Source organism: Cupressus sempervirens, chromosome 1 (genome assembly GCF_028749045.1).
Source record: "Cupressus sempervirens isolate cs-2001-9-10 chromosome 1, ASM2874904v1, whole genome shotgun sequence".
Lineage (NCBI taxonomy): Eukaryota > Viridiplantae > Streptophyta > Pinopsida > Cupressales > Cupressaceae > Cupressus > Cupressus sempervirens.
This window is the reverse complement of record NC_143118.1, coordinates 488,069,232-488,213,410: the sequence shown is the minus strand read 5'-3', so window position 1 is coordinate 488,213,410 and position 144,179 is coordinate 488,069,232.

The window sequence follows — 144,179 nt, the reverse complement described above, 5'->3', positions numbered from 1 at the left end:
CACAAGAATACCTCAATAGGCTAAGTAGCTATGCCCCCAAGATGAGGACAAGAAACAATTCTAAGCTAGGAAATGTGTAGCAAAGTAGGTGATTGAGACTGATAGACATAGGTGCAAGGGTTTGAAGTAGTGCTTGTTTCCAGGTTTTCACCACTTGACAAATTTATTTTAGGACATTTTTATTTTATTTTTGGTGATACATCAAAGTGCCTATTGCTAGGTTTTCACTAAGATGATCATTTTTTCAGGACATTTTTTGATTTTTAGGATTTTTTCAGCATCATGTATGATTTTTTGGATTTTTTAGAATAAGTTAGAGATCACTAGTTCTCAAGAAAGATCACATCATTTTCTCCCAATGTCTAGCAAGGTATAGGACATGATGGAGAAACAAGCCAGTGGATAAGCAGAGATGGATAAGAAAGGAGTGTGAAGCAAGTGAAAGTGATCCTCAAGAATTGACTCCTCAAGAGTACCCAAGCTAGGGAAAGAGGTGAAATAGTCATATGAAGCATGTTTTGGATAAGCAATGGAAGTAATGAGAAAGATAGCATGTAGGATAAGCGGTGAAGCCAACAAGTGTGATAGCATATAAGATAAGTGATGGAAGCCAATGAATAAGATAGCATGTAGGATAAGAAGTGGAAGCCAATGAGAGAGATAGCATGAAAGCATGCAATCCAAGAGAGCAGACATGTCAAGAGGCCTACGAGAACCATGTTTGATTTATTATGATCAAGACCAAGGGGTCAACTAGATAGTATAGCAATGGGATAGAGCAATAAGAATAAAGCTCAAGATAGAGGCTATGAGTGAATGGGAGAGCGCAATAGAAAATCTAGTGGATAAGATAGCCAATATGCAAAGATAGCTCAACATTGTCAAGATCAAAGAGAGAAGAGGGGATAGATGATTAATGGAAGAATTATGCATGATGCCTATTTGCCAGGTTTTCATCATGGTACTTACCCAAGGTGCCAAAAGAAGTAGTTTTCACCATAGGATAAATTTATTTCTCTTTACTTTTGCTACCAAGGTGCCACAAGAAGTGGTTTTCACCAAGGCACATTTTCATTTTTTCTTTTTTCTTTTTTGAATTTTTTTTTTTTTTTTTTTTTTTTTTTTTTTTTGGAATTTTTAGAAAGAGCTCAAGCTTTTTGAATTTAGATAGTGCTCCTATAGGAAAGATAAGCCATGATAAGCCAAGACCATAGAAAGGTATGCTCAAAGATGTTGAAAGGGTGATGAAAGGGTAATGGTAGTAGGAAGAATATATGGAGGATAAGAGTTCATGTATAGAAAGGAGGTGTAAGATTTAGAGGATTTCATGAGGGTAGCTGAAATATTGGACAAGATCAACATTGACACACACCTTGAAGGGTATTGGAACAATGGAGGAATCATGGATGAAGTAGCTTGAGGTTTAGATGTATGAGGTGGTAGAAGAGATTTGGAAAAAGGTGGAGTGGAAGGCTTTGGAATAATTTTAGAAAGATTTTTGGAAGAAGATAGAATGGAAGCCTTTGGAAGCTTGAATGTCAACTTTGAAGTATTTTCAATATTCAAGTCCTTTAAAAGAGACTTGGGAATCCATATAGCTTTAGATTTTCCTTTGGATACTTCAAAACACATTTCTTCAATAATGGGTTTAGGAACCCATATTTTCTTTGATTTAGCTTTTTTAATAGTGGACCTTTGCGGTCTCTTTTGTGCATTCTCCTTCTTAGCATTCACATGTCGATTAGATGGGACATAGTGATCTTCATTTTTCAATGGATTCTTATATTTATTCTCACTTCCAAAGGACTTGGGACTTGTGGGTGAATAAGGATGATATGACTGGTTTAGATGTATAGATGGGTGAAAAGTCATCAAGGATGATTGCCTTTGTTGATCTTGAGGTATTATAGGAGAGCTAGGGAATGAGCTAGGAGTGAATGTAGGAGATGGAGAAACATAAGGCCCCAATATGGATGGAAGGTTTAAATGCTTTAGCTTAGATGGATAAGGACCAAGGATAGATTTAGAAGATGCAAAGGGATAGTGGGAAAAGATATCAACATCTTTAGAGTGAGCAACATGGTCAAAGCCATCAATAGACTCATAAGTACCCTTGATAGGAACAACATTTTTAATAGTAGCACTTGAAGCTTGAGCACAATTTTGAAGTGAATGTGGAGAAGTAGAACACGAGGGGACACTTTGATCTTGACAAGTAGCTTTGGATAGCATAGGAAGAGAACTTTTCTCATAATTTTCAGTAAGCTCAAGGGAGATAGTGGAAGTGATATCTTCATCATACTTAGGAGGTGGACAAGATATAAGATATGGAGGGGAAAAATCTTGAAAGAGATGAAAGGGTGTTTGATCTTGATCTTTCTTGACATTTATAGATTTTTCTTTTTGAGAGTCCTCTTGACATGGAGCCACTTCTAAGGACAAGGGAGAATGAAGAGTGAATGGAGTAGTGCTTGGATTAGGCATAGTAGTGCATGAAGGTTGAGGATGTTTAGGATTAGTAGCATGGAAAAGGTTTGCAACCAAGTGAAGGTTAGCTTGAGTTTCTTTTAGAGGTAGCCCTTGAGGATACACGTAGTCAATGTGGAAAGCATTAGGTTCTTTATTTGATGGAGGCATGTTGGAAAGCTTTGAAGTGTTGGGAGATGCACGAGTGTTGGAAGAAGTGGAAGATGTAATGGAGCTGCTACTAGACATAGGTTCATTAATGTAATCTTTCTCAAGAGAAGTATCCTCAACACATGAATCATTAGAGGTATCAATAATTCCATTATCAATAAGATCTTGGATTTTATGTTTTAGCTCAATGCAATTTGAAGTACTATGCTCATTATGTTGATGATAAGCACAATAGATATCCAAGAATGGGTTTCCATATGAGCTAGACTTTGGTAACATGATGATCTTATTGCTAAGAAGTTTTTGCAAAGTGTCATCATAAGAATCTTCCAAGGGAGCAAAAGTTCTATCAAAAGTATGTCTACAGTCCTTTGGTTGTTTCTCAAGTGAATAGAATGCATCCATGTCTTCATTATTATCTTGGTCGAAGATAGGTCCATCATGAAATTTTAGCATAGGCTCAAAGGCTTGTTCTCTACAAAGGTCTTTAGATCTAGAAGATGAAGTCATTTGATGTCTTGAAGTAGAGCATGTAGACCTAGAAGAAGAGGATGACCTCAAAGAAGGTGACTCACATGCATGTAAAGACCTTAAGGAAGATTCATCTAATGATGCAATCTTCTCCTCTAACCTTTTCTCAAGTTTAGACTTCATTTCTATCATGCGCTTAGAAAGATGAAAGTAAGAAAGATCATTTGTCTCTTCTAGTTCTTTGTATTGTGCATATAGAACTTGAAACTCTTTAGTGATATGGAAGATATCATGATCATCTAGATTTGGTTGAGGTTTGGTAGCACAAGATTTGAATTCCATAGTGGTAGATGCAAAGCCAAGCATAAAATAGTCTAGAAGATAACTTGATGTTGAAACTATAGGAAGTAGAGTGTTCACTTACCAAGATAGTAGATAGAGATTAAAGCAACTTGTCAAACAATATGTCCAAGAAACTTACGACATGAATGACTCAAGTCAATAGCTAGGCAAGATGCCCAAATAGCCAAATAGATAGAGCAAGCGGGGTGACAAGTGAACAACTCTCCAACCCAAGAGTGTAGTCAAGAAATCAAGGCAACCATTTCAGCAAAAAGATAACTAGCAAGTGGACATAGACCATGAAGATAGAAAGACCAAGAGTGCTAAGACCAAAGAGCCACTTTAAGCATGTTCAAAAACTAGAGACATAGCAAATCAAAGTCAAATGATGAGACTCCCCTTAGAAAGAAACACAAGAAAATGTTTGCATTTGATGTTTTGACTTGGTTGACAAAGTTTGACAATAGTTGATAGCATAACAAGTTTGATGTTCAAAAGCAATTTCTTTCCAAGCAAGATAGTGACACATGGAGTAGTCTTCAAACAATCAAGCAAGGGACAAAGCAACCTTGCATGATACAAGCATATTTGAGGTCTCAAAAGAAAGCTGTATAACTATCATCATGTGTATGTTCAAAACATTTTCACTGGTATAGCACATTCGAGAACACATCAAGCAATATCTACCTAGAAGTCATGGTTCATTACTCAACAACTTGGCCCACGCTTGATGCTCCTTTGCCTCACACCAAGTGGTTTCCCACAAGAGATATTGGCTTTGTCATGGAAATGCTATAAGCATAACCAAGGAAACACATATGGTGAGTGTAAATCTTGGGGTGATCCGGGTAGTCCACTAGGATCAATCCTTGCACCAAGAAGTTGAGCGGCTAAAAAGGGTAGTTACTAACTTAGGGTGTTTAGATAGGGCTTTTTTTCATAGTGTTCCTCTTGCTCCCAATTACGGGACACCTCACCTTGCGATGAGTAACCGATCTCGCGGTCACAAGAGTACCTTAAGCATTCTTGCCTAGTGATCTCCCTGTGGTTGAAATCCCATAAGCGATCACACTAGGCGAAGATAAACACTACGTCTACCAAGGTTTTGTGTCCTTGATAGCCTTGAGTTTATAGTGGGTTAGAAGAGCTGGGTAATTTTCTTGTCCCCACTTGGGTCATTCCTCTCAGGTTGTCCGAGAGCAGGCCCTCTAAAGGATTCTAACTACACAAAGTGGATCAACTTTTGGAAGTCAAGATTTTTGATTCACCAAAAGGGTGAAGAGCATACTCTCCTATTCCAATCATTTTCTCCCAAACACGCCAAGAAGATTCAGTTACCCCTTGCTTTTGAAACCAAATGGTAAGTCAAGATTTCTAATTCACCACAAGGGTGAAGAGCATACTCTCCTATCACCAAAAGATCTGAATTGTAAGTTTTAATGTGCCTAAAAATAAACAACTAGTATATGCCGCACATGTAAAAGTAAAAAACAAGAAAAATTGGGTTTTTATGTGTTGGGCAACCTTGCAAACAATCATTAGTAGCCCTTGTGCATTTGAAGCTTTGACATGCGTTCTTTTTATGCAATGTTTCGACTTTTTTTCATAAGGATGGCAACCTGTAATCAAAACTTATTAGCACCAAAAGTTAGTGTGAAATAACATAAAAATATGCAATAAAAAGTGATGAGTTGCCTCAAAAATCCAATTTATCTTCCAACCAAGTGCATGCAAAGAAAGTGCAAGTTAATCACAAATGCTCTCATTTTTACTCTTTGATTTTGACTTAGTCAACAAGATTGGACTTGTTTACTATGATTTTGTATCTAAAAATAAAAATGAAAAGAAGAGACCCCAATTAAAAATCAGAGAGCTTTTCAAAAATGGAAGAAATTTTAAAAAATCTCTTCATTTGCGCTCTAGAGATCAATTTTGTCAAAACATGCCAAATTTATCAAATCGAGTTTTTGATCTTTAATACAACCTCAAAATTCAAAACACAAAGAAAGAACCCCCATTATAATTGAAAACCCTTTTTGAAAATGTAAGTTTTTAAAAAAAACTCTATGATTTACGATCAGAAATGGCTTTTTATGAAAAATAAAGAAAAACTCATAACTCCAAAAATTCACTTCAAAATGCTCTGAAAATTGTACTGGAACATTTTGAGCATATAGCCAACTTGTAAAAAAAATTTCAGAACCAAATTCCAAGCGGTTTAAAAGATATGATCAAATCTTTAAACCAACTAAGTTTTTGGCCTTCAAACCAATTTACTTATGGGTTGGCCTTAAAACCAAAGTGATAATTCTACAAAAGCATTTGATTAGATCCAATATGCTGCTGTAAAAAATCAGAGATGAAAAATAAAAGAAAATGGAGCTAAAAACTTGATTCAAGCCCCATGGTGGGCGCAAAAAATGTACACTCGAAAGTGTTACACTCTAAACCCTTCTATCCAAACGATTCCATGAGTTGGAATGTTCGGATGCCGGCTTAGAGCTCCCTATCCATGGAGTGCAAGAGAGTATATTTCAAGAATAAGAAAGCTCTTAGATGAGCCTTAGAGATACTCTTCTTGCTAGTAAACCATGCAATGGGAGGTTCCAAAGACAAGATGCAAGAATGCAAATGTCTCAAGGAGTTCCTCAAGAATGCAATGCAACTAAAGATTAAGCTAAAATGAATATGAAAAGTGTAGCTATTCTAAGAATGGATGAGAGTGTTACTATCCAACTATTAGACTATGTGAGATTAAGCTACATGTAAAAATGAAAGCTAAGCTAAGATGCTATGGTATGAGAGAATGTAGACAAGAAATAGAAGTTCTCCACAAAGCTCCAAAGAAATCTGTTAGAAAACCTGCAGCATAACAATATTCAAAAGATGGATTGATTGAGGGGGAAAGCTCTCTCCCTTTTAAAGATGTATGGACGGTAGAGATCAAGATGAAGATGGTGGATGATCAATGGTGGAATTTGAAAAGAGGAGTGATCCATGTGCACACACAAATCAACCAATAGAATATAAGTTGACTTGTCATATAAGACAAAAGTCACAAAGCCTTTTCTTTTAATTGCAAAATAGAAAAAGGACTTTATGTGTGCACTTTAAGTGGGTTAGAAGAATGGGGTATTTTATTTAATTAAAAGGGGACATGTTCTTTTAATCAAATAATGAACTTAGGATAGCATAGTCAAACTATAGGTTATAATCAAATAAATTGATTATTAGCAATTTGGTCTAGATAAATGATTAAATTAATTTAGCCAAAATGCTGAGAAGGGGGCTAATAGTCTAGATGACCATTTTTAGGTGATTACAATAACTTCATAATAGCTTTGATTCTATTAGGATCGATCGAGACTCTAGCTTCAGAGATGATATGACTTAGGATCTTTCCTTTAGTAACCCCAAATAAACATTTCTTAGGATTGAGTGATATGCCATATTTATGACATCTATTCAATACCTATCTTAAATCAGCAATATGAGTGCTTCAATACTTTGAAAATATAGTTAAGTCATCCATGTAGATGACTATACACTTGTTATCAATCTCTTAAAAGTGTCATTCATGGCTCATTGAAGTGTAGCCCATGCATTAATCAGCCCAAAAGGCATTCTTATATAAGAAAAGGTCCCCCATTTAGTCGTTATGACCATCTTTAGCCTATCCTCTTCATCAACCATTACTTTTATACCTCGAGTATCCATCGAAGAAAGATGACATCTTTGAGCCATTTACAATTTGTAAAACCTCATCTAGTGAAGGAAAAGTTTAATTGTCCTTTTGAGGTGCAAGGTTCAAGTTACAAAAATCTATGCAAAGACAAATCTCTCCAATATTTTTCTATACGAGAACCAAATTAGCCACCCACATAGAATGAAAAATGGGGAAGATGATCTTGGCATCAAGTAACTTCTAGACTTCTTTCATTATCAGTAGTTCAATGATAGGATTAATGAGTCTTTGCCTATGAAAGAAAGGTTTGGCATCTAGTTTCAATGGAATTTCATGTGTAATAATCTCAGGATCATATGTTTTTAGCTCTTTTTAGCTACAAGAAATAACATCCTTATACTCTACAAGTAATTTGAGCATGTCTTCCCTTTCTTGTACATTGCACACCTTTCCAATTCTTACCATTCTAGGATCTTCATTAGTACCTAAGTTGTATGAGTCACATTCTTCAATCCCCTTTTCTTTGTCCATTCTTCTATTAAGTGTTGATTCATTATGATTAAAAATGGGTTCCAACTCAACCATTCCCTTAGGAAGAGTGTTGGTTTTTAAGTTTAGAATTGTAATCACCCAAAAATGGTCATTTAGACTATTAGCCCCCTTCTCAGCATTTTGGCTAATTTAATTAATCATTTACCTAGACCAAATTGCTAATATTCAATTTATTGGATTATAACCTATAGTTTGACTATGCTATCCTAAGTTCATTATTTGATTAAAATAACATGTCCCCTTTTAATTAAATAAAAAGACCCCATTCTCCTAACCCATTTAAAGTGCACACTTAAAGTTCTTTTCTATTTCTAAAATTAAAAAAAAATCTTATGAGACTTTTTTATTATACGACAAGTCAACTCATTTTCTATTGGTTGACTTGTGTGTGTACATGGATCCCTCCCATTTTAAAATTCAATCGTTGATCATCCACCCTCTCAATCTTAATCTCTACTACCCATACGACTTTAAAAGTAGGAGAGCTTCAACCCTCAAAGGATCCACAATCTTAAGTATTGTTATGCTACAGGATTTTCATTAGAGTGCTTGAGACCTTTTTGTGGAGAGCATCATCTTCTTTTCATCATCCTTTGCATTCATGGAATTTTATTTGCATGGCATCTTAGCTTAGTTTTCACATAGTGTAGTTTCTTTTTTCAAGTAGCTTAGAATACATAGTTTAACTAGGATGGTTGTAATACTTTTATTTGTGTAGCTTAGTTTCATTGTGCATTTCATTTTAGCTTAGTTGTATTCCATTCTTGCATTGCATGCATCAAAGAGTTCTTTGACACTAGCATTCTTGCTCTTGCTCAAGGAATCTCTCGTTTCATGGTTTACTAGCAAGGGTTGCATCTCTAAGGCTTAGCTGAGGGCCATTTTATGCTTATTGTATGCTTTTGCACTCCATGACTAGGGAGCCCTAAGCTGTAATTCAAGCTTTCCAACCCATGAAAAACGTTGGATAGAAGGGTTTAGGAAGGTTCACTCTTTTTGGTGTACATTTTTGGCACCCACCGTGGGGCAGAATAGTAGTCTTGTCCTTAATTTTTCTATTTTTCATCACCATTTTTGTTTTCTATTTCACATATTCTTTTTTACAGTCGTAGTTCTGGGTGACATTTTTCTAGTTTTGTACGAAAGTTCATAGTACTGTTGTGTGATATATCTTTGGAAATAGTGTCGCACAATTATATTGAACTATATTGCCTCTGTATGTAAACTTCTATCGCCTGGCTCAAAGAAAAATATCGTGCAGAGAAGTTTTGTTGCACAGGTATACTATGTAGTATTTTATGACAGACTTCCAACAAAAACTATTACCTGACAGAGATTTTCTTGCTACTTAAGGTGTATTGGTCTTTTTTTGTTGGTGGTTGGTTGCTAATTTTTATAGTTTTCTAGATGATTTTGCAGAAGTGCATTCATAGATTTTTCTTTGTTTTTGGAAGCTAACCCTTGGCACTAGTGGTTGTGGTTGTAGGTTTCCATTTTGAAAGTTTAAAACATTTCTTAAAAGAACACATGTCAAAGCTCCAAATGCAAAAGGGCTACTAACGATTGTTTGCAGGGCTGCCTAATGCATAAAAACCAAAACTTGCTAGTTCTTTTTATTTCATGTGTGGCATATACTAGTTGTTCATTTTTGTAAGCACATTAAAATTTTTAATTAAGATTCCTTGGTGATAGGAGAGTATGCTCTTCACCCTTGGGGTGAATCAAAAATCTTGACCCACCCTTGGATTTTGAAAGCAAGTAGGCAATTTACTCTTCTTGGTGTGTTTGGGTGACACGATTAGAATAGGAAAGTATTCTCTTCACCCTTGAGGTGAATTAGAAATCTTGACCTCCAAAAGTTGATCCTCTCAATGTTTAGTTAGGATCATTTAGCAAGCCTGCTCTTGGAGAACCTGAGAGGAATGACCCAAGTGGGGACAAGAAGATTACCTAGCTCTTCCAACCCACTATAAACTCAAGGCTATCAAGGACACAAAACCTTGGTAGACATAGTTTTTTTCTTCACTTAGTGTGATCACTTATGGGATTTCAGCCATAGGGAGATCACTAGGCAAGAATGCTTAAGGTGCTCTTGTGGTCACAAGGCTTGTTACCCACTGCAAGGTGGGGTGTCTTGTAATTGGGAGCAAGGGGAACACTATGAACGGAAGCCCTATCTAGACACCCTAGGTTAGTATCCACTATATTTTTCTACTCAACTTCTTGGTGCAAGGATCGATCCTAGTGGACTACTCGAATCACCCCAAGATTTACACTCACTCTATGTGTTCACTTCGTTTTACTTATGGCACATCTATGACAAAGCCAATATCTCTTATGGGTAACCACTTGGTGTGAGGTGAAGGAGTATCAAGTATGTGCCAAGTTGTTTAGTAATGAACCGTGACCTTAAGGTAGATTTCTTGGCTACTATTTTCAAATGTATTGACCAGTGTTAACATTCTTGCACATCAAACAATCATGGTAATATTAGTAGGAAGGTTGTTATCATATCACAAGTGCATGTTGGAAAGGTTTTTTTTGCCCTTGTTCAACTATTTGAAGACATGTTAAAACACTTACTATTTTCAAACCTTGCTGATAATTGACATGAACTAGAAACCTACACTATTTGATTCAAAAAATCACCTAATTGTTGAAACTAAAACACAAAATTTTGATTCAAAATTGGTCTTTTTTGTACAAACTGGCACTGTATCACCTAGTCTTCAAAGAAATATTGCATGATAGAAATTTTCAAAAATTGAATCAACTACTTGTTTGAGTGATATTTCTTTGGGTCCTGAGTTTTGTCACATCACTTTGTGTGAATTGTGGCCTGCTAGAAAAGTATCACCCTCCTATTCTGAAAATTATCGTACAATATTTTATGCTAGACCACTGTTGCCCAATAATTGATAAAGTATCACTTGTGGTTATTTCTTGCCAAATCAACATTTTTATTATGGATTTTCTCATTTAGAGTGTGTTGTTCTTGTTCCCTAAATTCTGGTTACATATATGTATGTTAGGAAACTATCCAAGGTTGAAAAGATGAGTCTAGTTCATCGGATGTACATCTTGAAACGTCATTGATAAATCACTTGTCAAAATCTAGTTACCATTCCTTTTAGCTACTTGATATTGAGCTTCTTGCTTGCTTGCTCAGCTTGAGTCACTAGTGCTGTAAATTCTTGAGCATTGCTTGCCAAGTCATCTATCATACTTTGACAAGTGACTAATCTTGATTGTAAAAGCTTGAAATCTGACTTACTCTTCTTGTCATATTAAACAAAGACATGTCTTTACATGCTAGTTACAACTAGATTTCAAGTTGGGAGTGGGAAAAATACCCCTTTTATTTTCAAACAATTAGAAACCCCATCTAGACATCCTCATAGATAATCTTGTGTGGAAGACTCTAAGCTAATTGAAACACATATAGCTAACATTAGGCATAATCCACTTTATAGTTTTGAAAACCCATTTGGCACACCTTGTGAGACACATAAGGGTGAAAATTGTTTGGTCACCATGGTGCCCCCTGATGAAGTCCAACATCATCTAGAGGAACAAGCATTTGAAAACCAAAGGATTTTTTAAGCCATGTATGCTAGGGAGAAAGAATGTAAACAAGCTGAAACCAATAACTATACTTGTCATGAAGGGAACAAAGGGACTTGCTCTCAAAATCCTTTTTATGGCAATAATGGCAATAACACACCTCCAAAAACTCCTAGAGTCACCATGGGTGCATGCCCTTCTCATCATGATAGTGATGGAGAGTTAACTAGCAAAGATGTCACAAAATTCCAACTAGATGGTTTCACTCAAAAACAGATGCTTAGAGCTTTAGAGGAAAATGAAGCTCAATATTTTTGATACATGGCAGCAAGAGGATGGAAACTTCACCAAGATTTTGATGTAGAATGCATCATTCCAAAACAAGAACCCACTGAAGCTGAGATATTAAGAGAAGAAATACAAGAGCTGAGGAAACAATTTACACAACTACAAGCTTCAAAAGAACCACCTAAAACTTCATTTCTTGACTCAATATGTGCCCTTCCATTTGATAGGAGTCTCTACATGCTACCATTTCCTAAGGATATAGAGGTTCCTAAGTATGAAAAATATGATGGAAATGGTGATCCTCACAATCATGTGAGACATTTGTATGCTCTTAGCATGGATTTTATGCATGAAGAAACCTTTCTTATGAGGTTATTCCCTAGGAGTCTAAGAGTGCAAGCAATGGAATGGTTCACCAAATTGAGTCCTCCCATTAAGACATTTGATGAGCTTCCACAACATTTTATCCAGCAATACTCCTATAATATTTAACATCTTATAATAATGCTAGATTTATGCAACATCAAACAAAAACTAGGAGAGCCTTTTGTAACATATCTTCAATGATGGAGGGCATTATACTCTTGATATCCTTGACAAATTCCTAAGGCTGAAAAAATTGATATCTTTGTCAATACTCTTATACCTAAATTATACTTTGATCTAAGGAAATAGTTGTTTATATCTTTTAATGCCATGGTTGAGAGTGTGTATCGTACTGAAGATGTTGCTATCAAAAAGGGTGATATTGTCATTAACAAAGATAAGAACAATAATGGAAATGGTAAAGACAAAGGTAAACCTTGGAATAAAAACAAGTATGTTGTCAATGATGGAGTGATGGATACTCCTAAAACCAAGGACCCTACATTTAACCTTTTCACTACCATCTATGCTACAAAGTAACAAGAAAATTGAAGACCACAAACATCTGAAAAAAACTCTGAGTTTACCAAGAAATGACGTGTTTACACACCCATGGTTGAGTCCTATGAAATGGTCTTGAAAAATCTAATTAAAAACAACTTGATTACTTTGCCAAATAATTCCCAGCCCTATGATCCATAAGTCAAGTCCTTGTGGTGGAGGGAAGTTCATGTTTGCAGTTATCATAGAAGCAAGGGTCACAATATTAAAAATTGTTTCAAGCTCAAAGATGTGATTCAAGATCTTATTAAGGAAGGAAAAGTCATTATAGATGGTCTTGCCAAAAATTCTAATCACAAAGCTTTTAAGAAACCCTTACCAGAATATGAGAAGGGTGAAACCTCTAAAGCTACTAAAAAGAATCATGATGCTAAGATCAACTATGCTTATGCTGACACAAACAATGTCATAGTTATGTTAGAGCCTATTGAATATTTATGCATGGAAAATTTTAATGATGACAATTGATATGCAGAAGAATGACCTAGAGTTGTCTTAAAAATGCATGATGTTCCTCAAAACCATAATGACTCTCAATCTAAGGTGGTGCTCCGGGTGACCGATTCTTTTTCATCACAAAGTGAACCACTTAATGTTGTCACTAGGGGGCAATCTAAGGTTGTCCTAAAAGTTTCCCAAGACTCCAAGAATGCCTCATCTTCTAAGCAACCAACTACTTCCAAGATCTCAAACTATGACCTTGTTAGTTAGTTACAACATACCCAAGCTCAAATTTCCATTTTTGAGTTGTTAGAGTTATCCCCCTTGCACAAGAATATCCTTGAAAAAACTTTACACTTCACCAATATTCCCACAAATATTGATGCAGAACGATTCCAAGCTATGGTGAATCACATCCCTTCACCTTATCACCTCACCTTTTCTGAAGAATATGACCAAGCTCTCAATCATCCTCACAACCTTGCTCTCCATGTCAAAGTCCAAATCTTCCATACTTGTGTTCACCAAGTCTTGATAGACAATGGTTTAGGGTTAAACATTATCTCCTTTAATGTCATCCAACAGTTGGGCATGTCAAAATTTTCTATTGTTCCTAGGCACAAGATCACCACAAAAGCTTATGACAAAGTTGAAAGACCTTTCAAGGGTCTAATTGTGCTACCAATTTAGGTTTGTCCAGTGGAAAAGGATGTTGTTTTCCAAGTTCTAGATATACCTCTTGCATATAATTTTCTATTAGGATGACCATGATTCATGACATGCAAGTAGTGCCTTCTACATTTTATCAGTGCATCAAGTTCCCTTTTAATGGCATTGAAGTAGTTGTCCTCGGTGATAACTCAATGTCCATCAATGCATTATCTACTGCTGAAACACTAGTTCTCAACAATCACTCTTCTCATGAGTCAATACCATCTCTTACAAAACTTGAATGGAAAATGAAAATGATGAATCTTGGTATGGGAGAATACACTTTAGACTCTATTGCTGCTCTACTGATTTCCCCTCGGTCTTATGGGAAACCATCCACCAAAAATAAACCTTTTGCATCTACCATGAAACTTTTTGGCACCATTGTCCAATCCTCAGTTCCTTTGAAAGTAGAAAAAGAAGAACAAGCTATTAAAGATTAGATATATAAGGGAGAGGATGATGAAGAGTATGTTATAGCTACCACTCCCATTTCCCCCAAATGATATGGAAAAGGATATAAGATGCTTGAAAATATGGGCTACCAAGGTCATGGGTCTTTAACTGGCAACAAAAATTCTCTAGCTGAACCTTTAAGTCATACCCAAGGTTGTGATGCTTGAGACACTGCTAGCTTAAGATTTGGGCTAGAGGATAATATGCCAATGTTTAATCAAAATGTTCCCATATCTAGTGAATAAGAGAATGATGAACCTCCCTTTGCTACTACCACTTTGCAAGATGAAAAATTTGTGCCTATAACTTCTCTTCTTTTGGGGAAAGATACTCCAAACACCACTAATGATGTTGAAGCTTCCACTTCTTAAGAACTAGAACAAGATGAATCTGATCATGAGAACATTAATAGAGGCTAGATTTGACAAAATATTGCTTGTTTAATTGCTAGGGATTAGAGTACAGACTCTCAAGAGTATGAATGGGAAAGTTTATCAGATGCTTCTTGTGAACTAGGAGTGGATGTTATCCCTATTTATGTAACTCAACCAAATTTAGTTAATTATTCTAGTGTAGGGTTAGATGAGTTTGGATCACAATATGCCTTAGTCGATCACACTAGTTCCTCTAGGGCTATTCATGATCTAGATACCTTTGCAATGTTCAATATAGGCTCACCTTTTCAGGTCACCAGAGATGACTCTTTTCATATCAATCACCTTGAAGCTTCTCCCTCACTATCATTAATCCATCCCAATCTCATAGGTTGGTTCAATCAATATCAAACACTAGAAATATTGTCTTTTCACAATGACTATGAGATCACTTGCTACCTAAATTCCATTGAACTTGTCACTTCTTCCACCAATGAACCCACGATTCACATGACAAAATTAGATATCAAGTACCTTAGCCATAAAATCAAAAGAAAAAATAAATGGTCAAATGGCGAAAACCACATTGTGGTGGTGTTTGAACCTAAAAAAATAAAATAAAGATGTATCTAATGGTGAAAACCTCTTTGAGGCAGATGCAAATGAGTTACTTGGTAGTCTACCAAGCTATTTTCAAGACATATCATCAATTCTTATTGAGCCTACATAGCCAATCAACTTGGGGATAGAGGAATCTCCTAAAATTATTCATGTAGCTCAATCATTGCTAGCTGAAGAAAAGGAGCAATTTACCCAATTTTTTCAGGATAAAAAAATCAATTTTGCATGGACATACTCAATCATGCCTAGGCTTGACATAGATCCTATCATGCATCATTTATCTATTTCCCTTGATATCAAGTTGGTTAAATAAAAATTGAGGAAGATGCATCCCCATCTAACTTTGTTGGTAAAACTAGAGTTGGAGAAACTTTTGAGTGCAAACTTTATTAGAGCAATTGACTATGCAGAATGGATTTCCAAAATTTTATCTATATCCAAGCATGAAAAAACCATCCAAGTTTTTATTGACTTCAGAGATCTTAACAAAGCATGCCCCAAGGATGATTTCCCACTACCAAATATTGATATGATTGTAGACATGACTATGGGATATGAAATGCACTCCCTTATGGATAGGTTTTTTGGGTATAATCAAATTAAGATAGCTCCAACCAATCAAGAGAAGACATCCTTCACATGTGTATGAGGTACTTTTTGCTGGAATGTTATGCCTTTTGGGCTTAATAATGCTTGTGCTACCTGCCAAAGAGCAATGAGCACCATCTTCCATGACATGATGCATAAAAATATGGAAGACTATGTTGATGGCACATTGGAAAAATCTAGAACAAGAGACACACACCTTCAAGACCTTAGTTTGATATTGGACCATATGGAACAATTTCAACTCAGACTAAATCCAAAAAAGTGTGCCTTTGGTGTCACTTCAGGAAAGTCACTAGGTTACATTATCTCAGCAAAAGGCTTTGACATTGATCATGAAAAAGTCCAAGCTATCATGGATATGCCCCCTCCTAAAAATATTAGTCAACTTAGAAGTCTACAAGGAAATCTACAATCCATAAGAAGGTTTATTTCTCAATTTGCTGATAAAGCTCAACCTTCAACAAGAATTTGCACAAAGGGTACTGGGAAAAACCTCCAGTCTTGATGCCACCTATTTTAGGAAAACCTTTGATCTTGTACATCTTAGCTACAACTTCCTCTTTAGGAGCACTATTAGCCCAAAGTGATGAGACTGGTAAAGAATGTACCATATATTATATTAGTCAAACTTTAGTTTCCTATGAGATGAATTATACTAGCATTGAGAAAGCCTATCTTGGGGTGATCTTTGCTTCTCAAAAGCTTTGAAATTACATGTTGGCACATATAGTCCACCTAGTTGCTAAAATTGATCCTTTGAAATATCTATTGAGCAAAGTTGTGCTTGCTGGTCATCTAGCTAAATGGATGACGATTCTTTCATAATTTGACATTTAGTATGTCAAACATAAAGCCATCAAAGGAAAAGCTATAGCTGATCAACTAGCTGATTTTCCTTTAGAGGATACAACACCCATACAAGCTAAATTTCTAGATGCCTCAATAATGCACATCACTGAAAGAACTTGGAAAATGTTTTTCAATGGTTCTCACACACAAAATGGAGCTAGAGCTGGTATATTATTTGTCTCTACTCATGGGTATACGATTCCCAAATCTTACAAACTCTTGTTCCCTTTTACAAACAACATGATTGAATATGAGACTTTAACAAATAGAATCAAGATGGCTCTTGAATGGAGAAAAACCGAATTGCATACCTACTGCGATTCCCAACTTATTATTAATCAAGTGAATAATGACTATCAAATGAAGGATGAAAAGTTGATACCTTATAAAAGGTTGATAGATGCTCTAAGGAAATACTTCACTTTTTTGACATTCCAACAAATTCCTAGGGCAGAAAAAAAGCTATGAATGCTATGGCTACTCTAGCATCTATTCTCCAACTACAAGAACATGAATCTCGATTTGAGTTCTTGGTGGAAGAACTATGTCATCCTACTTATGATTCCACCATTAACCAAGTGATCTACACTATTATAGGTCATGATTCTTCTCACTATGCTAACATCTTCTCTTACCTGCATGATCAAATCATTCTTGAGAACCTCACGCACAACCAAAAATGCCAATTCCTTCATTATGCCTCACATTACATTTTGGTCTCTAACAAATTGTATAGAAAGGGTCCAAAAAAGAATTTTCTTAGATGTTTAGAGCTAGAAGAGTCTAAAAAGGAACTTTCCAAAGTCAATGATGGAATTTGTGGGGCACATTCTAATGGCCTTACACTTGCTCGAAAGCTACTTAGAGCAGGCTATTATTAGCCAACTATGCAAGTTGATGCTATTTATTATGCCAAGTTGATGCAGGAGCATCCAGAGGTATAAGGGCAATCTTGTGTCACCCAAAAAAATGTACTTAGACTTAGTTTTTGTTTCATGAGTTTTCATTTTTGGATACCCATTTGGGTCAAATAAAGGTTCCAACTCTCACAGTTCCACTATCAGTGTTCTAGGTTAGAGTATTTGAACACCTTGGGATACATGTAAATGCCAAAAAAAAGAGTATGAATTGAGCCATAATTTTGGTAAATTAGAGGGTGTAAATTGGCTGGATGAACGTAATTGTAATTTAGAGCATTCCAAAAAAAGAATTAGGTCAAAGGGCCCCATGGTTTGAAAGTTATCATAGTTTTTCAATTTTTAGAGAACTCTTAAGAATGCTTCAAAGTTAGGTTAGGGGCATTAAATGACCTCAAATAGGGCCAAAAGATGGTGGATGAGTGAAGCTCATCCATAGGGCTATAGAGCACTTTGAGAACTTTCTAGAAATGTAAACAGTTCGTCAATCGGAGCTACGGTTCAAAAGTTATGCCTCTCAGAAGTTCGACTACTATTTCTGGATTCTTCTAATTTTGTGTCGACTTCTAATGCAACTTTTGGAGCTTTTTATTTGGTCGTTGGATGCCAACTAGCACTTTCTAGAATGTATTCCTAATCCTTAACCCTTTGAGGTCTATTTAAGAACATTTCTAGCATTGTAAAAGGTAGTTCAGAGTGGAGTTTGAGAGAAGGTACTGGAAGAAGAATTTATCTCTAGATTTATGCTATTCTAAGCCCATAGGGCATGTTTTGGAGTCTATTTCTTTGCACTAAGTGTACTAGCATATTTTCACAGTTAATAAAATTTTCCCTTTCCTGTTATGTCCATTCTATGCTTGGGTTGTGTCCCCATCAAGTGGTATCAAAGCTGGTTTTCTTGAGTGTGTAAACAGAGTGTCGACTGTGAGGTAGTTTGCACTAGGACTATGTGGTTGTGGGTTTGAGTTAAGAAGATGCCTCCATGAAGAGAGCATAGTGGAAGGGCCAGAGCTATTAATCCTGAGGAGGTTAGAGCCCTCCAAAGGTAGGTACAAGTGTTGTAGGAGGAGCTTCGTAGAGGAACAAATGTTACTACAGGTGACGAAAGTGAGGACGACAATGAAGAAGAAGAAATTGGACCAGAAGGGGAAGTTGATGGGGAAGTTCTGAATTAGGTAGAAGAGAGGCTTTTTAGGGCCATTACTAAGTTTGGGAAAAGACCTAAAATTGATGTGGGTGTATTTTTAGGAAATCTGAAACTAGATGAGTTGATTGACTAGATCAAGGTGAATGCACAAAGTTGGGTCGCAATTTCGCGAAAGTCAAATTCGTGAAATGAGACCTCTTAGAAATGGGTACCTGATTTTAAAAAATAGGCACCCATTTTCGGCTTGGGTGCTTGACCCTAAATTTAAAAAATGGGCACCTGTTATTTTTAAAAATTGGGTACCCATTTTTTATTTTCAAAAAACTGGTACCCATTTCTCAAAAGATTAAAAATTTGAATTTTTAAGAAACGGGCACCTGTTTTTTAAAAATAAAAAATGGGTACCCATTTTTTAAAAATCGGGTACCCATTTTTTAAAAGTAAAAAATGGGTACTTGTTTCTTAAAAATTCAAATTTTTAAGTTTTTGGCAGATTTTACATGCCGCTTTTAGCTTTTCAAAACGGGTACCCATTTTTTGAAATTCAAATAACGGGGGCCCGTTTCTTACAACATGGGGCAAGATTTTTTTTTCTTACTTCAGATTTTGGTTTGCAATAGGCTTGGTGAGACCAAGCCTATGCCTTGGCCTCTCAAGATTTGGCTAAGGCATTGAACTGACAAATTCATGCCTTGCCATAATTTTTAGAGGGTCTTCTCGATCAAAATTTTTTAAAAAACAAAAACCCATTAAAGCTCTCACTATCTTGATTCCAAAAATATAAATTTTATAGAGTTATGATTTTATTTACTATTTTTTTTAATTTTTTAATCAAAGGTGGTACTTAAATGTAAAATAGCAATGTTCACTAAAACTTAAATAACTTTTTTATTTTAGATTTTTTCTTAAATTAATTTATATGTCATCAATCTACATTAAATTATTTTGAAGTTTTAAAAAAAAAAAAATGAAAAAAGTGAAATTTTGATCAAATTATGGGGTCCGTACATGACAGGTTTTAAAATTTTCCTTAATAACCAATTAAAAATTAATAATAATAAAAAATATTCATTAAAAAATTCAAGAAAAATATTCTCATCAATCTTTGGTGTGTCAAGTAACTCCATTTAAAAGGATTCACAAAAAATCATTCATTTATGTCAAATTATGGTGTTCGTACACAAGCATGGTATGGTCTTGAAACAAACATTTTGAAAAAGTAGTTTTTAAAGATCCATATCAAAAAAAAATCTATCATATGGGTATACAAATAAATTACATATTCAAAAAGAAGATTCTAGGCACTACAATTTTTATTTTTGAAGTTCTTTTATATTTAATCTCTAAATCACTCAAATTTTTGCATCAATTGAAAAAATATTTCAAAAATAGGAAAAACACTTCCACTTTTTGGCCAAAAGTGAGACCCAACTTCTTGCACTAACCCATCAATGAACTAGAAGAATACTTTGAGTATGAGGATATCAGGGATCCAAATAGGGTTAAGTTTGCAAAGGCCAAACTGAAAGGACATGCCAAAATCTGGTGGCAAGAGGTTCTATTGGAAAGAAATAGAAGAGGAAAGGAGAAGATCACAAGGTGGGATTGCATGGTGGACAAACTAAAGAAGAAGTTCATTCTTATTGACTATTAGCTTGATTTGTTTAAGAAGATTCATGGGTTAAAGAAAGCAAGAAAATTAGTTTAGGAATATATAGAGGTGTTTTATCGACTTGTGATTAGAGTGGGGCATGCAGAAGCAAATAAGAAGAAGGTTGCTCATTATATCAGTGGGTTGCGACCTAGCATCCAGGAGGAATTAAGTCTGGTAAGAATGACCAGCATTGAGGAGGCATACTAGTTTTCCCTACAAGTTGAAGAGAAGCTAAATAAAAGGTTTCAAGGGAGACAAAGAGGGCGTGGTCAAGGAGGAAGGGATAGTGGTAGCTCATCTAGAGGCCAAAATGAAACCCAAAAGAAAAATGAAGATGTGGGTACTAGCAGGAACTAGAGGAACAAGGGTTTCAACTACTCCCATGATCAAGACTTTGGAAATTAGAGAGGAAGAGGTAGAGGACATGGACAAGGAAGAGGAGGCTTCCGGGGTACCTATTTCCATTGTAATGAAGAATGTTATCGTGCCTTTGAATGCCCTCAACAACAAGGAAGGATAGATAGGAGAGCTGAGGGTCAAGCTAGGGTTGCTCATGTGGATGAGGATGCACAATCATCACATTCAAAGGATGCAAAAAGAGGAGAGACTTTAGTAAATGAAAGGGTCCTACTAAGTGGTGACATTGAACCAGGACAAAGGAGGAGTTTATTTCATGCGAGGTGCAAGTGTGAGGATAAATGTTGTGATGTGATCATTGATGGTGGTAGCACTGATAACTTGGTATCAGAAGAAATTGTCTCTAAGCTGAAGCTCAAGAGGGAGAAACACCCCCAACCCTATCGAATTGCTTGGGTGAAAGATGATCATAAGATCCTGGTAAGTGAACAATGTTTAGTGAAGTTCAAAATTGGAAGTTACCATGATGAAGTTCTCTATGATGTTATTCCAATGGATGTTTTCCATCTATTTTTGGGTAGACCATGGCAGTTTGATAGGCATGCAGTACATGATGGTCATGCAAACACATACTCTCTAACAAAGGATGGAGTTCGCCAGAAATTGAAGCCCATGAAAAAGGAAGGCGAAAAGGTATGTAGCAGTGTTAGGATTTGTCTTGTTGATGGAAGGAAGTTTTTAGATGGCATGAAACATCAGTGTATGTGCTATGATTTGATTCCTAGGAAAGATAAAGAAGGTAGTAGTGAAATACCACTTGAAGTTTCAAATTTACTAGGTGAGTTTGGAGATATCATCTCTGATAATGTTCTAGAAGGATTGCCACCAGTAAGGCAAATCAGTCATCAAATAGATTTAATCCCAGGAGATATTTTGCCTAACAAGGTTGCTCACAGGATGACTCCTACTGAAATTGAGGAGCTAAATAGATAGGTTCAGGAGCTATTGAGGAAGGGCTTGATTCAGGAGATCCTGAGTCCATGTGCAGTACCCACAGTACTGGCACCAAAGAAGGATGGAGAGTGGAGGATGTGTATAAACTCTCGAGCTATAAATAGGATAACCATCAAGTATCGGTTTCCTTTGCCAAGAATGGATGATCTTATGGACTACTTGAGTGGAGCTCAGTACTTCACAAAGATAGATCTCAAGAGTGGCTATCATCAGATATAGATATGAGAAGGAGATCAGTGGAAAATAGCCTTCAAGACCAAGGAGGGTCTTTATGAGAGGTTAGTCATGCCCTTTAGATTGACGAAAACCCCAAGCACCTTCATGCAGCTTATGAATGAGGTACTTAAGAAGTTCTTGGGAAAATTTTTTATTGTCTATTTGGATGATATTTTAATTTTCAGCAAGACTTTGGAAGAAAATTTATTGCATATTTGTAGTGTCCTTGAAAGGTTAAGGGAAGAGAAATTGTTAATTACTTTGAAGAAGTGTATCTTTGCAAAAAGGGAGTTAGTCTACTTGGGGTTTGTTATATCACCTGAAGGTCTCAAAATGGATCCGAAGAAGGTAAAAGCCATCTTGGAATGGCCTACTCCAAGGTCTACTACTAAGGTAAGATCATTTCATGGTTTGGTTAGTTTTTATAAGAAGTTCATTAAGAATTTCAGTGGCATTTGTGCACCCCTGACTGACACCATAAGAGGGGATAGAAAAGAGTTCAAATGGTATGTGGTAGCTGCGAGAAGTTTTGAATTTCTGAAGAAGAAGGTGATAGAACAACCTATGTTGGCACTTCTAGATCTTAGAAAGGTGTTCTAGGTGGATTGTGATGCTAGTGGCAGCACTATTGGGGCTGTATTAAGCCAAGAAGGTAAGCCTATTGCATATTTTAGTGAAAAATTGAATGATGCGAAAAAGAAGTATTATGTTTATGATCAAGAGTTATATGCAATAGTTCAGGCCTTAAAGAAATGGAGGCATTATTTATTGCCAAAGGAATTTGTTTTGTATACTAATCACCAGGCATTATAGTACCTAAATAGCCAAGGTAAATTGAATCAGAGGCATATGAAGTGGGTAGAGTTCTTGCAGAGCTATACATTTGTGTTGAAGCATAGAAGTGAAAAATCTAACAGGGTTGCAAATGGACTAAGTAGGAGATAGTTGTTGCTTACAGTAATGTAGGTTGAAGTAGTTGGGTTTGTTGAACTCAAGAATCTGTACCCTGAGGATTCTAATTTTACTGAAGCATGGAAAGCTTGTAAAGAGCCTATTGCTGTAGATAGAACCAAGTGGCTAGACTATTTGATTCAGGATGGTATGTTGTTCAAGGGCAGTCAATTGTGCATTGCAAGGAGTTCCATGAGGAAAAATTTGATTAAGGAGAAACACAGTGGAGGGATGGTAGGACATTTTGGTCAAGATAAGACCATTTCCATTCTCAAAGAACATTATTTTTGGTCTCAAATGTCACAGGATGTGAAGAAGTTTGTACAGAATTGCCAGGTTTGTCAAGTGGCCAAGGGATTTAGTCACAATACTGGACTATATCAGCCATTTCATGTTCCATCAAAGCCATGGGAGGACATAAGTATGGATTTTGTTCTTGGATTGCCAAGGACACAAAGGGGTAATGACTCTGTATTTTTGGTGGTTGATAGATTCTCCAAAATGGCACATTTCATTCCATGCCACAAAACTCATGATGTTGTCCATATTGTAGACTTTTTTTTCAGAGAGGTGGTAAGACTACATGGTCTCCCAAGGAGTATAGTTTCTGATAGAGATACTAAATTTTTGGGGTATTTCTAGAGAACATTATGGAAGAAGTTGAGGTAAGACTTGAAATTTAGTTCCACACATCACCCACAGATTGACGGCCAAATAGAAGTGCTAAGCAAAAGTCTAAGCAATTTGCTGAGATGTTTAGTTGGGGATAAGCCTAAGGGGTGGGATTTGATTCTACCACAAGTAGAGTTTGCTTACAATAACTCTATAAAAATGAGTATTGGTAGATCACCATTCCAAATTGTATATGGAAGTAGCCCAAGGACTGCACCAGAATTGAGGAAGATAGAGCAAGGGGAGAGAACAAGTGCTAAAGCTAAAGAATTTGTTGAGCATATCAAGCATCTATATGAGGAGGTCCAGGCACACATTACCAAGATGAACCAACAGTATAAAGCTAGGGCTAATCAAAGGAGAAGACATAAGGAGTTCCAAGTAGGGGATCTAGTCATAGTACACTTAAGAAAAGAAATATTTCTAGCCGATACTTACAACAAGCTGAAGATGAAGAAATTTGGCCCTGCAAAATTTTGAAGAAACATGACTCAAGAAATGCATATGAAGTAGAGTTGCCAAATGGAATTCACATTTATCCTATTTTCAACATTGCAAACTTAACAGAGTATCATGATGATGGTGACAATGAGGAGCTGATGTTAGAACCATGTCCAATTCCTACTTCTAAGGAGGAGATAGAGGAGATTCTAGATAGTTGTGTGGGTAGGAGTACCAGAAATAGGCAGTATGAAGAGTATCTGGTCAAGTGGAAAGGATGGCTGATAGAGGACTCAACTTGGATATCAGCAACTGAGGTTTCCCATTTGGAATTTCCTCTACCATTCATAAAGTGACAGGGTCACTTTTTAATCAACCCTGGGTGTCTAATGCAAGAGCATCTAGAGGTATAAGGGCAATCCTGTGTCACCCAAAAAAATGCACTTAGACTTTATTTTTGTTTCATGTGTTTTCATTTCTGGATACACATTTGGGTCAAATAAAAGTTCCAACTCTCACAGTTCCACTATCAATGTTCTAGGTTAGAGTATTTGAACACCTTGGGATACATGTAAATGCCAAAAAAATAAGAGTATTTAATTTAGCCATAATTTTGATAAATTAGAGAGTGTAAATTGGCTGGATGAATTTAGTTGTAATTTAGAGCATTCTAGAAAAAGAATTAGGTCAAAGGGCCCCACGGTTTGAAAGTTATTGCAGTTTTTCAGTTTCTAAAGACCTCCTAAGAATGCTTCAAAGTTAGGTTGGGGGAATTAAATGACCTTAAATATGGCTAAAAAATGGGGGATGAGCAAAGCTCATCCATAGGGCTATAGAGCACTTTGAGAGCTTTCTAGAAATGTAAACAGTTCGTCAATCAGAGCTACAGTTCAAAAGTTATGCCTCTCGAAAGTTTGGTTACCATTTTTGGATTCTTCTAATTTTGTGCCGAATTCTAATGCAACTTTTGGAGCCTTCTATTTGGTCGGTGGATACCAACTAGCACTTTCTAGAATGTATTCCTAATCCTTAACCCTCCAGGGTCTATTTAAGAACATTTTTGGCATTGTAAAAGGCAGTTCAGAGTGGAGTTTGAGAGAAGGTATTGGGAGAAGAATTTATCTCCAGATTTATACGATTGTAAGCCATAGGGCATGTTTTGGAGTCTATTTCTTTGCACTAAGTGTACTAGCATATTTTCATAGTTAATAAAATTTTTCCTTTCCTGTTGTGTCCATTCTATGCTTGGGTTGTGTCCCCATCACAAGTCCTGTCAAAAATGTCAACTCCATGGTAACTTAATCTATGCTCCTAGATGTGAGTTGATCCCTTCTATGACATATTGGCCATTTCAATAATGGACCTTTGACTTGGTGGGTAAAATTCACCCAAGGTCCTTTAGTGGCCACAAGTTCATCATTACTATGACTGAGTATTTCACTAAATGGGTTGAAGTTGTGTTGTTATCTACTACTACAGGAAAACATGTTTCCCTATTCATACTAAATCACATCATTTGTCAATATGGTATCCTTTCTTCTATTGTCATTGATAATGGAGGACAATTCAAAAATAAGGACCTAAGACAACTATGTAAGAAGTTTAAGATCAAACAACACTGATCTTCTATTTATTACCTACCTTCAGGGAATGGTCAAGCAGAGGCTTCCAACAAAACATTGCTGAAAATCCTGCATCGCACAGTTCATAAGTCTAGGAGAGATTGGCACCTATAGATAAATCTAGCACTTTGGGCCTACATAACTACTATTCATACTCCTACAAGGGCCACACCCTTTTCTTTAGTCTATGGTTTTGAGGTTGTCCTCCCATTAGAAGTAGAGATCCCTTCCTTGTGAGTCTCTTTGCATGGGTTGATAACTAATGAAGATCATAGAGCTATGTGAATATAGGAATTATAAACCCTTGATGAGCATCATAAGGAAAATTTTGATCACATAAGAGCTTATTAGAAGTTCATGTCTACTCAATATAATAAGAAGGTTCATCCATGTGAGTTTCAAGTTGGTGACCTTATGCTTAGAGAAAATCCAAAGAGTCAGTAGCATAGAGAATAGAAGGGAAAGTTTGAACCTAATTTGATAGGCCCATACATTATCACAACAACATTTGGGTTTGGTGCTTATCAGTTGTCTACTCATAAAGGGGAAGAGCTTGGAGAGCCTATCAATGTCTTACACTTAAAGAAGTTCTATGCTTAAAAGGCTTACTACTCAACTATCTTGTATATATTTATGATCCTACAAAAAATCCTAAAAAAATGATCATCTTAGTGAAAACCTAGCAATAGGCACTTTGATGTATCACTAGAGAGAGAGAGAGAGAGATCTACCAAGTGGTGAGGCCCTTGCACAGGTCTGTTAGTCTTAATCACCCATTTCACTATACATTTCCTAGCTTGGGATTATATCATGTCCTCATCTTGGGGGTACAACTACTTAGCCTATTTGAGGTCTTCTTGTGCATTAGGGTTTCTTTGACAACTTAAAAAATAGTGTTTCTCAACACTACCCCCTAACTAGACATCAAGTGTTTCTTAACACTTTTTAGATAGTTTACTTACAGTCTCTGATGTCATTGTATTTCTCACTATCAAGATCAAACTTTGAAGAAATAGCTAAGTGACTTACACACACACACTTTTAAACACTTAAATGATTGAGCTATTCTGATCTTTATTTACTTTGTGTGCTATCTATGATGATTTCTTTTCTATGTGTTCCCTTCTTAATAGTCTCTTGAGGATGTCATTGGCTAGAAGACTGGGGACATGGGGCATGTCTTTTCTTGATTTTTTCTTGTGGGTATACTTTATTTTTCTATAGTGTTTTAAGTGTTTCATGCTTGTCCTATTTGACACTTGGACTTATAAATGTATCATCCTTGACTTTTTTTTGTAGGACCGCACTTGGGGGTTATCCTGGTGCTTATGCCTTGACATAGGTGTAATCTTGCTATATCAAACTTAGGGAATCTCATCACATAGTCATCTTGACTCCTATGTCTTTGATGCTTAGATAAGATTTCCACATACCTATTTGATATTGATCATATTCATATACTCATAGTTATACTAGTGATGGTTGTATGATCTCATGACGTCCCTAATAAATGCTTGATGATGAAATACGAATCTAAATGTTATGTGTCCCTTGCTGGTAAACCACTTTGTATATTAGCTTATATTTTAGGTTCATTTTTCTAATCTAGTCTTGCATTTTTGCATATGGGGAGAAATCTCTCTTTATCCTTTTTTGCATACCTATTAGCTAACTTCTTTTGCATTCTTCTATGCTTTCTTTATCATGTCTTTCACCTTCTTGATCTTTCATTTCATATTTATCTTGCTATCCTATCATCACAAGGGGTTAATCTAAACATCACAATCAATCTATCCAAGTGTCACATATTTTCAAAAACATAAAAGTTTATATCATACACATGAGAGAAAAAAACATCATGCATAAGAGAGACACATGAGCATAAGTATCTAATCAGATACATACATGAGCAAGAAATAGAAACTGAAACATCACATGGAAACTAAAATGTTGAAACATCCTTTTCAGACAAGTACACAAGATTTCCAATTGAATCCAGTATCTCATATATATATATATATATATATATATATATATATATATATATATATATATATATATATATATATATATATATATATATCTCAATATGTCACAGTACATATACAAAAAAATGAGTTCCAAAATCTAGATATCTGTCACAAAACTACATGATAGACAATCAAAACATCAGCTTTAGCCTATGACTGACTCCCACCCTTTGCTATAGGTGGAGATGGTTGCCTTGGTGGTGGAGACTATCTCCTATTAGGTGGTTGTACTACACTCTTTGACCTATTTACCTGCTTAGAGTAATTAGGTAATCCCTACACTGGTGGCACCACACCTCTATACATAGCATAATAGTATGCAGCCTGGACACCATGATGAGCAGCCTCATGCCATGGAGCATCCCTCTCCCTATAGAGCTCATCTCCTTGCACTCACTCATCCATCAGCTACTAATCACACATTGCAATGGTAACCTAAACTACCTATAACTCTACCTCCAACATGTGGATCCTAGCATCCCGCTCGTCATCACTTCCCCTTGGTGGCTACTTTGGCTCTCCTTTTTCTCTCCTAGCTTGCCATCATCTTAGTGACACCTCCTCGTCCTCCTCCTCCTCTACCTCCTCTTCCTCCATCTCCCTTGTGGGTTGTGCCCGCATCCTCCTCCTCCTAGATTGGGATCCCTCTCCAACCTCCATCTAGCTCACACCCCTACCTCCACCTCTGCCTCTGCCTCCACCACCTCTGTGTCCCCCTCCTATAGGTAGTGTATCAAGCTCTATGAATCAGTAGAATGGGTGCCTCTACCTCTCATATAAGTATGCAAGATTTTCCCCTACATTAGCCACATCTAGGCGATAATTCTAGTGAGTTAGCACTAGAGCCACTATATCCTATACTATTATGTGGTAATCTAACATCAACAACCATCCTCATGCCTCATCTTATTGCATCGAAGCATAGGTGGTAGTCTCTATCGATATCATCTGGCACTCTGCAAACTACCACCATAACCAACTAATCATGAATCACTCCACCACATCTACCATCCTCCCCACTAGTGGCCTACTGTACCTCATATAGTCTAGCTCCCATGCATCTGACCATCTATGGCACTCTTGATAGGTTTACCATGTGAACATTGTTAGCTCATCAAACACCCACTAATAATAGGTCACATCCCCACTATGTGTTTGGAGGATAAATCCTCTATAGCCAAAGATGTATGGTTGGTTCCGCTCTCATGGCTACACTTGTGGTCAAATCACCACAATGTGCTCCCAAAACCATATCTGTGCCACTACTACATTACATTCCCATGAGTGTCCCTCATGATAGACTATCTCATGTAACTCATGATATATCTCTACTAGTATCATCGGGCCCCATTCCATCCTTCATGGTTGTGCAATTAGATCGAATACTTGGTGACCCCATCCTAGTGGGAAGAACTTCTAGCCACTGTCTATCACCAAAGCTTGTGCCACCAATGAACATAAAAAGCTAGGAAGAGGGAAATACAATCCATACTCCATAATCAATTTCTCTTAGCCCAGATGCCAATCTAAGATAGTGACATCATGAAACAACTATTGCATCATAGCCTACCCCTCTGTCAGGGCCTAATCATAATACACTTTGTGACATAATCAAAATTGACATTAGTCTCTTTCACATCAACATTTGCAAAGCATGAAAATAGCAATCAATCAAAACAACTTACTAGCTCACCATGGCATGGTATGTGAAGGATGTGATAGACATCCTCCAATGTAATAGAGGCCTCACCAGTCAAAAAATGAAAGGTGTTATGCTTTTTGTGCTACCACTTAGCTAGTGTAGTCAACAATCCATAGTTCACCCATATATGGGGCATCTGTATAACCCATTAAAAACCCATCACAAATATGGCTGCATGCTCATCATCACTATAGATACTGCACAACACGTAACCCCACCACATTGGGGGCTCTGATAGGAAGTGCTAGAAATACCTCCTGCAAACATGAAACATGTAAACATTAGTAACATATCACAAACGTGATCATAATGCCAAAAGAACAACAAAAGAATGCTATGCGATACTTTTTCCTATTACAGGCAACATAATTTGCTAATAGAGTATCATGCGATACTTTTTCTAAACCCGTGTGGCACAATTTTGTCATGCAATATTTTAGACCAATTCATATGACATATGGGTATGTCCCATATGATAGACTTCATTGCATCCGTGTGATACATTTTGGGCAAAAATATATTGTGCAATACTTACTAAAGTATCCGCACGTGCAATAATTTTAAAGTATAGAACAATATTTTGCAACAAACCCTACAAACATGCAAAAAATACCACAAAAGCTTGAAAAGTAATAAAAAGTCATTACTTACTGGTGCGCCATACTGCTCGAACCGATTGTGCAACCGACTATGCTCGAAATGGTGTTAGTGAAGAGGAATATGCACCAAAGCCATCATCACTTGTCAACCACTCACAAGCTCTCAATAACTCACAAAAGACAAAATGAATTTGAAAATGACACTTGGGCCCCTTTTATAGCTTTTGACCTTATTTTGAGCTAATTTTTAAACCTCTCATAATTGTGCGAAAATTGCACCCCTAGCTAATTTAGATGTCCTCGATCCATTTTTGGGATTAAAATCAAATTTTGAGTTCATCTTGATATTCAAAATTACATTTTAAAATTTTATCTTCTTCTGAGTAGTTAGTTGACCTTTTGAGGCCTAATCTTCAAATCATCACTGAGGCATCTTCATTTCTTCATGTCTTCACCCTCTATATGCTTCATATCTCCTTATATTCACCTTTTCATGTCTAAAATAATTTTTCCACTCAATTTGACCTAATTTTTATGCTTTATCCTTCATGGTCAACTCTAGTCAAACTGGAGCATTCTATCACTTCTTAATAGTCATTCTTTGGTTCTAATCATTCATCTGTCATCTTGGACATTGCTATATCTTGATTTATTCATATCTAGCTTGTTTCTACATTCGCCTTGCTTAATTTCAATTTTAATCTCAAGGGGGCAGACATACTCTATCATCGCTTGCTACAACTGTCTATTTCTTAAGAGCATATGATTGATCTTTTCACTTGCTCCTAACCTATCTACTTTTCTAGGTGTTATTATTATTCTTGGATTTTGACATCATCTCTTCCTAGTGTTTAGTACTATCACTATTAGGTTGTACATTCAGGATTCACTATCTCTTTCAGCATTTCATTTTTCAGTATCAAACATCTATGTCTATTGCTACCTACTTAGCTTTTATTTTCTTTGATATAACGTGTTCTCGAATTGATCACACAATATTCAAAGAGGGACAAATGTAATCACCCAAAAATGTTCATTTAGACTATTAGCCCCCTTCTCAGCATTTTGGCTAATTTAATTAATCATTTACCTAGACCAAATTGCTAATAATCAATTAATTTGATTATAACATATAGTTTGACTATGCTATCCTATGTTCATTATTTGATTATAAGAAAATGTCACCTTTTAATTAAATAAAAAAAACCCATTCTCCTAACCCACTTAAAGTGCACACATAAAGTTCTTTTTTATTTTTGAAATTAAAAGAAAAGCTTATGAGACTTTTGTCTTATATGACAAGTCAACTCATTTTCTATTGGTTGACTTGTGTGTGCACATGGATCCCTCACATTTTTTAATTCAATTATTGATCATCCACCCTCTCAATCTTGATCTCTACCATTTGTATGGCTTTAAAAGTAGGAGAGGTTCTCCCCTCAAAGGATCTACACTCTCGAGTATTGTTATTATGTAGGATTTTCATTGGAGTGCTTGAGAGCTTTTTGTGGAGAGCATCATCTTCTTGTCATCATCCTTTGCATTCATGGAATTTTATTTGCATGGCATCTTAGCTTAGTTTGCACATAGTGTATTTTCTTTTTTCCAAGTAGCTTAGAATACATAGTTTAACTAGGATGGCTGTAATACTTTCATTTGTGTAGCTTAGTTGCATTGCGCATTCTATTCTAGCTTAGTAGCATTCCATTCTTACATTGCATGCATCAAAGAGTTCTTTGACACTAGCATTCTTGCTCTTGCTCAAAGAATCTCCTTTTTCATGGTTTACTAGCAAGGGATGAATCTCTAAGGCTCAACTAAGAGCCATTTTATGCTTATTGTATGTTTTTGCACTCCATGACTAGGGAACTTTAAGTCGGCATTTAAGCTTTCCAACCCATGGAAAACCTTGGATGGAAGGGTGTAGTGAACTGCACTCTTTTTGGTTTACAAGGATCCCATCTTCATCTTCAAGTTCATCATCCTTAAGTTTATCATTTGGAGTGTCATCAATCTCTTTCCCTTTAAAGTGGCCATTGCATATGATAAACTTGAGTATATTTTGATCATCTTGAAAGAATTGGAATTTTTTGATATTGTCTACAATAGATGGGGGAGCAACCAATTCAACTAACAATCTTTTCAATTTTTTTCTTTTGACTAGTTGTAATTCACTAGCTAAAATGCAAGAGCATCTACTACCATGTTTTTCTTTGGAATAGACTTTATGTTCAAAGCTTCAAAATCATCCATTAGATCACATACTCTTTTCCTATAAGCAAGAAACCTCTTATCATTGTAGGAGTATACTAATTTCACTTATTGTATGACCAACTAAGAATCTCCCTTGACAATGAGAGTTGTGATTCCTTTCTCCAATGCAAAAAGAAGTCCTCAGATCAATTCTTTGTATTCTATAACATTATTAGTACATCTAAACTATAATTAATATGCTAAAAGACTTACCTTTTGGTTTGATAAAATCAATACCTACCCCATTTCATAATTTTCATTTGGAACTATCAAAAAGAAGTGTCCAAATTGAATCTTCCTTGGGATTTATAATCTTATGCTTATTTTTCCTTAGCTTTTCTTTCACTTGGGCGTGAAAGGATTGTTTCTTGGGGACCCACTGTAGTCTTTTGTAGGGTGGACCTGATGATTTTTTGTTGTTGGCTCTTGACACTAGAATTGTACATTTTTCTTGTTTGTCCTTAATTTTCCCTAATACTTCTATAATTTCATCCATTTTGGTTTTAGGAGGGATGACTACTAAAGTCCATCCTTGACCTTTCACATAACATCTTCTTCTTTGAACTTTGATCATTCCTGGTGAAGGAGAAGACAAACCTCCACCATTTGAAGAGGTATCACTATATGATACATTTATATCTTTAATTTTTTTAAAGATTCATATATGTTTATAGGACTTTTATTTTCTAGGGTTCATCTCTCAAAATGTTATCACTTTTTATTCCAATCATCTATGCTAATACCTTAGCAACTACTTCTTAGCACACTGAACATTTGAACTTTGAACTGCTAACTTTATGTAATTGAAAAAATCATGAGAAAGTAGGATATTGGGGTTAGCTTCTTCTCCTAAACATTGTAAATTAGTCATGTTGTCTATGAACTATGTTATGATTTCATCCTTTGGGATTGAAATCTTGGTTCTTTCATTTTGATAGTAATTTTTTTTTTTTTGGAGTTGTATCAAAAACCATCACTTTGTAAGAGTCCAAATCTGATTATAAGAATGCCACTTTATTTGAGCATTGTATTCTATAATCATTATTTTTAACTTTGGCTCTACATCTATCTCAATTTGATTGTTCAACCCTTTCCATGCTAACCATAACTAAGTGAAATCAATAGAAAACCATCCTCTTAGGTATTTCATACATTCTCTATTTAGAAGTAACTTGTATGTTTCCAAAATATTAACCACATGTATATTGATGATATCTTGAATCTAGGGGTCGATTGTCAACTATATTTGAACATATTTCAATACCCCAATGACTTTTACCTCTATTTTATCCAACTGCATCACTATCCAATTAGACGGTTGAGGAGTGACTCTCAGCCTTTATGCTATTGATAGTGGCATGACATTACAAGAGACTCCTAAATTAATTAGGTAATTATGAAGATTCTTCCCATATATCCCGATGCTAAGTAGAAATGGGGGCACCTCAACCTTGTCTTTAAACATAGTTGGCATTACCTCTGAAGCATTGACTTGTTGAGATATTGAATTTTGAGGGACATTATTCGTATTATGGAGTACCTTTGTATGATATAGAGTCTTTATAAGCGATTCTGATTGATATGGACAATATTGTAGCATGTCAAACATGGACATGTTGGCCTTTGTTCATTTCAAATCTTCTACCACACTATACTTTTCAATAGAACAAGTAGGATTCTTCAATATTGTTGGCACATTTCCTTGATTCTGATTTTGTTGTCCTCATATGGTGGCCTAATTAGTATTGGATTGTTACTTGCTCTCATATCATAAGGAGTTGGTTGTAATGCTAGAGGAATTCTGTCTATCATAGGTTCTTTTCTACTTCGATAATTATAAGTATTTTGATTGTCATTGTGAAAATCAAATATCTCTTTAGATTGAATGTTTTGTTCCTAACTTAATGGAAAAGAAAATTCTTCATTGGGCCATTGTTCCACTTGTATATTTTATGTAGAATTGTAAGATTCTAGTAACATAGTATTAAATTACACATGGGGGGACATTATCATTTACTTGTGAATTCTAATTCATCTCTTGGTTTCCTTTATAGTATGAACCATCATTGTTAGATGTATTTTGACTATCATCATACTGATTGATATCTACATACGAAACATTGTTGTTATTTGTATCTATAGTAATGCTTCCATTATTTAGACAAGTGTTATATTGTTGATTTTGTCTTTGGAAGCCATTATTATGGTCAGGAGGATTGAAGTTGTTTCCCCCATTACTACTTACTGTATTTTTGTTCCCAACATTATTGTTTCCACTGAAATTCCTATTATAGTTCTAATCATATTTGTTGTTTCAAGGACCAGCATTGTTTCTTAAATGAAAGTTGTTGTTTTATCCTTGTGACAGCCTTAGATGAGTCAACTCATTATTCATCTATGACATGGTCTTCTTTATTTGACCAAACTCGGAGGCAAAACTATTGTCTACCTCAATGGAAGCTACTTCCCTTTGCTTGAAGAAAGAAGCTTTTGGAGGTTCATATCCTACATATGTTAAAGCAAGGCTTTACAAAGTAGGTGCTTGCTATAATTGAACTGGATTCATAGGTATGAATTGGCTAGGTATCATAGGTGCTCCAACAAGATATGTTGGCATTATTGTAATAGCTTGAGCTAGAAGCATCAATCCCCCTCCATTAAGATTGGCTTGCTTAGTGAAGGTAATCACTTTTTCAAAGACTTTATCCAATGTGTTGATATTTTCTATAGGAAGTTTTCTAGAAAAATAATAGTGAGATGATGCATAACATTCAGATAAATATGAATAATAGCTTCAACTAGCATAGTATATGGCATTTCCAACTTGTGTTATGCCATATAAAAGTGATGGTTGAAGCACCAAATCATCTTAGCTAAGTTTCTTTTGATTGATATGAATTTTTGATGTACTATAGTTAGGTTGATGAAGGTTTTGAATTGTTCCAATAACAATTTCTTGAAAGCATCCCAATCTCCAATACATATAGGTGGCAAATTAACATACCAATTAAAGGAAACTTTACCTAAAGAGTAGGGGAATAAATGAAGAACCATATTCTCATTAGCAATTTTCTTTTGGTTGCAACTTTCTTTGAATACTTTAATATAATCTTTAGTAGTTCATTTCTCTCCATAGATGAACCTTGGGAAAAACTTCTTAGGATTTTTAGGAAGGTCATTGAGTGAACCTATCAAGTTGATTGGTGAGTCCACAAAATTTATGAAAAATTCTATTGGAGGGTTTGGTGGAATAATGGGTGGTTGTTGTAGAGGTGGAACTAATGAAGATGATGAAATGTTGAATGGAAGTGGTAGAATCTAAGGTATTCCTTCATCACTGCAAGGCTTGTGAAAATGGCTAAGCTCAAGGAACTCAATTTGCACTTGGTGAATAACTTAAAGCTCACTGAAATGGGGATTATGGATTAGGATCCTCTAGCTTGCATCAATTTTGGAAAAAGTGCACCTCTACAAAAGTATACTTTCTCACAAAATAAGTTGCATCTTAGAATTTAGTGCACTAGCACACCTAGCGCACCTAGCACACTTGTGTAGCAATGCACCTCAAAAGATTGGAAGTTTAGAAAAAAAATTTAACTTGTAAAAAATACAGAATTTTGAAGTTTGCAAATTTTTTCTTCTATTTAGAATTTTAAGGGGCCCTCCTTCTAGTGCTACTTCTATTGAGTTGTCATTTTGCACAATGCTTAACAACAAGAATCCTTTCAAATGCCTCACTTGAAAAGTTAATCCATGATCAACTCCAAGGTTTTGGGCAATCTTGTGACCTATTGGAATCTTTTCAATTGAAGATAAATGTGAGTGTTCACAAGGATGCCTTTGCTCAGTCATTTAACAATTCAAATAAAATTTTGAATCTTCTTTCTATCTCAAAAGAATAAACAAACAAAAAGAAATATATTTTTCTATTTTTATGATGAATGCAATCTAACAATGCAACTATATGAATTCCTAATTTAAACAAGGGGGTAGCAAAGAAAATAGTGAAGATAGGGTAATAAGAAGTTTAAGAAAATAACATGAAAAGTAAAATCCCAATAGACATAAGCCACAAAAATAATGCATCTACAAATTAAGCTTTCAAAAAGATTGGTGGGTAACCAATGAAAATAGGAGCAATTCTTCCTTAATTCCACTAATGCAATTGTTGATGGGAATTTAGTAACCGTAAGATGTTTCACTTTTCATCGAATTGCAAGGCCATAGAAAGTGCACTCTTGTGAGATGAGAAGCTATGCAAGAACAATATGGTGATCTCTTCTTAAACTAAGTATGTTAGTGGAATTTGTAGACCCATAGAAAATACCAAAATTAAAAGATCGCACAACCAGATCAACGCAATAAAACTATTAGCTCAATTTCATGAATATAAATTTAGAAAATATAAAACACTTAGGCAAGAATCAGTACACTCCAAATGCAAACACCAATATCATATATTATTGTGACAAAATAATGACAGCTTGGAATACAAATTACATTCCTCAATTTATAATAAATCTTCTCCTCAATTTGTGTTGAGATTTAGAGATATCTTTATGAAATCATATGCTTCTAAACTAATAAAACAAATATATTTATGTACAAACTAACTCTCTAACTGGTGCTAAGTAGGACTCCATCCATATTTACATCATTTCATGGATGCATGAGCCTTTACATGTCTTAAAACAAAGAAAGCATGAGAAAATAAGAAAGGGAGAGAAATTAGTCAATGTAGGACTATCTATAAGTGCCAAAAATAGAAGCTCCATCTTCATTAGGCATCTGTCAAAGTTAAACTACTATTAAAATGTGTTTTTGATGCATTGAAATCTCTAATTTAGATCTATACACCTCTCTCCTTAAAACTATCCTACCATTGTTGACAAGCTTTCCAAAATGGATCCAATTGTACTATACCCTTATCCCTTCTCTCGATTGCTACATTCAAGGTTTCTTTGGTGTTTGTGGGATCTAAGGGACCGAAAACTTCACTTAGATATCCTCTTAGGATCTCATTTTGTCACTAAAGTGTTATTAATTCCACCCCATCCTATTCTAAGCTCTTGAATACCTCTTTTATTCCTATTGTAACAATTAGCTTAGCAATATCCAAGGTAGGTTTCTCAATCATAACCTCCCTAATCTGATAATCCCATGGAGTCAATTCTTCAATGGTTGCATGCAAAGGAGGGATATCTATGTGAGAAAATAGGTCCTAGTTCTAAAAACTCATGAAAAAGACTAATACCCATGCATCCCTTGGGGGTGATTCAAGTTTCCTTAGGACTTTGATCAATTCCATCCTATCCTCCTCCTATATGGTGAATTGTTGCTTCTTATTTCTTATTACTTCTTTCCACAATGACCATGGGATATGATCCAATGGATATTTTCCTTTCATGAATGAAGGAGTCTACTCTATTATTCCATTTCCCTCATCTCCCCTTTTTGGAGTCCACTCCTTTTGTATGAGATCTATACCAAGAGTCTTTATAACCATAGAGTCCATAGTCCTTACATTAGTATCTTGGGAAGTTTGTTGAGGCTATTCACTTATCTACCATTTTTTTGACACTTCCTTGGTAGATGTATGTTGTGGCTCTTCCTCTTGTTCTTACTGAACCTATTCTTCTTTGGTACTTGGATGCAGAGGGGTAGCTGATCCCTTATCTACACAAAATGTGACTTGCACTGGGGATGATGGAGCTACCTTAGGTCTTTGTGGCTTAGGTGGCAATTCACTCTAATCCTCCTATTAAGGTTGATTGGTTGGAGTATCTCTTAGCTTATCCCCAACCATTTTAGTATCCATTGGCATGAAATCAAAATATAACATGTAAAAGACATTAGTGCCCTCCACATCTTGCTCATCTATCCACTTTTGTATTTCATCTTTTGATGTTGTAGTCTAAATGGATTGCTTGGGAATAGATGGTAGTGTGATTATGGAGCTTCTTCTCCTTTCTAACTCTATAGCTCGTGTGAGATGAGTCCTCTAGTTCAAAGGTAGATTATCCTCTTCCTCCTCAACATTCTCTTCTTTTTCTTATTCTAGGATAGGCTTGGGGACTGATGGGAAAGGAATCACTTTCCTAGAGACCTTTTGTCTACTCTTTACTAGAGTTTTGATCTTTCTCTTCTTAGGCATAGATGGGGAGGCTTGTATTTTTTGTGAAGGAACTTCTTGTATTTCAATCTTAGCTTCTCCTTGGCCTTGTTTAGCTGGTGGTACTTGAGGATCATCTTGAGCTTGTGTAGCTTCCACATTCTTCAACTCTTGTACATTTGCTTCTCCCTACTATAGAGGTTCCTAAGTTGCTTCTTCTTCTTGTTCAACCCATTGAGGAGAAGTTATTTTCCTCTTCCCTTTACCCTTTTGAGTCCTATAATATCCAACTAGTCTATCAAGTTGATGAACTATCTTAGGTCTCATTGATGACTGGGCTATAAATGTAGGCACAATGATCTTTGCTCCTCAACCTTTAGCTGGGTAGGCTTGTACATGAAAAAACATTTTTGAGGAATTGGATCAAGTTTGAAAGGTCTCTTGATCCAATCCTTTTTCAATGATGATGTGCCTCACTCAGTGATTAATGTCTGAGTTCTCTTCTTTATCAATCTCGACATTCATGGTAGGTTGGTCACCAATCTTATCCTTTTTGAATAATGGATTGAGAAGATCCTCCATATCTTGTTGCATAATCTTCAATGGAATCTTCACCCTCAAAGAACTTTCTACTAGATACAAAGTTGTCCTAAAATAATACCTTATGTAAACATCATAGTCATCTGTTGCATTCATCTAGTGATCCTCAATTGTATCCTCATGTTGAAATGTCTTACCAACTAGATGTTGCACTCTTCTAATGTTATCAAAATAGGTCCATAGAGAATTATATTCTTCTAAGTGATATTAATCCCATTCACACTCAAAAGAAAGAATTTTTTATCATCCCACAACATTGAAAGGTCCTATAGTATATCGAACATATTTTGTGCTACTTCTTGACTCTGTCATATGCAGATAAGAGTTGCCAAGTGATCTCCAGTAGAATAAGTATATCACTAGGATACCTTGGGAGCTTTTTAGGGTTGATAGTTGTACCCACTAGCCTCAAATATGTAAATGTTTCAAACTAGATGTAGTAGGCTCCAACCTTTGATATCTTAGTAGCTGCTTCTTCTAATATCATTTTTACGTAATCCCCCTCTATGAACTAGGTTATTGTGAATATGAAAACTATTGGATACAATTGATTAATTGTGTATTTTCTTTGATGTTACATAAATGTCATAATCATTATCAGTCAGTATATGTCAAGCTCACTCAGGAAGTGAGGATGGTTCTCAATTTCTATCGAGTGTTACTCTGATTGCCTAGTTCAAAAGGTAGTGTCTACCAAGTTCACTCAGCATTAAAGGAAAATTTGTAGAAAGTGGGTGTTAACTAAGCTCACTCAGGTAAAGAAGGAAAGTTAGATGAAACTAGTGCTAACCAAGCTTATTGGATTGCCAAAGTATTTTCATAAGTTTGCAGTGTTAACCAAGATTCTATTGGTTAACAAAGGAAATCATTTCATAGTTAGTTTCTATTGATCAGTGTAATGCCCTGCTCAGAGATCCTTGGAACAAGGATGAAATATAGCAAGATAATTTTTCTTTTAAAAAAACCAAGTGTAAGTGCACATGATAACAACCTACATAGATCAAAAAGATCACAACGAAAGACTAACAAACATTCAACACCAATGGATCTCTAAACATCACCATTGGAAAAAACATAACAACTAAAACATAAGAGATCAACCAAGCTAAAAGACAAAACTGGATTCCTAAAAATTGGCCAAGGCTAACATTTCGAAGCACTGAAATTTGGCTAAGTTTAAATTTCTGAAGCCTTGAAATTTCCTAGAATCTTTATCTTAGCCCATAGAGGTCTGGAACCTATCTCAAATGAATTGTCACATATATTAAAATATATCTTTCTTGTATAAGAAATCAAATATACATCAACTTATACTTAAATGATATATTTTAAACCCCTAGGAAATCTACTTTGAACTAGGAAGGTGTAAAACCTAAAAGCATGTCCAAAACCAATTTCCAAACTTTTCTCTGACAGCCCTCGATAGCCCTTATTTTTTGCACGAAGGTAAAGAATACCAAATTCTCATGAGAAGAAGTGCCTTCTCACATGAAGAAGTGCATAGTGCCATGCGAAAAAGTGCATTCCAACAACATAAATTAATGTCAAGTTTCACGTGAAGAAGTGTAAAGCTACACAAAGAAACCCACTGTGTCGTGTGAAGACTTGTATTATCATGCAAGAAAGTACAATCTCATGTGAGATCTTAAATTAGCACGCAAACATAAAACACAACAAAAAGATAAGGAAACTATGAAACAAAGTTCCTCCATACTGAGGAGTACTGGATCCACCTTTCAAAGTAATAACACTCAATATAAATAAAAAGATGAAAAGATGGAACCTAACCATCTAATCAACATCGAAGGAAATAATAGAAAGGAACATCACAATATACTAAAAGAAACATTGCATTTAAACATAAATAACATCGCAATGAGAAAAATAATCAAACTAAGCACACAGTTCCTCCCAACCATAATAGCAACATCAGACCATTATGGGCCCTAGTCATCCCTTGCATGTAACATTCCCAAGCTATCGATCGAATTGTCAGTACTATCATAATGGAAATGTCACTACTAAACATGCTATAAAAGTAAAGGAGATCTAACATGCTAGTAAAAAGCATAAGATAATCCTACTGGTAGATACATCATCTATCTTATGCTAAACATCATAATAAGAAATGTGTCAAAACTAAGATCATCTAACATGATAAAAAAACATCCCAATGAAAGCATAAATCACAAGAAAGCATACTCCAGAACCTAAAGTACTAAGTGAACACATCTAGCAATGGTTGCACTAGGACAATAGACCATTTGTACACTGATCCCTAGTATTGGTGAAGGTAGCTATGTCTCCCAACCATGTGGCACCCGTAGGTCCACACTCATTGTGATGATGGAGATAATGATCCAACCACAAACACATGCAGAACAACATCCATGGCTAACAGACACACCAAGTAGTATGATGATTGAAACCAAGACAAAGACAATGCATAAACTATAGGTCTTGGTCAAACATCTAAAAGGGTTACTAAGTAGGGGTTGACATCATGGAGAGTCTCTTGGCATCAACAAGCCCAAGCTGGTACTAGCATCTCTCCACTTCCCAATGGAAGGAGCACATCTTGAATCATTTTATTATCTTTAAGTTTTATTACCATACAATGTTTAAATTTAATTATCACTTGATTACAAATCTTCTACATGCCAACCCTCGAGAAATAGGCACTGGGTTGCAGAGATAGAAGCCCCCCCCATATGCTACCCTACCCTACACATGCTCATCCAATGATGAGTGCCTATAGGCATGCAAATTCCCAACCCAACCCCAATGATCACAACTTCTAGAAGTACCATGGAAGATCGGGCCCCGTAAGTCACCCAAAAAATGTACTTGTGTGTGGCACACCACCATCATGAAGATCATCACAAGGACTAGATGAGAACCCAAACAAAAAGTCAATCAACCATAAAACAAATTGGGATGATGGATGCTACATGCATCCCAATGCAACAAAAGATGCAAAAGTGGTCTGACAGATATCTAAATAGATCATCTAGGTCCAAAAACCATATTGTGCCGAGAAAACTTGAGAAAATACGGTGGCATGCAAAATGAGGTAAAAACCCCAAATTTTGGAAAAAAAATTGAAATTAAAACCCATTTGGCCTTTGGGTGTAAAAACTCCAAAAATCCAAAAATAACTAAAATTGAACACCGTATGCAAAAATGGCCAACATAAAGGGTCAAAAACCCAAACCCCCATTTCAAAAATAGGGAAAACGTTCATACTCAATCAACCGGGTAGAACCAACATACATAAATGGAGGGGAACACTAGTTCTCAGCCTCCTAACATACTGCTAAAAGAAATGAAGGCTGAAACAGAGAAAAAACAATAAAACGGGAAAGCCCTACTTGTGAACAAAGGGGAAAATACTAAAAACAACCAAATAAAAAAAATACCTAGCTAAATATATTGAAAGTGATGGCAAAGCAAGGTCTTCCCAAGCCAGATCCAATGAGACTAATCTCACAAAATTCCCACACTCACAGCTCCCAGAATGCACAAAAAGCCAATCCTTGAAAAGAGGATTTCTCAAATTTGCTCTCAAATTCTATTTCTAAAATGTGAGAAGTGAATAATAAAATCACTTTTCCAATACTTATTCACTTTTCAAGTGAATAGTCGATTATGGAAAATAGCCAGCTAGAGTAGCTAAACTCTAAATCAACCCAAATGAAAATTGGTTATTATCTATAACAAAAATTCACCTAAGGCAAAGCTGCCATAAATTAAATATGAAAAGATTTAAAACCCAAAAACCCAAAATCACAAAAAATCACTTAACACTTTCACGATAGAGCGAACCTCTAAATGCACAAACACATTCACTGGTCTAATCACATAATGCAAATGAGTTTGGATTTACTAATCAATGAAAGGTTTTAATTTAAACAACTAAAATAAGGGTACATTGAACATACAGGGATGACATTGGTAAAATATGAATAGCTGAATCACTAACTCCATAGGCCATTGTCAGGGATATAATTCCTGCACACTAAAACCCATGGTCAAGTGCAATTGCATATAATATAGTAGTTGAAGCAATTAAAACATTAATTAACTAATTAATCCATTTACATCACTTATGTTTGCAAAAAGCATAAAAAACCAATAATGAAGTAAATAACCATAGCATAGAATCCATCTCATAATATAATCAACAAATATGTCCAATAAACCATATAACTAGATATCATTATAGATCTACTATCATCTCAAAATAACATCAACATACAGATATGATAAACTGAATAGCATAGCAGTAAAGCATCTATGATATTGAATTCAAGTATAACATTTGACCCTCAGGTCATCTCAAAGTATATAAACAATAAGAGTGACAAGTATCTCTCGAATAAAAAATAAAAAAGGTATAGACTTCAAACACAAGAGGCACTACAATTAGGATCAACTAACGAAGGATTTTCTTTTTTTTTTTAATATTAAGCCTAATTGATTTATCTATTGACTCTAGCCAACTAAGGTGATGATTATTAATTATTGTAAGTTGTATTTGAGCCAAATTGACAAAGAGGAAAGTATAAGTATAAGGTCAAGTTGTGATTTCAAAATGTGAAAGTGTGTCAAAGTACAAGAGATTGTGCAAATTCTATTGATGTGATTGAATATGTATTGATGGGTAGAGAAAGAAAATTTGAAGGATAAGTAGAATATCCTTGAGGTGCAACTGCAATATTCAATTAGGAAGGATCAAGTATAAGTTAGAAAAAATATTTGAAATTAGCAAATTAGTTGCAGTCAAATTAGGTCATCTCATTGTTACTCTCTAACCATTGTAGCAGTGATCTAAATCTCTTAACAGAGTAGCTATTTGCAAATCCTCTAATAAGGTGGCAATTCCATTGAATTGTTCTCAAGACCTCTAACTAGCCCACTTCTAATGGGTTAATCAAATCCTTTAATAGGGTCACACCTAACAGTGTGTTTTGTAACCTTTAATAGGGTTGTCTCCTAACAGGTCTCACTTTAGAAGAGTGAAAATTAGTAACTAGTTTCTATTGGTGGTTTTTCCCAAATTGGGTTTCCACATTAAATATTGGTGTCAAATGTGTTCATGCTATTTTCTTTATGTGTTTACAACTAAGTTAAAGTAATGGTAATCACAACTAACATCTAATGGTTTATATGTTAATCTTTTACTAAGCTAATCTAGTTATTACTGAGTTACAAGATTTTATGTGTTTACCAAGCTTTAGTAGTATTCAGTTAATTGTTTACATTTTGTACTGACATCTAAGGGATTTGGGATTTATTTTTGTAATAACTAATTCACCCCTCCCCTCTTAATTACTCCTCTTATATTTTCAACAATTGGTATTAGAGATTTTGGTGCTTGTAGAAAAGATTTCAAAACCTAAGCTAAAGATCAGGAAGTCTTACAAAAAAGAGATTTCCAAGCTAAATAGAGACAATTTTGTAGCATGGTGAGGACTTATAAGATTACATCTGGCTACCATCAGTGATCAAGTTGCAAGTATCTTGATGTTGAATATAAGACTCCCATTGGAACATTATTAGTTGAAGACATTGCTGAAAAGAAGAATCATAATATCACGATGATTGATATTGTATGTACTCTTAGTTGTGCTGAATTTGATGAGGTAAAAGTTTAAAAAACTACTTTTGCAATGTGGAACAAACTAAAATATATCTATGGAGGAGATGAAAATGTAAGGAGAGCCAAAGTAGGAAGCCTTAGAGGACAATTTGATGAAATGAAAATGAGAGAAGATGAAATCATTGAAAAATATGTGGAAAGGATCAAGGCCAGTGTAAGTGCAATTAGAGCATTTGGAGGAGACATCAAGGAGGAAACTATTGTAAGTAAAGTACTTAGAACTCTTCTTACCATTTATGCAATTAGAGTATTTTCTATTCAAGAAATGAGATGTGATCCAACTAATAAGATAGTGTTGGATGCTCTAGCTGGAACATTTATAGCTTTTGAGTTAGACAATTATGATAACTATGTTCCTGCTTCAAAGAATATTGAATCTGCATTTAAAGCTAAACTCTCACTCAAAGAAAAGGGTAAAAGGTCAAAATTTAGTCAATTAGGAAGTGAAGAAGATGGATCATCAAAAGAAAGTTTAGGCAGTGATCTTGAAGTTGTTGAAGCCCTACTTGCAAGGAAGTATTCCAAAGGAAGAGGAAAGTAAAAAGGTAAATTTTTTTTGATTTTCATTTCTTGTAAAGAAATTGTTCACATTGCTGCTAGGTGTTCAAACAAGGAAATGAAGGATGAGAAGAAAAAAAATAAGCATAAAGGCAAGGACTACAAGAACTACAAGAACTTCAAGGACAAAGGTAAGAAATCTTGTTTCATAGCTAAAGATTTATATAATAGTGAACATGAAATGGTTTATATTGCTATGAAAGATGAATTTGATAATGAAGGAGACAAGATGACACTTATCTCTCATGTTAGCAAAAATGATATATGGATTATTGATAGTGGTTGCTCACATCATATGATTGGTGACAAAACAAAATTTGAGCATATAGAATATTATGATGGAGGTAGTGTAAGATTTGGAAACAATGAACCTTATAACATAAAAGGAAAAATATGTATCTTGTTGACAAAAGAACTTGTATGTGACAATGCTTATTGGGTTCAAGGACTAAAGCATAATCTACTAAGTATGGCATAGCTGAATAATATTGGATTCAAGGTAGAATTCATGAATGGATAGGCCAAACTACTGGATGGAAAAGGAAATTTGGTTGGTTCTGGCAAGCAAATGAAAGGTAATCTATTTTATCTTGATCTCAGCGATTGTTTCATGTCTTATTGCTCAAGTAGAAAAAAGTTAGTCATAGTAGAAACTCCAAAAGCTACCAAATAGTAGATAGTACAACTCAAGCTATAAGGACCCAAGTCACAATCAAAGGCTACCGAGCTAGTTCAAACCGAGCCTAATGGACCCAAGTCATAAATAGAAGGACCTGAGCTTGAAAGTGAAATTAAAGAAGAAGATGATGGAACTCATTCAAAGACCAAGAAGCCTATGTTAGCATGATATGTCAGAAGACATCATGCACCTGATCAGATCATTGGAGACAAATCATATGGAAAAATGATAAGAAGCAATTAAAAGGTACATGTTTACTTGCTAAATTTGAACCTAGAAGAGCTATAGATGCTCTAAAAAATGGAAGTTGGATTGAAGCAATGAATGAAGAGATAAAATAGATAGAAGAAAACAAAACTTGGACTCATGTTCCTAGACACAAGGATAAAAATGTAATTGGTACAAAATGGGTATTTAGAAATAAATTGAATGAAGATGGAAATGTATCAAGAAACAAAGAAAGATTGGTATGCAAAGGTCTCAAGAAGAAGGTATTGACTATGGTGAGACTTTTGCTCCTATAGCAAGACTTGAAGGTGTTGGAACTTTACTAGAATATGCAGCACATAGAGGATTTAAAGTATATCAAATGGATGTTAAATCTACATTCTTGAATGGAATTCTTGATGAGGAAGTCTACATTGAGAAATTGGAAGGTTTTGTAGATCTTAGCAAAGGAGACATAGTTTGTAATCTACACAAAGTTTTGTATGGTCCCAAGAAAGCTCCCAGACCATGGTATGGAAGACTCCATAGTTACTTGGTACATATTGGTTTTCAAAGAACTAATGATAAAAAATAGTCTATATATCAAGGAAGGACCAGATAAGAAGATTGTGTTAGTAGAAATATTTGTTGATGATACTCTATTTATAAGAAATGATGATTTTTGCAAATCATTCTTAGAAGAAATGAGTAAAGAATTTGAGATGTCCATGTTTGGTGAAATAAAATTCTTTGTTGGATTTCAAATACAGTAGACATCACTCAATCTAAGTATATCAAGGAGATACTAAAAAAATTTGGAATGGAAGATTCAAGACCAGTTGGAACACTTATGTCTACTGGACATAAGCTTTCCAAAAATGATGATTTGAGAGAAGTAGATAAGACCACTTATAGATCAATGATTGGAAAATTGTAGTATGTTGTTCACACAAGGCTTGATATTACTCTATTAGTTGGAATAGTGGTAAGATTCTTAGCAAATCCTAAGAAAAATCACATGGTGGCAATCAAGAGTATCATGAGGTATCTAAAAGGTGTTGAAAACTATAGTTTATGGTACAAACTTGGAGGCAATTTGGACTTGAAAGTATTTACCTATGTTGATTTTTCAAGAAGTCTTGATAACAAGAAAATCACTAGTGGTGGAGCATTCTTTCTTGGTAAAAAACTAGTATCTTGGACAAGCAAGAAGCAAAATTGTACTTCTCAATCCACAAAAGAGGTATAATATGTAGTACTAGCAGCCAATTGCTCTAACATTGTTTGGTTCAAACAACTATTGGAAGGAATGAAGGTAGAAATCAAAGATCCAGTTGTCATATATTGTGATAACACTAGTGCAATCAACATATCAAAGAATCCAATAATGCAGCCCAAAACAAAGCATATTGATATAAAATATCACTTCTTAAGAGATTTGGTACAAGAAAAAGAAGTTAGATTGGAATATGTGAATAGAAAGGAACAGACTGTAGACATATTCACCAAACCATTGCCTAAGGATGCATTTCTATATCTAAGAGGTAAGCTAGGGGTTCATTCCCCTATCTAAAATTCACTAAATGAAGTTTAGTGAATACATCAACTAGAACCTATTGAAGATCAATCAGTTAGTGTAGAATTGGCAAGGGCATATTGCAGATGAATCAATACTTAAGGTACATTGGTATTTATAGAGTTATTGTCTTTGGCATGTGTTGTCAAAGAGGGAGAAGTTTAGTGTCATATCTCTGAGAAATTTTTGGAACTAGAATAAAATTAGAAACTAGAGAGGGAGAAGTCTTCTAAAGATGAAGTATGATGAAAGAGGGGGGATTTTTTGAATGAACTTGGTAACAACTATTACAGATAGAATTCAATAAAAGGAAGAGCTCATACTGACAGAGGGAATTCTCAAATCTAAAATTTCATTGTGCTATGACATATTGTGTTTCCATCAATGCCAAAGAGGGAGATTATTAGATATATTTGATTAATTATGTGTTGTCTTTGATATTACACAAATGTCATAATCATTATCAAATAGTATATGTTGAGCTCACTTGGGTAGTGAAGACAGTTCTCAGTGTCTACCGAGTTCACTTAGGCATTGAAGGAAAAGTTGTAGAAAGTGAGAGTTAATCGAGCTCACTCAGGTAATGAAGGAAAGTTGGATGGAACTAGTGATAACCAAGCTCACTTGATTGGAAATGGATTTTTTAAGTTTGTGGTGTTAACCAAGCTTATGTTGGTTAAAAAAAGAAATCATTTCAAAGTTAGTTTCTATCAAGCATAGTCAACTAATGAAGGATTTTTAAAAAAAATTTGTATTAAGACTAATTGATTTATCTATTGATTCCAACCAACTAAGGTGATGATTATTGATTATTATAAGTTGTATTTGAGTCAACTTGACAAAGAGGAAGGTATAAGTATAAGGTCAAGTTGTGATTTCAAAGTGTGAAAGTGTGTGGAAGTGCAAGAGATTGTGAAAATTATGATAATGTGATTGAAGATCTATTGATGAGCAGAGAAAGAAAATTTTAAGGATAAGTAGAATATTATTAAGGTGCAACAAAGCCATATTTGATCAGAAAGGATCAAGTACAAGCCATAATAGAAATCTAAAATCAAAAAATTAGTTGCAGTCAACTAAGGTCATCTCATTGTTACTCTCTAACCATTGTAGCAGTGATCTAAATCTCTTAACAGAGTTGGCTTAACAACTATTTGCAAATCCTCTAACAAGGTGGTGATTCCATTGAATTGTTCTCAAGACCTCTAACTAGGAAACTCCTAACAGGGTGATTAAATCCTTTAATAGGGTCACACCTAACAATGTGTTTTGTAACCTTTAACAAGGTTGGCTCCTAATAGGGCTCACTTTAGAAGAGTGAAAATTAGTAACTAGTTGCTATTGGTGGTTTTTCCCAAATTAGGTTTCTACATTAAATCTTTGTGTCAAATGTGCTCATGCTATTTTCTTTATGTCTTTGTAGCTAAGTTAAAGTAATGGTAATCACAGATAACATCTAATGTTTTATATGTTAATCTTTTACCAAGCTAATCTAGTTATTATCGAGTTACAACATTCTGTGTGTTTACCGAGCTTTAGTAGTATTCAGTTAATTATTTACATTTTTTATTGACATCTAAGGTGTCTAGGATTTATCTTTTTAGTTATTGATTCATCCCTCCCCTCTTAGTTACTCCTCTTATATTTCCAACAAAAAACATCATTTACGATCCTATATTCCTTGTTTTGATTTGGATGTCTCTTCTTTACTAGATAAGGATATAAAATATAGGGCCATGCATTTGCATCCTACATGCTACCCATCTTATATATCCCTAGATAATTTTTCACTCTCATGGCTAATAAGTATACCAAGTATGATGTCATGTAAAATTTATGGTTATTCCTAACCGCCACCAGCTACTCACCCAAGTTCTCACCAAGAATGGAATCCCAATCAATCAACATCTTCACCATCTTGATATTCTCAATGAAATGAACCATCCATATGTTAAAATGTCCCAAAGCTGGAAAAATTATGACTCTACTCAAGAGAATGATCAAATATCAAATATCCTCCTTTATATATCCTCTTGTCATATCGACTTTGCCTACTTGTTTCCTTAGAGGAGTCTTCTCGATAAGATATAATGATTGTATGATCTTAGTAGCTTCATCAATATGTTCCCTATATCATCTCTTAGCTTGATGATAGGTTAATCTAATAAATTGATTTTCCCTCAAAAGATGGAACACCTTCTCTATATTGTTGGGTTAGAGATCTAGGACAATCTCTCTAGTTATGCTCTTCACAACCCTTTCTTCGAGAACATATTTCTTTGCTAGTGTCATGATCAATTCTAAGGACTATACTAAAACCAGATGTGATTCTATGTTAACTATTCCTAATTAGACCAAGGTGGATATCATTGGAGACCTTTTTATGGTTTTATTGCATAATGTTAGGAATGCATCCAAATCTGTGTGACCCAATTCTGTGTCATGGATCTCTAAATAGTCATCTTGAAACTATGACTTGGTCAGAACACCTTGAAACTTGAATACTATAGGCTTTGGTACCATCATTATAGCAAGGAAGGACAATGAATAATCCATTGAATTTTCATAAAAATGATGCCCATTAGTTCTGAATTGAAGAAAAAATGATTAAATCAAACCCTAAAAATGACATGAAAAAAACCCTAAAAACCTAATTTTTCAAAAACCTCTTAAAACCCCAATTTTTTCCCTTTTTTTGCAAAAAGGGCACACCTAGCACACATAATAGGTGCACCTAGTGAGCCTGTATACTTTGGCTTAATCATTGATATAGGCTGTGCCATAGTGCACCTCATGAGGTGCATTAATGCACACCCTATGATCACTTTGGCATAGAAAGGTTTAAGTATTTAAGGTTATGCAGTAGTGCACCAAATTAGGTGTGCTACTACACACCTTAAATGGATATTTTTGCTTACATTTTTGAGTTTTTAAAAGGTTTTTCTTCAAAAAAGGGTGCATAGTTGCACACTATTTTTTGATGTTTGTTGTCACTTAGGTTTGCACCCTTGTCCAAAGCCTATGCATGAGGACAACCTAGTGAAACATGGAAACAACCTCCAAGCTGTGGGACTTGAACTGTGAGGTTGAGTCTCCAGAGAAGGCCGACTTCTTCTTACTATTAGGATGCACCTAGCTACTCTTGGAGAGGAAAAGGGAGAAGGAGAGGATGAAAACAAATCTACCTAATCTAATCTAAAGAGGTGATGCACCAAAATAGAGTGTTCGAACCAATATCTACCCATATATGCATTATTGAACTAGAATGAAACTAAGGATATACACATTCAAACTTGCTTTAATCAAATAATCACATGCAGATTAGAAGACCAAGATGGATAACAAAAGGAAGAGATATTCACTTATATTATCATTCACAGGCCAAGGAGATACAGTCATGCAGATTACTAATTTCCACAAAACACTAGTGGAGGCAAAGAGTTCTTGCACTTCACACCAATGGCTGAAAGAGATAAGACATGAATCATACAGTTCATAGGCAAAGGGAATTTTACACTAGAATTGTAGAGTAATATCAAAGAACAATAGAGAAAGATTGACCTTTACAAAATTCAAAAAAATTGCCTTTATAGTTTAGGCATAACTTGAGATTTTCCCTCCAAAACTATCTTGCAACCATTTCCATCAAGGCTTTGCCAAGAATAATCATGGATATCTAAGGAAATCTGATCTAAGTATAGCCTTTTGGTACCATGAAATCTAATTTTTAACTAATACAGGGCCTTGAGAAGATAGAGGTGACACCATAACTATGCTCTGACTAGGTAGATAGGTTGGATTGGGCGGTAGAGTGTCTCTACATGCTTCACATTCACTTCTAGTGGTTGGGATTGATTATAGAGATTAGATCGCATAAAAAATCCTAACTTTCTTCATCCTTGAGCACCTGAATCAGTAGAGTTAGCAAGTCAACTAAACTCTGCAAGCAGGATGAGCCACATGGACCAACAAGCCTATTTCTTTATGCCACGTTGTAGGACTTTACAAGTTTGACCACGTCATTCATTACTAACCATGCCATCTCTTAAAACCCTAACTGCAATGGCTACAACATAACTGCCAGCCCTTAACTGTCAATCTTGGCTAGGCCCATGAAGACACATGTCATCTAGGCGCTATGTCACTAAGCATATCCTTTGGGCACTTTCCCATAGCGAGATAGTGCCCATCATGGATTTGAACTGATCTAACGATTGTGAAAACTCACCACAATACTACACTATCCCCTTAGAACCTCTAGGCCCACAAAACAACTCAGCACACCTGACATCTAACTCAGCCCAAACTAGTACCATCCCTGCAGTTTCATAACCCTTGGCCCCACCTTGCTACATGTCACTGAGGTGTTGTTGCTATGGTTAAAATTCTCGTAACTTTCCGTAGCAAGATAGTGCCCATCATTGATCTAGACTGGTCTGACGGTGAGCAAGATGGATCTGACCTATCAGTGTACCAACCAAAAGAAACTGGTCATGTGCCAACTTGTCTGACAAGTCCTCATAGGGTCCACATTCTACATAGTCATACCTCAGCCAATGAAAAGATGACCAACTACCAACATGTCTAAAAAATCACATCATGATATCTAACAGGGCATACTTGGGACCCACCGTATTTCCAAACTTCATCGCGGGATCACTTTTCATTTGGGCGCTATGTTGCTAATGATGAGAAGCATAGATTTTCCAATGGCATAATAGTGCCCATCGTCGATCTATCCAAACTTGGTGCCAAAGAAACAATCAAGGGAAAGGGAGGACCCACCGTGCCATGCAGCCAAAAGGTGCTATGTTGCCATAGAAAAATGATGCGCAACTTCTCATGGTGAGATAGCGCCAACCGTAGATTTTTTGAGATCTGACAATGGAGAACTTGCGGACCCATAGAAATATACTAAGGAATATCATAAGGTTCGATCATTTAATTTTTTCGATATTCCTGGGGATGTTTAAAATAATATTAAAACTCGGCAGTGACCGTTGGTAGGTAACCATTTAAAATTCAAATATTTGGTGGGGGGGGCACAAAATGCAACATTTTTGGCAACTTCACAGGGGATGCTAGCCTGCTATGCATAGACCAGTGGCTTGAAGCATCCATTGGGTTACAGAGTTGTAAAAAACATGTAGATTCTGAGCATTGTGAAACCCTAACCCCACCTCTGAGAAGAAAACCTTGAAATCCTTGTTTTTGTAGCTAGAACCAGAGTCGAAACCTCTTTTGTGCCCTTCAAAGTCTCAAAAATTGCTATCTCATAGAGACACAACCTGTGCTCATGCACTTCTTGAAAAAGCAAGAAACAAACTAGAACAAAACTAGGCCTGCTTAAATGAAAAGCATTGGCCTATTTGCAACTAATAACCAGATAGGGCCACTCTACAATGCATCAAACTTTGAGTGTCTTCCTAGTTTTCCCTATCTGCATCCCATTTCAGAACCAAATCTCCCTCCCTGAATATTTTGACCTTAGCCTTCCTATCAAAACTCTTTTTTACTTACTGTTGGTGTGTCTCTAGGGTCTGTATAACTTTATTTCTCTTCTCTTCCAACTCCATCAGCTCTGCCATTCTTACTATCATGGCATCATCTTCAATCAAATCCAACTGATGAGCTAGCTCAAGGGTTGGGAACTCCAATGAAATTGGAAGCCTTGCTTCTCTGCCATAAAATAACACAAATGGTGAATTTCCTATTAACCTTTTAGGCATTATTTTGTTAGCCCATAGTGTAGTCTTCAATTTTTTATGCCAACACCTCTTATTATCTTCTATTTTCCTTTTCATGATTCTGATCAGGTTCTTGTTGGAGGACTCATCCAAACCATTACCTTGAGGATAGTAATTTGACAATGTGCTCAAATAGATATTATGGTCCACTGCCCATGCACAAATCTGAGCTCCAACAAAAGACTTTGCATTATCTGAAATAATGGTTGAAGGGGCACCAAACCTAGTCATAATTCCATCTAGGAACTCAACAACTAAAGATTTTATGGCATCCTTCAATGCAACTGCCTCTTTCCATCTGGTGAAGTAATCTGTAGCAGCTAGAATCCACTTGTGACTTGAACTAGAAGGATAATTGATAGGGCCTATGAAATCCAATTCCCACTAAGAGAAAGGCTGGTCCACCTGGATAGGATGAAGGGGAAGAGCTACAATTTTTTGTTTTCTAGAGAAGAAGCCACATTTTTCACACTTCCTTACATACTTATGACAATCATGAAATAGAGATGGCCAGTAATAATTAGCCCTCATGATCTTTATTGCAGTTGTTCTAGCTGAGAAGTGACCACCATTAGGACCATCATGAAGTTCTTTGATTGTTCTTTCAGCCTGGTCTTTATCAAGGCATCCTAATAGGGCTCCATTAAAATCTTTTCTAAAGAGGACACCGTCAACTATTACATAAGGAATTGACTTTAATCTATAATATCTCCTTTTAGTTCTATCTAATCCATGAGAGTATCCATTGCCTAATAATAAATTCATCATATCATCCATCCAACTCCTTGGGTCACCATTTCTTACCTCTTGTTGTTCTGTCAGTATCATAGCAGCTTCCTCATCAGGTTCCTAAGATGATATCATCTATTTACACAATGCCCTCCCTCTTACTAGCTTGGTAATCTGAATGTCAACAACATATTCCATCACTTTGGTAATCTAGCCTGCTCTTTTCTCACTAACATCTTTGCTCAAAAGGAAATCCTTCACACTGGCATTGGGTACTAACAAAAGAATCTTATTGTGAGACAGGAGGTGTCTAAATTTCTTTAAAGCTCTAATGACTACAAGGGCTTGCTTCTCTACATAGCTATATTTATCTTCATATTCTTTAAGCCCCTCATTGAAGAAAGCTATGGGCTGCTTGTCACCTTTATCATTTCTTTGAGTCAGGACAGTAGAAATGCTTGACTCACCACCTAGGGTATAAAGGATGAAATCCTTTTCAAAATTTTGATTCATGAGAGTAGGGGCCAAGGCTATGGTTGCCTTGATCTCTTCAAAACTTTCCTTCCCTTCCTTGGTCCATGCAAAGACCAAAGCTTTCTTGAGCATAGCTATAAGAGGTCTCACCATGGTACCAAGATTAGGGATAAATCTTCTCACAAAATGTATCATGCCTAGGAAAATTTTCAGCCCTTTGTGTTTAGGAAGAGGGAGGGCAAGTATTGTTTTTTTTCTCTCTGGATCAATAGTCAACCCATCTTTAGATACAATATGTCCTAATAATTTTCCTTGGTTAGTAGAAAAGACACACTTTCTTGGGTTAAGGGAAACCCCAAACTCTTTACATCTTAGGAATACATGTCTTAGATGATCAAAATGATCTTCTGCATCCTTAGAATACACTGTAATATCATCAAGGTAAACCAAGACAAACTTGTCAATCAATCTTTTGAAGGCCATCTCCATTGCCTTCTAAAATGTAGCACCTACATTGGTTAGCCCAAATGGCATCTTACAATACGCATAGGTACCCCATTTAGTGGTAAATGCAATCTTGTATCTATCAAAATCTTTAACCAACACTTGATTGTAGCCAGAAAATCCATCAAGAAATGAAAATCTCTTTGAACCACTAACCTTGGACAAAATCTGCTCCATAGAAGGGAGAGGATGGTGATATTTAAGGGAAGCTTGGTTAAGGTCCCTAAAGTCCACACACAATCTAATTTCTCCATTCTTCTTCCTAACAAGGACAAGGTTTGCTACCCATGATGAGTGCTTGATGGAAAAAATTATATTGGCCTCAATCAACTTGGATAGCTCCTTTCTCATTAAGGGTTCAATTTAAGGATTCACTAGCCTCTATTTTTGTCTGACTAGATTTACATCATTAATTAAATCTATGGTATGCTGAAACAATCTTGGGTCAAAGCCTTTTAAGTTATCATATGTCCAAGAAAATACATCATTAAATTCATGACATAGATGAATAAAATTTTCTTGTTCAATTTTAGAACATACCTTACCCATGTTTAAGGACTTTCCATCATCAACCATGACTGGGGTGTAGTCACCTTCATCAAAAACTAGGTTCATGGGCCTACCTCTTGCCTGGTCATCAGGATTAAAAACACTCTCTAAGGTAATGAGACCCTTAGGCAGTTTGTTGGAGCTGAGAATAATGATTTGGTCACCATACTGATCCTGTAGTCTCAACTAGTTTCTGCCTAAAAATTCTGCCTCATTCTACAAGAAGCTCACAATTTTCTCATCAAACTCAAACACTTGCAAATGGATGTTGTTATCAAGGATGGTAGGCCTTACTACCACTCTGATTTGTTGCTTCTTCTCCTTCTCAAGATTCCCTAGCACATCATAAGATGCACCTATTGCTGCAAGTCTATCAGCATGCTTGTTTTCTTTTCTAGGGATGCTTTGAATATTAAATGCATTAAAACCCTCAAGAAAATCCCATACCCTATTTTTATAAGACTTGAGCAAACCATTCTTGGTGGTATTCTGATTTCTCACTTGATTAACCACCAACTCACTATCTCCATACACCCTTAAGGCTTGGATTCCTCTTTTTTGAGCAAGTAGGAGACCTTGAATCAAGGATTCATACTGAGCTACATTATTAGTGCAACTGAATTGGAGCCTAAAGGAGAAGTAGTACCTTACTTGTGTAGGGGAAACTAACATCACCCTAACCCCTAACTCAACCTTATTTGTTGAGCCATCAAAGTACATACTCCATATCCCACTTACATCTTCTTTAGTCTCCACAAGATTGGGAAGTAGAGCATCTTTTTCCAATATACAATATGTACTAAGACCTATCTCAAGGATTTCTAATGTGGAATCAAATTGATATGCATCAGCCCATTCATCCAAGAAAAAATTGGGTATCTCTGCTAGGGGAGTGGTGGGCTCATTCACTATGTCATTCTCATCCATCTCTAGGATAGGAAAATTCATGTTGATGGAATTAGGGGTGTAGGGTTTAGTATGATGGAGGGCTTAAGGCTCTACTCTAATTGAAGCTTTGGCTCCATATCTTGTTCTAAAAAACATATATGACTAGTTAGAAGATATGTAACCACCTATTTGGGCAGTAAAGTCTCTTGACAGACATATGGAAAAATATGGCTTGACCTCAGCAACAGAGATATCTTGGGTTACAGTACAACTAGGGCATGCATGTAAATGGATCCACATTCCTAAGGATCCCTACAGTCTTGATAGTACTACCATCCAACTATAATACATCCCTAACAATGGGCTCATATTTCATTCCCAAAGCATCAACAACACACCTAGGCATCACTGAACTGCTAGCCCCTGAATCAATCATGAAATTATGGACTAGTTTGCCCCCTATAATTAGGGAAACATGGAATAAAGGAGGTCTAACATTTTTACTTTTTTCTACCTCCCTTGATGTTTGTACTAGACTTGTGGCACTTTCCATGCTAGGTCGTTGATCCTTTGGTTCGATTCTTTCCAATTCTTGCTGCAGCAACCTCTTTTGCATGGGTATAGTAGCAACAACATCCCACATGGAGATATTCACATTTGTCTTCTTCATTTGCTCTACCACATTGAATGGCATAGTAGGTGTTTTGGTAGAATCCTTGGGAGCTACAATTGTATGAGGTTGAGATGGAATAACCTAAGGATCACTTGTATCTTTTTTGTCATGATTTTGCCTTTGCTCCTGAAAGGTACTTGATTGATTATTTGTTGCTTGCTCATGAGATATTGCATTTGGAGTTGAGGCTTGATTAGGGGGAGGAGGGAAAAAATCTTCTATAGTTCTTCTTTTGCTTCTAGTGTTATGAGCAATGGAATCCTAGTTTACATTACAATGCTCCTCCATTTGATGATTCATAAAAGAGCAATCACCCTATCTTTTCATATCTGAGGCATCTTTAGATTGGTTGTCTTTGTATGATTTTTTTGTTGTAGGTTCTTGGACTGTCAAAGCCATAAAAGATTCAGCCTTCTGACACATACAATAGGTATAGGAGTAGTTACAGGAGGGCCAAAAATCTTGATCTTGAGCCATATTATTTTGAGGGACTATGGCCCTATTTTGATTTACATTTGAGGTTGAAGCATGGTCACCCTTCCTACTTTGATCAAAAGAATTGTTCTAATGATTAGGATTTGGAGGCCTACCACCTTGAGCTTGTTGTCTTTCTAAAGTCACCACCTTGTTGCTTACTTTCTGCATCATAGAGGAGTTATCCTCTAGCTTCTTCCCATAATCTTGCAATCTTTTATCAAGGTTCTTCTCTCTTTTATCCATGCTCTACATCAAATATTGCATCATCTCTTTGATTTCATCTATCCCATTTGAAGATGTGGAAGCTTGAGGGACTGGGGTAAGGGATTGTGATCTAGAAGTTGTGGGAAGGGGAGCCATTGCTGGTTGATGATTTGGAACATTAGGAAAGAATGGCATAGGAGGCCTTGGAGATAGATTACCTCCTTGTATCAATATATTTTCTACCCTTATTGCTATGTCATAAGCATTAGGCAAGGTATCTCCTCCCATAATTTGGATTGTAGTGGCAATATCACTATTAAAAGCTCTAAGATAATGCAAGAAGGCATTACCAGGGGTAGGCTTCATTGAAGTAAGTATTCTATCCCATGTCTTTTGAAATCTATAATTAAAATCAGTCATACTTTCATGGGGGGCTCTTTTTATAGTAGTCAACTGCTCTAAAAGTGACAAATTGTCACTTTTATCCTCAAAATGTTTGCACAATATTGCTTCTAATCCATCCCAATCTATTATAGAACCATGAACTAAACCTCTATACCACTGTAGTGCTTTTCCTTTCAAGGATGAGGCTAGGAGCCTAATTGCAACATCATCCTCTGTAATAATATGGATATTGCAGACGTTTGCAACCTCTTGAATGTGTTCTAAGGGAGAGATAGAAGTTTCACCAGTAAACTCTGGCATACTTTTGAGTGTAGCTACTGGTATGTCATGTCTCTGAGCTAATAAGAGAGGGATCCCACCATTAAAGGTGGCAAAAGTATGAGCTCTAGGAAAATCCATATAGACAAGTGATCTATTGATATGTATTGATGGCAATCTAGGCTGAAATCTAATAGTAGGAGGAGTAGAGATAGATCTTGTAGGTGTATTTGTTACTACTGCACTTGTAACTAGTGATAAAGATATTCTAGTCTTCCTTCTTATAGGGTTTGACAATGAAAGCTCTTGATACTGAAACTTACCTCTAGAAGATGCCCTTGTTTCAGCTCTGGGCATGAATCATTGCAACTTTGGTCTAGAACCAGATATGTATTTGAAGCTTAGAGTGACCAAGTACTTTGAAGAATGAGCCTCCTGAAGGCTTAACACTAAAGCTAGTACTATCTCCTTGGTATTGATCTTGAAATCTCCTCTTTTGACACCAGTAGGCTTGAAATTTTTTGAAAGGTTGTCCCACTAGGCATGCCAAACCATCGTCACTTAGGTTTGCACCCTTTCCCAAAGCCTATGCATGAGGACAACCTAGTGAAACATAGAAACAACCTCCAAGCTGTGGGACTTGAACTGTGAGGTTGAGTCTTTGGAGAAGGCCGACTTCCTCTTACTATTAGGATGCACCTAGCTACTCTTGGAGAGGAAAAGGGAGAAGGAGAGCATGAAAGAAAATCTACCTAATCTAATCTAAAGAGGTGATGCACCAAAATAGAATGTTCGGACCAATCTCTGCCCATATATGCATTATTGAACTAGAATGAAACTAAGGATATACACATTCAGACTCGCTTTAATCAAATAATCACATGCAAATCAGAAGACCAAGATGGATGACACAAGGAAGAGATATTCACTTATATTATCATTCACAAGCCAAGGAGATACAACCATGTAGATTACTGATTTCCAAAAATCACTAGTGGAGGTAAAGAGTTCTTGCACTTCACACCAATGGCTGAAAGAGATAAGACAAGAATCATACATTTTAGAGGCAAAGGGAATTTTACACTAAAATTACAGAGCAATAGTAGAGAACAACAGAGAATGATCGACCTTTGCAAAATTCACAAAAATTACCTTTATAGTTCAGGCATAACTTGAGATTTTCCCTCCAAAACTATCCTATAACCATCGCCATCAAGGCTCTGCCAAGAATAATCATGGGGATCTGAGGAAATCTGATCTAAGTATAGCCTTTTGGTACCATGAAATCTGATTTTTAACTAAAATAGGGCCTTGAGAAGATAGAGGTGGTGCCATAACTACACTTTGACCAAGTAGATAGGTTGGATCGAGGGGTAGAGTGTCTTTGCATGCTTCACATTCACTTCTGGTGGTTGGGATTGATTACAGAGATCAGATCGCATAAAAAATCTTGACTTTCTTCATCCTTGAGCACTTGAATCAGCAGAGTCAACAAGTCAGCTAAACTTTGCAAGTAGGATGAGCCACATGGACCAACAAGCTTATTTCTTTATGCCAACTTGCGGGTCTTTACGAGTTTGACCATTTCCTTCATTACTAACTGCACCATCTCTTAAAACCTTGATCGCAATGGTTACAACATAACTTCCAACCCTTAACTATCAATCTTGGCAAGGCCCGCAAAGACACGTGTCATCTAGGCACTATGTCACTATGTGTATCCTTTGAGCACTTTCTCATAAAGAGATAGCACCCACCATGGATTTGAACTGATCTGATGATCGTGAAGACTCACCACAATACTACGCTATCCCCTTAGAACCTTTGTGCCCATGAAACAACTTAGCACACCTGGCATCTAGCTTAGCCCAAACTAGTACCATCCCTATGGTTTCATAACTCTTGGCCCCACCCGTGTCACTGAGGTGCTATGTCACTATGGTTAAAATTCTTGAAGCTTTCCATAGCGAGATAGTGCCCATCATTGATCTAGACTGATCTGATGGTGAGCAAGATGGATCTGACCTATCAGTGTACCAACCAATAGAAACTAGCCACATGCCAACCTGTCTGACAAGTCCTTGTAGGGTCCACATTCTACATAGTCATACCTTAGCCAATGAAAAGATGACCAACTACCAACGTGTCTGACAAATCACATCATGATATTTGATGGGGCATACTTGGGACCCATTGTATTTCCAAACTTTGCCGCAGGATCACTTTTTGTTTGGGCGCTATGTCGCTAACGGTGAGAAGCATGGATTTTCTAATGGTTCCATAGCACCCACCATCGATCTATCAAAACTCGATGCCAGAGAAATAATCAAGGGAAAGGGAGGACCAACCATGCCACATGGCCAAAAGGCACTATGTCACCATAGTAAAATGACGCGCAACTTCTCATGGCAAGATAGCGCCAACTGTAGATTTTCTAAGATTTGATGATGGAGAACTTGTGGGCCTGCAAAAATATACTGAGGAATATCATAAGGTTCAATCATTTAATTTTTTCAATATTCCTAGGGATGTTTAAAATAATATTAAAACCGAGTAGTGACTGTTGGCGGGTAAGTATTGAAAATTCAAATATTTGGCGGCGGGGGCACAAAATGCAACAATGTTATAAGTGTTGTTTTATTGTGTTTGTGAGTAGGTAGGAGGCAAGGATGTGCACCTAAAATAGTGTGTAGCTATGGTCTATCAGAGAAGAAATGAAGACAAAGAATGTAGTGGAGAGAGGGGTGGGGGTACTTGAGTTATATAGACCCAGGACCTAGTACATGACTTGGTGTTGCATAGTTGCACTGCTACACATCACCAACTGGTGATGCTTTCTTCTAAGTACTTTGGTGCACTAGTGCACCTAGGTAGGTGCACTAGTGCACCATTTTTCTTTACAAAACTGACTTAATCCATCCAAAACTTGATTTTTGAGATCTAGGTTCTTGAGTTGGGACCCAGTCTCTGACCAAAAAAAATAGATTAAAACCCTAAAAGACTCAGATCCTAGACTAGGGTTTTGGAAAGCCAAAAAAATAAATTTGGGGATCCCCATTGCTAGTTGAAATGGGGCATATGTTGTGAAACCACAAAAGGTCCATTTCTATGGGTTAATGTTAATCAAGATTTAATTCTCCAATGTCGGCCTCTCTAAAAGTTTGTGCCCTCGATCATTATATAAGGAAGCCTTCTTCTCTCATTTTGACATCCAATTAATATGAACTTTTGGCATGTATCTAATACATTCTTTGCATACAGAGACATAATACTATATGATTCATCATGAAGCACTCAAGCATTCAAACATTCAAGTATTCAAGATCCAATTTATCAAGGAGATCCATTGTTAACTATTAAAGGATTCAATCTCTATGAAGCCCTCTTGTTGAAGATTTATCCATTTATATTCATTTAATATTCTTCCTATGCTAGGATCTATTCAAGATTGATGTTGAAGATCTAATACTATTTATTTAAGACATCTTACACAAAATCCATGCTTGTGGATTCAAGAATTTGAATCCTCTACAAAGATTTCAACATAAGCAAAGTGAATAGTTTCATTTACTTTATTTACACATGTTGCATTTTCAATTACAATCTCAAGGTTGATTCCAAAATGGGGTTTGAGAAAGGAAAACCCCCCATACAAACAAAAAAAAATATTTTTCTCATAAGTATAGGTACAAGATAGCGAATTGAAGTTTAGAATTGGATACCCATTTTGACGAACTTTTGAGATTCACAAAAAGAATTTTTGTCAGAGCAGTGTAGGTCAAGGTCAAATTTTTTGGGTAAGATTGTGGCTTAAGGTTAGATTATGCCCCACTATCTAGGTCAAGGTTGACCTACCCTTGGAAGGACAAAAAGTTTCTATGTTTTCTTTGTCTTAGTATTTCTAGTCTATAGTAGGTTGCAAAATTCCCCAAAATTGTGCATAGAAATCATAAATAATAATTTTCAAGATTTTCCCTACTTTGAGGTTAGTATTTTCTACCATTAATTTAATATTTCAAGTACATCCTTTCAATATAAAATTATAGGATTTTTTCCTTTCTTTATATTCTTCATTGTTTGGTTCATTTGTGCATTGATCACTTCTTTGTGATTCATCAATTTGGAGCATTCTTTTTGGGAATTTGGGTTAAGGATAGGTCCTATATTCTCCCTCTTATATCACACATCTCATCATTCATCTTACCATACTATATTTATATTTTGTTCCTTCTATTTATTTTGGTGAACCCGACATGCTTACCCTCTCTTTTTTATATATGGAATTAGATGTCCTATTGTCTTTTGAGGTTTTAGATTTGTCTTTTACATTAAATCTTGCATGTTAATTATATTTCTTGTATCTATATTTCAAAAATATAGAAAATTTGCAATATCTCTTTCAAAATACAAAATATTCATGCTTTATGTTTTAGTTTAGTTCATTTGCATTGCATTGGTTTATGAGCTTTACTACTTCTAGCATTTTGGTTAGATGAAGTCATATACCTTTGGGTACCTTTGATCTTGATTCTTCCTCTCCTTTCCTTAGGATTCCAAATGATAATTTTCTTAATCATGATTTCAATCCTATTATGGAGAAAAACTCTTCTCATGATGAGGATTATTCTTTAAGAGTTCCTCCTAAGAAAGTCCAAAAACTTTCAACAAAACTTGATAAAATGGGTAATTGGCTTATGTAACAAAACCATAATCAAGATTCTATTCAAGCTATAGATTCTCTTAATAAATTTCTTCATGATAGTGTTCAAGGTGTTAACCTCTTGGATGGTATTACTTACCTTGTGCATTCAAATGTTAAACCTTTATCTCAAGAAGCTCCAAATTTAGGGTTGATTCTATTGACAATTATCTGATAGTGATATCTAATTATTGTCATTTATGGAAACACATGATTTACATGTTCATAGGAAACCTTGGAAATAAAGATATGTAGTGTTTGGTAATCAGAAAATTGTCTAGGTATAGAATTTGGTTACAACAATGTATTATTTTCTTTATAACTTGTTGCTAATGTCATATTATGACTAGCAACATTAGATGAAGATAGTATACATGTTAGTGATAACATGTATAACCTCAAAAGTTAGTATGGACTGTATATAATAGAAATAAGCATGTTTGAAGAAAAATAGGACAACAGAACTGAAGGAAAGAATTATTTTGTTTACAAGATAATTACTTGTCCAATTAGGGATGACATCCTAGATGTTTAATCTAAGTTGTAAAAGTATATTGTTGTCTTAGACAACCCAAAATTTTTTTTTGTAAAGGCATGGTATTTATAAAAAGGACATTTTGTGATAAGAAGTGTGAAAGTAGAATTGTGAATTATGAATTGTGATTGTGATTACAAGTGCTATATGTGAGCTTTTGTGAAAGTGATATATGTAAAGTTTTATATGAGCTATTTTGTGATCCAAGATCAAGCTAAAGATTAGAGATCAGTTAAGGAAGAAGTTACAGTATCTATATTCTAGAAGTCTCTTGTTTGGGTGGTAAGATCTTCTTGTAATTGGAACTGCATGTTTGGGCGGTGGGCTCATCTTGCATTTATTATACCACAACTTATAATAGGGTTGGAATCCCCTAATAGGGATTCAAAGTCTCCTAAGAGGGACTCCTTATACTAAATTTTCTCATTGAGTCCTAACAGGGTCCATCCTCTAACAAGGAACTTATATATCAGTATATTATATTGTGGGTATCATCCCTACTAGGGTTTTTCGTTGGCTAGGGTTTCCCTAGTTAACAAAATATGGTGTTATGAGTTATCTTTGTGAATTGTTACTATTATTATTTGACATTACTTTATTTCTTTGTTATACATGGTTTAAAGTAAGAAATAACATGTAGTTGGTGACTAAAGTTTGTAGATTACTAATTCACTTCCCCTCCCAGTAATCCCTATTTCTAATAATTGGTATCAAAGCACTGTTACTTTGAAGAGGCTTAACACTTGAGAAAAATCCCCATGGATATGAAATAGTTGATGAAGAACCTTGAAGAAGCTCTTGAAAAAATTGATCTCCTTACTGAAGAAAGAGATAAGCTAAAGGACAAATATGAAGACTCCAAAGTATACATAGGTCAATTGAAAGAAAATATTGAACATCTCAAACTCAAGCTTGAATCTACTGAATCTAGAACCAGTGATGATGATTATTCAAAGTTGAAGACATAGTACAAGATCTTGAAGCATGAATTGAAGATTACAAATCTGAAATTGACTTTGAGAAATGATCCTAGAAAAGTTGAATCCAATTTGAAGACTAAAAATATAGATCTAAGAGCAAGTCTGGAAAAGAAAATATCTGAGTTTGAAATATTGAAAGAAGATCATGAAGAACTCTGTAAGTACAATACTATTGTGAAAGGTGAATTAACTCAGTGCAAGCAATAACTTGAGAAGATTTATTCTAGTAGAGAAAAGCTTGATGATTCAATGTCAATATAGAGATCTACTTATGATAAGATTGGTCTTGGCTATCTAATTAACATGTCTATAAAGAAACCTAAGATTAGTTTAGATCTAAAAGAAAAAGATAAATCTGATGATAAGATTGAATCCAACCAATCTTCTAATAAACCTAAAGAAGTTAGACAAGAAAAAGAAGTGAAAATTTTGGATGAACCAAAGCAAGTGGAATCTCCTAAAGAAACCATGTATGAATTTAGAGGTAAGTTCTTTCTATGTAATGAAATAGGTCATACGAAAAGAGATTGTACTAATAAGTCATTTAATCATATTAAGGATTTTTATTGTCATAATTATCATGGTATGGGACATTATACAATTGATTGTAGGAAACCTAAGTATGATAATGATAGAAGAAATAGTAGAATGTCTAGAAACACTGACCCTATAGATACAAGAAGATCTAATGAAAGGACATCAAGAGAAGGAAGATCTTATGAAGACAAAAGATAGATTGTGTGTTATAAATGTAACAACTTAGGACACATTACTCAGAATTGTCATGCACTTGATGGTTGATAGAATCCTAGAAGTAGAACACCAGTATGCTAGTGATGAAAAAACTTTAGACACACAACAAAGTACTATAGAATGGATAGAAACTTTGGAGATAGAAGGAACAATAGAAGAAACTTCAAAAATAGAAGGAATGATGGAAAGAACATTGGAAATGATAGAAGGAACCATGAAAGGAACTCCAAAACTAATAGAAACAATAAGGAACAAAGAGATATTATCAATGAACTTTGAGAAGAACTTAATGAATCATTTAAGAAAGGAGTAAATATCTCAAAAGAAAAGCTAGATGGTGATGAGATGAGAAGATTGAAGTCAGTTGTTGAGTTTGATTCAACTAAGTTTAATTAAGCTTGTTCATAGCATCAAAATTTGAGAAATTCATTCAGAGAAAGCATTAGAGGTATAAAAGTTTGGAAAAATGTGTATCTAGTTAAGTTTAGATGGTACCTAAGCTCACTTATAATTTGGAGCTCATCTAAACAAGTTATGAAGGAGTTTAGAGTTATTGGTATTACAAAAAATGGTTAATTTTGTAGCAGAAGATGAAAAGTATGTTTTTATAGAGAATTTAATGATGCAATGTTAAGTAGAGTTTTTTCATGATGGAAACTAGCTATGGAAAACCTTGGGCAACATCTAAAGATTAGATAATGATCTTGAGTAGTTATTTGATTACAAAACGTAATTGACAGTTTTTCATGTTTGTAGAGTACATAATTAATGCAAGTTCAAGTTGATGGAATAAATGGAGTATAGAATTGATTTTCACTTCATTATGAACACATCCAAAGTGAAGAGCATGCAAAAGTGACTTATTAAAGTGATTTTGAAGAGAACCCTATTTTTGGAAAGAAGTATTTTATCATTTTTCTACAAATTTGTTTGGTAAAAATTAATAATTGATAGAATCATGGATATGTCAGAAGTACAAAATGTTAAAAATGAGGATAGACCTAAGTTGAAGGTTGTTTCTATAAAACCTATTGAAGAAAATCCTAACTCAACATTGACTATCACTTCAAACAACATAGTATGTCTTGAAGATGTAGGAAGTTATTTGAATAGTAAGTTTGAATTGATTAGTAGTGAATTCATGAACAGAGATATAAAATTGGTTTTCAATTAGGACATGGCTAAATCTTAGATTTGAACATCTAAAGGAATTAGACTTGTTTAAATATCACTATACTATGAGTTAGAGACAAATGAGTAGACATAGATCATATTGAGTAGGATACATGATGGTAAACTATGGATGCAAGATAATGTAATTGATATTTCTATCAACCTTGTTCATGAGGTGACTGGTCTTAGTAAATAAGTTAGTGTACCTATAGGTGAGAATTTGGTCAAAAAGAAGGTTGAGAGATATACTAAAGCAATGTATAATGGAAAGGCTATGGTGATTAGCACCATCAAGTAAGATGATGTAAGATTTTTGAGTAGAATTATTGCCTATTCTATTTGTGCAAGTTCTAAGATTGGTGAACTTTCAGCAAGATTCATCTATGCAATCTACAAGATATGTATGCAGAAGGAACAAGTGAATCTTAGTGAAATACTAAGAATGCAACTCTTAGAAAACCTAGAAAAGATCAAGAGGACAAAGAATAGTGTGTTTAGATTCTAGTCATTGATCAATCAAATATTCTCTCATGTACTTAAAAGATTTCCTTACTTATCAATCATTATAGACATAATGAGTAGTGATAGATGGACAATGGAGAAGATTATAGAAGTATGTAGAAGGCATCCTACAAATAAGATATTGGATAGTGGCAACCTAATAATGAGAACATTTTAGAATGAAATGAACTACAATTTTTGATAGATTTAAGGAAGACATTTTTATCTTGGTTGATATAGATTATACTTATATTCAAGTAGTGGAACCTTGGGAAACATTTCTTGATTCCTTAAGTTATGAATTAAATGATGATGATATAGTAGTTGGTTATATTTATTTATTGTTAAATATAGATAGAGAAAAAGAAGAATATAGATTTGGTACTTATTATGAGATCACACAGTCAACTCATCAAGAAACCTTGGAGTAGGCATCACACAACAAAATAGAATTTATAATGAAGAATTCACTATCAGAGACTGAAATGACAAAAATTGAGTCTGAGGCTATAAGGAAAATGATGAAGAAAGGAATACTAAATATTCAACCTTTGTCAATATCTATTGTGGAAACATCTTCATAATAGAGCATTCTATATGTAGTAGTTTTAGATGTTCATCCTAGTGAACCAAAAAGAAAATCTAAAAGATTGGTGGAAGTAGTGACTACTAAGACAAAGAGAGTAAAATAACAAGCCACCGGACTAGGTAAGAGACAAAAAATATTATTGAAAATTGATTCTAGTGATGAAGAAGAAGAGGAACAAGAGATAAAGAAAGTAGTCATCAAAGCAATCAGCAAGTAAAGCTTGGCAAACCTGGAAGCCAAAGATAAAGAAGATCAACATAGCTATTGCTAATGAAGGTAACTTTGTTTAGATGAACAAGTTTTATGATTTGCATAACAATTTTGAGAAGGATCAAATTGATATATCTACTGTGAGATATATCATAGCAAACAATCTAAAATTTAAGGATCTTGAGAGCATAATTAACCATAAAGCTATGAAAGACTCATTCAAAAGAAGGCTCCTGCTAGGGAAGAAGATCTAGAACTTTAGAAATCTATGGTTGGAACTATTTGCAAGATTGATGATGAAGAAGAAATTAAAATATTTGTTGAATAACCTTGCACCATACTTGAGGAATAAATTGAGACCACTTCTATTTATGGTTGGTGAAAAGGATAAATTAAGAAGTGAGACTATAATACCAACAATTCAAATGTTGAAAAAATCTAAGGTGGCATCTCCATCTACACCTAGAACCTCAGAAGTGTCAATGAGTGGTGACAACATGTAGATAGATTAGACCAATGTTACCAATAACATTGATGATACTAATCTATTTGAAGGTTATGAATTGAATGACCATAATATTGAGGATATTGAAGACAAATTGGGACAATTTTAAGAAGAGAAGAGGCTACTTGAAGAAGAGAAGAAGAACGTAGAGGAAGCCAAGTATAAATTTCTTAAGGAACAAAAGAAAAGAAAGGAAAAGGAGGATAAGAGAAGAGTTGTAGAAGAAGAAATGAGGAAGAAAATTGAGGAAGATGAGAAGAAGAGATTGGAAGAGAAGAGAGTAAAGAAAAGAGAGGAAAGAGGAAAGAAAGAGGAAGAAGAGAGAAGAGCAAAAGAAGTAGTTAAGAAAAAAAGAGAGGATGGTACTAAACCATCTAGTTCATCCACTCTGATTTCTCTTTCTAGTTTAGCTATTGATGATAATGATCAAATAGATCTAATCGCATCCCTAATAAATCTTATTGAGAAGAATAGGAAAGTGAAAAGCTTACAGAGAACTTTAATGGAAGTTACTAACAGACTACACAGTACCTTGACAATACATCACACTGAATCAAATCCTAAATAGAGGGCACAAGTAGTGCTGAAATCATTTGATAAAGAGTTTTCCAATTTGTTGAATTTTGTAGAGGCAAAGGAACATATTTCCCATGAAGCTAACTTGTTTATCACCATTTGTCAAAACATCAAGAATGATTTGGTTAATCTTGTTAGTTGTATAAAGGAATTTCAGAAATGCCAATAGGATGGGAAAATTTTGTATGTCAAGTGTACCTTATCATACACATTGACTAAAGACATTGATAGTCATATAGAAGTAAATATGATTGAGTAGAGGCTCTATCCAGCTAGATGCAACATCCATCTTGAAAAGTAGATGATTTTGAAGGATAAGTGGTCAGTATTCATAGTGATATCAGGAAATTGGAACTTCAAAAGGAAAATCCTTACAAGGATATCAAATTTTACAGAATTTATTGCTCTAAATTTATCTTTTGTTGAGAAACAATTGGAGGAATGTGTCAAGTCCAAGGACACATATTCTAAGTACTTTTTGTATTCAGATCTTAACACAGTTGAGATTGCATCATATGCTTTATGTGCAATTCTCACCTCAACTAAATCAACCAAGGAAACATGGACTAAGGTTATGGATAGTCTAAAGAAAAACTTTGATGATTGCATGAAGATCATATCAGCATAAGGAAGGACATCATTTTTGGGCAATTTTTCTTTGGATAGATTTATGATATTTTGACCTTTGTCATTGATGTCAAAGGGGGAGTAGTAGTTGCAAAAAATTGGGAATAGTAAATTGGGAGTAGTTGCAAAATATTATAAAATACATTGTAAGGGGGAGCATATGTAAAGTTGGACAATTGTAATAGATGTAATGTAAGATGTTATTTATTTTTGTTTTGTCACTTAGCTAATTTTCCCTATTTTGTTGCCATCAATGCCAAAGGGGGAGATTTTTGACAATTGGCTAGTAGCAATCTGCAATTATTGTCATTTATGGAAACACATGATGTACATGTTCATAGGAAACATCAAAAACAAAGATACTTAGTGTTTGGTAATTAGAAAATTGTCTAAGTATAGAATTTGGTTACAACAGTGTATTATTTGGTTTATAATTTGTTGTTGATGTCATATTATGACTAGCAACATTAGATGAAGATCGTATACATGTTTGTGATAACATATATAACCTTGGAAGTTAGTACAGGATATACAAAATTAGATGAATATTAGAGATCAAGATGAAGATTAGAAATCAATCAAGGAAGAATTTATAGTACCTATATTTTAGAAGTCTAATTACTTGTTTAGCAGTGAGCTCTCCTTGTAATTAGAAGTGCATGTTTGGGTAGTGGGCTCATCTTGCATTTGTTGTACCACAAATCCTAATAGGGTTGGAATCATCTAATAGGGATTCAAAGTCTCCTAACAAAGAGTCATTATAGTAAATTTTCTCATTAACTCCTAATAGGGTCCATCCTTTAACAAGGAACTAACTTGGCTAGGGTTTCCCTAGTTAACAAAATATGGTGTTATGAGTTATCTTTGTGCATTGTTATTGTTACTATTTAGCATTACTTTATTGCTTTGTTATGAATGGTTTAAAGTAGGAAATAATATCTAGTTGGTGATTAAAGTTTGTAGATTACTAATTCACCCACCCAACCCCCCCCCCCAATAATCCTTATTTCTACCAGATTCCTCCTATCACTAGTGTAGAAACTTCTTCTATTCCTTTACCTAGTATTCCTACCTACACTCCTTTGGTGATTGTAAAAGCTCCCTTTATTCCTATGAGTGTTCCTCTTGTATCCCTTCCTACATCACAATCTTTTTATCATAATGTTCATTTTATTTATTCTAATCCTCTACCAACTATAGTTCCAAGTGTTCCTCCAGTTATATCTTCCATTCCTATAGCTTCATACACTTTACCTAGTGTTTCTAATGTTTCTATTCCTCCTATTTTCTCTAATGATTCAACACTTATTAGTTTGGCTCAAATTGTGTCATCTTTACAACAACAACTTGCATCCTTGACTCAAAACAAGTTTAGTATTCCTACATGTGACATGGGAACTCCTTTTTCCCATGATATCATTCATACTCCCATTCATCAATAAGCTGATATGCATTATCTTGAGAATTAAAATGGTAAGGGATACCTTGTTCATCAAGTTAAAACATTTCAAATCCTTTGTAATGATTATGCTCATGACCATGGAATTTTAGCCAAGTTGTTTGTAGAACCTTTTGCAGCAAGGCCTCACAATAGTTTTGTTCATTGTCTCCTTATTCTATTGATTCATTTCCACAACTTGCTAATGCTTTTATTCAACAATTTCAAAACAATATTGACTTGCAAGTGTCTTTGATTGATTTGATGCATTGTAAACAAAGTGCTAATGAAAAATTGACTAAATTTATTAGGAGATTTAAGCATTTACATGCTCAAATTTCCTATCATGTTCCTAATATTGATATTCAATGTATGTTTATTTCAAATTTGCAAAAAGGATATTAGAGATAAGATTCTTCTTACTGAATTTACCTCTTTTCAACAACTTTGTGTAGCAATTGATCATTATCAATTACAAGAGAGTCAATTTGAGAGAAACACTCTAATGGCTCCTATTCCTATTGATAAAAATGATGCTTTGCCTAATCCAAATAAATATCAAAAATTCAACAACTATGTCCAAATAAACAAAAAAGCAACTGCAATTTTTTATCAAGTTGTGGTTGCATCTCACAATGCCAATTCTGCATTCACTATTTTTCAATTAAATTATGTGTTTACTCCTCTTTCTAAATCTGTATATTCTATTAGGAATATGTTATTAACTACTAATATTATTACTTTACCTCCTATTCAACCTCTTTTACCTACTATAATTGCATCTAAATCCTTTGATCCTAAAACTTTTTGTCAATATCATCATGAGATGGTCATGATACTGAGAAATGTTAGTCTTTAAAACATCCTTCAAGATTTAATTGACCATAATGCCTTATCTATTGATAATTTTGATGGTATTGGGAATAAATATATTTCTCCTCCTAATCAAAATCTTCAAATCTTTACAAACCATTTACCTCAATATGATACTAATAACATTGCTCAACCATCTTCTATGGATATTGTGTACAATTCAAAGATGGATGAACTTAATCACATTGTTAATCAAGTTCAATCTATATCTCCAACTCAACCTTAGCTTCAATCTCAAGTTCAATCTAAACCTCAATGAAAACCTAAGCCTAAATTGAAGGCTCAACCTAAGAATAAAATACCTCAGGAACTGTTGATTACCTTTGATGATTCTAAGACTATTAAAGCTCCTAACAGTCCCCTTTATATTTATACTAGGATTTTTCAAATACCTACTCATGGTTGTCTTGTTGATCCTATATCCTTAGTCAATTTTATTACTAAAGAAAATATTTTTATGAAAATATTGAAATACTATTTTTATGATACATTTGATGTGTGGATTCAAACTTATAATGGTTTTCTTTATCCATCATTTGGTTTTATTAATTTACTAGTTGAACTTTGTGGTAAAGTTGTGAACACCACTTTTTTTGTTTTTCCTACTTCTAATTAGTTTTAAGTTAATCTTGGTTTTTTGTGGTTAAACACCATTTTTTTTCTTCACTTATTCATAAATGTCTTAAATTTTTTCATGACAAAGAAGTGGAGATGGTTAATCATATTTTATATCACCCTTCTAGGCCCAGGGATTGTGCTACACTTGACTTCTTTTGGTCTTCATTACCTAATTCATGTCCTTCTTGACCTAGTCATCTTTTCCACTCATATCAAGCCTATAAGAATCATAAGATTCTTGAGTTAAGCTTACCTCTCATGGATCTTAATCATGGTCTTTTTGGTACACCTTCCATACCTCCTTTATCTATGGCTTCTACATATGTTACGCAAGCTCCTCGTTTTTCTTCTTCATCTATTGATAATCCTATTAAACCTCCTATAGAACCTATGAAGGATCTAGTAATTGCTCCTCCTAGTTCTCAACCAATTTCAAACAAAAAAAAATTTGATTGATTTGCTAATGAACATCATAAGAATCATTGAGCTCAAGCTAAAGCTCATAATTTTTTTCTTCAAAAATCTTTACCTTATTTGGATACAACTATGCATGATGTGTTAGAAGAATTTGTTGCTAATAATGATGTTAAGTTGCATGATTTGGATGATTCCTTTCATAAGATCCTTGTTTGGAACTAATTATCATTCCTACTATGTTGGATATAGTCCCTCTTGCAAGTTACCCACCTTCTCTAAATGATATAGAATGAGATAGAGAGAGTAGGTGGTACACCTGATTTTCTTGTCCCTTATGGTAGCTCTTTTCTATATTTTTCTATTGTACTATTCTTCTATATTTATCTCTATTCTTCCATATATTGTTTCATGTTATGTTGTACTTGTACTATTTTTCATAAATATTTCCTTGTGTAATATGCTTGGATTCACTATTTAGTAGCACTAATTCTTTTTGATCTACAAGTCATGGTCTGAAAAGATTCTTCTTCGAATCTCTTATGTGATATTTCCTCCTTTTTTATTGTAGTTCTACTTTATTTGGGGAATAATGTCAATTAATTTGCAATAATATCATATATATATATATATATATATCTTATAATCATACTAACTCCACAATAGGTAGATCCCTTTTATGTTCTTTGTATGTTCATGTGGTATTTCCCTTGATTTGTCTTCATCTAGGGGCATTTTGTAGTGGAAACATAATTAATGGAGTTGTTTATGTTTCCATTAAAGCCATTGCTTCTATTAATGTGTTAGAAATGACTTTAATGTGGGGGCATACACTCTTCTCACTTATTGCAAACATGCACGTTTTGATATACATCTATTATTTTTCAAGATTCATTTTCTTCCTTTTTGGATTAATGACTAATCCTTAAAGCATGGATTTATATTTTAGGATCTCTTGATCCCTCCCATATCAAAAATTTTGATCCCTTAAGGTCAAAGGTTTCCTTAAGATTGGATCTCTATTTCTTTCTTGTTTTACTCTTATGGAATAGAATATTCTTGAGGGTGAATCCTTGATGGGTTGACTAGTGAGTAGCCACATTCACTAGGTGGTTCAATTCCATCTTTCCAATTGTATTGTTTCCTTGTGTGGTTCACAATGGGACATGAGTTCTCACTGGGCGATATAATCACTCTTTTGATCTCTTTCTCTTTTTCTAGAGATGTCTCTCTTATTGTGATCTTGGAGTTGATGAAGACTTGATTCCATGGGGGCTTGAGTATCTCTTTGTCCCTTTGATTTTAATAAGATTATCTTTTCGTTATGATCTCCTTTACCAAGAGTTTATATCGATTAAATACTCTTGCTAAAGTGGGGGCTTATTGTATCATCTTAAAATGGAAGCACCTCCATTATAAGAGCATTTAGCCCTTTGAGTAAGTGTTGTGGGTTCATGTCAAGCACCTTGAATATATCGTTGCATGGATTTGGTTGTTTCCCCATGTTCTACTTTTCTCTCCCTATTGCTAGCCTCTTTCTAACAACTCTCTAAGAAATTGAAGACTTTGATTTTCTAGGTCAATGATGATCTAAAGGGTCAAGGTTTACCTTGACCCTAACCTAGGTCAAGGATGACCTTGACGCTAACCTAGGGCAGAGTTAACCTCAACCTTGACCCCAAGTCCAAATTTCAAGTTTTGGAGGTTTCAGGATATCGAGCTTCAAAAAATTTCATTTTTTTGCTTCTGAATGGTAGAATCTTAAAATTCATCTAATCTAAGTCCATTTCTAGGGGTTAAGGTTAATTGGAATTAAATTCTCCAATGCTAGCCTCTCTAGAAGTTTTTGCCCTAGATCACTATATAAGGAAGCCTTCTCTCATTTTGACATCCACTTACTATGAAATTTTAATATCTATCTATTATCTAATTTTCACGAGGAGACATTATACCAGATGATCCATTATCAAGCACTCAAGCATTCAATTATAAAAGATCCAATTCATCAAGGAGATCCATTGTTAGCCATTGAAAGATTCAATCTCTATGGAGCCTTCTTGTTGAAGATTTCTCCATTTACATTCATTCAAGCTTCTTCCTATGCTAATATGTATTCAAGATTGGCGTTGAAGATCTAATACCATTGATTTGAGATATCTTGTACACAAATCTACATTCATTTGGAGCATCCATACTTGTGGATTCAAGGAATTGAATCCTCCATAAGGATTTTAACATAAGCAAGGTGAATAGGTCCATTTACTTTGTTTATACATATTGATAGTTATAATTTCAAAATTAACTCCAAATTGGGATTTGAGCAAGGCAAACCCCCCATCCAAACCAAAAAACCATTTTTCTTGGAGGTACATGTACAGGGTAGTGAATTGAAGTTTAGATTTGGATACCCTTTTGACAAAATTTTAAGATTTTTGAATAGAATTTTTGTTAGAGTAGTGTAGGTCAATGTCAACTTTTTGGGGTAAGATTGAGCCCCACTATCTGGGTCAAGGTTGACCTACCCTTGGAAGGACAAATTTTTTTTGGGTTTTCTCTATTCAGCATTTCTAGTCTAGAGCAGGTTGTAGAATTCCCTAAAATTGCACACAGACATCATAAATCATCATTTTCCAGATTTTACCCACTTTGAGGTTAGTATTTGTCTTCCATTCATTTAATATTTCAAGTACAAACTTTATATAGAAGATTATAGGATATCCTCCTTTCTGTTGACATATCAGTCAAGTTTGTTATTAGTGACATACACTTATTTAGATTGTATAGCTTATTGTATAGCTATCAGTGTTTACCAAGCATTTTAGTTGTTGCCAAGTTCTATAGTTAGTATCAAGTCCTTTGGAGAAATCCCAATGGTTACCAAGTAGTCATAGTTATAATGAAGATCAACAGTATAAATTGTGCATCTCAGTATGTGCCAAGTTTACCAGTGCAAGCCGAGCTGTGCAATATTCATCGAGTTCATAGTGTATGTGACGCGAGTCAAGTGTTAACATCCTTCTCAGTATTAACCAAGTAACTTAATTTATAATGAGTTTGAGGTGATAGTGTTTATCAAGTCACCAGCATAGATCAAGTTCAAGACTACTTGGAAGTGATTAGTATGGACCAAGCATCTACATCTACCAAGTGCATGATGATGCCAAGCATTGATAGTGGATGTTGAGTATCAAAACCTCACTAAGTCAATTTTTAGAACCCAAGTGTCTTCATGTGGGCCAACTTTATAATATTTGTGTTAACTTGTATTGTGGTTGACTTTGTATGCAATACAAGTGAATATAATTAGATAAGAGTAGAAAGAGTGAATTACAAAGGCTACATCAGTATTAGGAGTAGCAAAGTCATATCTATCATAGCAAGGAGATTTGTACCTAAAGGAATCTCATTCAATAAACTCAATTGAAAATTAGAGATCATCTACCATTTCATCCTAATAGGTGGATTAGTCAAATCCTTTAACAAGGTAGACCTAATAGTCTTTTATAAATCTCTTTATCGAGTGCATACTTAATTGTATGTTTGTAAATCCTTTCACAAGGTGGACCTAGTAGTCCTTATTTCTCCTAATAGGGAAAATCATCAGAAGTGATCAATGTAAGCTTTAACAAGCTAACTTTATACTGCAGTACTAAAGCTTGTGGGTATCATCCCCAACCCAGTTTTACTTTCTATTTGGAAGGTTTTTGGGTCACCAAATTTTTGTGTCATAGTGTTATGAATGCTTTCATATTTTAGTTTCTTATCCATGCAACTAGATCAGATTGTATGTGATGGATTAAATGCTAATTGGATTGTTCAATCAAGAGTTGAAATTGTTGAAGTTTTAGAAGTTACTGATTCACCCCTCCCTTCTCAATAACTTAGCATAGTCTTGAATATTTCTAACAATTTCTTCATATTATCCATTTTTTGATTCATTTATGCATTGATCACATCCTTGTGATTCATCAATTTGGATCATTCCTTTTGAGAAATTGGGTTAAGGATAGGTCCTATATTCCCCCTCTTATATCAAACATCTCATCTATTCATCTTACCATACTATAGATATTTCCTTATATTCAGTGAGTTCCCAAGGCTAGAGGAGGGTTTGATTTTCTTTCATTGCATTAGTCATTGTAATTCTTAAGTCTATCCATGCAGACTATAAATCAATTCCAAATTTGAATGCAAAGTTATAGTTGTTGGTTTATTTCATTATTTTTGATGGAGGTGTTCACTGAATTGTAGACAATTCAAAGAAATGAATACAAACATTAAGAGTTGATTTCATTCTAGACCTTGTCTCTTTCCTTGTCTTTGTTTTGTTCTCAAAAATTATGATAGAAAAATTTATTGAGTTTCAATTGTAATTCACTATGAATTGTATTTCATTTTTCTTTTGCTAATTATCTAATGGATTATGTAAATTCTTGGTGCAAATTGAAAGAACTTATGGCTTTGGGTAAAGATATGATAAGTAAAAGATCTAGAAGTGAATATAGATAAATCTTTACATGAAGTGTTGAGATAATATCCAAAAGTAAGTGTATTTTCTCTATGATTTTATCCCAATAGATAATGCACTGACCATCCTTGTGAGTTAATTTGAACAAAATATTTTTCATGATGCAACCTACTATAAACAATCAATCTTTTATATTTCTATTAACTAGGTATGAAAATTTCAACCTGTACTTGATTCATGGTGTCTAGGGTTTGGTAAAATAACTAGTTATCATCTCTTAAGATCATTGAATTAGAAGAAATAAGGCTCATTAATCTGTGCTCATAGGAATCCATGTTATGAATCTTGACTTGAAGGGTAGATAAAGTTGAATTCCTGAGGTATTTCTATCTAAATCTTGCATAATTCAAATTGGAGAAGACTTTGATGCCTTGTTAATTGGCCCTTTTATTTTTATTTATTGAATGCCTACAATGGTTTCTAGCTAATTCCTAAGTTTTCTCATATCATAAAAGGTAGTTGAAATCATAGTTAAATCAAGATTCAATACTATATATATTCAACATATTCCTTTAGTCTTAAAAGTATCAAATACACACATAAGCATACCATAAAAACATACAAAATTTGAATATTGTTTATGAGAAACTCATGGAATACCAAGTCTTAAACCAAAAAACCATAAAATAAATAACCATAAATTGGGCTCTCATGAGTCTATATGGAGCCATACCAAATTTACCTTTCTCTATTGTAGGCTCAAAAAAAATTTATAATTTATGGGCAAGGCATCATCACTAGAATCTACATAACTCTTTCATTTCCTCATGAAAATGTCCCAAACTTGATTTAAATGAAAAGAGTACTCATATAAATTTAATTTTGGTATGATACTGCATATTAATATATCTATACATGTTTGTACCATTTGTGCAAAGTTTTGCAACATTCCAAATCAACAACTAGTAAAATTATACACTTTGTGTAGCAACACATAACCTCAATTTTATTCTTTCTTGAAGTTGCATATTCCCTGCAACATATATTTTTCTTTCTTATCCATTTTTACTTCATGTAACTACACTTATATTTCTCATTGAATGCAACCTCATGTGGCATCTCATCATGATTTAGCCTACAAGGTGAAAATTAAATAACAAGTATAACATTGGTTTCATTGTTATACATGATTTGTTTAAGTGTTGAGATCATGTATAAGTAAGATAGTTTAGTTAGTGAGTGAATATCCATAGTATTAACTATGTTACTATAGTTTTCATTGATCACCTAATGAATAAGTGAAGTATGTTTAGTGTCAACTAAGAAATTATAGTGTTAACTAGGTCTAGTGTTGACCAACCAAATATGTAATGTTAACTGAGCATGAAAATGAAGAACATTTTAGAAAATATTTAATTTGAGGCTTGTATTTGATGAAAACAAAGGTTGTTTGAGGAATTTCAAAGATAAGTACAAAGTTAGTTATGAGATCAACAATTAGAGAAATTCAAAGAAGATCTGATGAAGGAGATTTATCAATTTGGAATAGACCACAAATCTCAAGATGGAAGTATATTTCTTGAGTAGCTAGATTCAATGAATCTAAACTTAATTAAGATTTTCCAATTATGATTAAGAGGAAAAACATGGAATATTTTAGAGGAGAGACAAAAGTTTTCTTTTTAAAGGATAAAATAATGTTCATGTTGGAAATTACAATTAGAAAAATTGTTATGTTGTAATTGATGTCAAACCTATTGGTAAGAAAAGTGTTAAACCTATTAAAGAGAAATTTACTAATAGTGTAGAGTGCCCTATCATTTGGTTGATGAAGAGGATTGAAAAGAAGAGATAATGAGATAATGTAGTGAAAGGTTGAGTTGTGATGTGATAAGTATCATAGAAATATAATGAGCACTTGATAAGTTAGTCATTGAAAAGATAATGTGTTGTTCAATCAGTACATAAGGTAACAAAGAAAATTGGATGAAGCTAAGATTTTAAACAAGTTGTAAGGATAATTTTTACTAAGCATCAATGTTGTATGATCAATGAAGGATTTGAAGCAAGAATATTAAGGAACTTAAGTAGAAGTTGATCAAAATAGTTCAAGTTGTGGATTTGTTACTTCTAAGAAATTATAGTAATAATCAAGTGTAGTATTGGTTGACTAAGCATCATGATGCCAAGTGAGAAAGTATAGTGATTGCCAAGATACATAGTGATGACCAAGCTGAAGAACATAGTGATTGACAAATGAAAACAAAAGTTAAAGTTTGAGATAGAATCAAGTTTGACACTGACACAATTGGAAGTTTGAATTAATCAAAGTGCATGTAAGATAAATATTAATGAGTTGGCATTTTAATACATGAGGATATTTTGTTACATGATCAAAGGAAAGGATTTGATTAGAAGTTTCTAGAAGAGGAAGGAGAACAAAAAGATAGAAGGATTGGATTGCAAGGAGTTACAAGGAGTTTATTTAAGGAGGAATAAGGAATGGATTTAAAATGTTGGTCCATTTCTTATTAGTGATATTAAGGAGAAGATATGAAGAGGAGAACAAAAAAGGTGAACAGTGAAGAGTTTTTGAATTGTGGTTTCTTGAGAAGGTGCTAAGCATATCAGTGATGGAGACGTTAATTGAGGCTAGTTAATGAATTAACAAATGAGTGAATGAAGATCTTAAATTTCAAAGTAATTTTTACTTTACATATCAAACCTATTGTTACATTCTAACTATTGTATCAATCCAAAATCCTTTAATCAAGGTGACATTCTAAAAGAATATTCTAAAGTCCTTTAATAAGACCACTCCTAATAGGATGATTAATTTCTTTAACATGGTCATATTCAACATTGTGTTGTATAACCTTTAATAGTGTTGGCTTTGAAGAGAGCTCGCTTCAGAAGAGTGAAAAATTGGTAGCATGTTACTTGGTAGATTTTCTCAAATTGGGCTTCCACATTAAATCCTGGTGTCAAAAGTATAATTTTCATGTATGGATGTTATTATTTTTCATGCTATATTTTATAGTAGTTTATTTACTATTAGTTGATACATATAGAGATGGAGAGTTAAGATATTGCATGGAATGTTAAATAGTTGATGATGTGCTATAGAGACCTAGTGGGTATTTGTTATTGATGAATCTATTTGAATTATTCAAATGTTGAATTGATACATCTAGATCTAAGGATAACTAATTTACCCTCTCTCTTAGTTGTCCTAAATAATTATAATAATTGGAATTAGAGAACTTGGTTCTTGTTAGGAAATTTTGAAGAGACTTAATCCAAAGATCAAGATGTATAAGAAAGAGATACCTAAGATAAACAAGAAGAACTTACCAACATATCAACAACCGATGAGATTGCATTTTTTTGGAATTGGAGATTTGACATCCTACAACTTGGAAAATGACTATAGTTAGGTTCCTAGACCTATGAAATTTGAATAAATGAAAGAGAACTAGGAGCACAAGCAAATGATGATTGAACTTTCAACAACCCTTAGTTATACAAAATTTGATGATAAAGGAATGCACTATTGCTAAGAAAGTATGGGATAAGTTTGCAAAAATCCATGGTGGAGACAAGAATGTGTTGAGAGCTAAGGAAGAAATATTAAGAGGAAAGTTTGATGATATGAGAATGTAGGAAGGTGAGAATATTGCACAATATTATAGTTGAATCAAAGAAGTTGTGAATGTTATCAAAGGATCTAAAGGACATATAATTGATGGGACTATGCTAAGTAAGGTATTGAGGAATTTACTCCCTATCTATATAATAAGAGTACTACAAGGATCTAAAGGACATATAATTGATGGGACTATGCTAAGTAAGGTATTGAGGAATTTACTCCCTATCTATATAATAAGAGTACTACAATTCAAGAATTGACATGTACACCTAGTAATGATCTAACCTTGGATAGTCTTATTGGTAGATTTACTACATTTGAACCATCAAATTTTATTAATTACTTGATGCAGGGGCATCCTAGGTTGCCTTGCTATCCTACTCATCTTTTTTTATTCTTCTAGTAAGTGTCAAGTAGTAGCCATTACTGAGCTATAGTGGTTGTCAAATTGGGGTTTTTGCCAAGTTTTTCAATGTTGGATGAATTGCTCAGTGTTGATCAAGTTGTTCAATGTTGGTTGAGTTGTTTAGTATTGGGTGAGTACTTTGGTGGCCAAGTGTTCCTTTATGCACTAAGTGAACCTAATATTTTCTAATGCTAGGTTCCTTATTTGACTAAGTTTATCTATGATTGGTTCCTAATGTGAGCTATCTTATATAGTTAATTTGGGTTATGAATTTAATGTAAAGATATTATCTTGGGATGTGTGCAAATCATTTTAAGGTCAGCCTTCTATTATGTAATGATATAGAATCTTTTGTAAGTCATTTTGGCAAGTATAAATAGAGGTGTCTAGGCTTAGGTTAGCTATCACTTAGAGATTCTAGTATAAATTATCCTTGAGGAGAGAGTTTAGACTTAGATGTGCAAAGATCATGGATCTTGAAATTTTAAGTCTTCTATTCATTGTAACTCATAAGGCCTCATAGTCAGGCATGTATGTAGATAATTTGAAAAATTAATAAATTATTTTTATTCCTTCTATACTTGGTGTTATTATCTATGTTGTTTTCTTCCATTATGTTTACCCTATAATGTGTTTGGGTTGTTAGGTGTGCCCTTGGTCATAAATTTCCCATCACGCTTGTGTCAAGTGGTATAAGATCTTGAGGTTCATCCTTAAGGAGACTAGATCATTTAGAAACCAAAGTTGAATATCATTATAGGATGGTGGATCTAAAAATTTTACCTATAACTTATAGAGGGTTATGATCTTGTAGGAACCTATTTATCAAAATGGCTTGAGGTAGAGGAAATGTTGATAATACCATAATGGATATGTTGAGATTGATTGCATCTAGATTACATTCTATAGAGAAATTGTAGAGAAGAGGAGTACATCTTGATGATGTGAGTGATGATGAATCAATGACATCGAACTCTAATCCAAAACTTGAAGAATATCAAGATGAGGAAAGATCATTGAGAGTGTTGTCTAGGACACATTTAAAGCCTATTATGAGAGTTGTTCCTTATGATGGAAAATTGGACACTAATGTTGTGTTGGATTGGATCTATGATATGGAGAAATTCTTTGAGCTTGAAAGTCATCCTAATAATAGAAAGGTAAATATTGGAATCACTAGGTTGAAATGTTATGCCTCACTATGGTGGTAGCATTTGCAAACTAATAGACAAAGAAGAGGAAAGGAAAAGATCAGAACTTGGTTGAAAATGGTGAACAAAGTAAAGAATAATTTTTTTTTGATGATAACCAAGTTATCTTGTTGAGAAACATGTAAAATTTGACATAAAAGACATGACTATGAAAGAGTATACTTAGGAGTTCTATAGAGTGGACATTAGATCTAGACATGTAGATGACAAGGTTGAGAAAGTTGAAAGGCACTTGAATGGATTGAGATCTAGAATTCAAGATGAGATAAGTTTTGTGAAATTGTAAAGTATGGAAGAAGCATATTTATATGTCTTGAAGGTTGAGGAAATTTTGACAAAGAAGAATGAGAAAAGATAGTGAGGTAGAGTTGGTAGATTTTAGAGAGGAAGAGGTAGATCTAAGTGGTAGATCACATGGATAAAGTGGATTGGTATGAACATGTTGCTTTTACAAATAAATTGTACATTAGTCAGCTACAGATATTACTCTGAACAAATTAACGTTATTTCATAAGACAATGAAATCCTTTACTGGCTGACCCTGCTTGGTAAATACTACTTCTAAAAATTTCCTGGGTTAACCATCTTGACTCGGTTAACATTGCAATATCCTTAAAATCCTTTGGCTGCCAAGTTTTCTCGGTAAGAATTGAATCCCTCAGTAATAATTTCTTTTTCCAAATTACCTTAGATGACTGAGTGAGCTTAGTAAGAACTACTTCTTCCAAATTACCTTTGATGACCAAGTGAACTCGGTAAGAACTGTTTCTGTCACATTTTCTTTGATTACCGAGTGAGCTTGGTAAGAACTAAATTTCTTTGATTACTTTGAAAGCTCGGTAAACATTGTCCTTTGTCTAGCTGACCTTCTGAGCTTGGTAGACACTATCCTTTGCCTTGCTGACCTTCTAAGCTTGGTAGACACTATCATTTGCCTTGCTGACCTTTTGAGCTTAGTAGACACTATCCTTTGCCTTGCTGAGCTTCTGAGCTCGGTAGACACTATCTGATGATTGATATGACATTTATGTGACATCAAAGACAACACACAATTTGAACAATTGTATCCAGTAATCTCCCTCTTTGGCATTGATGGCAACACAACATGTCATAGCAGAATGAAATTTGAAACCAAGTCTTTTAATGAAAGAAAAGAAAACTCCCTCTTTCATAATAATCTCTCCCTTTTACACAAACTCTTATTATTTTACAAATTTTAGAAAGATATGATAGTATATTCTCCCTCTTTGACAACATATGCCAAAGACAACTCAAAACAATTGAATAACATTGTGCCTGATGTACTAATTCATATGCAATATCTTTATTGGTTTGCTCCATCAATTGATAGATTTCCAATTCTATTCCTATTGATGCATCACTAAATTTGTATTTTAGTGAGCTTTAGATAGGGAAAAGACCCCTAACTTACCTCTTAGATACAAGAATGCATCCTTAGGTAAAGGCTTTGTGAATATGTCAGCAATTTGTTCCTTTGTATGCACATATTCCAATCTTATTTCCTTTTCTTACACCAATTCTCTAACAAAGTGATATTTTATGACAATATGCTTGGTTTTTGAATGCATCACTAGATTCTTGGAGATGTTAATTCCACTTGTGTTATCACAAAATATAACAATTGGTTCTTTGATTTCTTCCTTCATACCTTTCAATAATTGTTTAAACCACACAATGTTTGAGCAATTTATTGCTGCTGCAACATATTTAGCTTCTTTTGTGGATTGAGATGTACAATTCTACTTTTTTCTTGTCCAAGAAACCAACCTTTTTCTAAGAAAGAAAGCTCCTCCACTTGTGCTTTTTCTATCATCAATATTTCCTACCCAATCTGCATCAATGAACGCTTTTAAATCTAGTTTTCCTCCAAGTTTATACCATAATCCATAATCTTCAATTCCTTTTAAGTATCTCATGATCCTTTTGATTTCCATCATGTGATTTTCTTTTGGTTTTGCTAAGAATCTTTCTACAATCCCTATTGCAAGGGCAATGTCTGGTCTTGTGTGCACTACATATTGCAACTTTCCAATCATAGATCTATTCAATATCTGGTCCACTTCCTTTGATTCATCATCCTTGGTGAGTTTTAATCCAATACACATAGGAGTCCCAACTATTTTGCAATATTCCATACCAAACTTTTTCACTATCTCCTTGATGTATTTAGATTGAGTGATGTAGATGTCATTCTTATTCTATTGAATTTGAAGACCAACAAAGAATTTGATTTCACCAAACATTGACATTTCAAATTCCTTGTTCATTTGTTCTAAAAATTCTTTGCAAAGATCATCATTTCCTATGAACAAAGTATCATCTACAAATATTTCTGCCAAAATAATCTTATTATCTAGTCCTTCCTTTATGTACAAACTTTTGTTGTCGTTAGTTCTTTGAAAACCAATCTAAATAAGATAGTTATGCAATCTTTCATACCATGCTATAGGGGCTTGTTTTAGACCATATAATGCTTTATGCAATTTGCAGACCATGTCTTTCTTGCCTGGATCAACAAAACCTTCAAGTTGCTCAATGTAAACCTCTACCTCCAATATGCCATTGAGAAATGCTGACTTGACATCCATCTAATAAACTTTGTATCCTTTGAATGCAGCATATGCAAGTAAGGTTCTGACACCTTCCAATCTTGCAACAGGATAAAAAGTTTCTCCATAGTCTACACCTTCTTCTTGAGAGTATCCTCTGCATACTATACTAGCTTTTTTCCTTGATACCTTACCATCTTTATTTAGTTTGTTTCTGAATACCCACTTTGTTCCAATCACATTGTTGTCTTTGGGTCTAGGTACAAGAGTCCATGTTTTATTTTTCTCTATCTGTTCTATTTCTTCATTCATGGCTTCAATCCAACTTTCATTGTCTAGTGCATCTTTGACATTTCTAGGTTCAAAATCAACAAGTAAACAAGTGCCTTTCAACTTACTTCTTGTCATTGTTCCTTTTGATTTATCACTAATGATCTGATCTGGTGCATGATGCTTTTTGACATACTTGGCTAACATGGGCTCCTTTCCTTTTGAATGACTTGTATTGTTATCCTTTTGTGTCTCAACTTCTAGTTTTGATTCTAGTTGCTTGGGCTCAGTAGATGCTAACTTAGTAGCTTCTATTTGCAACTTGGGTTCTTACAGCTTGGGAGGCATTAGTTCGGTTTGAACTTCCTATGACTCAGTAACTGAAGACTCTGGAGTTGAGGATTCCTAAATAATAGGTATACTTGGCATTGTATCAGGTTCAATGTAAACAAATCTTTTGTAGTCTTGAGGTTCCCTTTTTTCTTTCTTCTTTTGTTCTTTCTACAAACTCATCAACTTTCACATGTGCACTTTTTATAACTTTGTTAGTAGATAAGTTCAAACATCTATATGCTTTGCTTTTGCAAGAGTATCCCAAAAACATTCTTTCATCACTTTTTACATCAAATTTACCTTTTCTAGATTCTTTCAAAATGTAACATTTTCTTCCAAATAATTTTAGATAGCTTACATTGGGTTTGTAGCCATACCACAACTCATAGGGTGTTTTGAATGAGTCCTTTTTCAGTTGTACTCTATTCAAGGTATGAACTATAGTGTTGATAGCTTCCTTCTAGTATTTGATAGAAATGTCTTTCTCAATCATTAAGGTTCTTGCACAATCCATTATAGATCTATTCCTTCTTTCTACTATTCCATTTTGTTCTGGAGTTCTAGGTGTTGATACTTGTCTTTTGATTCCTCTTTCAATGCAAAATTTATTGAACTCATGTTAAATGAATTCACCACCTCTATCAGACCTTAAGCATTTCAGTCTTCTACCTGTTTCCTTTTCTACTCTAGCCAAATACCATTTGAATTTTTCAAATGCTTCTGATTTCTCTCTAAGGTACATGACAATCATCATTCTTGAATAATCATCAACAAATAGAATGAAGAATTTTTCACCAATATAACTTTCAATGCCAATAGGTCCACACAAATCAGTATGCACAATTTCTAGAACTTTTTTAGTCTGATAATTCTTGCTTTTAAAACTAGTCTTTCCCATTTTACCAATTTGACAATTCTTGCATACACCAACCTCAAGTTTCTTCATGTTAGGAATACCTCTTACTTTCCTAAATTTACTGATTTTTATTAAATTGTCAAAGTTTACATGACACAACCTCCTATGCCATAACCAACTTTCTTCAATTTGAGCAGTGAAACATGAACATTCACCAAGTTCAAGATAAAATAAGTTACCTTTTGTTTGAGTTCCTAATCCAATCAGCTTTCCTTTGCCATCCAACAATCTTGCTTTTCCATGTATAAATTCTACTTTGAATCCATTATTGAGTAGCTATGCCACACTCAACAAATTATGCTTTAGTCCTTCTACCCAATATGCATTATCACATACAAGTTTCTTGGTTAGTGAGATTCTTCCTTTTCCTCTTATACAACAAGGTTCATTGTTACCAAATCTTACACTGCCACCATCATAGTCTTCAAAATATTCAAACTTAGTTTTATCACTAGTCATGTGATGAGAACAACCACTATCTATGATCCATGTATCATTTCTTCTCATATGAGAAAGTAGTGCCATTTTCTCATCATTATCAGATTCATCTTTTACAACAATGTAGACAATTTCATCTTCTTCTTCATCATCAGAATCATTAGAATCTTTTTCCATAAAACATGTTTTCTTACCTTTATCCTTGAATGATTTGAAGTCTTTCTTGCCATTGTACTTTTAACCTTTCTTCTCATCTTTGTTTTTTTTATTTGGGCACCTAGCAGCAATATGTCCAATTTCTTCACAAGAGAAACAAATTGGAGGAACCTTACCTTTGTATTTCCCTTTGGATCTTGAATATTTTCTTGCTAGTAGAGCTTCAACCACTTCAAGATCATTGTCTAAACTTTTTTTTGATTGCTCATCACTATCTAATTGTGTATCCTTCATCTTTTTCCCTTTTTTCTTGAGTGAAAGCTTGGCTTCAAATGCTAATTCAATGTTCTTGGCACCTAGAACATAATTGTCATAGTTGTCTAGCTTAAATGTAGTCAATCTTCCAATTATGGCCTCTAAATTTATTTTATGATTTGCCTCACATCTCCTTTCTTGAATTGTAGACTCTAATTGCATAAATGGAAAGTAGAGTTGTAAGAACTTTTCTTATAACTGTCTCCTCACTGATATCTCCTCCAGATGCTTTGATTGCACTAACACATGCTTTAACTCTTTCAACATACTTTGCAATATTTTCATCCTCTCTCATCCTCATTTGATCAAATTGTCCTCTCAAACTTTCTCCTTTGGCTCTTCTCACATTATCATCTCCTCCATAGATTTTTTTTAGCTTGTTCCACATTTCAACAACAATTTTACAATCCTTGATGTCATCAAATTCTTCATAACTCAGAGCAGATGCTATATCTATCATCATCTTATTGTGAGTCTTCTTTTCAGCAATATCATTGAAAGATAATGTACCAGAAGGTTCTTCATATTTTTCATCAAGGTACTTCAGCCCTATATCACCAATAGAAGCCAAATGAAGCATCATCAATCCTTGCCATGCTAAGAAGTTGTCCCTTTTAAGTCTTGGAATTTTCTTTTTGTAAGACATCCTGATCTTTAGCTTAGATCCTTTAAATATTTTTCTATAAGAACCAATAGCTCTGATACCAATTGTTGGAATTAAAGATATAGTAACTGAGAGGGGGGGTGAATTAGTTACTAACAAAATTAATTTACAATTCCCTTAGATGTCTTAAAGATCTAGTTACTACTTTTACTCGATAAACAAATGTTGTAACTTGGTAAGATTAAACTATTACTTTTTCAAGCATTCATGCATGTAACTGAAAATAAAGTGAACACAAGAGACACTAGATTTAACGTGGAAACCCAATATGGAAAAAACCACCAAGTAACTAGTCACCAATTTTTCACTCTTTTGAAGTGAGCCCTGTTAGGAGCTAACCATGTTAAAGGTTAGAATAAACACTATTAGGTGTGACCCTATTAGAGGATTTAATCACCTTGTTAGGAGTGGCCTTGCTAGAGGTCTTTAAAACAATTCAACTGAATTGTCACCTTGTTAAAGGATTTACAAAATGGTTGTTAAACCAACTCTATTAAGAGATTTTAAATCACTGCTACAATGGTTAGAAAGCCACAATGAATTGACTGAAACAAGATACAACTGAATTTATTTGTTTTAGGTCACTTTTCAACATCATTAGATCCTCCTTGATCAAATATGGCTCTGCTACTCCTCAATGATCTCTAATCATCCTTCAAATCTGCTTCCACAACAATCAATCTTCATATTACATTAATCCCACATTCTTCCACTTCATACCTTTTAAAATTTGCAACTTGACTTCTTACTTATACCATTCAAATTTTCAAGTCGACCTATTTATATGTTGCTTTTACCAATAAACTGTACATTAGTCAGCTACAGATATTACTCTTAATAAATAAATGTTATTTCATAAGACAATAAAATCCTTTACTGGCTGACCCTGCTCAGTAAATACTGCTTCTAGAAATTTCCTGAGTTAATGGTCTTGACTTGGTTAACATTGCAATATCCTTAAAATCCTTTGGTTGGCAATTTTTCTTGATAAAAACTGAATCCCTTAGTAAGAAGTGCTTCTTCCAAATCACCTTAGATGACTGAGTGAGCTCGGTAAGAATTGCTTCTTCCAAATTACCTTTTATGATTGAGTGAACTTGGTAAGAACTATTTCTATCACATTTTCTTCAATTATCAAGTGAGCTCAGTAAGAACTAAATTTTTTTTATTACCTTGAAAGCTCGGTAAACATTATCTTTTGTCTAGCTAACCTTCTAAGCTTGGTAGACACTATCCTTTGCCTTGCTGACCTTCTGAGCTCGGTAGACACTATCTTTTGTCTTGCTGACCTTCTGAACTTGGTAGACACTATCCTTTACCTTGTTGACCTTCTAAGCTCGGTAGACACTATCATTTTCCTTGCTAACCTTTTGAGCTCGGTAGACACTATCTGATGAATTATATGACATTTGTGTGACATCAAAGACAACACACAATTTGAACAATTATATCCAATTATATAATGGATTGTTTAAGTAGAGAAAAGTATTTAACCAACATTGATTTGAAGAGTGCTTATCATCATATTAGTTTCAAAGAAGGTGATGAGTAGAATACTATTTTCATGATAAAAGATGATTTGTATGAGTGGTTGTTTATGTCTTTTACTTTTAAATGCACCTAGTACTTACATGAGGTTGATGAATGAGTTCCTAAATAGATTCTTGGAAGAATTTGTGATTTTTTACTTGTATGTAATTTAGATATTCAATAAGACTAAGGAAGATCAACAAGATCATAGTGAAATATAGGTTTCCTATGCTGAAGATGGATGACATAATGGATTTTTCAAGTGGAGACAAGTATTTTACCAAGATTTATTTGAAGAGTGATTATCATCATATCAAAATCAAAGAAGGTGATGAATGGAAGACTGCTCTCAAGATAAAAGATGGTCTATTTGAGTGGTTGGTTATGCCTTTTGGTTTAACTAATGCACCCATTACTTTCATGAGGTTAATGAATGAGGTCCTATAAAGATTGTTGGGAAAATGTGTGATTGTTTACTTGGATGATATTTTGATATTCAGTAAGACTAAGGAAGAACATCTTGAGCATATTGGGAAAGTGTTGTAGAGATTGAAAGAGGAGAAATTATTGATTAATTTGAAAAAGCAGTCCTTTATGCAAAAGGAGATTGTGTATTTTGGATTTGTGATTTCAAATGATGGTTTTAGAATGGATCTTAAGAAGGTTAAAGCAATTTTTGGAATGGCCTACACTTGAGAATGTGGATGAGGTAAGATCATTTCATAATTTGGCTAGTTTTTATAGGAAATTTATAAATATATTAGTTCTATTTGTAATGTTATGACTAAGACTATGAGAGGAGATAAAAAGGATTTCAAGTGCACACATGGAGCTGATAAGAGTTTGATACTTTGAAACAAAAGGTTTTTGAGTTACCTATATTGGCTTTGCCTAATTCTAGTAGGGCATTTCAAGTTAATTATGATGCAAGGAGTAGTGCAATAAGTGATGTGTCAAGTCAAGAAGGTAAACCTATTGCTTTCTTTAGTGAGAATTTGAATGATGATGAAAGGAATTATTTTGTGTATAATCAAGAGTTCTATGCTATTTATCAAGCCTTGAAGAATTGGGGACATTATTTGTTGCCTAAGGAATTTATGTTGTATAATGATCATAAAGCTTTACAATTTTTGGGAAGTCAACATAAGTTGAATTAAAGACATATGAAGTGGGTTGAGTTCTTGTAGAGTTTCATGTTTTTGATAAAACATAAAAGTGGAGATACTAGCCAAGTTGTAGAGGCATTGAGTAGATGACATTCTTTGTTGACCAAGATGAAGGTTGAAGTTCTTGGTTTTGATGAGATGAAAGAGTTGTATGATGCTGACCCTAATTTTTCTAAGCCATGCATAGAGTATAGAGCACCAAATATATCATATTAGCCAAATAAGTATGATGAGTATTTCATTCAAGAAGATATGTTGTTAAAAAGATTTTAATTATGTATTCCAAGAATTTTTATGAAAGTTAATTTGATTAAGGAAAAGCATTTTGGTGGATTGGCTAGACATTTTGGGAATAAGATATTGAGTTTTATTAAGGATAAGTATTATTAGCCACAAATATATAAGGATGTTCAAAATTTTGTAAGGAGTTGTGGAATTCATCAAGTTACAAAAGGAATGAGTCAAAATAATGGATTGTATACTCCTATTTATGTTCCTAAGAAGCCTGGGAGTGACGTTAATATAGATTTTTTTCTTGGATTACCTAAGACAAAAAGAGGGTATGATTCCATATTTGTTATTGTGGATTGATTTTTTAAGATGAACATTTTATACCATGTAATAATATATCAGATGTTGTGTATGTTGCTAAGATTTTATTGAAAAAGATTGGTAGATTGTATGGATTACTAATAAGTATTATCTCTAATAGATAGAACAATTTTGTTGGTTATTTCTACAGGACTTTGTAAAAGATGGATAATGAGTTAATTTTTAGTTCTACATTCTATCCCCAAACAGATGGATAGATAGATGTTGTTTAGTTGGAGATAATTTAAGCCATTAGGACATGGTATTAGCACAAGAAGAGTTTGCATATAATAATTATGTGAATATGAGTACTGGGAAAACACCTTTTGAGATTGTTACTAGAATGAAACCTAGAGGTGTATCAAATTTGAGGGATGTTGCTGGTGAAGAGAGAAGTGTTGAAGGGGAAGTATTTTTTGATTTTATGAAGTCTTTTCATGAGGAATTGAAGTTGGGTTGGAACAAAGTAATCAGAAATATACAAAGAACTCAAACAATTCTAGGAGACATCATGTTTTTCAAGTTAATGATGAGGTGATGGTTCATTTGAGGAAGGGTATATTTCTTGTCAAAACATACAATATGATAAAAATGAATAAGTTTGGTCCTTGTAGAGTTTTGTGGAATTTTGACTATGGCAATGATTAAGAAGTTCAGTTTCCTGATGACATGGATATATCTACTATATTCAATATTGCTGATTTGCATAAGTATCATGAGTCAGATGATGAATTTTTTGTATTAGATGATTATCTTAAGAAGCAAATTGAAGAGATTGAAAAAATATTGGATCAAAGATTTGGTAAAAGTATAAGAGGAATAGATTACTATGAATATTTGATGAAGTGGAAGAACAAACTAGTAGAAGATGCTACATGGATTTCTCAATATGTGTTGGATTCATATTGGGTTATGATATCTCAATGATCCAAGAGAATCATTTATTTCAACCCCAATTATTTGATGTAGGAGCATCTTGGGTTGCCTTTCTATCCTACTCATCTTTGTTTATTCTATCAGTAAGTGTCAAAAGTTGTTGCCATTACCTAGCTTTGGTGGTTACCAAGTTACTATTATTGTCAAGTTGTTTAATATTGTCTAAGTTGTCTAGTGTTGGCCGATTTGTTCAGTATTAACCAAGTTCTTTGGTCACCAAGTGTTCCTTCATGTGCTAAATGAACCTCATGTTTGTTGATGCTTGGTTCCTTCTTCAATAAATTTTTTCTATGATTGGTTCCTAGTATGAGCCAACTTATGTATTTAATTTGGGTAATGAATTTAATGTAAAAATATTTTGTTGGGATTTGTGCAAATAATTTTAATGTCAGCCTTCTATTATGTAATAATTAGAATCTTCTATAAGCCATTTTGGGAAGTATAAATAGGCATCTCTAGGCTTAGGTTAGGTATCACTTAGACAGTCTGGAATGGATGATCCTTAAGGAGAAAGTTTAGAGTTAGATTTGCAAAGATCATGGATCTTGAAGTTGTAAATCGTGTATTGGTCATAACCTGGAAGGCCTCATAGCAAGGCATGTATGTGGATAATTTGATGAATTTATAAAATATTTTTTGTTCCTTCTCTCCTTGGTGTTGTTCTCTATATTTTTTTCTTCTATTGTGTTTACTTTGTAGGGTGTCTGGACTATTAGGTGTGCCCTTGGACTTAAATTTTTCATCACACTTGCATCATTACTCCCTTGCAAGTGTCAAATCTGTATTTAAAACCCAACGAACCCTTGATGGATCTAAGAAAAAGAAGAAAATAAAGTATGTTGAAAGTGATAGTGGATCTAATGATGACCTTGATGAAATTGAAGCATTATTGGTGAGAAGACTTCCTATAGGAAAATGAAAATACATAGGTACACTTCCTATTATCACTTTTACATGTAACAAACTATTGCAGCAAGATGCCCTGACAAAGATGCCAAATATGAAAGGAAACACTTTAAGTACAAAGGAAGAAGAGGTGATAGAAGCAATAGAGACAAAAGAGACTACAAAGAAAAAGGTAAGAAATCTTGCTATATTTTTAAAAAGGAGGGTTCAAATAGTAATTCTGATGATAATGATGAAGATGAGAAAATTACATTGATCTCACATATGATTAAAAATGATAGATAGGTCTAATTGATAATAGTTGCACACATCATATGATTGGTGATACAAATAAGTTTGATAAGCTAGAATATTATAATGGAAGTAGTGTTAAGTTTGGTAATGATGCACCATGTTATGTGAAAGGTAAAGAATCATTTAAATTGAATAAAAAGATCAAATGTGACAATAAATGTTGGGTTGATGGTTTCAAATATAACTTATAGAGTGTATCAAAATTGATAAGTTTAGGTTACAGAGTTGATCTCCAGAATAAGAAGGCAAAGATATATGATGGTACTAGTGAACTAGTTGGAAGTAGAGAGAATGTTGAAAAAAATTGATTAATCTTGTATTGTTTTTATTGTTACAAAAAATGTCATATCATTACCAATCAGTGTATGCCAAGCTCACTAAAGCATTAAAGATAGTTTCCTATTTCTACCAAGCATTCTAGAGTTTTCCTAGTTTAGAAGTTAGTGCCTGCTAGGTTGACACGGGTGACAAAGGAAAGATTACAGAAGTTAAGTGTTAACTAAGCTCACTTAGTTAATGAAGGAAATTTTGGATGGAACTAGTGTTAACTAAGATCACTTAGTTACCAAACAAACTTTGTGAATATGTAGTGTTAATTGAGTTCACTTGGTTAACACACAAAAAATGTTTCTGTAGGGTTGGCTAACGAAGGATTTTCTCATTTTGGCATATTGAGTTCAATTGAATTTTTTGTTGGTTCTATCCAACTAGGAAGATGAATATGAATTATTCTAAGTTGCATTGAAGTTGACTTAACAATATGTGATTTTCTCATTTTGGCATATTGAGTTCAATTGAATTTTTTGTTGGTTCTAGCCAACTAGGAAGATGAATATTAATTATTCTAAGTTGCATTGAAGTTGACTTAACAATATGTAAGATATAAATATAAGGTCAAGTTGAGGATTTAATTGAAGATTTGATTATACCAAGAGGTAGAAAAGTAGAAGGATAAACATAATATCCTTGTTGAGATGAAAAGATACATTTGATCGAGAAGGATCAAGCATAGAGGCCAAAATTGAGATCTATAATTAGAAATTTAGTTGCATCAAGAATTAGGTCATCTCATTATTACTCTCGAACCATTGTAGTAGTGATCTAAATCTCTTAACAGAGTTGGCTTAATAGCTATTTGTAAATCCTTTAACAAGGTGGCATTTATATTGAATTATCTAAAGACTTATAACAAGACCACTCCTAATAGGGTGATTAAATCCTCTAACAAGGTCACACCTAATAGTGTGTTTTGTAACTTTTAACAGGGTTGGATCCTAACAAGGCTCACTTCAAAAGAGTGAAAATTAGTAAGGTGGTTTTTCCCAAATTCGGTTTCCATGTTAAATATTTGTGTCAAGTGTGTTCATGTTATTTCTCTTATGTTTTTGCAACTAAGTTAAAGTAATATTCATCATAGATAATATCTTAAGATTTTGATGTTAATAATTTTCTAAGTTATTTTAGTGTTTACCAAGTTACAACATTTTTTCTATGTGTTTTCCAAGTTTCAACAAAGTTTAGTTTTCATAGAGTTTGTTTTGTATTGGCATCTAAGGGATCTAGGATTTTATTTTATGATAACTGATTCACCCCTCCCGTCCTAGTTACTCCTCTTATATTTCCAACAATTGGTATTAGAGTGTTTGGTGCTTGTAGAGAAGGTTTTAATGACCAAAGCTAAAGATCAAGATGTCTTACAGAAGAGAGATTTCCAAGTTGAACTGAGACAACTTTGTAGCATTAAAAATACTTATGAGGTTACATTTGGAAACTATTACTGATTTAGGTTGTAAGTATCTTGATAATGAATACAAGACTCCTACTAGAGCATTATCAATTGAAGATATTGCAAAAAAGAAAAATCATAATGTCATGATGATTGACATTCCTTCTGCTCTTAATTATGCTAAATTTAATGAAGTCAAAAATGGTACTACAACTTATCATATGTGGATCAAATTAAAAGACATCTATGAAGGAGATGATAATGTAAGAATAGCTAAAACTAAAAGTCTCAGAGAATAATTTGATTAGATGAAGATAAGAGAAGATGAAAATGTTGCAAAATATGTTGAGAGAATTAAAGCAAGTGTGAGCACAATCAAAGCATCTAGAGGAGACATTGATGACAAAAAAATTGTAAGCATGGTACTCAGAACCCTTTTTCCTATCTATGCAATTAGAGTGTCTTCTCTTTAAGAGATGAGATGTGAACCAAATAGAAAAATAACTTTGGATGCTCTAATTGAAAGTTTGATAGCTTTTAAGTTGGATAACTATGATAACTATGTCCCTAGTTCCAAAGGTATTGAGTCTAAATTTGAAGCCAAGCTTTCACTCAAGAAAAGGGTAAGAAGTCAAAGACTAGTCAATCTAAAAGTGAAGAAGAAGAAAAAAATTTAGATAGTGATCTTGATGTTGTTGAAGCGCTACTTGTAAGGAAATTTTCAAAGGCAAAGGAAAGTACAAAGGTAAGGTTCCTCTAATATGTTTTTCTTGTGAAGAAGTTGGTCACATTGCTGCAAGGTGCCCAAATAGAGAGGACAAGGATGAAAAGTAAAGCAATAAGTAAAAATGCAAGAAGGAATTAAAAAACTATAAGGACTACAAGGACAAAGGTAAGAAATATTATTTTACGGATAAATATTCTAATAATAGTGAAGATGAAATGGTATATATTTTTATAAAAGATGAATCTGTCGATGAAGGAGATAAAATGGCACTTTTCTCTCATGTTAGCAAAAATGATACATGGGTTATTGATAGTAGCTGCTCAATTCATATGATTGGAGATAAAACCAAGTTTTCACACATGGAACATTATGATGTTGGTAGTGTGAGATTTGGAAACAATGAAGCTTGTTGTATAAAGGGAAAAGGATGTATCTCATTAACCAATGAACTTAGATATGACAATGCTTATTGGGTTGAAGGAATAAATCATAATCTATTGAGTGTGGCACAGTTGAATAACATTGGATTCAAGGTTAAATTTATGAATGGGAAGGCTAAACTACCAGATGGAAAAGTAAATTGAGTTGGATTTGGAAAATAAACAAAAGGTAGTATATTCTATCTAGATCTCAATAAAAGTTCATATTTTATTGCTCAAGTAGAAGAAAGTTGGTTATGGCACAAAAGATTATGTCATGTAAACTTTGATAAGCTAGTCAAGGTAAGAAAATACAAAAGAGTAAGAGGTATTCCTATCTTGAGGAAACTTGATATGGATCTATGCAAAAATTTTCAAATTGGTAAGATGGAAAAAACTAGTTTCAAAAGTAAGAACTATCATTTTGAAGAAGTTTTGGAGCTTGTATATGCATACTTATGTGGACGTATTGGAATAAAAAGTTACAGTGGAGATACGTTTTTTATTCTGTTTGTTGATGATTATTCTAGAATGATGACTCTAATGTATCTAAAAGAAAAATCTAAAGCTTTTCAAAACTTTAAGTGGTATCTAGCAAGAGTAGAAAAAGAAACTGGAAAGAAACTAAAATGCTTAATATTAGATAGAGGTGGTGAATTTATTTCCAATGAATTTAGTGAATTATGTATTGAAAATGGAATTAAGAGACAAGTACCAGCCCCTAGTATGCCTCAGTAGAATGGTATAGCTAAAAGAAGGAATAGATCCATCATGGATTGTGCAAGAACATTGATGAAAGAAAAGAATGTTACAATCAAATACTAGAAGGAAGCAATCAGTACTACAATGCATACCTTGAATAGAGTATAGTTGAAGAAAGACTCAAATCAAACTCCTTATCAACTATGGTATGGCTACAAACCCAATGTAAGTTACTTGAAAGTATTTGGCAACAAATGTTATATCTTGGAAGAATCTAGGAAAGGTAAATTTGATGTCAAAGGTGATGAAGGCATATTCCTAGGACACTCCTATAGAAGTAAAGCATACAAATGTTTGAATTTGTCTACATATAAAATCATAGAAAGTGCACATGTCAGAATTGATGAATTTTCAAAAAAGAGTGAAGAAGAAAGCAACAAAGAGCCTGAGGATTACAGAAGATTTCTTTACTATGAACCTAATACTCTACAAAATCTATCTGGAAGATAAGAGGCCTCACCTCCTAAGTCCCTAAAATATCCAAAAGCTACCAAGTTGCAATCAATATAACTTGAGTATAGTCTGACGGACTTGATTTGCAGTCAGAAGCCACTAAGTTGTTACTAGAGAAAATTGAGTCTAATGGACCAAGTCACAAATAGTGGGACCCAAGCTTAACATAGAAGATCATAAAGAAATCAGTGAAACAAACTCCAAATCCAAAGTATCTATGTTAGCAAGATTTTTGTGAAGGCATCATGTACTTGACCAAATCTTTTGAGACAAGTTAGATAGAACAATAACAAGAAACAAATTGAAAGGTACATGTTTACTTGCTAAATTTGAACCTAGAAATGTTAAAGATCAATCACCACAAACTAAAGATTCTTGTTGATCAGTACTTCCCTAATTAGTCACCACAAACTAATAATCCCCCACTTGGGGACTAATCAAACTCCACACTAGACAACAATCTCCCACTTGGAGACTGATCCTATAGCAATACAACTACCACATGGGGCTCTGAATGGATCAAACCACCCTAGACTCTACTATTCTTTTATTCCTATTCAATCTAAAAGACTAACTAAATCTAAAGAATAATTTATCTTCTCCCTTGTCACTCCCTTATCAATCTTCCACTTGGGGACTGATCATAATCCACACTAGACAATAATCTCCCACTTGGAGACTGATCCTATAGCAACCTCTACCACATGGGGCTCCCACTAGATCAAACCACCCTGGACTCTACTATTCTTTTATTCCTATTCAGTCTAGAAGACCAACCAAAGTTGAAAAGGAATTCAGCTTCTCCCTTATCACTACCTTTGTAAACATATCCACTGGATTGTCATCTATATGTATGTTATCCAACTTTAATTTTCCATCATCTAAAACTAACTAAATGAAATGGTACCACAACTATTTAGTCTTTAAATGCATAGCTGAATTCTTTGCATGATGAATGGCACCTTGACTATCTATAAACAAATAATCATCCCTCTTAGGGTTTCCCAATTCTTTCAAGAAGAACTAAAGCCATATCATCTCCTTGGTTAGCTTTGTAGTAGCAACATACTCTACCTCTATAGTAGATAAAGCATTAACCTTCTAAAATCTAGAAACCCATCTCACCGCTACCCCACCAACAATAAATACATAACCTATAGTACTTTTCCTTGTATCAATATCCCCTACCAAATCTAAGTCAACATAGCCCTATAAATTAGTAGTAGAGCCCCCAAAGTGTAAACACTTACTTGATATTCCTCTCAAATATCTAAGAATCCATTTTACTACATTCCAATACTCAATTATTGGATTACTTATATATCTGCTAATGACTCCCACTACATGTGAAATATCGTGCCTTGTACATAACATAGAATACATCAAGCTTCCTATAGCTGAAGCATAGGGTACCTTGGACATATTATCCTCCTTTTCTTATGTCTTGGGACACATCTCCTTAGTCAACTTCAAATGACTAGGTAAAGGTGTACTGACAACTTTAGCATTCTCCATAGAGAAATGTTGCAACACCTTCTCAACATAATCAGCCTGAGATAGTGTCAATTTCTTGTTCTTCCTATCTCTAAAAATCTTCATACCAAAGATTTTTTTAGCTACCCCCAAATTTTTCATAGCAAATGCATGTGCTAACTGGCATTTCAACCCCTTAATGTGATCCATGTTAGACCTAGCTACAACCATATCAACATATAAATATAAAATAATGTAGCTATCATCATCTAACCTCTTAAAATAAATACAATGATCAAAATGACACCTATTTTATCTATGCTCATGCATAATACTATCAAATTTTAGATATCATTACCGAGGTGCTTGCTTCAAGCCATATAAATTTTTCTTCTATTTGCACACTAAGTTCTCCTTACCTTTGACCTCAAATCCATGTGGCTGAGCCATACTCTTCATCCAAATCACCATGAGGGAAGGTTGTTTTAACATCAAGCTACTCTAAATGCAAATCTTTAATAGCCATAAGACTTAAAATAATATAGATAGAAGTAATTTTAACGATAGGAAAAAATATCTCATCAAAATCAATGCCCTTTTTCTATGCAAATCCTTTTACAACTAACCTAGCTTTAAATCTTTTCTTACCTCCATCCTTTTTTTTTAACCTATAAACCCTCTTATTCTATAAATCTCTTTTACCTGTAGACAACTTGCATAAATCCCATGTCTTATTCTTTAGCAAAGAGTTCATTTCATCTTTCATTGTAGACTCCCACTAAATCTTAGTATCCACCTACACAACTTCATCATAACATTCAGGTTCACTAGTATCTATTAATAAAATAGAATACAAAGAGGGAGACAATTTTTCTAGAGGTCTAATTTTCCTTTTGACCATCTAACATTCACTATTTTGTGTGGTATTTGTTGTTGTGGTTGTTTCACATCATGACGAATGGTTGGAACATCATGTTTTCAAGTATCATCCCACACTACATAATCATCTTCTTTCTTCTCATGTTGCTGGAATAGATCTTTGTACAATAGTTTCTTATTGAATCTAGCATCCTTGCTGCTTAAAATTTTATGATTTTCAAAATTCCAAAGCCTATAACCAAATTCATTAATGTCATATTGAACAAATACACATTTCTTTGACTTAGCTTCCTACTTGGTTCTACTTTCAGAATCTATATGAGCAAAAGCTTCACAATTGAAGGTCTTGAGAAAAGAATAGCTCACCTTCTTACTAGTCCATACTTTCTCTAGAATACCATAGCCCAAAGGAGTAGAGGGACCTCTATTAATAAAATATATATTAGAATTGATAACCTCCACCCACATGTGTAAGGGAAACCTAGCATGCAATGTAGTGCTCCTTGCATGTTTCATTATAGTCTTGTTCATGTGTTTAGCCACTCTATTTTCCTATGGAGTCCTTGAAACAAATTTTTATCAACAAATGTCATTAGTGGAGCAATAATCTTCAAATTTATGACTACAATACTCACCACCATTATCATATCTAAGACATTTTAATTTCTTACTAGTCTCATTTTCAACCAAGCATTTTCATTTCTTAAAATTTTGAAATACATCAGATTTCTATCTAGAGAGATAAACCCACTCTTCTAGTTGCATTATCAATGAATCTAACATAATAATGAGAGACACCAAGGGAAGATACCTAAGCCAGTCCCCATACATTGGTATGCACAAGTTCTAATTTCTCCTTTTTGTTTTCCTTCCTGGTTTTCACAAAACTCACTCTCTTTTATTTTTCATACACAAAACTTTCACAAAAATCCATATTAACACATTTTAGACCTAGTAAAACATTTTTTAAATGAAATACTTTCATACTTTTCTCACTCATGTTCCCAATTCTATTGTGCCATAGTGTTGTATTAGAATTTACGGTAGCTATTTGTTCTCCTTGCTCAACTGCAACAATTGTTCCTGAGCATTCATTTTTCTCTGAAACAATTAAAGTAGAAGGAACAATATGACCTATACAAAGATATAAGATGCCTACTTTCACATCTTTTTCTACTACAAGAGAACCTTTTGAAACTTTTTAATTTTTATCATTAAAAGTAACTACAAAACCTCATCACTGAGTTTCCCTACTAAAATTAATTTCCTACTTAGCCTTGGAACATGTCTTACCTCATGTAGTAGCCAATGATTCCCATTCTACAACTTAATCTTAACTTTTCCCTTTCCAACAATTTGACAAGGTTCATTATCCCCCAAATAAACAAGCCCAAAATTGCCTTGGACATAATCAATAAAATAACCTCTATGAGGTGTAGCATGAAATGAAACACTAGAATCTAAAACCCATGAATCATCAACGCTTTCTAAAGAAAGGAGAAAAGCATCCTCTTCGAATTTTTTACTTACCACATTTGTCTCCTTGTCTCCATCTAGTTTATCTCCTTCATTTTTCTTTTGAGTCCAACAATCTTTCTTTTTATGCATTGGTTTCCCACAGTACTAGCATTCATTTGGTCCTCTTGATTGAGACCTCCTCCCTTTTGACTTTTCTCTTTATTTCTCATGATTTCTAGAATTACTTCCTCTTTTGGTCATTCTATCTCTACTTTGTGCATTCAAAGCACTTCCTAATGTAGATACACTTGAGGATTTCCTATGAGTTTCCTCTCTCAAAATAACATTGATCACATCATCATATTTTAGGTTACTAGTTCTAGGAATAGAATTACTCACAGCCATTATCAAGCTATTCCAACTTTCAGGCAAAGAACACAAAATCAAGAGAGCCCTAGTTTCTTCATCAAAATTAATACCCACAAAATATAACTAACTGGTAATAATATTAAACTCATTTAAATGATCTACAACAAATCCACCTTCTACCATTTTTATATTAAATAAATGCTTCATGAGAAATACCTTGTTTAAAGTATAAGGCTTTTCATACAGTTTCACTAGGGTTTGCATCAACTCTTCTGTTAGCTTTGCTTTTTTAATATTAAATGCCACCAATGGTGCCAAGAACAATCAAATTCTTCCAAGTGCCTTTCTATCCAAAAGATCCTAGTCACCATTTGACATAGATCCCTGATTCTTGGTTTTGCCTTCCAACCGCTTCCATAAATCCTTCTAACAAAGATAGTCTTCCATTTGCATCTTCCATAACTAAAATTTTTGCCCATTAAACCTATTAACCCTCAACTTACCCTTGTTTTCTATCACTCCCACACAACCATGAGACTTTCTTATAAAGGATAACTGAAAAAATGACCTCACTTTGATACCACTTGTTAGGATTAAACATTAAATAACAATTACATGCAAATATAAACAATATTAGAAAATAATAGATCATAGAAAAGAACATAGGACACCAATATTTAACATGGTTCACCCAATCCTTGGGCTATGCCCATGAAACAGCAAGTCCAATATTATTATGATCTAGTGATTACAACTTGATTACAATCTGTAATCCCTTACAGCTCAATATCATCGCAAGAATCAATTTTTACATCACTCACTATAAAATAATCTCTAACCCTAAGCCCTTTTATATAATTATTTTTGCCACTTTAGATTTACAACATATCATCCATAAATTGGTGAATATTAGCACAAAATTTAGTGGCAAATTGACAAATAGTACCAACAAAGAATTTATGAAGTATGTACAGTACTTCCCTGATCAATCACCACAAACTAACAATCTCTCACTTGGGGATTGATCAAACTCCACACTAAACAACATATTGAAGACTATAGTTTATGGTAAAAAATAGGAGGAAATTTGGATTTAAAAGTATTCACAAATGTTGCTTGGGCAAGAAGTATTGATGATAGAAAGAGCACAATTGGTGGAGCATTCTTTCTTGCTAAAAGACTAGTGACTTGGACAAGAAAGAAACAAAATTGTATTTCTCAGTCCACAATAGAAGTAGAATATGTGGCAACAGTAATCAATTACTAATATTGTTTGGTTCAAACAACTATTGGTAGTTATGAAGGTAGAGATCAAGGATCTAGTGGTTATATACTATGATAAGACCAGTGCAATTAATATATCAAAGAATCCAATGATGTATACCAAAAAAAAAATATATACCTATAAAATATTGTTTTTTGAGAAAATTGGTACAAGATAAAGAAGATTGGTATATGTGAGTACTAAAGAACCAATTATAAAAATATTCACCAAGCCATTATCTAAGGATGCATTTCTATATCTAAGAGGTAATCTAGGGGTCATTCCCCTATTTGATGCTCACTAAATAAATTTTAGTGATGCATCAACCAGAGCTTGTTGAAGATCAATCAATTGGTGTAGTACTAACAAAGGGAATATTGCAAATGAATCAGCATATGAGATATATTGATATTAACTAAATATTCTCTTTGGCATGAGATGTGAAAGAGGGAGAAGTTTACTATCATACCTCCTAGAAATTTTATAAAGATTAAGAGAAAGAGATGTCAAAAAGGGAGAATGAACTTGGTTTGATATCAAAGACAAAGTTTACTATTAGAAGTTTTCTAAAAAAGGGAGAAACTGAAGGTAGAAAGAGTTCACACTAATAGAGGGAGTTCTCATAGATGAGAATCAGAATAAAACTAGGGATATGTTCCTTAATTTATTCTTTCTCTAAAAATTTCATTGCATTATGACATGTTGTGTTGCCATCAATGTCAAGAGGGAGATTGTTGAAAATAATTTATTAATTGTGTATTGTCTTTTATGTTACAAAAAATATCATATCATTACTAGTCAGTGTATGCTAAGCTCACTCGAGCATTGAACATAGTTTCTTGTGTCTCTTGAGCATTCTAGGATTTTCCTAATTTAGAAGTCGATGTCTATTGAGTTCACTTAGGTGATAAAGGATAGATTGTGGAAGTTGAGTGTTAACTGAACTCACTCAGTTAATAAAGGAAATGTTGGATGGAACTAGCATTAACCAAGCTCACTTAGTTACCAAAGGAACTTTGTGAATATATAGTGTTAACCAAGTTCACTTGGTTAACATTGAAAAAATATTTTTGAGTTAGTATCTACTAAGCAGGGTTGGCTAATGAAGGATTTTCTTGTTTTAGCATATTGAGTTCAATTGAATTTGTCTATTAGTTCTAGCTAACTAGGAAGATGAATATTAATAATTCTAAGTTGTATTCAAGTTAACTTGACAATATGGAAGATATAAATATAAGGTCAAGTTGAGAATTGAATGTGTGGAACATAATTGAAGCTTTGATAATGCCAAGAGGAAGAAAATTAAAGGATAAGTAGAATATCCTTGTTGATATGCAAATATAAATTTGATCAATAAGGATCAAATATACAAGCTAGAATTGAGATCCATAATTAGCAATTTAGTTGCATCAAGAATTAGGTCATCTCATTATTACTCTCTAACCATTTGATGAGGACACAACCCAAGCACATAATGGACACAACAGGAAAGGAAAAATTTTATTAACTGTGAAAATATGCTAGTACACTTAGTGCAGAGAAATAGAATCCAAAACATGCCCTATGGACTTACAATAGCATAAATCTAGAGATAAATTCTTCTCTCAGAACCTTCTCTCAAACTCCACTCTGAACTGCCTCTTACAATGCCAGAAATGTTCTTAAATAGACCCTAGAGGGTTAAGGATTAGGAATACATTCTAGAAAGTGCTAGTTGGTATCCACTAACCAAATAGAAGGCTCTAAAAGTCGCATTAGAAGTTGACACAAAATTAGAAGAATCCAGAAATGGTAATTGAACTTTCGAGAGGCATAACTTTTGAACTGTAGCTCCGATTGATGAACCGTTTACATTTTTGGAAAGCTCTCAAAGCGCTCTATAGCCCTACGGAAGAGCTTCACTCCTCCCCCATTTTTGGCCCTACTTGAGTTCATTTAATGCCTCTAACATAAATTTGAAGCATTCTTAAGAGGTCTCCAAAAACTAAAAAATTGCGATAACTTTCAAACCGTGGGGCCCTTTGACCTGATTCTTTTTCTGGAATGCTCTAAATTACAATTACATTCATCCAGCCAATTTACACCCTCTAATTTACCAAAATTATGGCTCAATTAAATACTCCTATTTTTTTTGCATTTACATGTATCCCAAGGTGTTCAAATACTCTAACCTAGAACACTGATAGTGGAACTGTGAGAGTTGGAACCTTTATTTGACCCAAATGGGTATCCAGAAATGAAAACACATGAAACAAAAACTAAGTTTAAGTAAATTTTTTTGGGTGACACAAGATTTCCCTTATACCTTTGGATGCTCCTGCATCACCATTGTAGCAGTGATCTAAATCTCTTAATAGAGTTGGCTTAATAGCTATTTGTAAATCCTCTAACAAGGTGGCATTTCTATTGAATTTTCTAAAGACCTCTAACAATGCCACTCCTAATAGGGTGATTAAATCCTCTAATAGGATCACACCTAATGGTGTATTTTTTAACCTTTAAAGGGCTGGCTCCTAATAGGGCTTACCTCAAAAGAGTGAAAATTAGTAAATAGTTGTAATTGGTAGTTTTTCCCAAATTGGGTTTCCATGTTGAATATTCATGTCAAGTGTGTTCATGCTATTTATCTTATGTGTTTTCAACTAAGTTGGAGTAATATTAATCATAGATAATATCTTAAAATTTTCATGTTAATCATTTGCCAAGCTATTTTAATGTTTACTGAGTTTTAACATTTTGTCGAGCTTCAGTAGAGTTTAGTTTTCATAGAATTTATTTTGTAATGACATCTAAGGGGTGTGTGATTTATTTTTGTGGTAACTAATTCACCCCTCCCCTCTGAGTTACTCCTCTTATATTGTCAACAAATAAAACAAGAGGTAACTTTTTCTACCTAGACCTATCTAAAGATACTCGTCTATTTGTACAATGTGAAGATGTTTGGTTATGTCATAAGAAGCTATGTCATGTGAACTTTGATAATTTGGTAAGCATAAGTAAAATGAAAGAGTTAAAGGCTTTCCAAGACTAAGGAAACTTGATAAAGTGATGTGCAAATAATGTTAAATGAGTAAAATAAAAAAGTGTAGTTTCAAGAGCAAGACCTATTCTTTTGATGATATTTTGGAGTTGGTTCATATTGACTTATATGGTCCTATTGGAATGTAGAGCTATTATGGTGATAAATATTTTATTCCATTTGTTGATGAATTTTCAAGAATGACGGTTGTAACATTTCTTAAGGAAAAATCTAATACATTTCAAATATTTAAGTGGTATCTTGCTAGAGTTGAGAAAGAAACATGAAAGAGTCTGAATGTTTGAGATTAGATAGAGGTGGTGAATTAATTTCAGATGAGTTCAACCTATTTTATAATAACAAACAAATTTAAATGGAAATGAGTGCACCATTTGATGAGGCATATTAATGTCTAAAATTTAATATAGTATTTATATAGTTTGAACTTACTCCTTGAGCCTTGTGAAAAATATTTCCAACACATTTGTTTTAAATATCTTGTGAACTTGTACTGGGTACGGATACAACCTATTGAACCAATGGATAGTGGCTATGACATACTATGCTTAATATTATACATAGAATGCAATATTTCATATAAATTTTTTAAAGATATGTTCTAATATTTGAGTAAGAGTAGAAATGTTGTCATACATATATGTTTTGGATGTTTCTAATTTTTAGAAAATAGAGAAATGGTGCAAAGAGTGTGATTATTGTATTAAAGGAAGAAGTGATGAAAATCATTCATGCCAAAAAGAAGCACAAATAAATTTTGAATGATAAGCCATGTCTGTGAGGAGAGTTATTGTTCTAGAAAAACTAGGAAGACTCAACTTACCATATTACTTTTGAGCTACTATTCTATTGCTTAATCAATATTCTATGTCATGGTTAACATTCTGTCTTCTTTTTTGGTGATGTTTGTTCATAGCTTTTATGTTATGTTTGTAATAAGTATCCAATCCTCTATATATAATGAAGAAGGGATCATCTTGAAGAAGGGGAGAGAAAAATAATAAAACATTACTAGTCTGAAAGTTACTCTTTTCTATTCTTCATGAATTATTCAGTCATGTAATCAAAGAAGATTTTAGTGAGAGAGTGATTTTGGAATACTTGTTATGTTCTTAGTTAGTTGAAGCCATCCAAAGGGTTCTACTTGGGAGGTGGAATAGATTTAGGTGGACTAGATTCATTCCTTGCAATTTATAGTATTAGTCCTACAATATTGCTACTATGAAAGTTCCTACAACACTTGTGGAAAATTATCATGGTGGATGTATGAATTGTTAACTAGTTTAGAATTCCTTTTTTGAAGTTTTCTCTAGTTATCTATTATTAGTCCAAGCATGTTTACTATTCTTTATTAGTAGTATAGATTCATTTCATGCATTTTACTTTCCTACAACATACGTGTTAACACTCTTAAAGGAACTTAGTGCACATGTTGTGTTGATCCATTTCAAGTCCTACATCCTTGGGTTGACAATTCAAGTGTATTTCATGATGGAATGGATAATTTTCAAAATGAACATTGTATCCTTGAGAGGAATAACAGTGTGATTATCATCATCTATTATGGAACCCATACATTTTTGGTGTCATTTCTAGGGATGGTGTCAAACTAGGAACCTTCATGAGTCCTTTATTTCTAGATTAGTTTGTTAGCTAGAAACCATAAAAATTGTGGGCTTGATTAACAAGTCACCAATTCAATTACATGCATAGAAGAGGAAGAAAATGAGATGAATATAAGAGATTTCTTCCATGGGAGTCTATTAATTTGAATGAAGAAATTAAAGAAGAAGCTAAGTTTCCTTTTGTGGATGCAAGCTCTCTTTTTCCGATAGAGTTGTCCTCTAAAGTAGAACCTTGAGATACAAGTGGTCTTCAACCTTTTGTTGAAATTTTGGCTAGTTTCCTTGATAATGCTACTCCAAATCCACCAGTTGTTAACAATCTAGTACCCAATGCTCCATTTTAGCAGCAACCCCATAATAAAATACCTCCAATAATGGCACAACCTACTTTTCCATTTCCTCTCCCAAGCCTCGCAACTAATGCTAATCTCAAAAATATACCTCCAAATGCTCTTCCAAAGTTTTATGGCCTTGCAACTAAAAATCCTGATACTTTTTTGTTTGAGTTTGACATACTCTGTCATAACTTTGAATACAACATTAATGCCCATAAGCTCAATTTTTTTCTAGCAACACTAAAAAATCAGCCTTATGATGGTTAATGAGCTTAGGAGCCAATGCAATAGGTACCTGGGATGAAATGTAAACTCTATTTCTGGATAAATACAAAGAGTATTACAAAGAAAATGATTCAAGAGGAGATGATATCTTTAGAATATCACAAAAGGAGGATGAAACAATGGAATACTATGTTTCATGTTTCTTATGTACACTATAGAAGAACCCTTAGCATGTGCTAGCAAAGGATTCACAAAAGCTAGTCTTCTTGAGAGGGGTGAATGATAATTGTTTAGAAGTACTAGACTTGATGGCTAGTACTGATGTATATCAATCTTCTTGGGATGACCTCATGAAAATTTTTCTTAAATACTCAAGGTCAACTATGAAGAAAGGTAGAGGACACTAGACTATAGTTACTAAAGGAATCAGTCAGGGTATTTCAAGGTTCAAGATATCTAATCTACTCTCAAATTTTAAGTAGGACATCATAAATGATGTCACTACACATCTCATCACAATGATTGCAAAGAAAAAGCATGTAGAAGCTTAGGTGCAATTAGCTGAGTACTGCCTACACTGTCGAAAGTAAAAGAAACGTTGCTAATCTAAATTGGTCACTAGTGTGAAAAACTAACATCTTCGACTAAGTACATCAAGATAGATGGAGAGAATGAGCAAGTATTATTCATTGCTCAATGTCATCCATGGGCCCAACATCAAGGTATGCCTCAAGACCCTTTACAAAATTCAAATTTATATGGTAATCAATGGAAAAATCATAATACCCAAGGTCCTCCACAATATAGTCAACTTAATTGGACTAATGCTTGGCAAAATAATCCACAAAAACCTCAATGGTCTCAAAATTTCCAACCTTCTTGGCTAGACTAGCAAAAAAATCAAAGGTCTAACCACCAAATAAATCAATGGTAGAATCAATAGAACCAATGGAAACCACCCCAAGGGAATTGGTAGTCTACAAACTAATGGAGAGGACCTCAACAATGGCCTAACCAAATTATTGGTAATCCCTAATTACCACCTCTGGTCCAACAAACCACACTAATGCCACCACCTACAAGTTTTGGACCTCAAAAGAAAACTCAGTTACCCACACAACCTTAGCCAAATCCAAATAGCTAGTAGCCACAAAAAGCTATGTATTTTTTTGATGCTCACTAATACCTTGCTTATGGTCTAAATGTTGTAGATATGCATTTGAGATCTAGTATAGCTTTACTAGTGCCTAAACCAACTCTTATAACTAAAATACCAAATACTCCTATAGTATTAGAACCCACAACTTCTCAAACACAAGTGGTTGACCCAACCAATGTAACTAGCTTAGCTCAAACTCAAACAATGGTTTAACCTCCTTTTCCAGAGAAACTCATACAAAGTAAACCTACACAAACAAAGGAACAATCTTTTGACATCATTGATCAATTAAAGAACATGGATGTCTAATACCTTTATTCCAAGCTATTAAAAATGTTCCTATTTATGGAAAAGCCATTAGGGAAGCTTGTCTAAAAAATCCTGGGAGGAAGAAAAAAGACCCAACTACTATCCATGTTGTAGGACAATTAGTTGACATTATGTTAGGAAAATTGATTATTCTTAAATACTTTGATCCAAGTAGTCTAGTTGTGAATGTGATTATAAATGGTTAGTTTTTTAAAAATTCTTTAATTGATCTTGGTGCTACTATAAATATTATTACTAAGGATACTATGAAAAAGCTACATATAGAAGGGTTAAGAACTACCCACAAAAATTTGCAACTTGCAGATAGTTCTTCTATCACTCCTAATGGGATGATAGAAGAAATAGTAGTAACCCTAGACTCTCTAAAGTACCCTATAGATTTCATGATTTTGTCCCCAAAAGTCAATTTATCTAGTTACCCTATCATTTTAGGATGAAAATGGTTAGCTACAACTGATCCAAATATAAATTGTAGGTCAAGAAGTATGACCATATCTAATGGATAGGAAACAAATAAGTTTGATCTATATCCTCTAGCACAACCACAACTAGATCTAAGTACATCTGTATGGCTAGATTTAGGGGATGGAGAAGAAGAGTTAAACTGTATAGTACAACTTATGATGTTACACAGATAGTCTTTTCTGAAGCTACAGGAAGAGGATTTAGTAATTTAGAGTATCCTTAATAATACTTGTGTGGTAGGAAAAGATGTATCTAATAGTTCTATCTTAGAATTAACTACATATGAGGAATGCAATAAGAGTTGTTTTCTATGCAAGGAGCAAGACATTATCCATTAGCTCTTACCATGTGAACTAGATACAAGTCCAATCTCTAAAGCTTATATAGTTGATCTCACAACTACTATTGAGTTGTCAAAAAGTCATAATCTCCATGTCAATCCCAAATCACCTTCCACACAAATGAAAAAGTTAGCGAAGATTCTTCAAAAACATGAAAAGGATTTTGCATGGGACTATGGGGATATGAAAGGGTTAAGTCCTACATTATGCACTCATAGAATATATATATCAATGAAGGGTGTCTACCATTTTGTCAACCCCATAGAAGGATTAATCCAGCGCTCAAAGAAATAGTTAAAACTAAACTGCAAAAGTTATTTGATGCTAGTTTTATATACCCTATATTTGATAGTAGATGGGTCTCACCTCTGGTCATAGTGCCTAAAAATGGAGGGAAATGGTAGATTTGTGTTGATTATAGAGAATTGAATAAGGCAACCAAAAAGGATCACTTTCCTTTACCCTTCATTGATCAAGTTCTGGACACTCTGGTTGGTAAGAAATTTTTTTTTTTTCTAGATGGGTACAGTGGTTATAATTAGATAAGTATAGCTCCTAAAGATCAAGATAAAACCACATTTACATGCCCATGGGGTACTTTTTCATATTTTGTCTTTCCATTTGCCTTGTGTAACACCCCTAAAACATTTCAATGAGCTGTGATCAACATCTTTTCTTATATATCACATGATTGCATGGAAATATATATGGATGATTTCACAACATTTGGAGTCACCTTTGAAGAAGCCTTGATGAATCTTGAAAAGGTTCTTGTTTGAAGAAAAGAACATAATCTATCACTCTAGTGAGAAATTTTTCATGTTCATGTGGGAAGGAGTAGTGCTTGGTCATTTCACATTAGTTGTAGGAATACAAGTGGATCTGGCTAAGATAGAGGTAATTCTAACATTGTCCATACCTACAAAACCAAAATGTGTAAGATCTTTTTTAGGTCATGTTGGATATTATACGAATTTCATAAAAGATTTTAATAAAATAGCTAGTCCTATGTATACACTATTGACTAAGGAAGTTGAATTCCTTTGGACATCCAAATGTAATGAAGCCTTCCTGTAGCTTAAGAAGCTCCTCAGTACAACACTAGTTTTAAAGGGACTTGATTGGTCAATTCCATCTCATATCCATACTGATGCATCACATTATGTTGTAGGAGTTGTATTAGGACAAAATCCTACTATTCTTGAGAATGACATCTACTATATTAGTAAAAGCCTTCATGGACCTGAACTAAATTATACAGTAACTAAAAAAGAACTTTTAGTTGTAGTCTATGCATTGAACAAATTCAAATATTATGCAACTAGATATCCTATTTTTGTTCATACTAATCACTCAGCTATAAGGTACTTAATGAAAAAACCTACTATAATGGTTAGATTTGCAAGATGGATCTTGTTGTTATAGGAGTTTGATATTACCATTATTAATAAGCCAATAAAATCCAACATAGTTGTTGATTATTTGTCTAGATTGAACATTACTAATGAAGATCCAACTCCAATTAAAGATGCCTTTCCAAATGAGCACTTGTTCCATATAGCAACTCATACACCATGGTATGCAGACATAGTTAATTATCTTGTTGAAAATAGAATGCCCCAAAACTTCTCTCACAAAGAAAGGAGGAAACTAGCAGAGAAAAGTTTTCATTATTTCTAGATAGATAACAATATCTTTAATGTTGGACTAGATCAGCTCATGAGAAAATGTGTTAGGGAAGATTAGATATATGATATATTGCATGCTTGTCATGAAAAACCATGTGGAGGCCATTTTATAGGAAAAAGAATAGCATTGAAAGTACTTACAACTGGATATTATTGGCCAACTTTACATAAGGATCTAGTAACTTATACAACCAACTAACAGATGGTAGTGGATGGACCGACCAACCAAAATTGATGAGATGCCACCCTCAATGCATAGATTGTGGTAACACCTTTTGACAAGTGGGGTATGAATGTTATAGGTCCAATTGACCCACTACCAAGTGGAAAATCCTACATCTTAGTATGTATAGATTATTGTAACCAAATAGGTAGAAGTTAGAGCAATGAAAAATACAAGAGATGAGAAAGTAGCAAAATTCCTATATGAAGAAATATTCACCCACTATGGAGTCCCTAGAGAACTTGTCACGTATCAAAGAGCCCAATTTACATCAAACTTGATCACTGAGGTTATGATAGCATAAGGTACCATAAATATAGTCCCTACCACCCTCAAGAAAATGGGCAAGTATAGGTTACTAATAGAGAAATTGAAGCCACTCTGACTAAGTTAGTGCACATACACAAAAAGGATTGGACCAACAGATTAACTAAAGCTATTTGGGATATCAGACCACATAGAAGACAACAACTAGATTCACTTCATTTGAACTTGTCTATGGTAAAGAAACAATGTTGCCTATTGAATTTGAACATAAGACACAATGTACTACTTTTGAATTGAACATCAGTCTTCCTATAACAGAAGAAGAGAGACTTCTCCACTTTAACTCACTAGATGAAATAAGAAAGATAACTTTGGAAAGAACATAACTTATTCAACAATAGTGAAAGAAATGACATGATATACATATCTATAATAAAAAATTTAAAGTAGGAAATTGGGCTCTCCTATATGGCTCTCACTTCAAAGAGAATCCACGGAAGCTATAGACTTAGTGGTTAGGACCTTATGAAATTCAATATGTATTTGATAATGGAATAGTACAATTGACAACCATTGATCCCATCCAATTTAAGTTACTTGTAAATGGCCATATGTTGTGCCTCTATCATCAAACATAGACCAAAGATGAGTTCCTATAGTATTTCCAACCAACCAATTTACAAGCTCCCATGAACATAGTTCCTACAATAGAGGGTGAAAAACTTCTTCCTACAACCATACGATGACAAACTTTTAACGAGCCCTCATAATAAAACCTCATTTAATATTAGGTCCATTCTTTCATTCATATTTTTCTTTTTTCTTCATATCAACCCATGTCATTTCTCTATCTACCATCAACTCACACTCTACATCACCCACAAACTCTATTTTTTTACTACTTTCAATAAACCATACCATTACACCTTTTCTATGATCACTAGACTTTGCTACATCATCAATCTACATGTGACCATAAACTCTCAAATTTTAGGTACACCAATTATTACTCTTTATTCATTTTTAGTGTATAGGTTTCGATATTTATATATAATACTACATTACATGTATCATATAAGTCTTCAACTAGTTTCTCATTCCTATGCCCAAATTTTAAAGTGTGGAAACTTGTCAAATTTTAGTGGGGGGGCAAGAAAGAGTATTAATTTTCAAATATCATCTCCATGTTATCTAAGTCATGTCCATGTTATAGGCTATACTTTGGTGGTAGTCTAATATTTTTCATTAATTTTTAAAATATTTCTATATCTTTCATAGCTTTTCATTGCAATTTTGGGAAAAGATCACCTATGTGTGACATGATTGAAAGGACTAAGAGTTATTGCGAGAATAGCTTCAGATTAAACCTTGATGTCCTTCATAATTCATGCATCATTATTTTACATACCAAACACAAAAAAGTCTTGTTAAGGGAAGTGGTAATGGCATTTCTCAGAAAGATCAATTTGAAATTTTGAGAAGAGGGAATTTGCAGAGATAAAAAGGGAAAAACTTATCAGAGTAGTGAAAGTAGAGAAAATCAAAGCTAGACATTTTAAGGTAGGGAGATAGTTAAAGAGGTATGAGCCAATTGTTGATAATATTTTACTCATGGATGTTAAAGCAGTCTGGAAATTTCATGCTTGTGGATGGTTTGGCTATTTCTTACAATTAACTAAGTACAATGAAGAAGTAACAGTGGAATTTATGACAAAATTTGATGAAGGGGAAGCCATAGTTTGGAGACTAAGAGTGATTGCTACTGAGTAATGAATAGAAAAATTCATAGGACTACCAACAGATGGAGAGCATTATCCAAATGAACATGATGCAAGGTCCTTATGGATACAGTTCACTCAGCCAGGTGACCCTCAACTAGACATTACAAAGAAAGGGTGTAAAAGACTTTCTCTTCTAGCTGCATATCTAGAATTGGCAACCCACATTATCAGGTATTTGACCTATGAAGGTAGGTTTTCAAACTTGCATGCTCATCATTTTAAGTTGATCAATTGTATAAGGCATCATTTTCAAGTTAATATCCTCAATTTTCCTTATAATATGTTGTGTATTAGTGTTGAAGAAACTTAAAAAGGAAATAGAAATTTTGTCTCTCATCATGCCTTCATCAAACTTTTAGTTAAAAGGTCTCTTAGGGATTCTTCCCCTATATCATGGTTAGAATTTTTTAAATTTAAAACCTTGCAGCCTCAAGCCAATCGTATTCCACAAAATTGAGGACATGAGGAAGAAATTGCAAAGCCTAATCAAAATCTAGCTCAAATGGAAAAAGAACCATTTCCTAATAAGCCTGTTGAGCCTATTTTAGAGGATGATATACCAAGCTCTTCTAGAGATAAAGGCAAGTACAAGGTTGGTAAAGAAAGCACTAATATTAAAAAGGAAGCCAAAACCCCTTTTTTTAAGTAACAAAAAGAAAAAGGTCTATTCCTATAGCAACCATTCCTATAGCATCTACTCCAGTCATTCCTAAACAAAAGAAGACCCACAAAATGGTTGAAGCTAAAGAGGTTCTTGTGTGTAGAAGCCCTCATATGTGAGGTTAAGCATCCCCAAATTCTATTGAAAATCCAAATGCCCCAATTTCAAGTTCTCATACAAAATTAGTAGTTGAAAATATCCCAAATAATTCTCCTGTGCAATTGGAACCTCAAAATGTGGAAACACATGAAAATGAACTTGTCAATAAGACATTTCAAGAGAATTAGAAAATGTGTAAATCAAACCCTACTACTATTCTAGAAAAATCCCCTAGCAATGATCAACCTAACATGCTATTAGTCCCTATATATTCTAATGTTTCTCTTATACCTTATAAATCCTCTTGGTACACCCAACATTTCTAGCAAGTTTCCAAAAAGAAAAAGATGAAATCTAAGGCTCAAGAATTTCCTTCACCTACAATTCAATCAATATTTTTTGGTCTATACAAACATTTAATTTTTCAAAAAGCCTTGTGGAGGCAAGAAAGAGACCAAATGCAGAAGGCAATATTTGACAAAGATGAGGAAATTGAATCATTAAAGGAGCAACTTGAAAAATAGAAACAACAGATGAGTAAAGCCTTAAAGCTAGCTAACTAGGTAATGACCTATAGACCACCACCAAGGGTGTATGCTATTTGTTTGAAGGAATAGTTTTTTTTATTTTAATTGATGATGACACTAAGAAATATTGATTGTGAATTTAAAAATGCTTAAGAATTTTATAATGTGTACCAAACTTTGCTTTTAGGGAAAAAGAATTGGTTATGTGAGCTCTATTTGCATAATTTCATAATTCCACATGAGATAGAGTGAAATCCTCTACTTTACATAGGGGATGTTCACCTCAAAGCTCTAATGTCCTACATACATAATCAAACAAATTCTGATAGGAAGTTGGATACCTATAGGGATCTTGAAAAGTTTGAACCATTACTACTCTAGGCTAAATCCCATAAGCCTTATGACCTTTTGAGAGATTAGTTTATATTAACCTGTGGGAGACCAAAACTAGAAATTAGGGAGAAAGTGTTTGAAGAAAGGGAAAATATTTACAGAGAATACTAGACACTTCCAAACTTCACATAGTAGAGAGTAATTGTAGTGCTTAAAAATTGATGGAATCGACTACTAGAAGCTTTAAAGAAGGCTGAACCACATAGCCCTATCAATTTTGAGGTAGTAGTTAATAGGGTTTCTAAATATATGCAATTGGGAAGACAAACAAGAAAAGAGTTATGGATGCCATTAAATTTTCAGTCTCCTACCCTTCTTTGGCCTTTGTATGAAAATAATGCTACCAAACTAGACCCATTGGTTGAAGAACACTTGGGTGAACATTGGAGACACACCAAAGGATATTTCTACACTTTTAGAAGTGGAAAGTAGGGGAAGACTACAATGGGTGATTTTAGAGCTATGGCAAAGAAGTACAATGCTTGAGGGCAATCATTTGCATAGTAGGGGGTAGATGATGTGGTATATTAATGTCTCAAATTTGATATAGTTTTTATATAGTTTGAAATCACTCTTTGAGCCTTGTGAAAAACATTTCCAACACATTTTTTTTAAATATCTTGTGAACTTATGCCAGGTATGACCAAAGCTTATTGAACCAATGGATCATGGCTATGACATACTATGCTTAAAATTATACATAGAATGTAGTATTTCATATAAATAATTTTAAGCTATGTTCTAATATTTAAGTAGGAGTAGGAATGTTGTCATGCATATGTGTTTTGGATGTTTTTAATTTTTAGGAAATGGAGAAGTGGCACAAAGAGTGGTGATTACCATATTAAAGGAAGAAATGATGAAAACTATTCATGGAAAAAGAAGCGCAGATCGACTTCGAATGATAAGCTACACCTATGAGGAGAGTTATTGTTCTAGAAAAACTACGAAGACCCAACTTTCCATATTACTTGTGAGCTATTATTCTATTTCTTAATCAATGTTCTATGTCATGGTTGACATTCCATCTTATTTTTTGGTGATGTTATATCCAATCCTCTATATATAATGAAGTAGGGATCATCTTGAGGAAGGGGAGAGAAAAATAATAAAACATTACTAGTTTGGAAGTTACTCTTTTCTTTTCTTCATGAATTATTTAGTCATATAATCAAAGAAGAATTTTAATGAGAGTGATTTTGGAATGCCTGTTGTGTTCTTAGTTTGTTGAAGCCAACCAAGGGGGCCCACTTGGTAGGTGGAATAGATTTGAGTAGAGTAGATTCATTTCTTGCAATTTATTGTATCAATCCTACAGCATTGTTTTTGTGGAAGTTCTTGCAGCACTTATGAAAAATGATCATGGTGGATGTCTAAATTGTTAACTAGTTTAGAATTCCTTTTCCAATTTTTTTTGTAGTTATCTAGTCCAATCATGTTTACTATTTTGTATCACTAGTATAAATTCCTTTCATGTATTTTACTTTCCTACAGCATAGGTGTTAAGACTCTTAAAAGAACATAGTGCATGTACTATGCTAACCCATTTCAAGTCCTACATCCCTAGGTTGGCAATCCAAGTGTATTTCATGATGGAATGGATAATTTTCAAAATGAATATAGTATACTTGAGAGGAAGAATAGAGTGATTATCTTCATCTATTATGGAATCCATACACCATTAACACCATCATAGAATAGTATAGCTAAGAGAAGGAATAGATCAATTATGGATTGCACAAGAACATTGATGATGGATATTGGAGAGATCTTGTTATTACTATAGTCTATACTCTGAACTAAGTTCAAGTGAAGAAAGGAACAAAAAAAACACATTTTGAGCTCTAGTATGGATATGCACCAAATGTGAATTATTTTAAAGTCTTTAGAAGATAATTTCTTTGGAAGAAAATGTTACATATTGAAAGATAAAATAAAATGTAAACTTGATGCTAAAAGTGATGAAGGAATATTCCTAGGTTATTCCACTAAGAGAAAATATTATAAGTGTTTGAATTCTAACACTACCAAAATTGTGGAAAGTGCAATTGTTAGAGTTGATGAATTTGTAAAGAAAAATGAAGAAGAATGCAAGAAAGAACCTGAAGATTATAGAAAGTATTTTCTATGTGTGTAAAGGTGAACCTAGAACCTTACCTAAACTAGAGAATGTGGTTGTCAAGCATCAAAATCTAGAAATTGCTAAGGTTCTATAGAATATCTCTATCGAGCATCAACAGTCTACTAAGCATCAGGCTACATGAGTTGAGTCACAGACTATGATTGGCAACCAATAGACAAAGGAATTTGAGATATAACTAGATACATTAGAAAACACTAAACATGAAAAATCTGGTGAAAAATAGCAAGAGGAAACAAGATCTAAACCTCTATTGACAAAATATATAAGAATACATTATGCACCAGAATAAATTATTGGAGAAAAAGATTAAAGAGTCATGACAAGAATAATATTGAAGAATGACACATGTCTATTATGTGAATTTGAGCCTAAATTTAGAAAAATTGTTTTGGAGAATGAATAAATTAAGAAAATTGAGAAGAACCTAACATGGATACTGGTATCTAGACCAAAAGATTAAAATGTGCTTGGAACTAAGTGTGTGTTTAGAAACAAGCTAAACAAGGAAGTTGAAGTCATAAGAAACTAGGAAAGATTGGTTTGTAGATGATGTGAACAAGAGAAAGGGGTTGAATATGGAGAAACCTTTTCTCCAATTGCAAGGTTAGAAAGAGCGAGGACTTTGCTTTCATATGTTTCTTACAAAGTATTAAAAGTGTGTCAAATAGATGTAAAATCTACATTTTTAAATAAAATTCTAGAGGAAAAAGTCTACAATGAACAACCTAGAGGATTTGTTAATCCAAACAAAAGGAATATGGTATGTGAGTTACAAAAACCTTTATATGGTTTAAAGTACACCCCTAGAGCATGGTATGAAAGGTTACACAATTAATTAGTAAAAATTGGTTTTGCAAGAACTAATGACAATAGTAATTTATATCTAAAAAATGAAGCTGAAAACAAGATATTTCTAGCTGAATTTTTGTTAATGACATCATATTTGGAGGAAAGGATTCATTCAGTAAGACATTTATTGATCAAATGAAAAGGGAGTTTAAATGTAAACATTTGGAGAGATTAAATTATTTATATCTTTGCAAGTCTATCAGATAAAAAAAGGTAATTTCATCACTCAATCAAAGTATATCAAAGAAATTTTGAAGACTTTTAGTATGGAAGACTTAAGACCAATTGGAACACCAAAGGTGACTAGACATTGATTATCAAAGAATGATGATTCTACTGAGGTGAATCAAACATTGTACTACTCTATGATTGAGAAACTAAAATATGTTGTACATAGAAGACCTCACATTGATTAGTTGTTGGGATTGTTGCTAGATTCTCAGTTAATCCTAGAGAATCATATGATGGTAGTAAAAAAGATACAAAGATACTTGGAAGGAACAAAAGAACATGGCCTATGGTATAAGAGGAGTGAGAAATTTGAATTAAAATTTTTCACAAATTCTCATTGGGAAGGAAATGTTGATGACAAAATATCACAAGTGAAGGATCTTTCTTCTTGGGTAAGAAATTAATTTCATGGAAAAGCAAGCAAAAGAAATGCATTTCATGATCTACATAGAGGTTAAATATGTTGTTGTAGTAGTGAATCATTCAAAAATTTTATGGATCAAGTAATTATTGAAAGGCATGAAGGAATAGATCACTATTATGATTTTTTGTGATGACATAAGTGCTATAAACATATCAAAGAATCATGTGATGCATACAAATACTAAGAATATTGAGATCAAGTATCATTACTTAAGAGATCTAGTATAAGAGATAGAAGTGAGGCTAGAATATGTTAGCATAAAGGAGTAGTTAGCTAACATATTCACCAAGGCACTACCTAAGGATGTGTTTGAGCATCTAAGAGGAAAGTTTTAGGTAATCCCCCTACCTAAAGAAAACTAAGAAAAAATGTTGCATTGTATAAATTTTTATGAGCATAATATATTATAGATTGATGTAGGAGGTCAAACTCTAGGAGTTACCTAAACATGTAAAATGGAAGACACTAAACTATGAGTAGAAGTTACAAGGAGTTTATGAAGTGATGATATTACTATATTAGTCAATAAAGTGGCATGAAGATGATGTGGTATGGTATGTATTTGGCATTGTTGTCAAAGAAGGATAATATTAGTAAGTTACCACACAAATTACCATAAACAAAGAGGGAGAAGTGTATAAGTAAGTTACCATACAAAGAAATAATTTATGAGGGAGAGTATGTACTAGAAGATATATCAGATTAGAGAGAATTTTTTTTTTCAAGATGCTAACATATGTATGTTGCTACATTAAAAGAGTATGTACTAAACTAATAGAGGGAGTATCCTAAGATTGATTGGATGAGAATCAAAATAAAAATAAGAAAGAGAGAAGAAAATAATAGAGGGAGAAGACAATATACATTTTTGAAGCTTTTGGATTACATGGTAACCTAGTAGAATAAGTGAAGTATATGAGGTGTAGGTGTTTTCATCAATGCCAAAGAGGGAGATTGTTGTAAATTACAATTGGAACAATTTTTATGTTGTCATTGATGTCAAACCTACTGGTAAGATAGAGTGTGAAACCTACTTGAGAGATATTTACTAATAGTGTAAAGTATTGTAGCATTTGATTGATGAAGAATATTTTGAAAAAAATAGATCATGAGATGACCTACTGAAAGGTTGAGTTGAGAAATGTTAAGTATCATGGAAATATAATGGACACTTGATAAGTTATTCCTTGAAAAGATAATGTATTGTTCAATCAATATATAAGGTAAAGAAGATAGTTGGATGGAGCTAAGAGTTGAAAGAAGTCATAAGGATAAGCTTGATGAAGTATCATGTTACATGGTCAATGAAGGAGTTGAAGTAGAAGATTAAGGAACTTAAGCACAAGCTGAGTGAAATAGTTTCAAGAAAAGTGTTAGTTATTGCTAAGAAAATGTAGTAATGACCAAGTGTAGTATTGGTCGAGTTATCATGTTAATGCTGAGTGAGAAAGTATAGTAATTTTTGAGCTACACAATTATGACTGAGCTAAAGAACATAGTGATTTTTGAGTGACAAAAAAAGTTAAAGTTTGAGAAAGAATCAAGTTTGAGGCTAACACATTTATAATTTTGAATTAGTCAAAGTGCATAGAAGATAAGGATTGATGAGTTGGCACTTTTAATGCATGGGGAGAGTTTTTTACACAATAAAAGGTGAGGATTTGATCAAAAGTTTCTAAAAGAGGAAGGAGAACAAAAAGATAGAAGGATTCAATGAATCAGACCTAACCCTAAGATCAATAGTGATGTTTAGGCCCAAAAAGATCAAAATTACTATTTAAGGAGGCATAAGGAATAAATTGTAAGGTTGGTTCATTTTTCATTAGTGATCTTAAGGAGAAGTTGTAAAGAGGAGAATAGAAAAGGTGAAGTCTAAAGAGTTTTTGAAGTCTAACTTCTTGAGGAGGTTGCCAAATAGATAAGTGATGAAGATGTTAATGGAGGCTAGTCAATGAGCCAAAAAATGAGAAAATAAAGATCTAAATTTGAAAATTGAGTTTTACTTTACAAATTAAACCTACTATTACATTCTAACATTGTATCAGTCCAAAATCCTTTAATCAAGGTTGACCTAATAGTCATTTTGTAAATCCTTTATTCAAGGTGATAGTCTAATGGAATGTTCTAAAGTCCTCTAACAAGGTCACTCTTAACAAGTAAATTAAATCCTTTACCATGGTCATATTTAAAAGTGTGTTCTATAACCTTTAACAAGGTTGTCTCTTAACCAAGCTAACTTTAGAAGAGTGGAAAATTGATAGCATGTTACTTGCTAGTTTTTCCCAAATTGGTTTTCCATGTTAAATCTTCGCATCAAAAGTATTATTTTCATGTGTGGATGTAATAGTTTTGCATTCTATATTTTACAATATTTTATTTATTGGCACTTGAAATGTATATAGATAAATATTTCATATATTGCATGGAATGTTAAATTGTTGATGATATGCTATAGAGACTAGGTGGGTATTTGTTATTGATTAATCTATTAAAAGTGTTTTAAAGATGAATTGGTACATCTGGACCTAAGGATAACTAATTCATTTCTTATTAGTGATGATGTTACTAATTAAGTTAAAGAATGAAGTTATAGCTAGAAAGATAAGTGGAAAAACTACATTGTGAAGATCAAGCAAGAGAAGTGCTAATTTGATGTGTGACTAAGTGAATCAACTAAAAGGGATGAGAGGATTGAAAGAGGAAAGAGATTGAGTGACACAAAGATCTAAACAAGAAAGGTAGTTCTAAAACTTGACATATCATTCCATAGTTACTGTCTTAACTAAGTAGACCTAACAGTCTTATTGAAATCCTATATTGTTACATTCTATTTAATGTTTTGTAAGTTCTTTAGAGTAGGCCACTCTTTATAAGTTTCAAGGACTAAATAAATTCTAGATGGTCTTTAGTGAAAACCCTCTAACAAGGTCACATTAATAATGTGTATATATCATTTAACAAGGTTAGCTCCTAACAAATCTCACTTCAAAAGAGGGAAATGTTTTGGGCCACCAATTTCAAGGTGGTTTTTTCCTTCATAAGGTTTGCATATTAAATACTTATGTCAATATTATGTGAGTTCTTATTGTCTTGCAACTTTATTCCATGTTTACTATTTATTTTTGCAACTCAATATAAGATGGAAGTTTACTCTAATACTTGGTATATTAAGTTAAAAATTTAATGCAAAGTTTATATTAGTTTATATTATGATATTTTTGATAAGATAAATAGGTTTTAAGGGATCCTAAAACCCATAAGTTTTACAAAAAACAAGGCTGATAATAAGCAACAGAAGCCCAGTCAAAATAGAGGTCCAACAACTGAAAAAAAGCCTGTAGGCCCAGCCCATAACAAAGGCCCACAGAAAGGCCAGAAAATAAACTAACTAAAATAGACTACAGAAAGCCTGTCCAAAAGCCAAAAGCCAGAAAGACAAAAATTCAAAAGACAAGAAAACTAGTCTTCAATAATCTTCTCCATTTCCTACATAGTCTAAGCTGCCTTGACTATCTTTTGTTGCTCCTTAGCCATTTGATCCTGAACCTTCTCCATGCCCTCATCCATACTGGAGAATGTACTGGTAGTGGCCTTATCATCATCCAGCTTGGCCTTCTCCCTGTTTTATCCTCCCTCCTCCACCAGGAGGCCCCTGTCCTTAAGTTTACTAGCTAGGGATTGGATGTTGTCATTCATTGAACTCAGGAGAGAAATCATCTAACTTGCCAGGTTGTGGTTGTAGTTTTCAATATTTCTAATTCTCCTTTCATTTAAGGTTTCACTATTATCTTGGTCCTCCTGGCTATCAATACTAGTCTTTTTCTTAGTACTTTCCATCTGGGATACCTTTTCTCTAACTTCCTCCAGCTCATGGAAGAGCCATTTGATTGATCTAAAGTTGTCAATCATACTACTGTGGGCATTATTTAGAAGGTTCATTCCAATCTCCTTTGCATTGTCTAAAATGGCTAGGATAGCTAGGTCTATGAGCTCATTGAGCCTAGGCTCCTCCAGATTGTCCACCAGGATCTGAGGGTTCATAACTTCCCTAAAAATCCCCATAGTAGCAGTCCTCACATTGAAATTTTTCCAGGCCTTTCTTCTATTATTGACCTACACTTCCCCCTCGTTCTCACCAGTGATGACATTCACTTTTTCCTCTGAAGGAGGCTGAGACTAGACAGGGGAGAGGGGAAGAGGAATAGCATCCGTCCTCTAATTTCTAGTCTCCTCAACTCTTGGTACCTCCCTCTTCCATTTTTTCCCAGGTTTCTCCTCTTCCAACTCCTCCTCTGACTCATTGTCAGAATCTTTCGTATCCATTTCCTCCTCCTCCTCAGCATAACTCTCTTTTTCTTGAGCTTGGTCGTGATCCCTAGGGCTTTTCTTGATGGGAGTTGTAGCTGTGAACTGTTTCCTACCTTGACCTTTATTCTTCTTTCCTGATGTAACATTCTCCTCCTCTAAGCTAATGCTCTCGATGTCATTAGAGTTTGAAGAAGAATTGGAGCTTCCTTTTTCAACATCCTCAACTTGAGGAGGGTTTTTGTATATAGACTGAGCTCTAAAATGCTCATGGATGAGGAGCAATAAACCCTCATGCAAAGCACGGTTAACAGTGGCTTTCTTCTTGAAACTAGAGATAGCCTTGTTCATAGAAGTGAGAAGGTAAAAGGGAATGGAAATTCTACTCTTATGGTGAAAATGATTTAAAATCACAAAATGGTGAGTTCTGGTCCAGGGTAACATAATCAATGAGGGCATATAAAACATACCTCTAGAACTTCTTTATAGTCTCTGTCACATAGAAAGACTCTTTCTTTTCTAGCTTGTTCATCCCTATAGAATTTTTCACGAACTCCTTGACTGCATTGGATGAAAGTTTCTTGTCCCTGTAGAATTTAAAACCCTCCATAGGGATACCAATGACCTCCGCAACCACCTCCTCTATGATTTGGAAAGAAACCCCATTCACCTTGACCTTGCCATTGTTCTATGAGTTCACCATGATATTGGTGACCTCAGGGTCAAAACCATGGAGTTTCTCAAAAAAATTGCAACCTCGCCCTTTTCCAATTTTTTCCAGACTTTGCCCATATTCTTCCACTTCTCCACTTCACCTACCGATTCCTTTCTGCTCTGTTCTCCACTCATGACATCTATTTTTTCTTCAACTATTCTCATGAGCCCCAATCTCTACAATTTTTTTCCAGCCAAGATTTTGGCTCTGTTTCTATTATTGGGTTCGTAATCCTTCGCCTCTCTGAAACAATAGCAAGTGAAAATGATAACTATCCTCCAAACGTGTTGAAATGACGGATAAAATCCCTTGAGATTACGACAACCAAGAAACTTATTATGGCTCATACCAACATTCGATCTTTCTTTATTAAACATGATAACAGTTAGATTGACCCATACTTCTCTGGATTTTCTCCAGCTCAATTAGTGAGTTAGCTTCCATCAAAAAATCTTTTCCAGAATGCTAGGTCATCTCTTTGTCTACTCCCACCCCTTTGTTAGCGAACCAGTCAGAAACTGGGTTTGCCTCTCTAAACGCATGAGTGATGTGGACCTTCTCAAATTTTGTGAGGGTGACACGTGTCTCATCAATTATATTTGCAATCAACCACGAGGGGGGGGGGGAGATTCCATTAATGTTGTTAATTATATTTTTGGAGTCCCCTTCAAGCCAATGTTTGGAAATGCCAGCTTCAAAAGCCAACTTTACCACACTGCACGCAGCTCTGCCTTCAACCAAATGGTTGGTCTGGGTACCAAGCGGGAGAGCAAAGGCCGCAATCCCCTCCCCAAAATTGTTTCTTATGATTCCACCACTTCCAGAGGGGCCTGGTTTGCCCTTAGAAGCACCATCAAAGTTGGCTTTTGACCACCCTTTCGGGGGTAGAATCCATCTGGCATCCTGTCTTTTGGGATTCTTGTCTTTTTCTTTAACCATCTTCCTGTCCCCTATATCAACTTCCCCCTCCTTCGTCACTTGAAGGTTTTCTTTTATGTTTTTCAAAATCTTCCTTCCCAAAATTATTGCTAGATCCTCTCTATCCCTAAAAATTCTATTGTTCCTTTCCTTCCAGATGCTCCAGTAGAAGTGAGGCAAAAACCAGGCATAATTATCATATTGACTAGCAATTTTACAAAGGCTTTTCCAATGACTGAAAAAGTTGATAAGGTTATCTGGCCAACACTAGAGAATCTCCATATCCTGATTAAGAGAACTCCACACCTCCCTAGAAAAGTCACATTGAATGAAGATATGATTTCCTGACTCAGACTAGTTTTTACAGAGTGGGCATCTGTTGGGCATAACATGGCCTCTCTTCATGAGATTATCTTGCATTAGGATTTTGTTCTAAAGGGCTAGCCAATAAAATATGTTGATCTTTGGAGTGAGGCCCGTGAGCTAGGCATCCACCCAAGGGGGTTTCTCCTTTAAACCCTAGAGAGAGTTGTAGCCAGAAGCAATAGAATAATTTCCATTGGGATTATCCCTCCAAACCAGATCATCCTTATTATTACTAGGGATCGAAGAGTTAAGCATAGTCATTATTGGTTTCAAATCCTCAAAAATGAGGGAAAGGTCTCTCCATTCCTAACCAACCCTGTAATTGCTTACTTTAAACCCATATAGCTCCGTGCATTCTTGCATCAATCTCTCAAATATTGGGTTGTTAGAAAGAGGGCCTTGACATAACCACCTATTTGACCAAAACTGAATATCTTCTCCATTGCCTAGTTTCCAAGAAACCCTTACCTTAGCCAGGTCCCTGGCCTTTAGGATACCATTCCAAATAGTCGACCATTTAGGGATATCCTCATTGAATAAAGTAAAATGAAGAGAAGGTCTTCTGAGGTATTTATTTTCCAGAATGTCTCTCCATTCACCAGTGTTATTGAAGATTCACCAGATTTGTTTTGCAAGAAGTGCCTTATTGAGATGGGTAAGCTTTATGATGCCCAAACCAATATACCTCTTAGGGAGGCAGACCTTCTCCTAGGCAACAAGAGGGCACCTTTTCTTTCCTTCAAGTCTGGTCCATAGAAAGTCTCTTTGGATTTTCTCCATTTTCTCTGCAAATTTCACAAGAATTCCAAAGAGGCTCAGAGCATAAATGGGAAGGTTCTGAAGAGTGGATTTGACCAGTAAACATTTCCCAGCCTGGCTAAGAGAGGCACCTTTCCATCCAACCATCTTCTTGTTGAATATATCCAAAATGCCATTCCAGAAAGATTCAGGGGGAGAGGAGCCCAAGGGGAGCCCTAGATAGGATGAGGGGAGAGAGCCCACCCCACAACCAAGGATTCTGACAATTTTCCTTTATCTAACTATAGGGGTGTTAACAAAGAAGGTCGAGCTTTTGTTCTAGTTAATCATCTGTCCAGTCCCTCTGCAGTAAGTATCAAAAACCTCTTTCAAAGTCTTAGCTTCTTTCACAGAAGCTTCCCCCCCATAATAGTGTCATCCACAAATTGCTGATGAGTGAAGGGGGCATTTCTCAAAGAAGGCTTAATCCCTTTAAGACTTCCTTTAGACTTTTTACATTCAATAAGCCTCCCAATGCATTCAACTAAAATAATGAAGAGGATAGGAGAGAGGGGGTCTCCCTGCCTAAGACCTCTAGAAGGTTTAAAGAAATTAGAGGAGGTTCCATTAATCAGAACAGCAAGAGAGGAGGTATTTACCAATTGAGAAATGAGTTTACACACTTTATTGTCAAAACCAAAGGCTTGAAGAACCTTCCCAAGAAAGGACCAGTCCACCCGATCATAGGCTTTTGAAAGATCCAATTTGAGCAACATACCTTCCCACTTGGAAGCTTCTAAAGAATGAATAACCTCATGAACCATCAGCACTGAGTCCAAGATTTGTCTCCTAGGAACAAAGCCAGATTGTTGCTGTGATATGATCAGATGCAGGATTTTAAGCATTCTGGAAGTGAGAACTTTAGAGATGATCTTGTAGAAAGAGTTGCACAAACTGATAGGCCTGAACTTGTTGAAAGAGTCAGCCCCTGGGGATTTAGGGGTGAGAACCAAGAAGGTAGCATTTATCTCCTTAAGAATACTTCTAGCTTCGAAGAACTCCTGAACTACCTTAACCACATCCCCCATGACCACCAGCGAGTACATTTGAAAGAAAAAGATGGGAAACCTGTCTGGACCAAGAGATTTATCACCAGGTAGGGATAAAAGGGCCTCTCTAACTTCCAAAGCATTAGGAATAGCATAAAGAAGTTTATTATGGTGAGGTTGAATAATCTAAGGAATACAAGAGATGATATCTTCTTGGTCCTCCTTGAAAAGTAGGGGGTCCTTGGAGAGAAGAGAAGAGAAGAAGGAGACCACTTCAGCTGAGATATTTGGATCTTCAGATAGCAACACCTTCCCCTTCTTGATTCCAAAGATCCTGTTGTTAGCCCTATGTTTTAGGGTGGAGAGATGAAATAACTTCATGTTTTGATCTCCATCCTTAAGCCATGTGATTCAAGATTTTTGCCTCCAAAACTTTTCCTCTTTGTTGATTAAGTTGTGAAGATCTGACAGGATCAATAGCTTAGCCTCCCTATTACTCTCATTATATCCTTCCTTCTGTATACTATCTTGGATAACAGATAGATTGTCTGACAACTCCTCCTTGTCATGGAAACTATGGCCAAAATTAGACTTGTTCTAAATTTTTACCATCCTCTTCACATTGTTGAGCTTTCTGGTGACTATGAACATGGCTGAGCCATCAACACCAATCCCCCACCATCTTTTGACATTATCAAATAAGTTAGGGTGAGTAGTCCACATTTTCTTGAACCTAAAAGGGCAATTTCTCTTGGGCTCAAGAGGGGACACCACAAGAGAAATGGGGGAGTGGTCAGAACCAACTCTAGGAATCAGAGATAATCTATAGCTAAAAGAGTGCAACCAATCCAAGGAGATTAAATCTTTGTCCAATCTGACCTAAATGTAGTCCTAACCAACTCTCTTGTTAGACCAAGTAAAGGTACCCCTGAGAGCTCCAAATCCATTAGGGCTAGGTCATTGATGAAATTGGAAAGATCCTTCTTACTTTCCCAATCTGGGGGCAATCCTCCCATCTTCTCCTTGTCCTCCAGTGGAGAGTTGAAGTCTTCCAAGATTATGCCTTTCTTAATGTCACTGGTATGCACCAAATTTCCAACTTTGACCCAGTAATTTTTTCTATCTCTCTTGTTGTTGGGAGCATAAATGTTCACTAAAAACCAGCAATCATTAGTTTGCAAATTTTGAACTCTACAGAAGAGGATGTTATCCTCATCATACTCGGGCACAATATTGAAATGTCTATTATTGAATAATAGTACCAGCCCTCCAGATGCTCCTTCTGAGTTTGAGGCAATTCCATTCATGTTTCTATTGAATCTAATATTTTCCAGATTTACTTTCTTCATTTTTGTTTCCTGAATAAGAAATATATTAGGCCTTTGATCCCTTATCATATTCCTTACAACTTCTTTCTTGTGGATTCCATTGAGTCCACGAATATTCCATGAGAGGATCTTCATGTTTTAATTGATGAGCAGGTTTCTTGGATGGTGCGTTGTGTTCCATCCATGATGTTTCTTCTTTCTTCCTCCTTCCTGATTTCATTCTTGTTTTTCCTTCCCACTGGGTTGGTTTTATGACCAAGATCAGCCTTGGACTTGCTTCTAGGTCAAGCAAGAGAGGCAGGAGAGGGATCCCAACTATTCTTCTTCTTTCTCCTTCTGACTTCTGTCCAGGGTGGCTCTTCTTCTTTTTTACATAAATCAAACAAAGCATCTAGCCTAGCCAGTTGTTCCGATGTTGAAGTAGACAACCATTCTAAGATTCTATTCACTATCACAGGGGGTTCCCTACTAACTGGGTTTGTGGAGTTTTGAGACATTGGTTTCCCTTCCTTTTGTTCCTCCATAAAGTCTAGGATAGAGGAAAGGTTCAGATCAACCTCCTCAGAACTATCAAGGATTTGAGACTCCATAATACTTGCCTCTTTGAGATTATCCTTGGTTTCCTTTACATGGGAATGGTTGGTTTTGTCCTTAATTATCTCATTCCCTTCTCCTTCCAATGCTTCCACTACAACCTGGAGGTACCGAGGTTTAGCTTGGTGATCAGGAACAGAATCATTAGCTTTTCCTTCAGCCTCTCCATTTTTCTTGACTTGTATTTCTTTCTTCTTCCAAATATTTTTGGGAACATGAGCAACTTTCTTCCCACCTTGGGGGTGAGCCTTTCCCCCCATTCCCTTTCCTTTGAATAGTGGATAGAATCTAGCCTTGTGGTCTACCTTCTTACAATGGAAGCAATTAAAAGGCACACTTTCATAGTCAATCTTTTGGATTCTACTTCCCAATCGAGATTGAAATTCTATAACTTGAGGCATATCCTATCCTTAAGTCACTCCTACACATATCCTTGCATAGGTGAGTCTCTTCTTAGCTGCCATTACAGGATCAATGGAAAGAAGCTCTCCAAAAGACCTAGCAATGCCATCAAAGATGTCCTTTATATTATGATGTTAGATCTAGTTACTAAGCCAATTATTTGAATATTTAAAGTGTTTAAGTTGGTGAAAAGTACTTCTTAAGGCCCATTAGATAACTGGTTATAACTATTAGCCCTAAATAATAATTTTGTTAATGTATGTGAAAGAGTCATATCATTTTTTATGTTATCATTGATGTCAATCCTTCATTGGTTATACATTATGCTAATTCAATATAGTGTCATATCATTTGATTGATGAATAGGATTTGAAGAATGTGTGATGACGAAAGAGTTGATAAGTGTATGATAATTGATGGATACTTGAATGAGTTAGACTATGATATTATAATGCTGATCTTATTATTTTACAATCATGTAATATTGTGATTAAGTAATTAAGATCAGGTATATGCAAGACAATTTGATTAGTTAATAAAGGAACAAATTATTGATTGAGCTATTATAGTTACACTGAGCACCTGGAAAAGAAGAGATGAATTTTAGTGTTAATTGATTAATTTTGGTGTTAACCAAGGGATGTGCTTCTTAAGTCAAGTTGTAATGTTCAACAAGCCTTGAAAAAAGAACAAGTTAATAAAAGATTAATTTGAGGTTGACATTTGATGAAATTCAAGAATGATCAAGAAGTTCAAAGGATAAAATCAAAAATAGTTATGAGAGCTTGGAAAAATATAATGAGAATCTAATGAAGGATATTTAATAGAGTGAAGATGAGGATAAAGTTAAAGGTGGAACTATTTTTTTAGTGACTAAATTCATTGTATTTGAGATCTACGATCACTATTAAGTGGCAAAATCTAGAAGATTTTGGAAGGAAAAATTTGCCTAGTTAAGGAGATAAACAAGAGTGGTTTTGATTACTAAATATTGTTGATTATGTGAAATGAAGTGGAAAAAGAAGATAGAAGGTTAAACTAGAAGAATAGAAGTAGAAATATCAAGTAGAGGAAGTGAAAAGTTTAAGTGTGAGTGTATAAATCAGCCAGAAAGAGATAAGAAGGAAGAAATAGGGTGAATAAGAGATCTAAACAAGAAAGGTAGTGATAACCCTAATAGATCACTTAACTATTACTTTATTACCCTTTTAGAAGATAAAACTACTTAACCTAGTGGACCTAACAAGTTTTTGAAATCCTATATGATAGAATCTATTAGTGATGCTTGTAAGTCCTTTAGAGAAGGTCATTCTTTAGAAATATCAATATTTAATCAAATTCCTCTAACTAGGACACACTAAAAATATGCATGTAACCTTAAACAAGGTTGGTTCCAAATAGAGCTCACTTTAGAAAAGTGAAATTATTTGGATTATTTTTTATTAAGAAAAATAGGTTTTATAGGGTTCCTAAAATCGAAAAGTTTTTACAAAACAACTAGCAACATAATATTAAATAAAGTCAAGACCCAATACTTCTACCTACATAAGGCCAAAACAAAAGATAGGCCAACAACCAGAAAGAAAAAGCCAACAGATCCAATTGGCAAAAGGAAACCCTTACTATTCAATCTTCCTATCAATTTCCTACATGGTTTTAGCTACTTCATTAGCACTCTAGATCTCCCTAGTCGCACACTCCTAGTTTAGATCAGTAGAACCTTCCACCAGGCCCTTGGTCACATTCATTTCCCCCTTAGTCTACTTGGATTCCTCATTGACCCTTTCATCCTTTTCCCCACCAATGCCCACATTTTTCAAAGATTCACCCATGCTATTGATTTTCTCATTTAGAATGTTACAGAGTTGCGATCACTTGATTAGAAAGATTTTGGTTTGATATCTCCATCCTTTGCACCCTTTTCTCAACCTTAGAAATATGATCCTCCTAGCCTTGGCCGCTGCTCTTCCTTTGGCCTTCCTACTGGCACCTTTTCTCGTTGAGCTCTTCAACCTCATGGAACAACCACTTAATTGAGAAAAAGTTATCTATCATACTATTTTTTGCATTATTGAGTAGGTTGAGCTATATCTCCCTTGCATTGTCTAAAATTACTACCAAAGCCAAGTCTAAGAGTTCCTTGAAATGAAATTTTCCCTCCTTGTCTTCAAGAACTTGAGGGTTCATTGTCTCTCTAACTATCCCCATCTTCACTATTTTGGTATTGAAGTTTCTCCACACCATCCTCCTTTATTTCATTACCTCCTCTCCACTATCTTCCACCAAGATCTCTTTTATCTTAATCTGGGGTGAGGAGAGGAAATGGGAGGGGCCAAGAATCTGAGATGTCTCATCACTTCTTTCCAAAGGCATATCCTCCTCAGCCTTCCTCTTATTTGGATTTCCAAGAAGAATAGTGATGTTGTCCTCCTTATTCTCATCCTTTGACTTGATTTCCTCCTCATCATCATTATAATACTCCTCCCTCTATTCCATAGGATTAGGTGTTAATCCTCTAGGGCTCTTCCTACAGGGAACATTACTAGTGGAGGGATAAAATCCCCCCCTCCCTTTGGCTTCTTACCTATCAAGAGGTTATTATCCTCTTCCTCTGAGCTATGACTTTCTTCAAAGTTAGAGAAATTCAATCTCTCGATAAACTCTAAAACATCCCTAGAGTGGCCTAAGGGTTTTCTCCTAGTCTGGGTCTTGAGATATTTGTACACGAGAAGGAGAAATCCCTCATGAAGATTTGGGTTTGCACTAGGTTTCTTCTTGTAACTGTCAATGTTCTTGCTCAAAGATGTAAATAGATAGAAAGGAAAAGAAATTTTTATTCCATGTCTAAAATGGTTTAGCAAAACAAAGTGGTGTGTTCTGACTCTATCGAATCTAGTATCTAGGGTAATGAATTCAATGACAGCCCTTAATACATACCTCCATAGCTTTTTTATTGAATCCATTTCATAGTAAGTCTTGAAATTCACTAACTTCTTCCTCTCTTCCTCATCCTTCAAGAAATCTTTCACTACATTTGTCGATATTTTCTTGTCCCTGTAAATATTTACCCCCTCTTGAGGAATCTCTATGACAACAGCAATCATTTCTACACTCACCTAGTGAGAGACCCTGTCAATTTTGACTCATCCATCCTTCCATCTGTTCACAATGAGCTTAGTGATCTCCTTGTCAAAACCATGGAGTTTTTCAATGTATCTTTCTATTCTACCCTTCTCCAATATATTCTAGACATTTTTTCTCTTTCTCCATTTTTCCATCTCCCCAATTGGCTCCTTCCTACTCCTCTCCCCAACCATCTTGATCTCCTGTGAAGAAACCCTACACCAGTACTTTGACCCTTCACAATATTCTTCTTTCTAAGTTTCTTGATTTACAAAATCTTTTTTTCCTCTAGTATTTTTAATGGAAGATGAAACTGAGACCCATAAAACATGTCAAAAGTACATGAAATGATGTCATCTCATAACCTTCACTTGATTCTCTTTAAAACCTTGTCTTTCACACTGTCCTATATATCTTTCCATAATTAACTCTAGATTACCTTCATACTCCCTTGGATTCATTCCAAAATTAGAATATCTCTTTCAAAGCCACCAAAAAATTGCCTCCACTATGCCACATCATCATTTTATTTTTGGTCACCGCCTCATTCACAAACTAGTCCGCAACAAAATTTGCCTCTCTATACATGTGGTGGATGTAGACCCTTTTGAATTTTTCCAAATCAGCTTAGATATCCTCCACCACATTAGCAATGGTCCAAGAAGGATGGGAGCTTCCATTTAAACAATTTATTATATTTAAAGAATCTCCCTCTAACCAAAGGTTGTCAATCCCAATAGCAATAGCTAGCTTGACAATATGAAAAGCCACACTGGCCTCCACGTAGTGTTTCATCTAAGTCCCTAAAGGATTAGAAAAGGATACTACACCAATATCGTGATAAATTTTAATTATTCACCTATAGCTAGCTAGGCCAGGGTTCCCTTTGGTTGTGCCATCGAAGTTGGCTTTATGCCATTCTTCAAGCGAAAAAAGCCACTTAGCCTCTTGTCTTTTCACCTCCCTATCCTTCTTCCTTTCCATACTATTTCCTCCTTCTTCAATATTTTCCCTCCTTCTAATAACATAGTTTTCTCTCATAGAGCTATCAATTTTATCTACAAGAACAAATGCAAGAGCTTCCCTTTCTCTAAAGATATGATTATTTCTCTCTTTACATTTTCCTAAGTAGAAATGTGGAAGATTCCAAGAGTAAATCAATTGTGTTTTCATGCCTTTATGTAAAAAATTCCATTGGCCAAATAAATCCTAGATGTTGTTTAGTTTACACCAACTAACCCCATAGCTCTTGGTCATAAGTTCCCAAACCTCTAAGGAATAGGGATAATGAATAAACATGTGATTAATAGTCTCCAAATCATGGTTACATAGACCAAACCTATTAGGAATATGCTGACCTCTCTTAGCAAGGTTATCAAGGGTGAGAATTTTGTCTTGTAACACTAGCCAAAAGAAAATGTTAATTTTAGGGGTAAGACTAGTCATCCAAGCCTTAGCCCAAATGGGTTTTTCATCCTATTCCAAAGAAAGAAATAGCCAGAAGAAATTGAATATAACCCACTAGTATTGTCCCTCCATATAAGGTCATCCCTCTTGCTATTTAAAATCATAGCATTTAGAATAATCATTAGAGGTTTAAGATTCTAAGATACTAAAGATAGGTCTTTCCACCCTTGGTCTATTCTATAGTTGCTAACTTTCAATCTAAATCCTCTTATACAAGAGTCAGCCCATTTCTCATAATTAGGGCAATCTATGCGAGGCCCCTAACTTAACCAATTATCCTACCAGAAAAGAATGCTTTCAACATTCCCCACTTTCCATTTTGCCTTTGACTTGGCCAAAAATCTTGCCTTAAGAATCCCATTCCAGATAAAAGATCCATGTGGAATATTAGCTTCATTGAGCAAAAAGCTAAGGGTTTGCCTTCTTAATTACTTCTCCACCATGATATTTTGATATTCTCTAGTACTTTGAAATAAGTGCAATATTTACTTTGCTAATAGAGCATTATTAAGGTGTCTAATTTTTCTTATGCCCAGACCACTATAACATTTGGGGAGGTAGACATTATCTTAGGCCATCAAGTGATATCTTTTTTTTTCTTCTAGCCCTATCCACAAAATTCCCTTTGGATTTTCTTCATTCTTTCCACATATTTAACCAGAATCCAAAAAAGGCTAAGATCACAAGTTGGGAGGTTCTAGAGAGTAGATATCCCCAAAGTACATTTTCCTACCTAACTAAGGGTGGCTCCTTTCTTTCCTACCAAATTCTTATTAAATCTATCAATAATACCATTCTAGAAAGATTCTAGAGGTTTTGACCCTAGGGGTATTCCAAGATAACTAGCTAAGAGAGTTCCCACTCCACATCCAAGAATTTGAGAAATCTTTCTTTGTTGATCATTTAGGGTATTAACAAAGAACAACAAACTTTTATTCCAATTGATAGACTAGCATGTACCCCTCTTGTAGGTGTCCAACAAGTTCTTTAACACTTTAGCCTCCTAAACCATAGCTTCCCCACCCAGAATTGTGTCATCCACAAATTGTTGATGGGTGAAAGAGACCTGTCCAAAACATGGCTTAAGACCATGCAGGGTCCTTTCCTATCTTTTCCTCTAAATTAACCTCCCTATACATTCTGCCATAATAATGAAAAGAATAGGGGATAAAGGATTACCCTATCTAAGCCCTCTCAAGGAGAAAAAGAAATTTGGGGGAGCACCATTAACTATAATAGAAAGAGAGGGGGTAGAGACATGTTGAAGGATAAGTTTGCATACTTGGGTGTCAAATCCAAAAGCCAAGAGAACAGTCTTAAGGAAGTCCTAGCCCACCCTGTAATAAGTTTTGGAGAGGTCCAACTTGAGGAGGAAACCCTCCCTTTTCCCTGCTTCTAAGGTATGGATCACCTCATGAACCATCATTAATTAATCTAGAATCTATCTTCCTAGGACAAAGCTTCTTTGTTGTAGAGAGATAATCAAAGCGAGCACCTTGAGAATCTTGATGGTAAGAACTTTTGTAATAATTTTATAAAAAGAATTGCATAGGCTTATGGGTTTGAACTTATCCATCGAATCAGCCCCTAAGGTTTTCAAAATAAGTACCATGAAGGTAGCATTAAGTTCCTTCAATAGATTTCTAGCCCCAAAAAATTCTTGTACTGCGTTCACCACATCCCCTTTGACCACCTCCCAATATTTCTAAAAAAAGAAAGTTGGGAATCCATCCAGCCCTAGGGCTTTATCAAATGAAAGTGGAACCAGGGCTTGATTAATTTTAAGCATAGTGGGAATTGCTTTCAGCATGGAATTATGATGGTCTTGTAATAGTTTGGGGATTGAAGCCAAAATTTCCTCTTGGTCTTTCAAATATTGCAAAGGGTTCTGGATAATATCAATGAAAAGTATTGCATTGCCTCCTCCACAATCTCAATATCATTTGAAAAAATGACCTGACCCTTCTTTATGCTTGAAATCTTGTTATTAGCATAGTGCTTTAAGGTAGAAAGATGGAAGAATATAGTGTTCTAATTCTCCCTCTTTATGCCAATAGATTCTAGAACTTTGCTTCCAAAAGTGCTCTTCCCTAGTTATGATATTATGGAGTTCTGTAAGGATTGACCTTTCTTCAATCCTACTCTAATCATTATACCCTTCCTATTGTATCATCTCCTAGACTTTTTGAAGCTAATATGTCTTCTCTTCCTTGTCCTGGAAGATATGCTTGAAGACCATCATGTTCTAGGCTATGATGTATCTTTTCACATTTTTCAATTTTTGAGCAATCCTAAACATAGTTGTACCTTCCACCTTTATGTTCCACCAAGAGGAAATCTTAGTAGAAAAAATTTGGTGGGAAGCCACATCTTCTCAAAATGGAAGGGAAATTTTCATTTGGCCATCAGAGAGCTAAATGAGAGCAAGATGAGCGAGTGATCTGATCCAACTTTGGCAAGAAAGGAGAGTCTACACATGTAAGTTTGCATCTAGCCTAGAGAAATGAGGGCTCTATCAAGACAAACATAGATACAATCCCCTCTAGTCTACCTATTTGACCAAATGAATCACCCCCCTAAGAGATCAACATCCATAAATGCTAGTCTGTTAATAAAATTTGAAAGATCTAGTTTACTATCCTGATCTGGGGCCAACCCCCCTATTTTTTCATCATCGAAGAGAGGGGTATTGAAATCCCTCATAATAATATCTTTATTAACGTTATTTCTTTGAATTACATCAAGAATATTTTCCCAAAAAACCCTTCTCTCCCTCTTGGAGTTTGAAGCATACAAATTTAAGAGAAACCAAGTGTCACCACTATGGATATGAAAAACTTTGCAAAGGAGAGCATTACCTTCATTGAGCACTATGGAGATATGGAAAGCCTTTTTGTTGAGGAGCATAAGCACCCCCTTGCAACTCCCTCTGAGTTCGTAGCTTCACTACTCATATTGCTATTAAAAGACAAATTTCCTACCATGTCTTTTCTCATTTTTGTTTCTTGGATTAGTAGAAAATTAGGTCTTTGGTCTCTAATCAAATTCCTAACTATCTCTTGTTTATGGGACCATTTGGGCCCCTTATATTCCAAGATATGATATTCATTTCTTTTTAAAAGAGCATTCCTTAATGGTTCTTTGGCTCCCATCTGCCAAGTTCCTTTTGGCCTCCTCTTGCATTACTAGGCTACAACTTTTTCTACCTGATGTCTTAGGTTTTAGCCCAACATCAGATTTTACCCTGCTTATGGTCATTGTTGGTGACACTAGGAGATGGTCTTGATTTTTCTTCCTTTTAGCCATAGTCCAATTTCCTTTATTTTCTTGAGAATAGCTATCTACAAATTCTTCTGATTATAAAATCTATTATGGAGAAGAGTTATTGATTAGTTCCAAAAACTTCATCCCTAGATTAGGGGAAACTAGTGGATTCACCAGAGGAACCAAAGGGAGATCCAAGGAGAGCCCTTGGTCTTGCACCTCAAACACCATGTCCTACCCCTCTCCTAACTAGCTCACCTCTTCTCCTTTACTTCCTACACTAAGAGGGGGGACACTATCCTATCCTCCTATTTCATTGGTTGGTTCCTTAGGTTCTAGCTTGGACTTGTTCACCATCTGAGTATCCCCCAACATATTAGCTTCTTGCTCTTTCATGGACAATGAATCTTTATCTATCACTTTTTTGCCCTAGGAATCATTCTCCTAATCCCTATTTTCTAACTCCTTTGCCTCTTTACCACCTGCATGGCTTGGATCTCCTTCCTACTTGAGGGTCTTCATCTTCCCTGCATCCTCTACCTAGTTCTTTGGGTTTTTGATCTTCTTCTATTTCCAGACCATTTTCTTATCTTTTCCTAAGTTAGCAGAAGACTTAGTCTTATGCCTCTTTCTTTGGCTTTTGGACATTGGTAGGCCTTGTGCCCTAATTTAAAATAGAGAAAGCATGCAAAAGGAACTGTCTCATAAATCATTTCTTGAACATGTACTCCCAACTTTGAATGGAATGTCACAAATTTTAGCATGTCCACTCCTTCCCTTACCCCTATGAAAATAAGACCATAGGTGAGGCATCTTTTAGAGGCTGTAGTTAGGTCAATTGAAAGGAGTTGGCTACCCCCACAAAAACATCCTCATTCCAGAATCCTAGGGGAAGCTCTAGAAGCCTTACCCATATATGTGCTTTCTTAAAGAATGAATTATTCATATTCATCTTTGAAGTCCACTTTTGGAGAACCAGGGTAGACCAACCAACCATCCATGGTCCCTCACACAATATGTTTGTGAGGTCTTCGGGACAAGAAAAGTCAAAGGAGAGGAATCCCTTTTCCATAGCCGTGATAGAGACTTGTCCTTTGAGAGCCCATTTCTTCTTAATAAAAGATCTAATGATATCTATTTTAGGCCTTGTCCCTATAAACTTTCCCACCAAAGTTGAAGCCATTGATGCTATGCTATGATCCACTAGCTCATCTGGAATGGCAATAGCACAAGATCCTTTCTCTACCTCAAGGAGAATCTTAACAGTTGGAAATGAGGACTTACCTATAGGCTTGACACCAAAATGTGATGACCATTTAGCAGGTCTTGGGAGGCTCACCTTGGGAATAGATGGAATCTTATCCAAAACCTTGGGGGGAGCATCTAGGTCCCCATCATCTTTCTTTTCCTAGTCCCCTATACCCAAAGATCCTTGAATGTCCTCATACTATGACTTGTGCCCCAAGCCAGGGGCCCAATTCTAACATTCCAAAGAAATCTCACCCTAATCAGGATTTGAATTTTGAAATCCTATCTTCCCTCCCTTTCCAAAGCTCACCATTGTATATTATGTAATATCTTAGTTTTGTTTCATTGGGTGTCCTTTTCTATTTTTCCTAGACTTTGGGTTCCTTCTCTTTTCTCTTTAAATTATTTGGGCTGTTGGTTCCTAGGTGATTTTTCCTTTATATAGTTTTTACATTAAATATCTATGTCAAATATGTAATTTCTTTTGTATTGTAATTTTATTTTCATGTTATTCATGTAATTTTGCATCTCGATATAAGCTAAGTGATTTATCTGATACTCGATAGAAGTAAGAAACAAAGATAAAATAGTTTGATGCAAAAAGTTTACATGTATGATTTGATAATGAATGCAATTATTGAGTTATTGATATGAAAGTGTATGAAGTTTGAATTAGTAAAAAAGTATTTTAAAGACCTATATGCTAATTGGATATAACTAATTCAACCCCTCTTAGTTATTTAATTAATGGTATCAGAGATGAGTGTTTGAGAGGAGGAAGTTTGAAGGGATTTGAGCTAAAGATCCAAAATGCAAAAGAGAGGTACAAAATTTGAAAAGGGATAATTTCTCCTCATAAAAAAATAGAATGAGGCTACATTTATCTAGAATTGGAGATAATGATATGCATTGGCTAGAGACCATTACTACGTTTCTCCTACCCTTCCTATGACTCTAGAAGAGATGAGTTAGAAAAGAGAACATAATAATTCCTCTATCTACACTTGGCCAATATGTGTCATATTTGACATATTTTAATTCTTACACATGTCTATAATAAGTCACCTTCATCATAGATTCTTGTCTACAAGTGGTTTTGATGTGTCATATGCACATCATATATTATCCTCCACATTTAGCCATGTTGACTTTCATGCATCATAGAATCCTAAATTTGGCATATTGTGTCATGTTTGTCATAGATATTCTAAGGAATATCATGCCAAGTTGCACATTCAAGTTTACAAAAGTTCATCCTCTCATTCATGTCTCACCTCTTGCACTTTGTCTATACATTGGCCTTCTTGATCTCATTTTTTATCCTTAGAACATTTCATAGAACTGATTAGGCTTGAACCACACTTCTAGTACTCTCAATAGCATCATCCCATCATTAGTCTTTTGATTTCAATTGTGTGCACTATAGGAAATTGGAGCTACATCAATTGGAGAAAAAATAAGGACATGGGAACTAAAATTAAAGAGTGGGTTAACTTGTTTTATTTTATTTATTTCAATTTGTTTTTATGGTAGATAAGAAGGGTTTAGTGTACTTTTATTGAGTTTTTTTGGTTTCTCATAGTATTTTAGGTTCTAACCCATTTCTATGTAATGCCCCGCCCGGAGATCCTTGGAACAAGGATTCAGTTCAAGCCAAGATATTTTTTTTACAAGTATGAATGCACATGAAAACATCATATAGGGATCACAAAGATCACAATGGAAGACTTCACTAACAATCTGAGCAACCAACGAATCTCTAGATACCACTACCAAACTAACATACACAAACTCAAGAACAAAAACCAAAGACGACATTAGAACACAAAATATTTGAACTATCAAAGCATGGAACCACAAAAAATCCTAAAGGGTACTCAAAAGTCCAAGTTTCATTCCCCAAAGAATAGTGGAGAGGCCCTCTATCTTTTGCATGAGAGAATAACAATTAATAGTCTCTCATGAGGAAGCACCTCTTCGCATGAGAAAGTATATAGAACCATGCAAGGAACACCATCCCATGTGAGGACATGCTTGGTTCAGTAGTCAAAAAACCCAAACTGGTGTGGGGTTTTGTGTGAGGATTCACTAAGCTACATGAAGAAACCCAGCACACCATGTAAACAATTGCATTCTCTTGTGAGAAATCACAATTCTGTGCAAGGATACAAATCAACAAACCAAAAAACATAAAAGTAAAAAGATAGGAAACAAATTTCCTCCACACCAGGGAGTACCTTATCCACATAAATCAAGGAATAATCACTTGAGTACTAAAACAAAAAGAAAGAGGAACATCTATCCATCAAAACCATAGTAATAAAGAAAGTATTGAAAGCAACATCACAGTGAATGGAAGTAACATCGTAATGTACAGAAATAACATTGCAATGAACAAAATAACTAAGTACGTGATTCCTCCCAACTATCAATAACATCATAAGACCATCATGGATCCTAGCCATCCCCCATGCATAACATCTCAAGCCACCAATCAGATCATTGGTACTACTATAATAGGGACATCACTACCAAAACATGCAATAATATAAGCATAAGGAAATCTAACATGCTAGTAGTAAAGCATAAGATAATCCTACAAGTAGATAACATCACCTATCACATGTTAATCATCATAATAAGGGAATGCATCAAATAAACTAACATCATCTAACCATTATAGACAAGCATTTTAATGAAAGCATAAACCACAAGAAAGCATACTTTGGAACCCAAAGCATCAAGTGAAAGAATCCAGTAATGGTCATACTAGGAAAAAAGACTACCTCTATACACTAATCCCTAGTAGTGGTGTAGGTAGCTATGCCTCCCAACCATGTGGAACCCATAGGTCTACACTATCTTGCTGATTTAGATAATGATCCAACCACAAATGCATCCATGGCTAACACTCATGCTAGATAGTATGATGGCTATAATGAAGAACCTAAGACAATGCAAGAAGTGTAGGTCCAAGTCAAACACTCAACAAACTACTAAGTAGGGGCTACACTCCTAGAGAGTTGCCTAGCATTAACAAGCCCAAGTTTAGATCGTGCAAATACAACATCCCTCAACAAAAATTCTTTCACACAAATTTTATTATCTTAATTTTTATTAACACTAACACATTTTATTTAGTTATCACTCATTTAAAGCTTCCTCTACCAACCTCTAACACCATGATCATCAAGCTCAAAGATAGAAGCCCCCCCTAAATGCTACCCTGCCCTACCCATGCTTATCCTATGAAAAGTTCCCATAGGCATGCATACTCCCATCTCAACTCCAATGAACATAACTTCCAAAATTACCACAGAAGATCAAGACTCACAAGTCCTCTAACAAATATATGGGCTCATATTCATGTGTGGTGCACCACCATTATGAAGATCATAACACAAGGACTAGAAATCATGAAATCATGAAATCAGCCTCAATTTGAGAGTACAGATTCTACACAAATTCTAATGATGCAACAAGACCAAACATCATGAACCCACTCAACTAGCCTCAATACGAGAGTATAGATTCTACACAAATCCTAGTATCCATGAAATAAAAGCAAAGGTCCAAAAGAAACCATAACACTAGGTACAAAATCACTTAATCGAACACAAAGTCAAAAGTATGGATGTGACATGCATCCCAATGCAAATACAAAAGTGTAACAAAGGTCTAACTAATATCCAAATAGATAATCTAGGTCCACGACCCAACTTGTACCAAGAAAACCTGAGAAAATAGGGCAGGATGCAAAATAAGGTAAAAAGTCCAAATTTTAGAAAGATCCTAAAATTAAAACCTATTTGGCCTTTGGGTACAAAAACCCTAAAAATCCAAAAATAATTAAGTTTAGACACTATATACAAAAACATCTAGCATAACGACGCAAAACCCCAAACCCTCATACCAAAAAATAGGGAAATGCTCATTCCCAACCAACTAGGCAAAATCAACAAATAGAAATGGAGGGGTACACTAGTTCTCAACCTCCAACCAAATGGCTACCAAAAATAGAAGCACAAACAAAGTAGAAATAATAAAACGGGAGAGCCCTACCTCATAGCCAAAAGGGCAAAATGAAAATCTGAGCCATAAAATAAAAAAAACCCATAGAAGTGGCCAAAAATTGCAGTAATCTAAGATCTTCCTAAGCTAGATCCAATGAGCCCAACCTCATGATGATCCCATGCTTGTAGCTCCCACAAAAAACAAAACAGTAAATCCTTATGAAGAGGATTCTGGGTTTTACTCTCCAACTTTCTAATTCAAAAGTGAGAAGTGACGAATTAAATTTCTTTTTGGATACTTATTCACTTTTTGAGTGAATAATTGATTAGGGAAAATAACTAGCCAACCTAGTTAAACCCTAAATCAACCCAAACAAAAATAGGCTATTCCCTATAAATAGGAATTCATCTATGAAAAAGATTCCATAAATTAAAATAAATCAATTAAAATGCTCAAAAACTCAAAAACACAAAAATTTCCTGAACAAGTGTTGTGACAATGCGAACCTCTAAATGCACAAACATGCTCACTAGTCTAATCACATTATAAAAATGAGTTTAGATTTAATAATCATCAAAAGGTTTAATTAAACAATTAAAAT